Source organism: Silurus aristotelis (assembly GCF_946808225.1).
Source record: "Silurus aristotelis genome assembly, chromosome: 5".
NCBI lineage: Eukaryota > Metazoa > Chordata > Actinopteri > Siluriformes > Siluridae > Silurus > Silurus aristotelis.
In genome coordinates, this window is record NC_139578.1 from 25,626,968 (window position 1) to 25,753,520 (window position 126,553).

Sequence of the window (126,553 nt, forward strand, 5' to 3'; positions counted from 1 at the left end):
TATGGGGAGGTGGTAGTTCAGTGGTTAAAGCATTGGACTTTGGTTCTTAGTTCAAATCCCAGCCACACCAAGCTCTTTCTTGGGCCCCTGCGCACGGCCCTTAACCCGATAAGTGCTCAGTTGTATGAATAAGAATGTCTGCCAAATGTCGTAAATATAATATACTATAGATACTAATTTGTACTATTCCAGAGGCGTTCGCTTTTCCGCTCAACAGCAGCACCTGGATGCTCCAGAGGTTCTAATGACTAGTCTACAAAGTTTTTTTTTCATGAAGTTTCAACTCGTCTGACTTGTAATGAGCTCCAACTTGCCCTCCTCTGCACATTCTCATTTCTCTGACAGTCGGTTCAAGATAATCAGTAGGCTGCAAAATCGCTGCTTTTTAACATCAGCTCAAGTGTCCTTCATGATGTTGGCAGGCCAGGGGTTCATCAGAGACCCGCACTGGCTTTGATCAACAAGAAAGAGGACATGGAATCAACGTCATGAACTCATATGACTGCCTCCGACATACGACCATGAGGAAGGTCACAGAAGCCTTATTTAATGTTCAGTTCTGATTTACGAAACAAACCAATCAACAGTGGTTTGTTTACAGCGTGAACATTTTTCTTTTTTTTCACAGTCGACTCTCAGGTTATAAAGGTGAACATCAGACTCTGGATTGGGAGAGTTGAAGGGCCTCTGCATGGGGCAATGAAATAATCTTCCTGCTCTAGTACACCTGCCTCACATCCGGAAAGCCCTTATCAGTTAAGCCGTGCGTGAAATCAGGGAAACCACTGGACTGTGGAACGTTATGGCTGCATGTTCTATCAGGCTTCAAGTGTACTTTGAGTTAAATGGGTTCATGTAAATTTTCTTTTAATAATTATTTATAGCCTGGAAATAAATATTACAGTTTTTGGAAACGACTTTTGGTTTTTACTAATAATCATGAGGTTAGTAGAATTTTAATGGTTTCATTGTTTTTGTTTTTTGTTTAAGATTTTCTGACACTTGTTTAAACATGAGCCAGAAACCATCAGAAAAAAACCCAATAAATGTACAAATAAAGGCATGAAATTATGACATTATTATGACTCGAGATTTTCTCTTCATCGTTGCACCTGTTAGTGGGTGGAATTTATTTATTCGGCAGCAAGTGAACATTTTGTCCTCAAAGTTGACGTGTTAGCAGCAGGAAAAATGGGCAAGCCTAAGGGTTAGAGTGAGTGAGTTAGAAGAGAGCCAAATTGTGACGTCTAGACGACTTGGTCTCCAAAACTGCAGCACTTGTGGGCTGTTCCCAGTCTGCAGTGGTCAGTATCTATTAAAAATGGTCCAAGGAAGGAACAGTGGTGAACCAGCAACAGGGTTGTGGGTGGCAGAGCCTCATTGATGCACGTGGGGAGTGAAGACTGATTGTATAGTTCAATCCAACAGACAATTGCTGAAAAGGTTAATGCTGTTGATGCTCATTGGGTCAGAAGTGTTTTGGTAGCAAAAGGGGGACCGACACGTTATTAAGCAGGTGGCCTTAATGTTATGCCTGATCAATGTACGTGGTTTAGTTATTTGATATGATCCTCCCAGGTCTTAAATCTTGATCTCAATGTGGTTTTTATCCATGTTTCCTGGTTTCCTCCTACCTCAGAAAAAACATGCCTCTACATGGACTAGCTAGGATAGTTTGCCCCCATTCCATGTGCTCATCATAGAGCAATTCCTAACCCTAACCCAAGAGCAGATGGAATCAAAGTCACATTCCTAAGACTGTCCTTAATGACCCTGGTCAGGATAAAGCAGTTACTGAAAGTGATCAAATGGTTTCTAGTTGAACTTTAAGAACCCATCAAATTGGATTAAGCACCAAATCAGGAAACAAAGACTCCTTTACTGAGGAAGATGCTGCAATTAAAGGCACATCAACCTGGAGAAGAACCGTATTCTCAGGCATGGGGTGCAATGTCTTCTAAATACTCTGTAGTTATTTTCCATGCCTGGTGTTGATCAGGAACGAGAGAAAGCGTGCAGAGTGTTTGCTCTGGTAGCCGTCACTCTGCCGAGTTTACACAAAGAAACAAGGTGTTTATTCAGTCAATCCGACTCGTGCATGCCGCTTACAACAGCAATAAACGTGTAAAAAAAAACCTCCTGCTGGTGTGAAGCGTTATCTAAAGGGCCTGGTTCTTCCTCACCTTTACTACGTGTGAACGTCTTCCTACATGGAACCGTGTATTAATTCCTGTTTTATAAACCTGAATGGCTGCCAGGAGGCACTCAGCGTACGCCGCACAGAGCAAATAAAAAGGGAAGAAAAAGTGGGAACTGACAGCTGGGCCTTAAAAATGGCTACGGTCACTTCGATCAATCAAATGCACACTTACTAGAGCTCCTGCTCTGATACACAAAGCTGCAGAACAGATCCTGTCCAGGCCTGAGCCAGGGGACTTACTGATCGTGTGTGTGTGTGTGTGTGTGTGTGTGTGTGTGTGTGTGTGTGTGTGTGTGTACACATGGCCAGAGGTTAAGTGTGTGTGCTTGGAAGTAAATGTGTGCTTAAGTAAGGCAGTGTGTGTCTGAGCGTGTGGGTGACCAAGTCAGTCCTGGCAAAAGCAGTTAAGTAGGTCAAGCTGAACCCCAGACGTCAGGTGACCGTTGATTCCATTAGGTCCTTGTACCCCCTGCTGGCAAAACAATGCAACTACAGCCAGGGGGGCAACAACTACACTAATTGTGTTCCCCATTCCTGGACTTTTCAGGAGGCATCAAGAGTTTTCACAGCTGCTGCTGCTTGATATTGCAAATGTTTAGCAATGGAGGAAATAAGAAAATAAAAACCTACAATAATACTATGACTATGGTGATTTTAAATCCTTTTGCATTCTTGTGTGTTTTTTTGTCAAGCATGAAATATCTTTTTGGGGTCCGTATATACAAAAAGGGAATTGATGTGGGATTAGAACAAGCAAACTTGAAGCAGTAATGAGCCCATCATAGTAGTGATGGAGATTGGAGTCCTTTCGTTCCTTTGATTAGAATTAATATAAAATGTTACACAATCAAAAATTAGATCCCCGAACACGTCTAGATACACTCTCTTGTGTGTAAGATAGTAATTTTTTTTATAAAGTATGTACGTGTAACTGCATATCGTCTATGGGAATCACGTGATCAACGAACAAACGACTCGGACCAGCAGACCGATGAGACAAACTACTAAATTCATTTTCCTGTACATAACCTAGGGAGGTTTTGTGATGCTTTGCTTGTGTTTTTTGGGGCTTCTATGAAACTGGCTGCATTTTTAACCCTAGAAATTAGTTTGGTTCTTTTACTTGGTATTAAGTTTGTTATTGAATTTGTTACTATTGATGATAATTGGCCTCAACGCCACTCCAAGTCTCAGCCTTGGACGCTTCAGTAAGAGTCAGGCTTGTGAGAGGAACTAACAACCATCAGCTTGGTTCCACTTGGTTTTATCTGCACATGCATGTATGTCCATATCAGACCATGAGAAGCTAATTATGCGGTCATGTGCAACCAATATTACATTTACAGAAAAGAAAGAGAAGTGGTACCTCAGGGGTTAAGGCTCTTGGTTACTGAGTAAAAGGTCGAAGGTTCACATCCCAGTATTGCCAAAATGTCGGTTTCAAACTCTTGAGTAAGACCCTTACCGCCTCTGTACTCCAGGGGCGATGTTTCATGGTTGACCCTACGGTCTGCCCCCAGCTTCCTAACATCTGTGGGAAAGACTTTCACTGTGCTGTGATGTACATGTGACAAGTAAAAGCCTCCTTCTTAATGGTGGGATTTACAAACGTCCTTACAGTCAAAGGTCCACCATATTATCCATTGAGCTGCTACTTCCCATAAGATGTGGAGCTGTGAGTGGCAGCACGGCATTCAAACAAAATACTGAAGAACGAAGATTTCTCAGTAACCAAATGAAGAATTCTTCTAAACTAAACATGCGATGATAGCTAAGACCAGGGTAATGGTGCATAAAGGTGCATGTGGTTTGAGTATTTCTTCTGTTCTTTCATACATGTTAAAGTGTATACAAAAAAAGAAAAGAAAAAAAGGAAGGAAGTAGAGGATGAGTGTCTCTGGTGAGTGTACACACGCAATGTTTAAAAATCAAACATCAAAATTCTCACTGATTATTACGTTATTTAATATTTAAACGCCGTGTTCCTTCAGGCGACAAATTACAAGCGACTTCTTCAGGCTCAGACTGACACTAACCTGCATTGAATATATGAAATTCTGCTCTAACACTGACCCTAATGGCTTTCCAACACATCACAACCATCCACAAAGGAAGAAACTATTTATAAAAGAATGAATTTGTGAATCCTGACATGATTTGCTGATACAGAAACAGCACATGAATAATACAAAAAATAAAATGGCATGGGTTTATATTTTATTTACAAAACACAGTGAAACATGGAAAAAAAAAAAAAAAAAGGTTTCATCAGCTTACACGTGGGAGCCTTTATTTCTACAGCGCCGAGTCTAAAATGAAAAAGAGAGGGTAGGATTATCCTCGATCTCTCGCTCGTCTTCTTTTTAAAACTTGAACTCTTTGTATTTCTTGGCTCCGGCGCGGGTGTCCTGCGGCTGGCCTTTCCTCTTCTTTTGCTGTGGGACACACACGGAGAGAGAGCAGGGAACAAACAGAGGTAGGAGTGAGGAACAGTTATGACACTTGCAGCGCTCGTGAGTCAGCAGAGCTCTAAAACCTGTCACTGGGGGGGATTTGTGGGGGCTTTCAATCGAGAATTTCACGTTGATGCTCAGAAAAAGCCTGAGATGAACTCGGACGATGGACTGGAATTCATGATTGGAAATGATGGACTTGTTTTTGCTCTGATTATATAAACAGACGAAGCGAGAGTGGAAAATTTCGACCTCGACAAGCGACTGATTAGGGGGCGTTTTCGGGTTTGTTCAGCGAGCGCTGTGGTTGCCATGGTAACCAAACTGCATTACCCTCACGCTAAAACATTCAATTGCTAGTAAATAAATCCTGGAACTACTACTTAGAATATAAAAACACATTTCTGACAACTTCATTTTTTTTTTCATATAAATGATAAAATCTCTACGACACATTTGACGGTAAAAACGTACCTTCTGTTTGGCGGCGTGTTCGGCCACCATGTCGCTGAAGTCCTCCTTCTCCACCTGAGCCTGCTGCTCGCGCACATGCTCCTCGTACTTCTGCGTCATGGCCATCGGGTCCAGCTCCAGCTCCTCCGGGGCCAGAGCCACCTCCACGCCCTGGGAGTCTCCGCCCAGCCCGGTCACGCCGGCCGCCTTCCGAGCAGCTCCGGCCTAAACGAGCAGAGACACGACCGAGAGTCAGTGAGAAGTGTTTAAATACGGGTTTATTATTATGCACACGATGGACCCAATGCTGCACTCGTCATTTACAGTGCAAACACAAGCGGAGTGGAAAGCCGGAGTCTGATTTTTATTGAATTGGAGTTCTGCGTGCCATAACGAGAGAGAATTACGACTCCCTTCTGAGGACCAAAGCCAGGATTCGGCTGATCAAACAGAGCTGACGCTCCGCAGCCTCGATCAATCCCTCTCCGTCAAGTGCTTGTGTAAATCACAGCCTGCAATGCTCTGCTTCTAAGGAACAGCTAATGATGTGTTAATGGGAACAACAAATATTCTTTTAATGGGGCTTCAGAAGCAGAAACGCCGCCTTATTGGGTAAAAATATTCAGCACTCGTGTTAACGCTCTCTGTGCTCTACTGTTTACCCGCATATACACACACTCCGGAGCACACACTCACCGCGGACATGTCGTAGATGTGTGTGGAGGCCATCATGGCTGCTCCCACAGGGCCGGTTCTCCTCTCGGGCAGCACAGTGTACAGCTGAGGAGTTTCGTTTCTGTTCACACACAAGATATTAGTGTTACAACACAACGATATACAGTATCAGTGCACAAGGGTCAATACTTAAATCTTTAATAATAATAAATAAATAGCTGAATTTAATAATCAGACTGCTCTAGTACAGTATGGCTGTGTGGGCGTGACCAAATATTCTAATGAGCATTCTTAAATAGATTACCAATATGGGTTTTTCCTCTCATATGATACCAACTTTCTCCCCCCTTCTATTAAATTAAAATCAAAATCTTAAGTAATAAAATGTGGAGCTCTTTGGCGAGAGAGAGAGAATCTGATCGAGTTTTGTAAATATATATATATTTATTTTCACTGTATGGATGCCGAATACAGGCTACTGCCACCTGCTCTATACCCTGGGTATAGGGCTCAGGGGCGGAGCTTGGGGTGGCCACAGCCACCATGAATATAACCACGGCCCCCCACTCATAACTTCATTTTTAAAGATGAAAATAATTTCCCAAATATTGATCTAGGACAGGAGTATCCAATCTTTTCCACAAAGAGCTATAGTGTAGGTGCCGGTTTTCATTAAAAGTCCACACCAAAAACTACCTGTTTAAATCGAACCATCTTCATATATGAATAATAGTGAATAATATGGAAGAAAATATCAAACACTTTATACTTTTAGCTTTTTTTTTTTAGCAAATAATAAATATTGGACTCTGAGCTTTAAACCACAATTCAATCGTTTACATAAAAAAAAAAAAAAAGGAACAGTCAGCTTGAATGGGGACATTCCACACATTTCAGTGTGATTTAGCTCTCACACACTCTCTCTCACACACACACACACACACACACACACTCACCCGTCCATGGCCTCTTCAATCTTCTTCTTCCTGAGCTCAATTAATTCTGGCGTCTCCATGCCAGCAGGAACGGAGGAGAAGCCACCGGGAGTGATTAAGCCGCTGAGACACAGAGAGAAAGGCAGAGGTTAGACTTCACATCGCACCAGCTTCTTTCACAGTTTATTACAAAGCAAACAGAACTCTCTGTGGTGAGAACATCATTACCTGTCGGCTGGAGTGAAGAAACCGGACTCGTCCGGTTTGTCCTCGTCGCTCTCCTCCTCTTCCTCTTCTTCTGAAGACTCTTCATCTGATGGTTCGAGTTCACCCCATGTGGTACGGTCCACTTCCTCCTCCTCCGCCTTGGCCTGTTCAGATATTTATTCATTATTAATGAATCATTTATTTTGTTTTAAATGACGATTAAATGATTTTTTTTTTACAAAGAATAAAAAAAGATATACATATTTGTTAAACAGCATATAAACTGTTAATGATCCTTTGTGCTGCTTGATGTCAAAACATGCACATGACATCGAGCTCTTCTTTATTGGTTAAATATAAAATATTTGTAATATACTTGTAAATTGACTATTTTACAATCTGATGGAGCAAAAACATCTCACTATAAAACTGTGTTCGAATTAAAAATGCTGGATTTGTACCACAATCTTGGTGTTACTACGGGACCCAATCAAATATGGAACAAATCATTATTCTTTCTCCTAATAAATGGTCTTTGCTTTCGAAAAGTTCTCTTCAATTCAATATTCAGATAAATTGCAACACGCATAATTAATGCTACTGCTAACGATGGCCACCTGTGAGAGTAATTACAAGCGAATTAGTATTTAAATGTGTTCAAACACTTGTGTTTTTTTTTTTAGCAGTTAGAACAGAAGTGACTGTAACAGGAACTCAGTGGACTCTGGCTCATAAGGTCACAAGTTCAAATCCCAGCACCACCAAGCAGCACTTCTGGGCCCTCGAGCACGGCCCTTAACCCTTAAAAGCCCAGTTGTAATTAGCTCTGAATAAGGCATCTGCCAAATACCAAAAAATGTCAATGTAAACAAAGTCTAAGTGACCGTGTGTGTGTGTGTGTGTGTGTGTGTGTCAGTGTGTGTTGCTTCGTACCTGGAAGTCGATGGCGTTGGTTCCGAACACGTCGCCGTAAAGAGGTTTCCCCGTCTCGTCTACGGGAGGTTTACCCCATCCTCCAGCATGATATCCAAACGAGCAGTTCTAAAAAAGACAAAAAGAAGGATTTAGACCTTTTTTCAAAACATGACTACTCGAGATAAAAAAAACAATATCCCTTCTTATCCTTTGCTATATATATTGTACAAAGTTCTAAAGTAACTCTCATACCTGATGCACAATACTGTTATTTCACCACCATGCACTTTCACACTTCTATTTTGTCTTGTATAGTCTGATTAGAGACAGTGGCATTGAGTAAAAGACAGGAGATGGAGCTGGAGGTAGCAGAGCTGAAGATATTAAGGTTTTTGTTGGGAGTGACGAGGATGGACAGGATTAGAAATTAGTTTATTAGAGGGACAGCACATGTTGGACGTTTTGGTGACAAGGTGAGGGAGGCGAGATTGAGATGGTTTGGACATGTGCAGAGGAGGGACATGAGTTATACTGGTAGAAGAATGCTGAGAATGGAGCCACCAGGAAGAAGGAAAAGAGGAAGGCCAAGGAGGAGGTTTATGGATGTGCTGAGGGAAGACGTGCAGGTAGTTGGTGTGAAAGAAGCAGATGTAGAGGACAGGGCGGTAGTGGAGACAGATGATCCGCTGTGGAGACCCCTAAGTAGAGAGCAGCCGAGAGAAGTAGTAGTCTGTTTTTGTCTTGTATAGTCTGTTTTTGTCTTGTATAGTCTATTTTTGTCTTGTATAGTTTTATTTATGTATATACTTTGAGTCACTAACAGCTAGAACCAAACACACACACACACACACACACACAAAACTTCATGACTTTGAGTCCTGGAATAGCCCAAATCCCCCCCCCCCAACACACACACACACACACACACACACACACACACACACACACACACCTCTCCTCTGTTGAATGAGCTGTTGATTAGATAAATAAAGTGTGTCAGTGAGGACCAGCTCTAGTGAAGTGTAGTCTATAGGAGCAGACAACATTCTTGTTATAAACCTGGTGTTGTTTGGATGCCCGACACTAACCTCCGGAATGGGGGCGTTGAGGCCGGGGATCTTGAGGTTGGGGTACGAGGGGGGAGGACCGTACCTCTGCATGGCAATAAGCCACGGAGGAGGAACCTTATGGGAGTTCTAGAGAGGAAGAAAAAGAAATATATCATTACTTCATAATGCCAAAGAAGTGTTAATGCCAACCTGCACAGAAGATAGTGTAGGATTTTAAAGCAGGACTCTGCCTTTTACAGCGCCCTCTGCTGGATAACTGTGCTAAAATATATATAAAAATGGGACATTATTCAGTCTTGATAGCCAAAAACATTTCAGAATTTATTTATTGGTTTCTTAAATGTGGATATCTGCAATCAATGATCATCATAAGCAGATGAATAGTAACCGAACATGGAGAAATATCTGTGTAGAAAATTGTTGTACTGATACCATTTACAGCCACTGTTCATTTTCCACGTTATGTACCATCACTATGTACTAACACATTATTATTTCACAATAAGCAAATTCTGTGCCTCAGGGATTTCTATAACACACACCAGGATGTAAAATACACCATGCAAATGAGAGAAACATGCTGTAGGACTCACAGGGCCAGTGGGCATGCCCAGAGCGATCCTCAGCTCATCAGACAGATCTCCAGGCTTCTTCTCTTTCAGCCGGGTCTCAAACTCCTTCCCCTGAGAGAACCCAAACCCAAACGAAAACGGAGAGTGAGAAAGAATACACCACAGTTCCTTCAGGAAAAGGTCAGTTAAACGCGATAGGAGCGAGTAGATTACCTCGTAGTACAGATCTCCGTGGATGGTGAGCTTAGGTTTGATCTGCCACTTGAAAAAGGCGTCGTGGAGCTTCTGGTAGTCGATGTCGATCTTGCCCATTTTCGGGCGGACTTTCTCTCGCATTTTGGTCTTCATGGTTTTAGCATCCTCCTGTTGAGGAGACAGAATACATTGTAAAGGCTCACGAACTGCAACATACTGATTTACAGAATAGAACATTTCCTCATGGAGAAAGTTATTCTACACCAAATAAAACCTAACGGCCTTCATTTGCTTTAATTTTCGTGTGCCGACACCGGCCACGTTTCCTATTACAGGCTTTTAATTGGACCCTTAACTTTTCAGAATAGTTGGTTGGTGTGTTTGTATTGTAGAGTTTCTAGATTAGGATTTCCCACTGGAGAGGCAGATCATGATAATCACCATGATGGTGGAAAGCAGGTAGAAGCTGCATGCTCACACACGTCTGGTGAATCTGTGCTCTCTGTGATATCTGCACTTTATCTGTTCACAAAGGCGTCTTTCTAGCACAAGTCGCTTTAATCTGGGGCCTAAAAATATACGGTTTAACAGTGACTCAATGACTCATTTCATTTTTCGTGCCTTGGATCAAACTTTTTAAAACAACATCCAAACAAGCTTCTTAAAAATGTTGAGGAATATTAAATACTGTGACATTTAAATAAATGGAATGAAACCAACATTTTACTGGCGTCAGCTAGGCATTAAACCGCAGCTCTCAGCAGCTCAGGGTTCAAAACACCTGAGCAGCTCCACTCCAGATACACAACTCAAACAATAAACACACACAACTGCTCTGCACATAATCATTATCCACAACAATGCTTTTATCCGCCGTATAATTTGACTCGATGCATAAAACTGGTCATTAATGGTGTTAGTCAGACTTTAATGTACTGGTGAAACACCTACACCTGATGATGTAACAGGTCTGTCTGTCCAGGAAATGTGTAGGCGGGTGAGGAAATAAATAATAATAATAAATAAATAATAATAATTACGCAGTGTTAATGGTTTTTTAACATTTTGTTATAGAACATATATGTACATTGGGCACATGGTAAGTGAATGGTTGACCTTCTCCTGTAAAGCTTCCCTCATCTCCTGGATGCCGGTGCGTTTGATGAACTCGGGCAGCTCGAAGGGTGGTTTCTCGATACCCCTCTTCCCCTGCAGGTACTTCCTCTTGAAGCACCAGTGGCGAGGCACTGGTACGGTGTTTCTCGTGGCCTTCAGGTGCACCAGCAGCTTGGGCTCGTGAGCCGTCACGTCGTGCATCTCCACCACGTCCGGACGCGCCACCAGCTGGAGAACGAAAGAACACCGTGACCAAAGATTGCAGACTGTAGATGAGGTTAATTCATTTTCCTGTTGCTGCTCTGGACTGATCTAATAATTGAATAATCAGGAATTATATCTCTGTATAAGTTTCTACGTGTGTAAGAAAGAGTGGAACCTGTTTGAGCTCGGCGACAGTCAGCCTGTTCATCCTTCTCAGCTTCTTTTTGGAGAGTTTTGGCACATCCGGTTTCATTTCCTGTGAGAACAGAAAGAGTGGAGATGTTTAATACGGAGCACGGTGACGACACCAGAAAAGACTCGAGTGTTCCAGGTGCGTCACCTCGTCACTGTCGTCGCTGTCTTTCTTTTCCTCTAAAAATTTCTTCTTATACGAGGTGATTTCCGGCTTCTCGGTCTTCTCCGGCTCCTTCTCCTTCTCTTTCTTCACGTCATCAGTCAACTTGGGGGGGGGGGGACAAGAGAGAAATCCATGAAATGACAATAAACATGTTTTAGCCACCATCAGAGCTTCTACACAGCACTCAGGAAGTTGCTTTTCCTATGTGACTCAGCAGGATGTAAACGCTCACCTTAAACGCTTCAAAGATCCTCTTGAAGAAGATGTAGTTGGGGTCATAGATCTCAGGCTCCTCAGTCACATACTCGATCTCCACTTCAGGCTCTTTCTCTTTATCCTTCTCGGTCTCGCTCTTTTTCCCCTCCACTTGCTCGCTCTTCTCTTGATTTTTCTTCTTCTTCTTCTTGCGGTTTCGGCGTTTGCGGCTTTTCTGGAGGTCACATTGAAGTGTTGGGAAGGTCAATTACATTTAGAACTCCTACTAGGTTATGATTCAACAGCAGCTCCACAGGAGCTCAGCATTAGAACAGTAACACTTATTATATCTTTCAACAAATCGACTCAATCAATCAATCAACTCCTCTCCTTGTGAACGTTCTACACGTGTTTACAAGCCCGTTTTAATAATTCAATCAGAGTTAACGGCATTAACAAACGACACTAATTGTAGTACATCCTCCAGTACAAATGTTTTATTTTTGTCCTGCTTTTCCAATTTAAACAAATCCAAACTTTATCAACTAATAGCTGAGAAACTTAAAAAAATGTAAATGAATATTTTAAAAGTATTTTTTCTTTTTAATCAAACCTGTTAGTTTACTGCATTTCTCCGTTTCATTCACTTTACACCCTATAATAGTCTCTATCAGACAAAATGAGAGTAAATGCATTGGTTGAAACTAACATCCTTTTTCGAGAGAGCGTTTTCCTCTTCATCGTCTGAATATGGACGTGAGCTGTTCATGTCTGTGTCGGCCGTGTCATCGTCATCCTCTCCTGAGAACACCACACACACACACACACACACACACACACACACACACACACACACACACACACACACACACACACACACACACACACACACACACACACACACAGTTAATCTGTAAACGTTTTCTGCTGTACAGTTTGCTTGTTTACTGAGTTTGATTCTGACCTGTTGGGGCAGCGATGAGCTGCTCCTGTCTGATCTCCTTTAGCTGCAGGATCTTCTCCAGAGCCTGAGGAATCTTCGGCCCGATTCCCATGTCGTCACTCTGCCACACCTGCTCACACGACACGACACGCACATCAGAATTCAGCACAGAATAACACCATTCCTGAATGTGTTACTGGAGAAAACCTGGTGCATTCATGAAATCCCACAACGCACTGCACTGGCCAAAGTCAACCTGTTGTGAAAAGAGCAGTTGGTACCTCTCTCGAGTCCTCGCCAGGTGGAGGTGGTACTCTCTGCCTCTGACTGCTCTGTGATAGCATGGAAACTCCTGGAGGTGGTGGACCACTGGTTGTCATGGCCACTAGAGTAAGTGAGAAGATGGTGGACGTTAAGGAACGAGGGTTACATCACAAAAATTACTTAGTACACAAAGGGGGGAAATTTAAATCTGAAAAACTCAATGTTGTACCAAGAAAAAAAAATAAAAGCACATGATTTATCCAATTTAATGCAGTTTTAGAAATTTAGAAAACTGGTTTTCACTCATTATCAAGTTACAAAACGGTTTTAAAGTCAATGATTCTTACAATTACTTCAAATTTTTTATTTAAAACTTTTAAATTAATTAATTTTTTATTAAAAACCGAGCTGTAACCAGATCTTGGGCGTCCTCTGTGTGCTCATGATTCCTCCTGCTTTTACACAGCAAGTGTTCACCTTTGAGACCTGCTTTTTCCACCACAAGCTCTAGAACACACTGACGAGGAAATGGATACTGACAAATAAATTCTCATGACCAATCAGCGTACACTCAATAGACAGGACAGCAAGACTGAGAGAAAACAGTGATGCGTCCATGAGCTTTGATCCAAAAAACGAAAAATTATGCTGTGTACAATGTTTGCAAAATTTTAACTAAACACGCCTGGCAGCACTACGAAGGGATTTTCTAATAATAATACTGGAAAAACTGGTGTTTTTTCTTAGAAGTAACTGCTACAATCAGCGCTGTTATACACAATATTTAAATGATCAGATCAGCAGTGATTTGAAGTCTATATAATCCAGTGGTTAGCCATCAGGGTCAGAAAGACCTTCTCTAAATCACAGACTTACATTTAATAGGACTTTTGAACATGAATATGTATTCAATTATTCCCACTAGTCTATTCTCTTCATTACATAGTGTTTCAGGTTTAAGTTCAGGTTAGAGTTTCTATCCAATCAGATTCCAGTAATCACATCACATGGTATCTGTCGTAAGGTCACTGTGGGCTTTTGTTGTGTAAAATCCATGTTGTTTGAAGCTGGGCCATCAAGCAGCGTCCAATAAAGTATTTGATTGGATTCGCATCTGTAGCAACTGCACAAGCTCAAATATATTAATGTGCATGTAATAGCTGTTTTTTATTCCACAATGACAGAGAGAGTAGTAATGTCATTTATACTCGCTGTATGAAACACCAGCGCTCTGTTACACTGCGTTTCTCCATCATTTTGATGGTTAATACAGTCATGGTGTCTTAATGATGGTATTCAGAGGTGATTCAGGTTGGGAACCTGTTTTTATTGTATCGTAAAATTCACTATGCAACGATTTATTCTGTAGGTTAAACGACTAATAATAATAGTAATTTAAGGCATTAAAAAACAAAACTGCCTAAAATACACGTGTATGAACAGAAACAGCGTAACGGTACATTTTGACTAAATTATGTGATCATTTTTTACACAAAGACTTATATTTACACAGAATATAAAGTATAATGGCAGCCATCTTGCCTTGATAATGTACAACATTGCAGGTAAAAGGGAACTGAATCTTATACTGGAGGACAGGAAGAGACAGTTACCTCGAAGTGGAGGAATGGGGGGTAACCGGTTGGGTGCAGGTCCTGGTTCTGGAGCCCGTGTTCCTGGTGGTCCCGTCTGCTGCAGTTTAACCAGCTCTTGCTGCCTCTCATGCTCCAGCAGCTGTGCAGCCTGGAGACAAACACAGGGAGAAGCTTAGGCTGAATCTACACTGATCCAGATACATTTGGAAACGGCATATTATTTGTATATATTACACACACACACACACACTTTTTAATTTATCTGCTTCATTACATTTTTTATATCCTTAAATTCTATTCCTTTTGTACTTGAATGCCGGACAGTCGTATTAAGCATTTCACTGCATTTCTTTTTTCATCGTTTCCAAAAAGTTGTTAATCCACACTAAAAATGCTTCCGTCCCTGAACTGCCCACCAGCAAAATGTAAGATGTATTAGTGTGGACGTGTCCTTAGTGGTGAAGCCGAGAACATTTACAATTCACATATTTTATCTGTGCGTCAGAAATCTGCGTATGTAAGTGCACTGTTTTCACTGCTCATGCTGTGCCTTTGTGTCTGATCTCTTACTCTCTTCTGCTGCTCAAGAAGCTCCTGTTCCTTTAGCTGCTCCTCAATCACTCGGGAATCCCCCTGAAACACAACATGTCCATCCATTTATTTGTGGAATCCAAATAAAAAGTCTTGACAAGACAAGAATATTTAATATCCCTAAATAAATCTATAACATGTATATATGCTTTACTATTCGTATAAAACGTGTTAAAGTAACCAGCAGCAGTTGAGATCTTTCCACACACAGTTACTCTTCATGTAACATTAAAATCCCTTCATATTTAGCATATATTTTTGCTGACACGTTGCTCGGCTCTAAGAATGTTTCTACAGTTAGTCAGTGACAAGGATCCTACACGAGAGTCTTTCACTTTGTTGAAGCAGCTCGTACCTGACTGGTCCTCTGAGACATCTTCTGCGAGTCGTCCTGCACCATGCCGGAGGAGACACCCGGCGGCTCCATGCTCATGCGTATACCAGGTGGAGGTGGACCTCCCATCATGCCCATTGCCTGCAGCACGCCCATGCCCGGAGGCAGCGGCATGGAAGGCATCGGGGGCATAGGAGGCAGACCTGGTATCTAACACAGTGAGAGAATTTTCCATGACACAAAGCAGCACCAATCCAAGATCAGGTCCAACAAATCAGCTTTCACTTATCATCTGTTAGTTTCCTTAACATAATAACCTGAACCGTGTGCGTGTGTGTGTGGATCACATACCGTGGTCATGGTCTTGTCATCTCCACCCGTCATGTTGGGTTTAGTGAACATCACACCCGTCTGAGGAGACAAATCACAATCTAAAGCTTTTGATTGGTGAAAACATTACACACTGAAATATGTGTATGTCAGATTTTGTGTCCAATCAAATTTCAGCTTCTATATGACTATGACTGCCATGTCAATCTAATCTGCCCAGGGCCTTCACAGTCAGTACTGCTGGCCTATTTTTTATACCTTAGACTCTATTAGAAATAAGTCTGTTTCTTTAAACCAATCAGATTTCGCATTACAGGGCAGCGAAATGGCGCAGAATAGCATCAGCATTTTTCCGTCCTCTGATTGGTTGGTCAGAGTGACACAGTAACAGTCAAGTTCAACTGGCAAAACACGTCTGTAGTTCTGCACAACTGAATACATCCGAGTTAGACTTTTTATGCCTACTGAGGAAGATCAATTGATTTGGTCTTGGACTTACTTATAAATCCATTTTCAAGAAAAGCTAGACATTGTGAGGAGGTCAGCCAACTTCGAAGCTAGCTAGCGTGTCTCCACTTCCAGACCAGTGAATAGGAGGGCTACCACTGACTTACAGCCTCTGAGCAGCGGTGCACATTATGAGTCTGCATCTCTGGTAAATAGGTTGTATTTTATTTACATTTTAAGTTTTTGTCATGGTATTAGACAAATATTGATTCTGAACTGCTCCAGGTGATGTAGGTGCACAGTTGAGGTTGTAGAGTTTTGGAGTTTTAACTGTGTTTCTTGCTTTAGTAAAATGGTATTTATCCTTCATATGCAAAACTCCTCTCTCTCTCTGTAATGCCACGTGTTATATTGCGTTTTTGTATAGTATTGATGGTTTCTATAATTGCGACGTGATAGTGTTGGTATTAAGAGGGGGATTTAGTCGGGTAAATCCTCACTGAAGGTCCAGGTACCAAATGCACGACTCGACATTGCTAAGATCTGATTTTATGTATCTTCTGTAGGGAGTTCCTGATATTTAAATGACTTTATGATCTTTGATGAATCAACAATAAAAGGTAGAAAGTGAGTGTTTTTGTGTATTTACCTGCATCATGTAGGACTTCAGTCTGTCTATTAACTCCTCTCTGGGGCCTACAGGAAGCAGAACACATTTTTTAGGATTTACACGTTACACAACGGAAAAAAGGAAAATGAATGGAGTAGAAACACAACAGAGAGAGAAGTTTGGGATCAGAAACATGACTGAGACACAGGAAGTTAAACCCGGAGCTCTTTTTCCTCCTTTACCGCTTCCCACAACACAAACATGGCGAATTATTCATTCACACCTGCACCACGAGTCGGGATTAATGACGTGATGCATGTAACGAGCGCGCGCCTTGTAGACACACGTGCACCCCGAGCCTCCGGTACCGAAACCCGGGGTTATAACGGAGCCCCGATCCCGGACATGCTTTTCTTACTAACAGCCAATGCTAATCATGCTAATGCTAAAGCTAATGCTAGCCTATATGGTGCAGCTTGGCGTTAGCCGGGACGCTACACCACCACGTGACTTTGGTCCAATTTGATGGCGGTTTCCTCACCCATAACCGGAGCTCCGATCTCCGCCAGCTTGGCCTGCAACTCCGGGACGCTCCATGAGTTTAAGTCCGGGTTACTGTCCGTGAGCGGGACTCCATCAGCCGCCATCTTTACTTAGTTCTTCTCCTCACACACACGATACACACACAAATCTGTCGCAGGGAATCATGGGAACTTCCGTATACGTCCAACCAACGTGAACCATGAACGACGCGCTTCCGGTTCCGGTTTTTTCTTTCTGATGCTGTTTCATTTCAACATTCTGTTGTGTTTGTTGTGATTAATCCACTGTCACGTGTTTAATCTGCAGCCCTCATTTATTTATCATGTATTAAGTAATAATATTTAAAAAGACATAAAAGTCATCATTTTATCAGGTTTCTGAGGTTCCTCATGTTATAGTCATACATTTTTTTTCTCTCACATATATTTTTATATATTTTATATTTTATATAGTTTATACTCTTTATTTATCTGCCTTATTTTTTTTCTTGGTTTATTTTTCTCCTCATCCTATTCCCTCATGCCGGACCGTCATAAAAAGCATTTCACTGCATGTAGTACTCTGTGTGTATGTGACAAATAAAATTAGATTTGATTTAATTTGATTTGAAAGTCATAATGTTGGATTCCTCATGTTGTGATCCTCATATTAGGGTTTGGACAGAATCCAAACATCCCAGTTGACCAAAACACTCAATATCAATCATTTGTTTCTTTACCAAAGAAAAACCTACTAAATCCTATTAAAATAAAAAAGGCTGCAGACCCAGACGGCATCCGCTCCAGGCTCCTTAAGACCTGTGCAGAGCAGCTGTGTGGTATATTACTGTACATGTTTAACCTGAAGCTGGGGAAGGTGAAATTGGGGACTACTGACCAGTAGCACTGACCTCGCATCTGATGAAGACATTGGAGAGGCTGGTGCTCACTCATCTCTGACCTCTGGTGAGTCCATCAATGGATTCAATTCAGTTTGCCTACAAACCTGGCATTTGAGTGAAAGACGATGTCATCTTCCTCCTAAATCAGGCTATTTCACACCTGGAAAAGGCTGGAAACACAGTGAAAGTCATGTTTTTTTTTACTTCTCTAGTGCTTTAAACACCATCCAACCTGCACTCCTGAGGGATAAGATGGTGTACATTGGAGTACATAGGCACAAACAAACTTCATTATTACCACCAGTAAACATTCAGGAAAAGAACATTGTGAGAGTGAACTCTTACAAATACCTGGTGTTCATCTGAACAGTAAACTGGTCTGGACAGTTAATACTGAGGTAATTTATAAGAAAGAACAGAGCAGACTCTTTCTGCTGAAGAGACGAAGGTCTTTTGGAGAGCAGGGAAAGCTACTGAAGACCTTTATTGACTCTGTGGTGGCCTCAGCAATCTTCTATGGCAGGGATGGGCAAACTTTTTGACTCACGGGCCACAAATTTGACAAATGGGGCCGGGCCAGGATATAATATATATATATACAGTGTTGGGCAATAACGCGTTACTGTAACGCAATTACATTTTAAATAAAGTAACTCCGTTACCGTATGTTGCGTTTGTCCGTTACTTTTATAAAATTAATTAATTTCGGCTGAGTGTAGACTACAGTCTAACCTGCTTACAGCAGCGTCGCATTGTAGGATTCGTGGATGAACCACTGTAAACACGAAGAAGACGCACTGTGGGGGTGTCTCCGTTTATTCAGGTCTGTGCGGCAGTAATGACGAGTCAAGGCGAGTTTCTCAAAGTGGAAATATGCTCATTATTTCACTTTAGTTTTTGATTCTGAATATATTTTGTTATTTATTTCAGAAATCCTTGTGATATATTCAGTTTGTGCTGCTCTGACTTTAATAAAATAGTGTTTAAAAATTACTTTGTGTTTAAGTCAGTTTTGTGTTTGTAGACCATAACACATAAAAGGGCATTAATGAGAACATTAAAGAACGTTCTTTAAAAAAGTAACTAAAAAGTTACTTTTAACAGTAACATTACTTTTTGGTGTAAGTTATCAACAAAGTAATTGAAGTAACGAGTAACTGTAACTAGTTACTATTTCTTAGTAACTAGCACAACACTGTATATATATATATATATATATATATATATATATATATATATATATATATATATATATATATATATATATATATATACTTTTTACATTAGAGATTTGGCCTGTAACATGTAGCAAAGCGTGAATATGAAGGCTCATTGTACAAATTGTTTTCCAAATGCATTCATTAAATTAATAATTAATTTATAAAATTTCAGTTAAATAAACACAGCAGAAAAACTCAAGTTCAGTTTCAGTAGGAACAGTGTTGTTGAACTCCATATTTTGCCAGTTCATCAAAGTCTGGAGTAAGTTTTGTTGTGGCAATTCTCAGGATAGATCTGAGGTGTTGGTCAGGACCTGTGAGGGTCTTTGTTGATATTCATGATGCTGAATGTCTGGTCACATATGTAGGCCGAACCAAACAAAGTCAGCATCTTCTGTGCCGTCTTCCGGAGGTTTGGAAACATGGCTTTGTTAAATAAAACATAAAAGTCATTCAGTTTAAGAGAGCTAAACTTTAAGACAGAGTCAGACTGAAGATCAATCGGTTCCATTTGCACCATGGTGCGGTTTCAGGGTCTTATGACAGGGGACAGGGGACAGGACACCAGTTGAAAAGTGCAAAGTGATGACTGATAATCTAATACTCTTTGAAAACCGTGACAGTTTCTTGGCATATTAGGCATACAGCTTTTGATCAGACTTCAGCGAAAAAATATTTTGTTGTCCACTCCGTATTAAACACTCAGCGCTCACTATCCACTTTTCTTTGATAAGCTCATTTTTGCAGAGGGGCTCATAAGAGAATGTAGCTTAAGTTCGACATCTTTTGGGGAAACGTGGGCAGGGGAAAGATAAATTGAACAAGGTTTACCTGTTCAGATTTTTATATAATTTGGTATAAGTTGATATAATTTGGTCATGTTCGGCAGGCCGGATTAATAAACCCTGTGGACTTATTAAGTGTGTGGCCTGCGGGCCGTAGTTTGCCCATGTCTGTTCTATGGTGTGGTCTGCTGGTGCAGCAGCATCTCTACTGCAGACAGGAAGAGACTGGACAAGCTGATCAGGAAGTCCAGCTCAGTCCTGGGGATTCCCCTGGACACTGTACAGGAGGTGGGAGAAAGGAGGATGGTAGCTAAACTATCATAATTGCTGGAGAACATCTCTCACCTCCTGTATGAAACAGTTTCATCTCTGAGCAGCTCCTTCAGTGACACACTGTTACATCCTAAGTGTCTGAAGGAGCGATACAGAAGGTCTTTTCTCCCTGCTGCTATTAGACTTTACAATCAGAGCTGCTCCCAGTGAACCAGTCACCAAAATACACACTGTTATTACTGTTTACCTGCAATAATAACAATAACAAAGATTTTTATACAATCCATGTGCAATAACAATAATTTAAAACCTTCTTCTTCCCTGAGACACTTTATTATCATTGCTTTAGTCTTTAACACTTTAAATCATCTCACTAATTATAAAATAGTTATAAATCCTTTCTAATATAAAGATTTTATTTTCTCTATAAAAACACGCTGAAAATTACGAAAGTGCATTCACACAGGGAAAAGGATCTCATAATTATGACTTATTTTCTCATAATTATGAGATAAGTGGGGGCAGTCTGTGGCAGGGGAGCATTTGAGCGCATAACACCGGATCTGACGTCACTGCATTCATTGCTCGGAAGCGCCTCATTGCGCATCCATGAAGATGTAACAGATATCATATGATTTAGTTTAATAACTGTATATTAGTTTAATTAACTACTGGACATTATTATTAAAATTATTATTATTATTATTATTATTATTATTATTATTATATTTTAACGTCGACTACTAATATATGTTACACATTTTGATTTATTCTATTCTAAGGCGCTTCCGAGGGAAGAACGCAGTGACGTCAGATCCGGTGTTATGCGCTAAAATGCTCCCCTGCCACAGACTGCCTCCACTTATCTCATAATCATGAGATATTAAGTAATAATTATGAGATAATACGTCATAATAATGAGATCCTTTCTGTTATTTTTTTCTCTTTGTGAATGAAATGTGTTTCCGTAGAAAATAAAAAAAACTGTGCGGTTTGTTTTATCCTCCATTGGAGTGTCTTTGGATAATAAGCCACGCCCCCTTTCTGCCGATTCATGCTGGGAAATGAAGTCTCTAACTGTCCCTAGTAACGAAGATATATTATGAAACCTAAAAAACTCCCTCAGTTATTAAAGAGAAAATTCACCCTGAATCATTTACACTTCACTCTTTATAATTATACTGAGTGCTGTTCAAGATTAATTCTGTAATGACTGTAAGTTTTTCATTGAAATTTCTTTCATTCACCTGCTGATTTTAACTTTAAATAAATCATAATAAAAATAATCTTTATTAATATTTTATTTTAATTAAAAAAATTCCACAATCATAACATGTAAAATAAAAATACAGACTGTAGAATTAAAATAGTTTCTTTATGAAAAAGAATAAAAAAAACAGGTATTAAAATAAAACTGTACAAAACCTGAACATGCAATATGTTCTTATAAAATTTACCAGAAAAAAATTAAAATACAAATATTTTCAACATTTAATAGATGATTAAAACTGTGAGGTGAAAAATGTATTCAGTATTAAATACAGATCAGTGGAGCTCCATCATTATACCCAGGATTGAAGAATGGAATGAGTTTGTGAGTGAAAGTCTGACCAGTGAAAGAGTAGATATGAGATCTGGAGTTCACATCATAAAAGGAGACCAGACCCTCATCATAATCCACAAACACCCCCAACTTCTCCACCTTCTCTCTCACTGTGAGGGGAACATCAGGATCAGCATGAGCCAAATACTGATTCCTCCACAGTCCCACAGTCCAGAATCCATACCGAGGTCTCTCTATAATCATCCACTCCTTCCTGTTAATGTTTTCTCTTATGACTCCTAATATCCAGCGAGTTTTCCCTCTGACCTGCACCTCATAATAAAATCTCCCTGAGGAGAAACTCTGATTTCCCACAACAGCAGGATAATAAGTAAATCTCTGTGGAATATCAGTGAGATTCTGTTCTGTGTCTCCACATCTCACTTGTTTTCCATCATCAGACAGGATGAGTTTTGGATGTGCAGAATCAGGATCCAGAGTCACCTCCACTGAGAGAAACACACAGTGTGTGATGTGAGTTTGCAGGTAAAAAACATTCAATCATCATCCAGTGGATCAAATTCATTATTATTTATAAGAGGATTTGTAGAAGATTCAATAATTAAACATTTATTTTAATAAAAAGAGAAAAACGTGTAGAGTTTATAGTGTGTGTATAAATAGCGCTTTGTTTTCACTTCATATGTGTGAAGTATCGCGTCTCTGTAGGACTTTTACTGAACCGGTTATGGAGCAGATTCATCTTCATCATTTCACCGTTTTGGATCCTGATTTCTGTTTTTGTAAAATTACTTTCATAACTGAGAAGTTAATCTGTGTTTGTTATTTATACTTTTATAAATTATTTTATTTATTGTTTATAGTGTTGCGGTACCTTTATTTTGAAACCTCGATTCACGGTCAGCGGAAACACGGACATTATGGAGGCTCCACTAAAAGTGTGTTTTGTTCATAAAAGCACTTGAAATGTGATCATGAAGATTTAAACACTGTTTCTTTCTCACAGCAGCAGACAACGAGGTGTTTAGTTTTGTGTGTGTGTGTATTTAATGTAAAGGTAAAATCTCATGACTCTGTTGCTCGCGCTTTGACTTTGTGTGAAGTGAATGTGATTGTTGTATTTAGTTGTTAATACTGGGTTTAGTTTTCACGGTGGATTTGAAGAAAAGTCTTGAAATAAACCAGTAGCAGGAGAAGCGCTTGTGTCTGTGTGTGTTTGGAGGAGAAACAGTTTCACCTTCACAGTTTTGTTCTCGTGTTGCTGTTTGTTCATCGCCCGACCAGAGTCTGGATTCTATTTACAATTTCACTCAACAATTCAGATTATCTGCCTTTTTCTTTTCTAATAAACACTTTAACATCCACTTCTATCTGTTCACACACACACACACACACACGATCCTGAAGGAGAAAAGCAGTTCAGTGAGTCTTTAGTGATAAATATCTGGTCAGTTTGAGCTTTTGGAAGAGAAACGAGACTCTTTTTAACTGCAGGATTATAAATTTCTTCTTCTTCTTTATCCAGAACAACAACATTCACCTCTGATAGACAGAGTTTTATACTCATCACTTTTCCACATACATGCTGTAACTAATGATTCTTTCAGAATAAAACATTATTTACACACAGTTTTCTACTATTATTTATAATCTTTAGTGTTTACAGGTGAAGCTGAATGTGATGAAATGATCAAGTTGAAGAGTGAAGGGTAAAAAACTGAGCTTTACTCAGAGTCTTCCAGTCTGATCTGACATCAGATACATCAGTCTGTCTGATCTGTAATGATGTAGAAAGTTCATCTGTGTTTCTCATCTTCCTCTCTTCTATTAATGAAGAAATAAAACTACACACAGCTAGAAGGTGCTCTGTTAGAACTCGATGGAGAGGAATTTAATAGCAGGAGATAAAACAGTACAACTGGATCCAGACTCGATTATCTTTATGTAGCTGTGAGGAACCCGGATCTTAAACTAATCTCATTTCTGTGCTCAATTTTACAACCTCAAATTCATTCTGTTTCTATTGGAGAATTGAAAAGATCCTGAATGCAGATTACTGAATATCTGATACCTGAATTATTATAGCAATTTGTGAAAACTGAAATTTTTGTAATACACATACTATAATAAAAAAAATAAATATTAATCTGAACATTGAATAATAATGAAATTTTATATTTGTTATCTTTTTTTTTTTTGGACAGAATAAATTATAAACTTTTATGAAACTGTTATATCATTTGTCTGACTGATTAAAGTCAAAAACACCACATTTTACACTGCAAAATAAATAAATAAATTTATTAATAAAAAGGGCAGAAATATTTGTAGAAAATGTAAAGTTGTAAATGTGTTTCAGCTCTGGGCAGTAAAACTGTTTCTCTCTTTACTCACTATGACTATAAAAGAGAAGAAATATAAAGTATATATACATGTATAAACTATAACTAATATTATACTATTACACAGATATACAGTGTTATAATTACTATACTTACTACCTGCACTCCATCATTTCCTCTCAATATTAATTGTTATTAATTATTATTAGTTTTTTGGTTTTTTTTTAGGTTAAGTTCATTCTCTCACTCTCTCTCTCTCTCTCTCTCTCTCTCTCTCTCTCTCTCTCTCTCTCTCTCTCTCTCTCTCTCTCTCTCTCTCTCACACACACACACACACACACACACACACACACCAAAAAAAAAAACAGTAAAAAAAAAATTGTTCTTACCTGCAAACAACTTCTTTAAAAACTCTGTGAAGAAACATTTAATGTTAATTTTCCCAAATACATTTACATTTGACACATAAAATAATTATGAAATTTCTGAACAATATTTACACCACACACCAAAAATACAAACGAAAAAGAAGCTCAAAAATAAATCTAATTACATTTCATCAGGGTGATCAAATAAATAATTGTAATGAAATAATCTGTGTGGTTTCTCCTTTTGAAGCTTTGAGGCTACAAATGTTTTGTAGTTTAAAAAGTAAAAAAAATCTGTATAAAATAGAACAAATCAAATATAATTGTCCTCTAATGATATACATATGTTTGTTAAGCTTCATAAAGTGTAACGTTTTACAGGTCAGTTATGAGTAATATAGAAAACAATAATAAAATGTTTGTGTCGTCATCAGCAAAACCTTGAATTTGTAATGCGTTAAATGTGTAAATGTGACTATTTAAAATAATTCAAATATTCAAATATATTAGTTCCAAATTCAATACCTAAAATTCAGATATTATAATTTAGGTTAACAAATTAAAATAAAATTCTGATAATGAAAAGTAATAAAAAATGAATGGACCCCAAAAGCCAAAGAAAACTTTTGGAATCCTCAGAACTGAACCAGAGTCTAATCATAGTCAATCTAAAACAATCACAACTCACTCTAAATTTGTGATACTCCTATTTAAAAAAAAAATATATATATATAATTTTAAGACCCAATTTTGTGTTGTTTTATTTAGAACCAATGTATACATATAAAAAAAAATCATATTAAAAGTAACTTTTGTATATCATCACATTTACACATTATTTTTTACAAGCATTGCAAATTCAGATCAGGTTCTGCTGATTATTATCTCATGCCATAAAACCCCTTCCTGTTTTCTTTCTTTTGTCCAAATCTGCACACATGACCAGAGCTGCCCATAAATTACCATTTATTTAAATAAACATGAAGTAATTTACTCTCTGCCCCGATCTGCACTATGTTAAATTGTGTTTCTAAGTGAAAGAGACCAAAACAGTCTTGAAAGCTTCCAGTTCACTTTGTAATTACATTTGATCAGATTGAGATCGTCTGTTAAATTTATTTAAATAAATTAATCAGTATGTTTTTAAAAGCCAAAAAAAAAAAATCAATCTTACCTGCTTTTTGCTTCTGCTTTTGAAGCCCTGAGAATAAAACAGATACATTTTCTTATCAAATAACCTGCAATATACTTATTATATTTCTCTCTGTACTGTATGCTATTTAGAAACTGATTTCATTATAAAGCTGTAACTGTGCTAAAATCTGCATAATTATTGTTCCCTGGTTCCATGCTACTCACACACCAGATACACAACTTACTGCCTCACCTGTCAGAGTCACTGATTACAGTGAGATTAAAGTGAAGCTCATTTACTAACAGACTTCTTATATACAGTAACCACAGTCTCTGCTCTCTGAAGCCTTGCTGGAATTCAATGTGAATTTTAGCTGGTTAATTTGTGGATCTCCACTATGATCTTGAACTCTTCTATTGTTTTGTTTTTATCCTTCAGTTTATTCATTATTATTATTATTATTATTATTATTATTATTATTATTATTATTATTATTATTATCATCATTATTATCATCATTATTATTATTATTATTATTATTATTATTATTATTATTATTATTATTATTAATATTATTATTATTATCATTGTTTAAAATATCACATTCTCTTTATATTTTGTTTAATAAAAGACTCTGTCTGCATCTCTTTAATAAATCTGCAGCACTGTACTGAGCAGCTACACTGTAACTGCTGTGCTGAGAAGTGACCATGTGAAGGATAAGCAGCACTGCAGCATGTAGTGATGACTGACAGAAGAACATATTCTCTAATCACAGTTCTTCCAGCTCCTGCCTACTGCTAAATGTAAGTTGTAAATAAGCTGTAAATATATAAAAAAAAAATAGAGTTCACAGTTTGAGAGACTGAATTTCAATCTCTTAAAAAAAAGCACAACCTCAAAAAAAGTTAAATTGAGTGAGTTAGAGCAGTAAAAACTCAGGACAGAATGTACAGGACAGAAGATCTCTAGGACCAAAGTTTGTAAACTCTGGGTAACAGCTAAGGTATTAACTTTAGTAAAATTTGGGTTACAGATGTTATGCAGAATAATTATTGAAATATTACCTTTCTTGTAACAGATAACTGCAGTTATAATCGATCCAACAGCAATAAGACATGATGAAACTGAAACGCCGACAATCCACTTCCAAACATCAAAGACTTTATCTAAAATAAAACCAAGTTCACAGTGTTAGATATTTAGAAGAATCCGTGCAAGATCTAGTTTATGACATCAAAACATACCTTATTTTGACCAATAGAATAAAATAAAAATAGTGCAATTCTGATGCAAAACTCGCCACATCTGTAATGATTACAGCAGCATAATTACAGTTTTTTCAAACATACACACTTACTATTAATAATAATTTCTGTCTCCATCATGTGATGAATTTGCTGAAGTCTGCAGTAAAATCTGTTGAAGTCGCTATAATCATAAACAGTGATGCTGCGTTTCACACTGAAGCCCTCAGTGTCTCTGTGTATCTGTGTGTCTTCAGCAGGCAGAGTGTCTCCTTCTCTGTTCAGCCACAGAATCTCAGGTTCAGGGTTCCAGCCTCTGGACTCACACACTAAATGAATCCCTCCTGAATTATCATAATTCTCCATCATGATCACCGGCTGTCTTCCCTGTGCTATAACCATGGAACAAAATGTAATGTTTGAAATAAAGTGAAATCATTTTAAACTTTTTACCTCAAAATTATACAAGTAAATCATGTAACATTCCCAATAGAGGTTATTATTTCCTGATCATTTTCAGTTGATCATGTAGTTTGTTCTTTACATAATCAAAATTATACAATAAGTTGTTATGCTTAATATTTATAAATTTAATTAAAAACCAGATTCCAAAAAAGTTGGGACACTGTAAAAATTGTGAATAAAAACAGAATGCAATGATTTGGAAGTTTCAAATTTCAATATTTTAGATAACATAGATCACATATCAAATGTTTAAACTGAGAAAATGTATCATTTTAAGGGAAAAATAAGTTGATTAAAAATTTCATGGCATCAAAACATCTAAAAAAAAGTTGGGACAAGGCCATGTTTACCACTGTGTGGCATCCCCTCTTCTTTTTATAACAGTCTGCAAACGTCTGGGGACTGAGGAAACAAGTTGCTCAAGTTTAGGAATAGGAATGTTGACCCATTCTTGTCTAATACAGGCTTCTAGTTGCTCAACTGTTTTAGGTCTTCTTTGTTGCATCTTCCTCATTATGATGCGCCAAATATTTTTTATGGGTAAAAGATCTGGACTGCAGGATGGCCATTTCAATACCCAGATCCTTCTTTTACACAGCCATAATGTTGTAATTGATGCAGCATTTGGTTTGTTATTGTCATGTTGGAAAATGCAAGGTCTTCCCTGAAAGAGATGATGTCTGGGTGGGAGCATATGTTGTTCTAGAACTTGGATATACTTTTCCTGATTGATAGTGCCTTTTCAGATGTGTAAGCTGCCCATGCCACATGCACTCATGCAACCCCATACCATCAGAGATGCAGGCTTCTGAACTGAGCCCTGATAACAACTTGGGTTGTCTTTGTCCTCTTTAGTCCGGATGACATGACGTCCCAGTTTTCCAAAAATAATTTCACATTTTGATTCGTCTGACCACAGAACAGTTTTCCACTTTGCCACAGTCCATTTTAAATGAGCCTTGGCCCAGAGAAAACGCCTGTGCTTCTGGATCATGTTTAGAAGATGGCTTCTTTTTTGACCTATAGAGTTTTAGCAAGCAACGGCGAATGGCACGGTGGATTGTGGTCAACGACAATGTTTTCTGGAAGTATTCCTGAGCCCATGTTGTGATAATTCATTACAGTAGCATTCCTGTATGTGATGCAGTGCCGTCTAAGGGCCCGAAGATCACGGGCATCCCGTATGGTTTTCCGGCCTTGACCCTTACACACAGAGATTGTTCCAGATTCTCTGAATCTTTGGATGATATTATGCACTGTAAATGATGATAACTTCAAACTCTTTACAATTTTTCTCTGAGAAACTCCTTTTTGATATTGCTCCACTATTTTTCGCTGCAGCATTGGGGGAATTGGTGATCCTCTGCCCATCTTGACTTCTGAGAGACACTGCCACTCTGAGAGGCTCTTTTTATACCCAATCATGTTGCTAGTTGACCTAATATTTTTTAAATTGGTCCTCCAGCTGTTCCTTATGTACATTTAACTATTCTGGCCTCTTATTGCTACCTGTCCCAACTTTTTTGGAATGTGTAGCCCTCATGAATTCAAAAATGAGCCAATATTTGGCATGACATTTAAAAAATGTCTCACTTTTAACATTTGATATGTTATCTATATTCTATTGTGAATAAAATATAAGTTTATGAGATTTGTAAATTATTGCATTCCTTTTTTATTCACAATTTGTACAGTGTCCCAACTTTTTTGGAATCGGGTTTGTAAATTAATAATAATAATAATAATAATAATAATAATAATAATAATAATAATAACATTTTAAATCTATGTCTAGCACATACTGAGGAAGAGTGAACATACATATATATGACCTTTACTGTATAAACCTTTAATGCAGAAATGGTTCTTACCCTCAACAATGACATTCACAGTGATGTCATCAGATTGTGATTTGTCCTCAATGAGACACTTATATTTTCCTTCATCAGAGACTCTGAGAGCTGAGAGTTTGAGTGAAGCGTTGCCTTTCTGTAGCTCCTCTTTAAACAGTGATGTTCTTTTCCTGTATGACAGAGCCTGATTTTCATTTCTGTCTTCATGATCCTTATAGAGATGCACTAATGAGTCCTCTACATTCAGTCTGAACCACTCCACTCTCATGTCCACAACACTGGTGTTGGATTTGGTAAAACATGGCAGAATCAGATCTTCACCAGCTACAACAACAAGAGGAGCTGCTGGACCAACCACCTGTAATTGCTCTGTGTTGTAGAAAAAAAATACATATCAATATTTTGTATAAAACAAGACAGACATTTTTTTATTTTTTTATTTTACACACCATTTTGGACATGAAACCATTTTATACTTGAATTTCTGGTTTCCTTTTTTTAATAATTGGCAGTAAATACATTAATCAGGACAATAACAATGTATTTTATTAATACATTTTACTTTTTCAAAACTGGATCTGTAAGCCATTTTGCCAACGGGCCCATGTGAGAACTAGAATACAGGACTACATTTAGAGCAAATGTTAAAGCTGAATATATGTAAGTTGTAATAAATCAGTAACACTGTTCAGGTGGCTAAATGATGTTTTATTTGTCATATGGCATATCTGGCATAAAGAATGTCACTCAATAAATATATAAACATATGAAATGAATAATTGATTATAATTGTAAAATAAACTTACTATATTTAAATACATAATTTAAATTAAATAAATTTTTTATTTAAGTTTACAAAAAAAATCACATTTTTACACATCGTGATTGTGTCACATAAACACAGTCAAATGATAATAGTCAGTTCCTTTAAGATCAAACCAGAAACACTATATTTTTTTGCTAAATCTTGATAAGTTTATTGGTGTCTTGTACTTAAATTTTATTATCATGCATGGTCCTTGTTGTGCAGAGGGGCAAAAATGGGGTATGCAGCATATACTGTACAGAGCATAGGGGCTCTGTATACTATAGGGGTGCCAATACTTGTAGTGTTTTTACTGTATTCTTATATTTATAGACTGATGAACCATGACTTTGCATTCCCCTCAGAAAATGTTCAGTTGCAACCCTGGTGTTGTATCTATGTTGTGAAATGGGATTAAATTAGCATTTATAACAACTACTACTACTAGGATATGTTGTGTGTTCAGGAGACCAAATGGAAAGAAAGTAAGAGCAGGAACATTGGAGGTGGGTTTAAACTGTTCTATCAGGATGGAAAGAGAAATGGTGTAGAGGTGATTCTGAAGAAAGAGTTTAGTAAGAGTGTAGTGGAGGTGAAGAGAGTTTCTGATAGGGCGATGAACATGAAGCTGGAAGTTGAAGGGGTGATGATAAATGTCATCAGTGCTTATGCTCCACAAGTGGGTTGTGAGATGGAGAAGAAGGACAAATTCTGGAGTGAGTTAGATGAAGTGGTAGATGGTGTACCTAGGAATGAAAGATTGGTGATTGGGGCAGACTTTAATGGACATGTAGGTGAAGGGAACAGAGGTGATGAGGAGGTGATGGGTAGGTATGGCTTTAAGGAGAGGAATGTGGAAGGGCAGAGGGTGGTAGATTTTGCTAAAAGGATGGAAATGGCAATGGTAAATACTTATTTTAAGAAGAAGGAGGATCATAGGTTGACGTATAAGAGTGGAGGAAGGTGCACACAGGTGGACTATGTTCTATGTAGGAGATGCAACCTGAAGAAGATTGGAGACTGTAAGGTGTTGGCAGGGGACAGTGTATCTAGACAGCATCGGATGGTGGTCTGTAGCACGGTTTTGGAGTTGAACAAGAAGGTGGTGAAAAGGTGCTGGATGATTGGGCAACTACTGCAGGAGTGATAAGGGAGACAGCTAGAAAGGTACTTGGTGTGACATCTGGAAATATAAAGGAAGACAAAGAGACGTGGTGGTGGAATGAAAACATTCAGGAAAGCATAAGAAGAAAGAGGTTGTCAAAACAGAATTGGGATCGAGTGATGAGAAAAGTAGGCAGGAGTACAAGGAGACATGGCAGCAGGTGAAGAGGAATGTGGCAAAAGCCAAGGAAAAGGTATATGAGGAGCTGTATGACAAGTTGGACACTAAGGAAGGAGAACAGGATTTACAGATGTGCAGACCTGCAGTAACTACAGCGAATAAAGTTGATCAGTCACACCATAATGTTATAGGGAAAATGTAGTGGAAGCCAGGCTGAGAGAAGAGGTGACCATCTGTGAGCAACAGTATGGTTTCATGCCGAGGACGAGCACCACAGATGAATTATTTGCTTCGAGAATGTTGAGGTTGATTTAGATAAATCATACAACAGGGTGCCAAAAGGGGAGTTGTGGTATTGTATGAGGAAGTCAGGTGTGTCAGAGAAGTATGTGAGGGTGGTGCAGGACATGTATGAGGACAGTGTGACAGCAGTCAGGTGTGCAGTAGGAATGTCAGACTGGTTCAAGGTGGAGGTTGGACTGCATCAAGGATCGGATCTTAGCCCTTTCCTGTTTGCAGTGGTGATGGACAGGTTGACGGAAGAGGTCAGACATGAATCTCCCTGGACTATGATGTTTGCGGATGATATTGTGATTTGTGGTAAGAGTAGGGAGCAGGTTGAGAAGAGCCTGGAGAGGTGAAGGTACGTGCTGGATAGAAGGGGAATGAAAGTCAGTAGGAGTAAGACAGAGTACATGTGTGTGAATGAGAGGAAGGGCAGTGGAGTGATGCGGTTGCAGGGAGAAGAGGTGGAGAAGGTGAAGGAGTTCAGGTACCTGGGGTCAACTGTGCAAAGTAATGGAGAGTGTGTTAGAGAAGTAAAGAAAAGAGTGCAGGCAGGGTGGAGTGGGTGGAGAAGAGTGACAGGAGTGATTTGGTATAGAAGGGTATCTACAAGAGTAAAAGGGAAAGTTTATAGGACGGTGGTGAGACCTGCGATGTTCTATGGTTTAGAGACAGTGGCATTGAGTAAAAGACCAGAGATGGAGCTGGAGGTAGCAGAGCTGAAGATGTTGAGGTTTTCGTTGGGAGTGACAAAGATGGACAGGATTAGAAATGAGTTTTTAAGAGGGACAGCGCATGTAATACGTTTTGGAGACAAGGTGAGGGAGGCGAGAATGATATGGATTGGACATGTACAGAGTAGGGACATGGGTTATATCAGTAGGAGAATTCTAAAGGGTGGAGTCACCAGGTAGGAGGAAAAGAGGAAGGCCAAAGAGGAGGGAGGTAAAGGAGGGCTTATGGCTGTGTTGAGGAAAGACATGCAGGTAGTTGTTTGAAAAGAGGCAGATGTAGAGGACAGGGGGGTATGGAGACGGATGATCTGCTGTGGTGACCCCTAATGGGAGCAGCCGAAAGACGAAAAAGACTCTGGTCATTAAATGTACCTTACGTACCTTGAAGGTTCCAATTAAAACATTTTCAAAAAGTTTCAAAAATGAAACTTATTGTTGCCCTGTGTTTTAATTCTCCAGGATCCTTACAAGGTTAATTTAAATATTTCTTCTCATATTGTGTATTGATTGTTTTGGGCACAGTTTGTATAATGGTACCTAAAGGCTCATCTTTTCTTTGAATTTTCATATAATCATTGCTTTCCTTTTGTGTACCAACACAACTTTAACTGCAGTTAATTTTTTTGCTGTTTATAATGCAGGCACTCACACAGCTGATAAGTTGAAATAATGAAAATAATAATTTACCTCAAAACAGTTTATGTGAAGCCTTTGCATTTGTTGCTTGAGAAAATATATTTTTTTAAATGTTTATGAATAAGTTGCAACAATCCAGAGTTCAGTTTTCTTTAAAACCAGCTTTTATAACTCCACTAACATAAAAACTCTGATGGGGCAAAAACCTTGTGGTAAAATAACTGGTAACAAGTTTGAATCTAAATTTAAAGCTCTGAACCAATTGAATCCTCAAAAACCTGAGGGCCCAGATCACTTAGACCTTTTCTTTTTTAAATTAGCTGCAGATATCCTAGCTGAACCTTTGACTCATCTTTATAATCTTTCTCTGATCACAAACAAAATTCCCAAGGTATGGAAGTCTGCTTATGTTTTGCCACTTTTGAAAGGAGGTGACCCTACCTTGCTAAATAATTATAGACCTATTTCCAAACTTTCAGCTTTTGCCAAAGTGTTGGAATCTTTGTTTAGTGAACAAGTGAAAGATTATTTAAATGCTCAGTCAATTTGATCTAATCAATCTGGTTTTAGGAAAAAAAAAGCACTACCACTGCTGTTAATAAAAGTAATTAATGATATAGTCAAAGCACTTGATGATAAACACTGTGTGTCTATGTTCATTGATTTGTCCAAAGCATTTGACACTGTTGACCATAGTATATTAGTGCAGAGACTGATCAGTACAGGTATATCTCAGCACTCTGTGGGCTGGTTGATTAACTACCTCGCTGATAGGACTCACGCTACACAAGTTGATGGCCTAACGTCAAAATATTTATCAATCTGTAAAGGGGTCCCGCAAGGCTCCATTCTAGAGCCACTTTTATTCACTATTTATATAAAATGTCTAGTGGAAAATGTTCAACATGCATCTTTCCATTTTTATGCAGATGATACGGTCATTTGTTGTTGTGCAGCTACCATTAGTAAGGCGTATGAATGCTTGCAAACTGCTTTTGATAGAGTGCAAGCACAGCTTTATCATTTAAAGCTTGTGCTTAATGCAGAGAAGACCAAAGTAATGGTCTTTTCACATTCAAGGAAAAAAATAGTTAGACCTGAATATTGTTACTGACCAGGGTAAAACAATTGAGGTAGTTTAATCTTATAAATGTTTAGGATTTTTAATTGATAAGCACCTTTCTTTTGAGCTTCATATACAGAATCTAGTAAAAAAAAGTTGAAATTGAAGCTAGGTTTTTTTCTTTAGGAAAAACCTTGTTTTACTTTTTCTGCTAGAAAAAGTCTAGTTGATGCCACATTTCTCTCTATTATTGATCATGGTGATCTGTTGTATATGAATGCCCCATCAAAGTGTCTTTAGACGTTGGATGCTATGTTTCATGGAGCTTTAAGGTTTTTTTCAAATTGTAGACCTCTCACGCATCACTGTACACTTTACTCCAAAGTGAATTTGCCCTCTGTCAAATCGCTGGCTTACTCACCTTTATATTTTTATATATAAGGGTATTATAAGCAGGCTGCCAGGCTACATATCCAAATTTCTTTCTTTTGTACAGAGTACTTAAGGTTTATGGTCCCAGAAAATTATCTCATTAAAATGTTCCTCAAGCTAGGACAGAGTTGTTTAAAAATGTATGTTTTTTGCACCTTCAACTTGGAATGACCTACAGAAATCACTAAAGCTATTGTGTTTAATCTCCTTAAATGATCACACGTGCAAATGTTTTAATTAATGGCACTTTTATTTACATTTAAATGCACTTGAGTTGTCTTTTGCCTTTTTGTTTAGTTTTGTGATTGTGTGATTTAATTTGTTCTGCTATTATGGCCAGGTCTCTCTTGAAAAATAAATTCTATATCTCAATGAGACTAACCTGGTTAAATAAAGGTTAAATAAAAAAATAAAAAAATAAAAAAATAGCTACCATGCGCACACTATCACACACACAGATTTCATACCTGGTTGAGATTCCATAAGGCTCAGTAGAATCAGAAAAATCACATACAATAACAGCTCTGAAAGACAAGTTAAGCATCAGTGTGTGAGTTTTAGAAGATGAATAAAGCTAAACAAGTTACACTAGGAGAACTATTTAACACATCGGATTTATAAAAAAGTCCAAATACTCACTCATTTTAATGGTTTATATTTTTCTAAAGACACCCAAAGATAAAGTTTCCGTGAGTAAGACCACACTTTCAGTTTGTTCTGCTTTCATTAGTGGAACCAGTTGGAACCTGTTCTTTAGACACGCCTTTTTCTGTTGAAGCTTCCTTAAGAGTAACGCACACACACATTACAATGATCCAATTGTGCAGGATTTTTTAGTTCTTAGTTGTAAAAGAAAATACAGAATCCCAGGATTGGTTCTCTGTTTGAAAAATTGAGTTACTGTGTGAAGTGACTCCTTTTGCTTACATGTGCCTTTTCTTAGTTATTATATTTTTACCACCCAAACCCACATGCAAAAGGTCACCCAGGTCACCCAGTGCAACCACATAATTCTTATTCGGTGTAAAAAAGACATGGTGTTCTTAAATAACAGATTATCACAGATCTTAATATTTATGCAATAAAATGTATAGTTTATTAATGTGTATATTCTAGTATGTTATTGTTTCTGCAACAGGTCATTCACAAGTACTTGTGTTTAAGACTTTTCACATAATATATGCTTAAAAGTGAGTTTTTATTTAATAAATAAATTTATATAATCTTTGATATGGTGCATTCTTTTTCTGGTTTTTAACTCTGTTTTCTCTATGGGGTTAGTAAGACAAAAAATAGGCCACACTTATCTGACCTAAAAACATGAGGCTTGTGTATATTCTGTAATATTGAATATAACTATGAAGAGTTAAATAATATATGTAAGTTTGTTGTGGTATAAGAGGAATAATGTGCTAGAATCCACAGTAGAGCAGTAGGGGCTGGACTGAGACAAGAAATTCTCTCCCTTGCTTTTTGGCCCAGAACAGCCTACTACATATGATCACAAATACTACCCATTTATGCATGCTCTTGAATATGTATACCAACTCCTATTCAATAAAAGCACTAAAGCCATAAAATCGGTAGGAAGGAAGTAAGAGTTGACACATTAAAAACTTAATTTAAAAAGTGTAATGTAATAATATAATAAAACTATAATCCACATTGACAGCCAACGTCTGAAAACGTGGCTGAAAACGTCTGTTATTTTGACACATTTTGCAGCGTCTCTCTGAAGGGTCTGTGTTCTTTTTTGCACAATTTCTCTGTGCCTCCCTTGCACGTCTTCTCCATCTCTCTCTGACCATTTTGACAGCTACACATTAACGCTTCATGCATGCACAGAGCCCAAAAGGGGAGTTGTTTAAAGGCGTGATTGTGTCAGCCCAATGTCAATTAAGAAAAGAACCAATGGCCTGCCAAATAAATGTTTAATGGGCCGTTCTGACGACTTTTTGGACAAATACATTATATCGCCTCAAAAACTCCCAGCACCATCAACTAATTAATCAGAAAAAAGGTTGATAAGAGTTTTATGGGCCAATCAGACAAAAACAGTATGAGACGTATAGGCCCAAAAGTTCGTAGGCCCAGCGGGAAAATGCTCTGTCTGCCAGATGGCCAATCTCCCCCTGGTGGTGGATGACGTATGGAAACCATGTAGTTTGAGTTAAAGTAGAGATACAGTAGGTAACATATTACTCCAGTAAAAGTGCTCCCTTTAAACTTTCGTTACAGTAAAAGAACAGAATTGTTTGCAATAAAATTTACTTGAGTATCCAAAGTACTATAATTTTTTTTAATACTATTATCATTTTTGTCACAAGACTCTTTGCTTAATTAACTCAGTTTATGGGAAAAGGCTCTAATGTTACTTTAATTAATAGAATGATATTAATTAGTCTAACACTGGTTCATATCTATTAAAATATATCATAAGCCTAAAACCTTCTTTTCAACTACTTAAAATAAAAAAAATAAAAAATTTAAATCATGCAAATTAGGCCATGGGATTTGTGGCAAATTAGAGTCAGGAGTTTCTTCCATCATACTCTCAAAATTTTCTGCTTGCTGTTGAACTGATGCTGAACTGTACAGGTATGTTGGTACTAAGTAGATATCACCAAGTGCCAATCAAAACAAGTTCAAATCACAGTGTGCACTCGTCCCTGATTGGTGGCTTTCTGCATGCTTAACTATTAAAGTGATCATAGCGGTCAAGATTTTAACATGATTATTTTTTGCATGATGGAGTGTGGATGTGAAATGAACATGGTTCAATTTGATTCACTTGATCTGGTTGATTTAAAGTTTAATATGCAAACCCTAAAGAATTGAATAGATTAGAATCGATTTTATTTGGCAAATACCTTACTGTGAACTGATGTGAGTGGGTTTGAAGTGATGTGAGTGGGTTTGATCAGGGATTTGAATCGTCAATTTTGTAATTGGTTAAAAAGAGATTATTATTTATTTAGATTTATAACGTCACTAAACTTAAAGATTTTAAATGTAAAAGCATAATTATTAAAAGTTTGCCTGTATGTTTATGTACACAGCAGATTGTTGCGTGTTAGATTTGTTACTAATTTATTTGAAATAATTGTTTTATGTAAAGTGTTTGGATGAATATCTGAGTATGAGTTTTTGGTCCTTTAATAGTCTGAATGTTGCGACTTTAAATGTAAATTGTTTTTATACCTGATTGTGATTCCATAATGCTGTAGGGAATCAAGAGAGTCACACACAAAAACATCCATGAAAGACTTAGTTTATGATTATTTTTGCTTCGGTCTGTTTAAAATATATCTCATGTAGCATCTATTATTAAAATATATACTCATTTTAAAGGGTTTATTTTCTCAATGAGCACGCTGTCTCCTTGCATGATGTGCTTAGATCATTCAGGGAAGTCAACCCAAGAAAAGCATCAGGTCCTGATAGTGTTCATGGTCTTTTACAGACATCTTCAATCTCTCCCTCAAGCTGTCTGTGATCCCCACCTGCTTCAAGAAAACCACCATTATCCTGTCCCTAAGAGGTCTACGATCAGATGACTGCATGACTACCACCCTAACCTCCACCATCATGAAGTGCTTTATCAAAAACCACATCTGTTCCTCCTTGTTAGCCACCATGGACCCTCTCCAATTCGCATACAGGAAAAACAGATCGACAGAGGACGCTATCACTTTAGCGAAACACAAGGCTCTCGTTTCAAAGCTGAAAGAATTAGGACTGAACTTTCACTTGTGTTACTGGATTTTGGACTTTCTGACAAACAAACCCCAAGTGGTCAGAATTAGGAATAAATATTCCTCCGCTCAGAGTCAGAGCACTAGCGCTGCACAGGGTTGTGTCCTAAGTCCCCTCCTATACTCCCTGTTCACACACGACTGTGTTGCCCAGCAGAGGTACAATGTCATCTATAAGTTTGTGGACAACACCTCCATCTTGGGCCTCATAACTGATGGAGATGAGACAGCCTACAAAGATGAGGTGAGAGCGCCATCACAATGGTGCAGCAGAGGTGGCAAAAGTACACACATCATTCACTTAAGTAGAAGTACATATACTCATGTTTTAAAATAGTCTGGTAAAGGCTGAAGTACTGACAATACTTTTTTACTCAAGTTAAAGTAAAGAAGTTTGGGCTCTGACATGCACTTAAGTAAAAAGTAGCCATTATACTACCTGTTTTAGTGTCACGCTAGTAATTGGACCTCACATCATATTAATATTAGGGCTGTAAACCGAATAAATTGTTTCATCGTGAATGAATATGTTTAATCGTGATAAATTGCATGATTGTAATGAGTTAACTCATGATTAATCACAAATAAAATTTTGCACATTTTTGTCTGTTCTTAATCTAAATTTTATCTTTAAATCTATTTTCTTTTAAATTAAGGTGATACCGGAGAAACTGTACCTCTTCTAACTTTCATACGGATTACATACTCAGAGAGAATTTGTATTCGAATAGTCCAATACTTGTATTATTATGTCTGTGAGGTATTAATTGTGCATCAATACAATTAGTGCCTTAAAAATGAATTTATGTTAATGCGTTATTAATGTTAATTTTGACAGCCTTAATATATTAATATAAAACAAATTAAAATTTTTGTTACCTAATGAATGTATCCAGACTGAACATCCACCATATAGAACACAAGCAGAGAAATGATGATGATGATCAGGTGATCAGGAATGTCTCTGTTGACTAACTCCTTCTGTCTCATCCACGTTAACCCCAAACTCCTTGTTGCCTTCTGCCTTGCACATTGTTGGCTTAGTAAACTAGTCTATGTCTGTGGTGTGTGAGAGCCAGGAAATGATACACCAGTGGTAGATTGAGTGCAATGAGAAGAAAAAAATATTGACATTTCACCAAATCGATTAAAACTAAAGTAACAAGCCTGTTTTGAAAATGTAAGAAGTAGAAAGTACAGATATTTGTGTAAAAGGTTTTTCTAAAAATAGTGATGTAAAGAACTGATACCAGAAAAATCTACTTAACAGTAATTAAGTTACACAGCACTAGATTGCAAGGCCCTACAGTGAGTCGTAAGAGCAGAGGAACTCATTATTGGAAATAAACTCCCAGCCTTGCAGGTCATCTACCACACATTGTCTGAGGAAGGCTCAAAAGTCACCCAGCATACAGCCTGTTTAACAAACTGCCATCAAGGGTTTTCATGCCAGAACCAACAGGCTGATGAATAGTTTTTACCCTCAGTATCAGAATCATCAATGAAGCCACAGTCTCACTGCAAACCACAACTGCCCACTGACTCTGTTTTACATTTCATACATATTTGCAAATCTATTTAACACACCTAGGACTGCACAATTCTAAATTTTGGAACTCTTAATACCATTGCACTCGGTACTTTGCACCTTACTTGCACACTACATATTTTTGCGAATTATTTGCACACCTAATATATATTCTAAATGTTATCTAATATGTCATATGTAAACCACTGTGGGATGAATAAAGGTATATCTTATCTTATCTTAATTCATTTTAATATTTAATATTGCTGTAGTTTGCTTGGAACCTCTTAAGAATTTCATTGTACAAACTGTCACTGACATTGTACATATGACCAATAAAACTTACATTTTTTGGTCATATCATCAAAATCAATTCCCTCTGCCTCGGTTCCTCTTTGCATTCTTCTGCTTTCTCCTTCATTTGAAAACCACTTCCCTTTCGAGCTCGCTGTACATGTACTGATCGTTGATTTTAACTTAGTTTTCCCACAATGTCATTTAGTTTCAGTGAGATAATGGTCATGCCTCAGCTTTTCCTAAAGGAAGAGATGCAGGAAATCTTTAATACTTTAGTCTGTTCAGCTCTTTCTTTATCTGTACACACTGCTCAAACAGTCAAACACTCCTCTTCAGCTCATTTACACACAACACTGTGTTTAATGCACTCTGATGCTGAGCAAAGTGCTCTTACACCAGACACTGACACTACAGAAAAGCTATTTCAAATTTAATTGCTGCATGGTCAGGATTTCTACATTGCCTGATTAAAATAAACTCACCTTACATAAGTGTTAAGTATTAATTAGGAGTTTTTCATTGGATAATTTCTGCAGTGATTTTGTTTTTAGGAATGATCCATGTTGGCCCATAGTTAATCCAGACCCAAACTATCACCTGTCACCATTGATGGAGAGGATATGGAGTGAGAACATACAATAAACTGCATCCTCATTTATGCTAAAATCCCCAGAGATATACAGAAATGCAGTAAGAACAGAGCATGTACTACTTTTCTCACTGTGTGAATGATTAAAGCAGCAGTGGATTTGTTTACAACTGTTTACAAATTTCTGTTCATATTCTTTCAGGGAGAGACTGTAAATAAGTATATGGTCAGTTCAGCAGCTCTCATATCATTTAGAATTCTTTTTAATGAATCAATTTTAGATTTTTCCTACAATCTAAAATAAAATTCTAAAGAGAAAATTAACTCTGAATCATTTACACTTTACTCTTTAGAATTATACTGAGTGCTGTTTAAGATTAATTCTGTAATAACTAAGTTTTTAATTGAAATTTCTTTCATGCACCTGCTGATTTTAACTTTAACTGTGAAAATAAATCATAATAAAAATAATCTTTATTAATATTTTATTTCTGATGACAAAATTCCACAATCATAACATGTAAAATAAAAATACAGACTGTAGAATTAAAATTGTTTGTTTATGAAAAATAATAATAAAAAAAAAACAGGTATTAAAATAAAACTGTACAAAACTTTAATATGAAATGTTTTTATAAAATTAACCAGAAAAAAAAACATTAATACTTTTTATTTTTACATTTAATAGATGATTAAAACTGTGAGGTGAAAAATCTATTCAGTATTAAATACAGATCAGTGGAGCTCCATCATTATACCCAGGATTGAAGAATGGAATGAGTTTGTGAGTGAAAGTCTGACCAGTGAAAGAGTAGATATGAGATCTGGAGTTCACATCATAAAAGGAGACCAGACCCTCATCATAATCCACAAACACCCCCAACTTCTCCACCTTCTCTCTCACTGTGAGGGGGACAAGAGGATCAGCATGAGCCAAATACTGATTCCTCCACAGTTCCACAGTCCAGAATCCATTCTGAGGTCTCTCTATAATCATCCACTCCTTCCTGTTAATGTTTTCTCTTATGACTCCTAATATCCAGTAAGTTTTCCCTCTGACCTGCACCTCATAATAAAATCTCCCTGAGGAGAAACTCTGATTTCCCACAACAGCAGGATAATAAGTAAATCTCTGTGGAGTATCAGTGAGATTCTGTTCTGTGTCTCCACATCTCACTTGTTTTCTATCATCAGACAGGATGAGTTGAGGATGTGCAGAATCAGGATCCAGAGTCACCTCCACTGAGAGAAACACACAGTGTGTGATGTGAGTTTGCAGGTAAAAAACATTCAATCATCATCCAGTGGATCAAATTCATTATTATTTATAAGAGGATTTGTAGAAGATTCAATAATTAAACATTTATTTTAATAAATAGAGAAAAACGTTTAGAGTTTATAGTGTGTGTATAAATAGCTTTGTTTTCAGATTTCAGTTTCTGTAACTGCTGCCATTATATTGTTTATATAATTTATATAATTTATTTATATTTAGTAAAATCACTTTCATAAGTGAAAAGTTAATCTGTGTTTGTTAATTATAGCTTTATTGCATTATATAATTTAATTGTTTGTTGCGGTACCTTTATTTTGAAATCTCGACACACACACACACACACACACACACACACACACACACACACACACACACACACACACACACACACACACACACACACACACACGATCCTGAAGGAGAAAAGCAGTTCAGTGAGTCTTTAGTGATAAATATCTGGTCAGTTTGAGCTTTTGGAAGAGAAACGAGACTCTTTTTAACTGCAGGATTATAAATTTCTTCTTCTTCTTTATCCAGAACAACAACATTCACCTCTGATAGACAGAGTTTTATACTCATCACTTTTCCACATACATGCTGTAACTAATGATTCTTTCAGAATAAAACATTATTTACACACAGTTTTCTACTATTATTTATAATCTTTAGTGTTTACAGGTGAAGCTGAATGTGATGAAATGATCAAGTTGAAGAGTGAAGGGTAAAAAACTGAGCTTTACTCAGAGTCTTCCAGTCTGATCTGACATCAGATACATCAGTCTGTCTGATCTGTAATGATGTAGAAAGTTCATCTGTGTTTCTCATCTTCCTCTCTTCTATTAATGAAGAAATAAAACTACACACAGCTAGAAGGTGCTCTGTTAGAACTCGATGGAGAGGAATTTAATAGCAGGAGATAAAACAGTACAACTGGATCCAGACTCAATTATCTTTATGTAGCTGTGAGGAACCCGGATCTTAAACTAATCTCATTTCTGTGCTCAATTTTACAACCTCAAATTCATTCTGTTTCTATTTGACAACTGAAAAGATCCTGAATGCAGATTACTGAATATCTGATACCTGAATTATTATAGCAATTTGTGAAAACTGAAAAAAATAAAAATAAAATACATGTACTATAATAAAAAAAAAATATATGAATCTGTACATTGAATAATAATTACATTTTGTATTTGTTCATATTTACATTGTTTATTATTTATATATATATATATGTTTCTTTCTCTGATTTAATGTAAAATATTGATATCTATTTTTTATCTTGACGGAGTAAATTATAAACGTTTATGAAACTGTTATATCATTTGTCTGATAGATTGAAGTGAAAAACACCACATTTTACACTCACTTTCATCAGAAAACTATCACTGCAAAATAAATACATGAATTTATTAACAAAAAAAGCGCGAAAATATTTGTGGAAAATGTAAAGTTGTAAATGTGTTTCAGCTCTGGGCAGTAAAACTGTTTCTCTCTTTACTCACTATGACTATAAAAGAGAAGAAATATAAAGTATATATACATGTATAAACTATAACTAATATTATACTATTACACAGATATACAGTGTTATAATTACTATACTTACTACCTGCACTCCATCATTCTATTTCACACTTTTATTTCCAACATGAGTTTGAAATGTTATGTTCTGACTTAAAAAAAAAAAAAAAAAAGTTTTAGTTTTGAGGTTAAATTCAACCTCTCTCTCTCTCTCTCTCTCTCTCCCTCTCTCTCTCTCTCTCTCTCTCTCTCTCCCTCTCTCTCTCTCTCTCTCTCACACACACACACACACACACACACACACACACACACACACACACACACACACACACACACACACACACACAAAATCTACAGTAGAAACTAAAGTTGTTCTCACCTGCAAACTTCTTCTTCTTTATAAACTCTGTGAAGCAACATTTTATATTAATTTAACAAATATATTTGACAATACATATAACAAAAATATAAAATTTATAAGGAATATTTACACCACATACAAGAAATACTAACCAAAAATAAATAAATATCTGCACCCCAAAAAAATAAAAAATATATATATATAATTATAAGTAAAATGGGGTTAATGTGCACATCTTCAGATTTTATTAACATGTAGACCATTGAAATTCCAAGGTAACATGAGCTGCTTCACAGGTTTTAATGATTACTGAGGTGTCATAAAAAACATTTCAGCATCTACAGCATAACATAATAAATACTGAGTGCTGTGATTTTTACATCTTAAACCAAGTGGCTTCTACTGTCATATCAACTGTATGTTTGTGTTACTGCACACAGTGAAATGAAACAATGTTCCTCCTACAGAGACACAGAACTACAAGAGAAATAATAACTAATACTATAAAGATCCACACAGGGAAGCACAGTGCAGCACCGACCAGTACACAGTTCTAGTGTGGAGAAAAGTGCAGATATGATCTTTATCCCGTCTCTGTGTATTGAGGAGTTTCACAGTTTGGGGAAAATTGATGAGAAGATAAATAATCATTATTATAATATGAGGCTGTGCACTGTAACAACATGTAAAGTGTTTCAATGTAAATGGAAAATTGTGAAGTACAGAAACATAAACAAAATATATGTTTCTCCTAATTATTATGTCTATTTTCGCTACACAGAAATAATTACCGTCTTCCACTCTCTGTCTCTGAAGCTCTACAACGAGAAAAAAGTTCATATTAGAGACCAGACTACCTGCAGGAATCTGTTTAATACACTTATTATTTTCATTGTGTGAGTAACAAATTAATAAAAGTAACTTTATATTTCTAATGTATGAGAAATGTGATGTTTAACATGAGGATGAGTTCATATATATAATTTTATATACATTATATGTTCAGAAGTATGTGAACACCTGACTATTACCTCTATATGAGTTTGTTAAATATCACATTCCCCATCCTTTAGCATTAATATGGAGTTTGCACTACACATAGTGATTTGGTGCTTGTGTACATTGTGACACTTCCATGTACCTCTGATACACAGTTCTTATGTTGTTGATGTTTCTAGAGCAGTTTGGTCCTCTGTAGTGAGTAATATGACAGAGGACAGGTGATTATTAAACACTACATTCTTCAGCACTCAGTGGTTCTGCTCTGTGAGTTTTCATGGTCTATCACTTCCTGTCTGAGCTGTTGTTGCTCATAAATACATTATTTCACTCTTGTATGTTTTAGTTTGTCTCTTGTGAGGATGAAGTGAACGTTGCTGTTGTTGTGTTGGTCTTTTACAGATAAATCAGGACAGAAATTTCACAATCTGAATTTGAATGAATTTGAACGTATGGTATGTATGTATGGTATATTCTTGTCATATGTAAAGATTATTATTAATATCAGTATTTTATGTGTATGTACTGTAAATCTGAATACTGTAACCTAGAAAATGGGAGTAAACAAGTTATCAGTGTTCTTTCTATAATATTATTATTGTGGGGTTAAAGCTAAAGTGCTACAGGAGTCTGTACAGTATAACAAACTCACTGTTATCTTTATTATTTACATTTTATTACAGTGATACTGTCTGTTAGGTTTCCATTTAAATAATTACTAAGATTTCGAAGCACAAAAGTTTATTCTCACCTCCGTATTTTTTCTCCTTTTCCAGCACTGAGGCTAAAATATAAAATAGTTGTGGTTATGTTGGCTTATATATAAAAGAATAAATAGATTAAGCAATGTGATATGATAATAAGGTAAATCAACAACACTAATCAGATTACAGTTATGAAATATAAACGTCCTCTGATGTAATTGTCAGGGATCCCCCTGCCACGCCCCCCTCGGAGGCTTTCATGCTGCATTTCTCTCTGCCGCTCCCGACATTAAGTACCGACACCTCATTCCCCTTCCCCTTTATAAACTCACTGGCTGGCGGACCTACCAAATGGATACAGTGATTAAACAGCCACCTGACCGCCAGCAGTCCCCGCTGGTTCCTGCTGCGTGTTCCGATGCTAAGGATAATACTTGCTTCACGGATTACACCGGCTGTGCGGATTCTTACCGGCAATACGGACTGCACTTGCTGTGCGGTATATACCCGCCTTCCGGATTTACCCCGCATCACGGTTCGTAATTCTTCTGAACCCTTCTTTTGTTACGGTACGTTCAATAAACATGATAGTTACTTTCTCTTACATCGCCGGATCCATACCCTGACAGTAATATTTGTTACATGATTAAGCAAAATTTCAGTTACATTACAGACCAATATTTTGTTTATTTTTGAACCGTCAATAGTTTATAAAGATACCGCAGCTAAAACAAACAGTGTGTTTTGTAGCGCCAGTCCCTATACCTTACACACACACACACACACACACCACCCCAAGAGCCAGATAAGGCCTGGCCTCTCTGGGTGAATTCAAAGCCCCAGTACATCTGTTTGTGACGAACACACACATATACAGACACACACACCAAAAGGAAGCATCCTTTTATTAATTAACTAATAAATAGAATGCCCCACTTCACATGTGTCAGGGATCCACCAGCTACACCTGACCCTCATCAGTTCTCATGTCATCTCCACCAGCTCATTGTCTGTTCTACAGCTTAGGCTAAGGAACACTGTCGGACTATCCAAGCACTCTATTTAGCTATTCTTTGTTTATGGGACTCTGTATACTTTGTCTAGCCATAGTTTTCACCAGGGTTAGTTAACCTGGAGTTTCGTTGCGTGTGTGTATGTGTACTTCTGTGCAGGTTCCCGGTGGTGCTTCTCTCCGCGTATGCTTCTCCTGCTACGCTCCGTCCCTTCCCGGACTCCGCGTTCTCTACACGGTAGCGTGCCTCTTCCCCAGCGCACCTCGGATTACCGACGTTTTCCCGTCGATGCCTCCTCGCCGCGCTTCCTCCCTCACGCTCCGTGGATCTAGTATTTACGAACTGCCGTTTACCGGATTATCCCGCGCTGCGGGTGTTTTGTGTTGGCTCTGCCTTTTTGTTTTCATTAAACACGCCTGCTTCTACTTCCGCCTCCGTCTCCGCATTCGCCGCGTGACACAAACAGTGATACACAGTGCTTTTCTACTGAATATCAGCTCTTCTGGAATACTGTTTGTCTAAACAAATTAATGAACTGGAAATAACATACATTTTTATGTAGCTTGAGATAGAATATAGATAGAATTGTTTTTTTTTTAAATAAAATTGTGGTGTTTGTAATTCTTTAATATCCATGATTGTTTTTTTTTTTTTTTTTTCAAATAAAAGATCAAAAGGACAAAATTCTCATTGCCATTTTGCTCATATTTACTAAGAATACGAATATGACTCGAGGACACTGTACTGTTCTCAATCTGTACAAAATTTGGTACCATCCATTTACACAAACATGAATAGGAGCTGTAATTTCTACTCTCTGCCCCGATCTGCATCCTATTGTGGCACAAACAGTTTCACAACCTTCTAGTTACCTTAATAATTACATTTGATCAGAATATTTTGTTGTTAAGTTTATTCCAATTAAATATTCAGTTTAATTTTAAAGCCAAAAAGTTCATTCTCACCTGCATTTTGCTTCTCCTTCTGAAGCTCCGATGCTAAAACAGAAATTTTTTTGAGCAGTTTCTTAAAACAAATCTATGTAAAATAAATTTAACTGTGTAATAGAGTGAAATGAATTGCACAGAATTTGGTAGCATCCATTTAAACAAACATGAGAAGAAGCTATAATTTCTTCCCACTGTCCAGATTTGCCACTTCTTGTGCCCAAACAGTTTAACAACATTTTAGTTACCTTTATTATTACATTTGATAATATTTTTTGTTAAGTTTCTTTCAAATGAATATTCAGTTTAATTTTAAAGACAAAAAGTTCATTCTCACCTGCATTTTGTTTCTCCTTCTGAAGTTCTGAGGCTAAAACAGAAAATTGTTTTGAGTATTTTCTTAAAACAAATCTATGTGAAATAGATTAAACTGTGTAATAGAGTGAAAAGAGCTGCACAAAATTTGATAACATTTATTTAAACAAACATGAAAAGAAGCTGTAATTTCTACCCGCTGTCCAGATTTGCCACTTCTTGTGGGCCAAAACGGTTTAAAAACCTTCTTGTTACCTTTAAAATCATGTTTGTTCAGAATATTTTTTGAAGTTTATTTCAATGAAATATATATTTTTTTATTTTAAAAAGAAAAAAAAATTCTTACCTGCATTTTGCTTTACATTCTGAAGCTCTGAATCTAAAACAAAAAATAGTTTTGAGTAGATGTATAAAAAATCTATGTATCAAATTAAAAGGTTATTAAAGATATTACAATACAAATATTGCAATATAAATATGAATAAAAAAAATCCTAATATAGTGAAAAGCCAAATGGGCAGCACAAATAAAATGTTATTATAATTACATTTGTAATTACAAGATTCACAATGTTGAAGATGTTACAGGTCAATTATAAGTAATTTAAGAATCATTAATGTAATGTATTATCAGTGATGTGTTTGTATCGCTACTCTTTAACAGAACCCTCTGCAATTTAGGTGATCAAAGTAAGAGTGTCCGTTAAGTTTATTACAATTAATTAATTAGGATGTTTAATTAAGAACTTCATTCTTACCTGCTTTTTGCTTTTGCTTTTGAAGCTCTGAGAATAAAAACATAGATTTAATCAAACAACCTGCAATATTGTCATTATATTTCTCTCTGTACTGTAGGTCTCCTTAAGTGTCTGTGTTGGTGTTGATGTCTTTTGTCTCCTCCACAATTTTACATGCGTTGCTCCTGCAGTCTACATCCTTTGCTATTTCTTAGAAACACACAGACTTACTGATAGCCCATAGTCAGTGCAGTAACAGTTTCAGTGTAACAAACTATAGATCAGTGTTTGGCAGTACCGCGTTACCAGTAACGAGTTACTTTTGACAGTAACTAATACTGTAACGCGTTACTTTAAAAAATAAAGTAACTTTGTTACCATTACCGTGTGGTGCGTTACCCGTTACTTTTTTAAATAGATGAATTTCGGCTGAAGTGTAGACTAGAGCCTAACCTGCTTACCGTCTACACTTCAGCCGAAATTCATCCATTTGTGCAATTTCTCAGTGCTGTTCTAATAAATATCAGCTCCAATGAAACATGACTCCTCTGAACAAATATATGAACTGAAATTTTATTTTCACTTTAGTTGAGTATAAAGACATGGTGGAGTATAAAGAGTATAAAGAGTGTGGTGGTGGAATGAGGAAGTGCAGGAAAGCATAACGAGAAAGAGATTGGCAAAACAGAAGTGGGATAGACAAAGTGATGAGCAAAGTAGGCAGGAGTACAAGAAGATGGGGCAGCAGGTAAAGAGGGATGTGGCGAAAGCCAAGGAAACGGCATATGAGGAGCTGTATGAGAGGTTGGACACTAAGGAAGGAGAAAAGGATTTATACCGATTGGCCAGGCAGAGGCACCAAGCTGGAAAGGATGTACTGCAAGTTAGAGCAGTAAAGGATGGAGAGGGAAATGTCTTGACTAGTGAGGAGAGTGTGTAAAGAAGGTGGAGGGAGTATTTTGAGCAGCTGATGAATGAGGAAAATCAGAGAGAGAGAAGGTTGGACGATGTGGAGTTGAGGAAGCAGGATGTAGATAGGATTAGTAAGGAGGAAGTGAAAGCAGCGATTAAGAGGATGAAGAGTGGAAAGTCGGTTGGACCAGATGACATACCGGTAGAAGCGTGGAGATGTTTAGGAGAGATGGCAGTGGAGTTTTTGACCAGGTTGTTTAACAGGATTTTGGAAGGTGAGAAGATGCCTGAGGAATGGAGAAGAAGTGTGCTGGTACCGATCTTTAAGCATAAAGGAGATGTGCAGTCTTGCAGTAACTACAGGGGAATTAAGTTGATGAGTCACACCATGAAGTTATGGGAAAGAGTAGTGGAAGCCAGGCTGAGAGAAGAGGTGACAATCTGTGAGCAACAGTATGGTTTCATGCCAAGGAAGAGCACCAAAGATGCCTTATTTGCTTTGAGGATGTTGATGGAGAAGTATAGAGAAGGACAGAAGGAATTGCATTGTGTATTTGTGGATTTAGAGAAAGCGTACAACAGAGTGCCAAGAGAGGAGTTGTGGTATTGTATGAGAAAGTCAGGTGTGTCAGAGAAGTATGTGAGGGTGGTGCAGGACATGTATGAGGACAGTGTGACGGCAGTGAAGTGTGCAGTAGGTACGACAGACTGGTTCAGGGTGAAGGTTGGACTGCATCAAGGATCGGCCCTGAGCCCTTTCCTGTTTGCAGTGGTGATGGACAGGTTGACGGATGAGGTCAGACAGGAGTCTGGACTATGATGTTTGCGGATGATATTGTCATTTGTGGTAAGAGTAGGGAGCAGGTTGAGAAGAGCCTGGAGAGGTGGAGATATGTGTTGGAGAGAAGGGGAATGAGAGTCAGTAAGTGTAAGACAGAGTACATGTGTGTGAATGAGAGGGAGGGCAGTGGAGTGATGCGGTTGCAGGGAGAGGAGCTGGAAAAGGTGGAGGAGTTCAGGTACCTGGGGTCAACAGTGCAAAGTAATGGAGAGTGTGTTAGAGAAGTAAAGAAAAGAGTGCAGGCAGGGTGGAGTGGGTGGAGAAGAGTGACAGGAGTGATTTGTGATAGTAGGGTACCTGCAAGAATAAAAGGGAAAGTTTATAGGACTGTGGTGAGACCTGCGATGTTGTATGGATTAGAGACAGTGGCATTGAGTAAAAGACAGGAGATGGAGCTGGAGGTGGCAGAGCTGAAGATGTTAAGGTTTTCGTTGGGAGTGACGAGGATGGACAAGATTAGAAATGAGTTTATTAGAGGGACAGCGCATGTAGGATGTTTTGGTGACAAGGTGAGGGAGGCGAGATTGAGATGGTTTGGACATGTGCAAAGGAGGGACATGAATTATATTGGTAGAAGAATGCTGAGGATGGAGCCACCAGGTAGGAGAAAAAGAGGAAGGCCAAGGAGGAGGTTCATGGATGTGGTGAGGGAAGACATGCAGGTAGTTGGTGTGAAAGAGGCAGATGTAGAGGACAGGGTGGTATGGAGACGGATGATCCGCTGTGGCGACCCCTAATGGGAGCAGCCGAAAGAAGAAGAAGAAGAGTTGAGTATAAAGACAAAAACTTTTAAGTCAAATGTAAGCTGTGTCTTTCTGGTTCGAAGGTCGTATCTACTGCGATAAACAGCAACTCCAATCTGTTGAAGCTCCTCCAGGAACTCCATGCTAGAAGCTAGAAGCTAACCCGGTGTTCTGTTGTACATTATTGATAGTTTTCATACTTCAGCTGTGAAAGGAACATTTTTAAGAGCTCAACACAACAGCTTTTATGATGCAAAAGCCACTTTAGTTTTTGATTGTGAATATATTATTCAGCTTGTTTTGTTATTTATTTAGGAAATCCTTGTGATATATTCAGTTTGTGCTGGTCTGACTTAAATAAAATAGTGTTTACAAATTACTTTGTGTTTAAGTTAGTTTTGTGTTTGTATAGATCATAACGCATAAAAGGGCATTATTGGGAACATTAAAGAACGTTCTTTAAAAAAGTAACTAAAAAAGTTACTTTTAACAGTGACGCATTACTTTTTGGTGTAAGTAATCAACAAAGTAACTAAGTTACTTTTTGAATGAAGTAACAAGTAACTGTAACTAGCACAACACTGCTAGTGATATAATTGTAGTTTATGTACCGACACAGACAAGAGAAGTGATACAAACAGTGCAATTTCTCAGTGCTGTTCTAATAAATATCAGCTCTCCTGAAACATGACTCCTCTAAACAAATAAATGAACTGAAAATGACTGTTGTAGTGTAGATTTCAAAGAAATAAAACAGATCATGAAATTATATAAAATGAACAAACCCCCTTAAATGCATTATTTGTTATATAACTATATTATTTGCAGTGTAATATTCTGCTTATACTACAGTAGATTTTTTTATGATTATGACGTTTAAATAATTAATTTTTAATGACACTTATATCTCTCACTTTCTCTCTTAATTCAGGTGCACACTGTGTGATTTTACCCATGATTTGTATGTCTGAGACAAATTTAGCTAATCCTATTCCGATTCCTATAATCCTAGGATAAAATATGCAGTCTTTGATCGCTGGTTTGACACTTTCACCTACAGCTGATGAATGGCTGTTGCGATCATAATTTTCTACCAAAGAAATTCTGGCAGTCTCAGAAGAATACAGACTCTTTCCTGCAGTTTGACGACGTCAAACCAAGAACCAATAGGAGCACCGAACCTGATGATAGAAATTAGCACGACAACTTCAAACTACCTCATGTGCAGTAAGAAGAGGAACTAGTTGCGTTATGGAGGGAAAAGAAGTGTTTGAATTATGTTTTTATATCAAGGCATGTCATGAACAAAATGAACGCTACTGATTGTTTTTGCTAGCTACAGTGCCGAACCTGTACAGTGTACAGAAGAGCGACTGGAAAGTGTTCAGCCTTGTGGTCAAAAGTTAGTTGATCATCTTATTGTTCTCTAAGAAGTTATTAAGCATTTTAAATGTTTAAGAAATGTCTTTTCCCCTAATATAACTTATTTCTTAATGGCAATTATCTATATTACACCTGTTACACCTGTAAGGCGTGAAAGAGATACAAGTAACGCAAAAGTAATATAACACATTACTTTCAATAAAAAGTAACTAAGTAACATAATTAGTTACTTTTTTGGGGAGTAACTCAATATTGTAATGCATTACTTTTAAAAGTAACATTGCCCAACACTGCATGCAACACCTTATTTTTATTAAATGTTTTTTCTTTTTCTAAATATGTTTGGTGCCCACACTCTTATGTTAATAAAAATAAATTCTCAATAAAACTGTTTCAGCAGATTGGTCTCATTTCTGCTGAAAAATTTATGAAGATCTTAATTTTCAAAGGGTGTATACTTATTTATGCTGGGCACTGTATATTTGGAGATTGATCACTCAGTGGTTAAGGATATAATTATACATTTTATTTAGACCTTTTATTGTAAAGCTGTAACTGTGCTCAAATCTGCATAGTTTTCTTGCTTCCAGCCCTTTAAATAACTAGTAGCTAAAAAATACTGTCACACCAGCCATGCAAATTATTACCTCACCTGTCACTGATTAGAGTGAGATTAAGGTATAGTTCATTCAGTAAACACACTCCCTACTCTCAGAAGCCTTACTGGAATTCTCTGTGAATTCAAGCTGATTAATTTGTGGGTCTTCTCTATGACTTTGGACTATTGTTCTGCGTTTACCCTTCAGAATATTATTTTAAATTTCACATTCTTTTTATAATTTTTTTTTTTATAAAATTCTCTGTCTGCATCTCTTTAATAAATCTGCAGCACTGGGAAGCTACACTGTAACTTCTGTGCAGAACAACATGTTCTCTACTCAGTATACAGTATTTCCAGCTCTACAAACAATTCCTTCCTACTGCTGAATACAATACACTACAATATCAGCTCATGAAAAGCAAGCTTTTGTTTGTTTGTTGTTTAACTCTGCAGTCATTTTTGATTTTACTTTTTTTAGATGAGATGGTGTTATGCCTGTAGCATTGTTTTCTGCTTTTTTACTTGTCATAAACTTGTTATTTTTAACTATATATCTATAATCACACCTCTCTACATCAGGTCAACATTTAATTATCAGAGACGTTTAATAGATTCAATAATTATTAAAATACTTACATTTAGTGAGCCATGACTATTAATATTTTGGGCATCTGGCAAATGTCGTTATGTAAATGTAAAATTATTATGCTGATTTCCAAAATGTTAAAGATTTGATCCAATTAAAATGTTAATGCCACTATTGTTTAAAATATTTTTCTTTATTATAATATTATGTAACTAACTCTAGTGAAATAAGTTGTAAATAAATGAAAAGATAAAGGTGACACCGTGAGACAGGACTGAATTTCATTTTGTTCACAGAAATTACAACCAATCCTGTAGACTACCGACCTAATCATGAAAATCAGCTGATTAGCAGCTCTTTAACAGTTAATATGTGTTAGAGCTTGAAAAAACATTAATATATGCAGGACATTAGGATTTCTAGGACCAACATTTGTAAACTCTGGGCTACAGCTATAGTATAAACTGTAGTATAATTTGGGCCGGAGATTTTATGCAGAAAAATGAAATAAAATATTACCTTTCTTGTAACAGATAACTGCAGTTATAATCGATCCAACAGCAATAAGACATGATGAAACTGAAATGCCGACAATCCACTTCCAAACATCAAAGACTTTATCTAAAATAAAACCAAGTTCAGAATGTTAGATATTTTTAAGGATCCATGCAAGAATTATTTAATAACCTTTAAACGCACTCCTACATTATGGATAATTGAATAATTAAACAATTGAATAATAAAGATGTAATAATGCATCAGAATGCATAAGTCTGATACAAAACTGTGTATTTATCATCTTTACTCAAATAAACTGTAATGATTACAGCAGAATGTTAATCTAAATCTTTGTGTTTTTAATCATAAACACTTACTATTAATAATAATTTCTGTCTCCATCATGTGATGAATTTGCTGAAGTCTGCAGTAAAATCTGTTGGAGTCGCTATAATCATAAACAGTGATGCTGCGTTTCACACTGAAGCCCTCAGTGTCTCTGTGTATCTGTGTGTCTTCAGCAGGCAGAGTGTCTCCTTCTCTGTTCAGCCACAGAATCTCAGGTTCAGGGTTCCAGCCTCTGGACTCACACACTAAATAAATCCCTCCTGAATTATCATAATTCTCCATCATGATCACCGGCTGTCTTCCCTGTGCTATAACCATGGAACAAAAAGCAATGTTTTTTATAAAGTGAAATCATTTTAAACTTTTAACCTCAAAATAATACCAGTAAATCATTTAACATTCCCAATAGAGGTTATTATTTCCTGATCATTTTTAGATGGTCATGTAGTTTGTTCTTTATATGATCAAAATTATACAATAAGTTTTGATGCTTGATATTTCAAAATTCAATTCAATTCAATTCACTAAACTAAACTAAACTAAACTAAACTAAACTAAACTAAACTAAACTAAACTAAAATTAAATTAAATTAAATTATTAATGGTAATTCATTCATTCATTCATTCATTCATTCATTCATTCATTTTCTCCCGCTTATCCATAATTCGGGTCGCGGGGGCAGCAGCCTAAGCAGGCCCCCGCCTTCGACTGCTGCCCAATCCTCACAGCACCGTCCCATACGGTCCCTCCTGCAGGTGGTGAGCCCACGGGAAGGCAGCCCCACGTCACTCCGACGTCACGGACCTTGATATTTTCCTCGTAAGGGTATTAATGGTAATAAAATTTTAATTCCAAGTATAACTCAAATTGAGGAAGAGTGAACATCATCTTGGATAGTGCGCCAGTTATTTACATTTACCTTTATGGCATTTGTCCTCCAGTAAGTTCAAGTTTCTCATCACATCCCATTCCATTCCGAGTATTCAGAAATACTGAAATTTTTTTTTATATGTGGCAATGGCGAATGACCCTGGGCCCACGCACATTGAATTGTGGCCCACCCAATCAGAAATTAGTGATTTTCCAAATAATAATTTAATTAACAATAATAATAACAATTGTCTTATCACATTATAACTTTATATATTTATATATAAATAATAATTTCATGCAGTTTGCCAAATACGCTTGTCAAAAATAAAAGTTAAATAAGATTTGTACATTTTAGATACTTCCGCCCACTGTGCTTCACGACGTAAAGATGGAATAGCTGTAATCAGGCATTCCAGTTAAATTTTTAAAATGGCGAAGCAAATATCAATTAGAAAATATTTTAAAAAGCCTAAATTGTATATACTAATTATACACTCAAAAAAATTAAATGTGGCTGCTGTTGGCCCAAAGAATATAACTATGTTTAAATTAAATAATGTACTTAAGTTTGTGTATTAAAATTAAAAGAGTCGTGTTGACAAAATGTAAAAATAGTAAGATTTCAGTTTAACACAACTAATTTAAGTAAAACGAAAGAAATAGTTGTGTTGCTTCTGCAGTACCGCGCTTTGGTCAAAAGGTGGTTTTCTGCTCTGTTTTTGATCGGCGCCATTTAATGGGAATCAGGTTCAAAAAGAGAAAACAAGCGAAGATTTTTCAAGCGAAGACACCGCCAGGTGATATTTTACTTTTTTATCTATATATATTGAGGATGTCATTAGGTCAGGTTGGTTAATTGCAAATAATCTAATGTTTTGTATGATATTTTCATGATGTTACCGTGTTCCTCATGTGTGGGTTTCACATTCATCTTAGTTACTGTTAGTGTTAAAACTGTTTTCACACTATCTCACACACATTCCTTTGTCCGTTCAGTGTCTATAGGATGTTAGTCTGTAAGGTAAACAGAGAGTCTTATCTGGGTTCATAAATCTCTGACTGGTATATCCTCTAGTCTAAACAGGAAACACTTAAGGTCAGCTTTCTCCCCAATATGTGTGTGCGTGTTCGTGTGTGTGTGTGTGTGTGTGGACTGTATCATCCTGTGTATAAATACGTGTCTGCCACCTGCAATAAACTGAAGAGAGGAAACATTGCTACATTCTGTGTGCTGTGTATTTCTTCTTCCCTGATATCAGAAAGGCACTACGGAGCTTCACAGGTTGTATGGAAAATCTCTCCATGAATTAAGTTTCGTTTTGGGCATGATAAAAATCTAACAGTTACGTTCTTGTTTTTTGCTTTAATTTAATTTATATTTGTTGAAATGTGATTATTTAATTTTATTATTCGATTTTTATTATTAGGGTAATATTAATCTTTGCCATGCTGATGTCTTTGTCTGGCAGGAGGACGGCAGTGATCGGATATTAGTAGGCTATTTCTAGAGGTAATATTTCTAGAACACACACACACACACACACACACACACACACACACACATATATATATATATATATATATATATATATATATATATATATATATATATATATATATATATATATATATATATACACATTTACATTTAATTTAATTTACATTTAATTTTGTCATAAGGTCATCTATTTGTCTGATTAAGTACATGGCAATAACATAAGGATAAGTAATATACAGTGGTAAAGATGTTATCAATGTTTAATCCTCTTATGCTTTGTTTGCATGGAGAAAAAAAAAAAACATAGAAAGAGTTCATGAGCAGGTCAACGAGTTCGGATACGGTCAAATGGCTAGTGATCATCTCGGCATGCTTTGTGATTGGTTCATTCTTGATCACACGCGATAGAGCGTGAATTCGCGGAGGAGAACTTTCTGGAAGCGCGACTTTGGTGGGATGACAGACAAGCTTCGGATGCACTTCGTTGTCGCGAGGGACATGGTTGGACCATATGTCTTCTCACTTTTTGGATCCCTTTCTTTGCACAGATCTCGTGGACTTTCTCGGGAGTGGATACCATATCTTTTGGATGTTTTCCAGGATTTTCGCGCCGTCACCATTTTGAAACAGTGACAGAGACACTACGTGCATGCATGTGCGGTAGGATAGTCAAGATGGCCATGCCTAAAGGACAGTGAGATGTATCAGCAGGCTACTGGTAATGTTAATATGTTTTGGGGGTGATTTGAATGTGAACCTTTTTGTTTAAGACGAAAAAAAAAAAAAAAACGACTGTGATATAGAGGGCTGTAAATTTATTTTAAATAGGTTTGAGATAAATTATTGAAACGGATTCATGACTCAATGCCTGTATTTGCTGTTATCCTGGTATGTAACAAAAAATTGGGGGCTCTTCCGGGATTTTTACCATTTTGACGAGTCATTTGCATTAAGTTAGCATTTATTGAATCTAAGTGTTTTTTTTTTTTTTTTTTTCTCGTAATTATGGCAGCAGCAGTAAAAGAGTTTTTGGAATTACCTACTGTTAAGGGTCTGCAGCAATTGAGAAAAACTGATTTATTGGAAGTTGCTAAGATGCTAAAATTAGCTGGTTTGAATGTAAGTTACGGAAAAGAAACGATTGTAAAAGTGTTAGCACAACATTATCATGATGAGGGTGTTTTTACAAGTGAAGACTTGGCTCAATTTGGAGCATCTGATATGGAGCCTTAACCTAAAAGTGGCTCAGACATAGAGTTAAAAATACGACTGATTCAGTTGGAGAGAGAAAGAGAAAAAGAACGTGCTGATGAGAGAGAAAAAGAAAGACAGTTTGAACTGGATAAATTGAAATTGGAAAGAGACAGAGAAGATAGAGAAAGAGAAAGACAGAAATGAATGGAAAAGGAAAGGATGCTGATTGAAAGAGAAAGAATAGAGCTGGAAAGAGAAAAAATAGAAAAACAGCTTCAGTTAGCAAAGCTAGGAAAAGCAGATCCATTAAATACAAACAAATTCAGTGCTAGCAGAATAGTGAGGTTAGTTCCTCCTTTTGATGAGCTGGAGGTTGACAAATATTTCCAGCATTTTGAAAAAGTGGCTGAGAGTTTGAAGTGGCCCATTGAGTATTGGTCTTTGATGCTGCAAAGTGTTATAAAAGGAAAAGCTCAACAAGCTTATTCAGCTTTGTCTGTTGATGATGCTTCGAACTATGATGTGGTTAAGCAAGCCATTTTGTCAGCTTACGAGTTGGTTCCGGAAGCTTACAGACAGAAATTTAGAAGTCTCAGAAAGATTGATAGTCAGACATATGTTGAATTTGCTCATGATAAGGAGGTGTACTTTGAGCGTTGGTGTACATCTAGAGCAGTCAATAGTGATTTCAAGAAATTGAAAGACTTGATGTTGGTTGAAGAATTTAAGCTGTGTGTTAAGGATGCTATTAAGTCTTACCTGGATGAGAAAGACGTGTCCACACTACATGAAGCTGCTAAGTTGGCAGATGAGTATTCACTCACTCATAAGTCTAAGTTTGGATCTCATGATAGGCCATATCCACCTAAGAAGAGTGGTGGTAAACTTAATTCAGCCCAGACCACAGAGGTTAAAGACAGAAGTGCTGATGTTAAGAAAAAGTTTGGTGATACCAAGAAGGAGGCGCCTACAGGTCCTACGTGTCATTATTGCAAGAAACTGGGTCATGTCTTGTCGGAGTGCCTAATTCTTCAAAGAAAGAGAGAAAAGGGGCCCTCGCCTAATGCTTTGGTGAAGTCTGTCACAGAAATGCCTATTGAGTTTGGTTCACGTGAATCATTTTGTCCTTATGATGCTAAAAAGGCTGAGTCGTCTGATCTTCTGAGGGAAGAGTTTCTTCCTTTCGTGTCAGAGGTATTTGTTTCTCCAAGTGAAAATTCTCCTTCTCAACCCATCCGAATTCTCCGTGATACTGGGGCGTCCCAATCGCTTTTGTTAAAAGAGGCATTGCCCTCCTGTGGAAGTGAAGACAAGGCAATAGGGGACTTTATTCTTGTTCAGGGTATTGAGGGGAGAATTGTGACCGTACCTTTGCACTCCGTGTTTCTGAAGTCAGACTTAGTAACAGGACAAGTTAAAGTGGGGCTCATGTCCAGCCTCCCTGTCAAAGGTATTTCTCTTTTACTCTGCAATGACTTAGCTGGTGGAAAAGTCGTTCCCTCTGTTCAGTTGACCTCTAAGCCAAGCATTAAAGATGAGTCTAAGTTAGACTTGGAGTTTTTCCCTTCATGTGCAGTGACTCGAGCTATGGCGAACCAGGCAGGAGAAGAGGAGAACTCTGTACAATCTAGCACGTTGTCGAAGCATGACCTTGATCGTTCAGGTCATAGGTTAGATAGTGGCTGTTATTAAGATGTTATTAGTTCGCCACAAGAAGTTGGGAACGATTCGCATGTGTCTGATGGTTTATCTTTGTCAAGAAAGCAATTAATCACTGAGCAAAGCAGTGATCCTGAGATTGCTGAATTGAGAGAAAAAGCTCTCCCTGATGAGGAAATTGTCAAAGTGCCCGTTGGGTTTTACCTGAAAGACGGGGTTTTGATGCGGAAATGGCGTCCTCCTGATATTCCTGCCAATGAAGATTGGGCAGTTATTAACCAAGTTGTTGTACCTAAAGTTTATAGGAAGGACATACTTACCATGGCACATAGCTTACCTCTAGGTGGTCATCTTGGTGTTAACAAGACTGTTAACAAGATCATGAAGCAATTCTTCTGGCCAGGTTTGCGCAAAGATGTTGCAAACTTCTGTCGCACATGCCACACTTGTCAGGTAGTGGGTAAACACCAGTTTGACCCTCCTGTGGCACCATTGAAACCTATCCCAGCCTTTGGTGAGCCTTTCTCAAGGGTTATTGTGGATTGTGTGGGGCCTTTACCCCGAACAAGAACTGGAAATAAGTACATGGTGACTATCATGTGTGCTTCAACAAGGTTCCCTGAAGCAATTCCACTCAGAAATATCAAAGCAGCCACCGTTTCTAGGGCCTTGATAAAGTTTTTCACTTTGTTTGGGCTGCCAAAAGAGATTCAATTGGATCAGGGTAGTAATTTTACCTCCGGATTATTCCAGCAGGTTATTTACCAGTTGGGAATCAAGCAGATTACATCAAGTGCATATCATCCTGAGAGCCAAGGTGCTTTAGAAAGATTTCATTCCACCCTGAAAACCATGATTTGGACATACTGCTTTGAGAATGAGAAGGATTTGGATGAAGGTGTTCATTTGTTGTTGTTTGCGGCTAGAGAGTCAATCCAAGAGTCTCTGGGTTTCAGCCCTTTTGAGCTGGTTTTTGGACACCAGGTAAGAGGACCGTTAGCCCTGCTGGGTGAGCAGTGGACTAACAACTACACTCATGTTAATTTGTTGGATTATGTCCTTAATTTCAAAGAGAGACTTAATAGAGCCTGTGCACTAGCCAAGGAGAATCTTAAGGCTACTCAAGGGAAGATGAAAACTTGGTACAACCGCAAGGCTAGGGCAAGAACATTTAAGCCAGGAGAGAGAGTGCTTGTTTTGTTCCCACTGCAGTCCAATCCCCTACAGGGTAGATTCCATGGACCTTATGAGATCCATTCCAAGGTTAATGACCTCAATTACATTGTGACAACTCCAGATAGGAGAAAGGCCAGACAGTTATGTCACATCAACATGTTGAAACCCTACCATGATAGGTCTGTGCAGATTGTCTCAGTTGTTAGCCAGGGTAAGAGTGCTGTAGGTGATGATTGTCAGGAGGAGGCACCCTCCATCAAACCCAAAATCATTTCCTGTAAATTGTCCAATTCTGAGATTCTGCAGAACCTTGATGTGAAAATGTCACATTTAGAGCCTTGGCAACAAGCTCAAATGATGGACTTGGTGCTTCAGCATCGAGATTTGTTTCCTGATGTTCCTAAAATAACTCATGTAGCAATGTTGATTTAGGTAATGCTCAACCACTCAAACAACATCCGTATAGGATGAGTCCTGAGAAATGTAGGCTAGCTGAAGAGGAAGTGGCTTACATGTTAAAGAACAACATCATTCAGCCATCACACTCCAATTGGAGCTCTCCGTGTGTGCTTGTACCCAAGCCTGATGGTAGTACAAGATTTTGTACAGACTATAGAAAAGTCAACGCTGTTAGCAAGACTGATGCTTTTCCAATCCCAAGGGTAGATTGGTATTGACAAAGTGGGACAATCAAAGTTCCTCACTAAGATCGATTTGTTAAAAGGTTATTGGTGTGTTCCATTAACTGAACGAGGTAGAGAAATATCTGCTTTTGTAACACATTCTGGGCTGTACGAATATCAGGTTCTCCCATTTGGGATGAAAAATTCACCAGCCACGTTCCAAAGAATGATTCATGCAGTGATCAAAGATTTGCCCAACACTAGTGCTTACATAGATGATTTGGTGACTGGGAATGAAACTTGGAAAAGTCATCTCAAAGATGTTGGCAGACTGTTTGAAAAATTGATACTAACTGCTGACTGTTGTAACCTTCAGAAAATTTTGTTGTAATCTTTTTCCATGCTACAGTCATTGTTGTTCTTTGATTTTGATCAGTGTGTTTTCAAAAATAGAAAAACAGCTTCAGTTAGCAAAGCTAGGAAAAGCAGATCCATTAAATACAAACAAATTCAGTGCTAGCAGAATAGTGAGGTTAGTTCCTCCTTTTGATGAGCTGGAGGTTGACAAATATTTCCAGCATTTTGAAAAAGTGGCTGAGAGTTTGAAGTGGCCCATTGAGTATTGGTCTTTGATGCTGCAAAGTGTTATAAAAGGAAAAGCTCAACAAGCTTATTCAGCTTTGTCTGTTGATGATGCTTCGAACTATGATGTGGTTAAGCAAGCCATTTTGTCAGCTTACGAGTTGGTTCCGGAAGCTTACAGACAGAAATTTAGGAGTCTCAGAAAGATTGATAGTCAGACATATGTTGAATTTGCTCATGATAAGGAGGTGTACTTTGAGCGTTGGTGTACATCTAGAGCAGTCAATAGTGATTTCAAGAAATTGAAAGACTTGATGTTGGTTGAAGAATTTAAGCTGTGTGTTAAGGATGCTATTAAGTCTTACCTGGATGAGAAAGACGTGTCCACACTACATGAAGCTGCTAAGTTGGCAGATGAGTATTCACTCACTCATAAGTCTAAGTTTGGATCTCATGATAGGCCATATCCACCTAAGAAGAGTGGTGGTAAACTTAATTCAGCCCAGACCACAGAGGTTAAAGACAGAAGTGCTGATGTTAAGAAAAAGTTTGGTGATACCAAGAAGGAGGCGCCTACAGGTCCTACGTGTCATTATTGCAAGAAACATGGGTCATGTCTTGTCGGAGTGCCTAATTCTTCAAAGAAAGAGAGAAAAGGGGCCCTCGCCTAATGCTTTGGTGAAGTCTGTCACAGAAATGCCTATTGAGTTTGGTTCACGTGAATCATTTTGTCCTTATGATGCTAAAAAGGCTGAGTCGTCTGATCTTCTGAGGGAAGAGTTTCTTCCTTTCGTGTCAGAGGTATTTGTTTCTCCAAGTGAAAATTCTCCTTCTCAACCCATCCGAATTCTCCGTGATACTGGGGCGTCCCAATCGCTTTTGTTAAAAGAGGCATTGCCCTCCTGTGGAAGTGAAGACAAGGCAATAGGGGACTTTATTCTTGTTCAGGGTATTGAGGGGAGAATTGTGACCGTACCTTTGCACTCCGTGTTTCTGAAGTCAGACTTAGTAACAGGACAAGTTAAAGTGGGGCTCATGTCCAGCCTCCCTGTCAAAGGTATTTCTCTTTTACTCTGCAATGACTTAGCTGGTGGAAAAGTCGTTCCCTCTGTTCAGTTGACCTCTAAGCCAAGCATTAAAGATGAGTCTAAGTTAGACTTGGAGTTTTTCCCTTCATGTGCAGTGACTCGAGCTATGGCGAACCAGGCAGGAGAAGAGGAGAACTCTGTACAATCTAGCACGTTGTTGAAGCATGACCTTGATCGTTCAGGTCATAGGTTAGATAGTGGCTGTTATTAAGATGTTATTAGTTCGCCACAAGAAGTTGGGAACGATTTGCATGTGTCTGATGGTTTATCTTTGTCAAGAAAGCAATTAATCACTGAGCAAAGCAGTGATCCTGAGATTGCTGAATTGAGAGAAAAAGCTCTCCCTGATGAGGAAATTGTCAAAGTGCCCGTTGGGTTTTACCTGAAAGACGGGGTTTTGATGCGGAAATGGCGTCCTCCTGATATTCCTGCCAATGAAGATTGGGCAGTTATTAACCAAGTTGTTGTACCTAAAGTTTATAGGAAGGACATACTTACCATGGCACATAGCTTACCTCTAGGTGGTCATCTTGGTGTTAACAAGACTGTTAACAAGATCATGAAGCAATTCTTCTGGCCAGGTTTGCGCAAAGATGTTGCAAACTTCTGTCGCACATGCCACACTTGTCAGGTAGTGGGTAAACACCAGTTTGACCCTCCTGTGGCACCATTGAAACCTATCCCAGCCTTTGGTGAGCCTTTCTCAAGGGTTATTGTGGATTGTGTGGGGCCTTTACCCCGAACAAGAACTGGAAATAAGTACATGGTGACTATCATGTGTGCTTCAACAAGGTTCCCTGAAGCAATTCCACTCAGAAATATCAAAGCAGCCACCGTTTCTAGGGCCTTGATAAAGTTTTTCACTTTGTTTGGGCTGCCAAAAGAGATTAAATTGGATCAGGGTAGTAATTTTACCTCCGGATTATTCCAGCAGGTTATTTACCAGTTGGGAATCAAGCAGATTACATCAAGTGCATATCATCCTGAGAGCCAAGGTGCTTTAGAAAGATTTCATTTCACCCTGAAAACCATGATTTGGACATACTGCTTTGAGAATGAGAAGGATTTGGATGAAGGTGTTCATTTGTTGTTGTTTGCGGCTAGAGAGTCAATCCAAGAGTCTCTGGGTTTCAGCCCTTTTGAGCTGGTTTTTGGACACCAGGTAAGAGGACCGTTAGCCCTGCTGGGTGAGCAGTGGACTAACAACTACACTCATGTTAATTTGTTGGATTATGTCCTTAATTTCAAAGAGAGACTTAATAGAGCCTGTGCACTAGCCAAGGAGAATCTTAAGGCTACTCAAGGGAAGATGAAAACTTGGTACAACCGCAAGGCTAGGGCAAGAACATTTAAGCCAGGAGAGAGAGTGCTTGTTTTGTTCCCACTGCAGTCCAATCCCCTACAGGGTAGATTCCATGGACCTTATGAGATCCATTCCAAGGTTAATGACCTCAATTACATTGTGACAACTCCAGATAGGAGAAAGGCCAGACAGTTATGTCACATCAACATGTTGAAACCCTACCATGATAGGTCTGTGCAGATTGTCTCAGTTGTTAGCCAGGGTAAGAGTGCTGTAGGTGATGATTGTCAGGAGGAGGCACCCTCCATCAAACCCAAAATCATTTCCTGTAAATTGTCCAATTCTGAGATTCTGCAGAACCTTGATGTGAAAATGTCACATTTAGAGCCTTGGCAACAAGCTCAAATGATGGACTTGGTGCTTCAGCATCGAGATTTGTTTCCTGATGTTCCTAAAATAACTCATGTAGCAGTTCATGATGTTGATTTAGGTAATGCTCAACCACTCAAACAACATCCGTATAGGATGAGTCCTGAGAAATGTAGGCTAGCTGAAGAGGAAGTGGCTTACATGTTAAAGAACAACATCATTCAGCCATCACACTCCAATTGGAGCTCTCCGTGTGTGCTTGTACCCAAGCCTGATGGTAGTACAAGATTTTGTACAGACTATAGAAAAGTCAACGCTGTTAGCAAGACTGATGCTTTTCCAATCCCAAGGGTAGATTGGTATTGACAAAGTGGGACAATCAAAGTTCCTCACTAAGATCGATTTGTTAAAAGGTTATTGGTGTGTTCCATTAACTGAACGAGGTAGAGAAATATCTGCTTTTGTAACACATTCTGGGCTGTACGAATATCAGGTTCTCCCATTTGGGATGAAAAATTCACCAGCCACGTTCCAAAGAATGATTCATGCAGTGATCAAAGATTTGCCCAACACTAGTGCTTACATAGATGATTTGGTGACTGGGAATGAAACTTGGAAAAGTCATCTCAAAGATGTTGGCAGACTGTTTGAAAAATTGTCAGAAGCCAACCTAACAGTTAAATTGGCTAAGAGTGAATTTGGATGTGCTCATGTAACATATCTGGGACATGTTATTGGTCAAGGTCAGGTAGTTCCAGTTGATGCTAAGATCCAGGCAGTATTGGCCTTTCCTGTTCCCACCAATAAGAAAGCTTTGAGGAGATTCTTGGGATTGGTGGGATATTATCGCAAGTTTTGCAAGATCTTTGCTGATGTCGCCTTACCCCTGACAAATTTGCTTAAGGAAAGAGAGAAGTTTGTCTGGAGTGAATCCTGCCAAAAGGCATTTGACAAACTTAAGTCCATGTTATGTCATTACCCTGTGCTCCAGTCTCCTGATTTTAATAAACCATTTTCAGTGGCTGTAGATGCTAGCGATGATGCTGCTGGTGCAGTGTTGTTACAACAGGATGAAATCGACAAGGTCGAGCACCCTGTGGCATATTTCTCCAAAAAGTTCAACTAGCATCAAAGAAACTATTCAACCATTGAGAAAGAGCTATTAGCTTTGATTCTAGCACTACAACAGTTTGATGTTTACTTATGTACATTGTAAAAACCCCTCATTGTTTATACTGATCATAATCCATTAGTGTTTTTGAGTAAGATGAGGAACAAAAACAGAAGATTGTTAAACTGGAGTTTAATTTTGCAAGAGTATGACATTGTGATAAATCATGTTAAGGGTAAAGATAATGTTATTGCTGATTGTCTATCTCGATATTAAAAAGTTATTGATAGACCTGTCTGAAAATGTTGATCTATGGGATCAAAATGTTCCCTTTTAAGGGGGAAGGTGTGATGAACCCACATTTACATTTTATTTCACTATTGTATTGTTTTATTTTGATTTTATTCTGTATTTTATTTTGTAATAAGGTCATCTATTTGTCTGATTAAGTACATGGCAATAACATATGGATAAGTAATATACAGTCGTAAAGATGTTATCAATGTTTAATCCTCTTTTGCTTTGTTTGCATGGAGAGCAGAGAAAAAAAAAAAAAACATAGAAAAGAGTTCATGAGCAGGTCAACGAGTTCGGATACGGTCAAATGGCTAGTGATCATCTCGGCATGCTTTGTGATTGGTTCATTCTTGATCACACGCGATAGAGTGCGAATTCGCGGATGAGCACTTTCTGGAAGCGCGACTTCGGTGGGATGACGGACAAGCTTCGGATGCACTTCGTTGTCACGAGGGACATGGTTGGACCATACAGTGAGGAAAATAAGTATTTGAACACCCTGCTATTTTGCAAGTTCTCCCACTTAGAAATCTGAAATTGTCATCGTAGGTGCATGTCCACTGTGAGAGACATAATCTAAAAAAAAAAATCCAGAAATCACAATGTATGATTTTTTTTAACTATTTATTTATATGATACAGCTGCAAATAAGTATTTGAACACCTGAGAAAGTCAATGTTAATATTTGGTACAGTAGCCTTTGTTTGCAATTACAGAGGTCAAACGTTTCCTGTAGTTTTTCACCAGGTTTGCACACACTGCAGGAGGGATTTTGGCCCACTCCTCCACACAGATCTTCTCTAGATCAATCAGGTTTCTGGCCTGTCGCTGAGAAACACGGAGTTTGAGCTCCCTCCAAAGATTCTCTATTGGGTTTAGGTCTGGAGACTGGCTAGGCCACGCCAGAACCTTGATATGCTTCTTACAGAGCCACTCCTTGGTTATCCTGGCTGTGTGCTTCGGGTCATTGTCATGTTGGAAGACCCAGCCTCGACCCATCTTTAATGCTCTAACTGAGGGAAGGAGGTTGTTCCCCAAAATCTCGCAATACATGGCCCCGGTCATCCTCTCCTTAATACAGTGCAGTCGCCCTGTCCCATGTGCAGAAAAACACCCCCAAAGCATGATGCTACCACCTCCATGCTTCACAGTAGGGATGGTGTTCTTGGGATGGTACTCATCATTCTTCTTCCTCCAAACACGTTTAGTGGAATTATGACCCAAAAGTTCTATTTTGGTCTCATCTGACCACATGACTTTCTCCCATGACTCCTCTGGATCATCCAAATGGTCATTGGCAAACTTAAGACGTGCCTGGACATGTGCTGGTTTAAGCAGGGGAACCTTCCGTGCCATGCATGATTTTAAACCATGACGTCTTAGTGTATTACCAACAGAAACGGTGGTCCCAGCTCTTTTCAGGTCATTGACCAGCTCCTCCCGTGTAGTTCTGGGCGGATTCCTCACCTTCCTTAGGATCATTGAGACCTCACAAGGTGAGATCTTGCATGGAGCCCCAGTCCGAGGGAGATTGACAGTCATGTTTAGCTTCTTCCATTTTCTAATGATTGCTCCAACAGTGGACCTTTTTTCACCAAGCTGCTTGGCAATTTCCCCGTAGCCCTTTCCAGCCTTGTGGAGGTGTACAATTTTGTCTCTGGTGTCTTTGGACAGCTCTTTGGTCTTGGCCATGTTAGTAGTTGGATTCTTACTGATTGTATGGGGTGGACAGGTGTCTTTATGCATCTAACAACCTCAAACAGGTGCATCTAATTTAGGATAATAAATGTAGTGGAGGTGGACATTTTAAAGGCAGACTAACAGGTCTTTGAGGGTCAGAATTCTATCTGATAGACAGGTGTTCAAATACTTATTTGCAGCTGTATCATACAAATAAATAGTTTAAAAATCATATATTGTGATTTCTGGATTTTTTTTTTTAGATTATCTCTCTCACAGTGGACATGCACCTACGATGACAATTTCAGACCCCTTCATGATTTCTAAGTTTGAGAACTTGCAAAATAGCAGGGTGTTCAAATACTAATTTTCCTCACTGTATGTCTTCTCACTTTTTGGGTCCCTTTCTTTGCACAGATCTCGTGGACTTTCACGGGAGTGGATACCATATCTTTTTGATGTTTTCCAGGATTTTCGCGCCGTCACCATTTTGAAACAGTGACAGAGACACTACGTGCATGCATGTGCGGTAGGATAGTCGAGATGGCCATGCCTAAAGGACAGTGAGATGTATCAGCAGGCTACTGGTAATTTTAATATGTTTTGGGGGTGATTTGAATGTGAACCTTTTTGTTTAAGACCTAAAAAAAAAAAAAAAAACGACTGTGATATATTGAGCTGTAAATTTATTTCAAATAGGTTTCAGATAAACTATTGAAACGGATTCATGACTCCATGCCTGTATTTGCTGTTATCCTGGTATGTAACAATATATATATATATATATATATATATATATATATATATATATATATATATATATATATATATATATATATATATATATATATATACTTACTTTTAGTGTAGTATATCTTTAAATGTTGGTGTGTGTGTGTGTGCGCGCGCACGCATATACATATATATATATATATATATATGTGTGTGTGTGTGTGTGTGTGTGTGTGTGTGTGTGTGTGTGTGTATATACAAATGAGTGCAATTCTCCTACACTGACTATTGGATGTTCCACATGACACCTCATGACAAAGAAAACTCTGAGGATTTATGATCTAGAATTGTTGCTCTCCATAAAGTTGCCGAGGCTGAAGATTCATAAACACCCTGAAATTAAGTTACAGTACAGATGTGTTCCAAGAGGGGTTCTACTTGAAAAAGGCCTCGTAAGGTTCCCTCAAAGAAGTAGAAGTCCTCACACTGTGCTCCAGGAGCAGAATTACTGCAGCATTGCTTTAGAGGTTGCAAAAGCGGAAGCTTCGCTTGTTAGTGCTCAGACCATACGCTACACACTGCAACAAGTCGGTTTGCAGGCCATTATCCCAAAAGGAGCCTCTTTTTAAGCTGCTCATAAGAAAACCCACAAACAGTTTGCTGAAGAACAACCTGTCCAATTTCTGGAACCATGTCCTGTGGTCTGATGAGACTAAGATAAACTTGTCTGGCTCAGATGGAGTCCAGCATGTGTGGAGAAAATTGTGTCTTGCGTACAGTCAAGCATGGTGGTGGTAGCATCATGAGCCGTGGTTCATTGCGAGAAACATTCCAACATATACTGTGACATTTTGCTGCACCTGACGCACAGTGCGAGCACTCGACTTATTTGAAGGACCCTTGAAAGGCCTATTCCAAGTAGAACCTGTCTTGGAAAACCTCTGCGCCGTAACTCAATTTCAGGGTGTTACCGAAACTGCGACCTGGATAGTTTGCGACTTTTCATTTGGAACCAGACTGTTTTAATGAAACGGTATGCACCAGAGTTGTGTTTTTGCACCTGCAACAATTGGAACAACTCTGACCTCAAAGATTATTGTGCATCTTTTCCATAGCAGAAATTGAAAAATTCTCCTGATTAAGGACCATTTTTGGATGTCTTGTACTGGTCGCTAGGATTGACAAACTTGACTAAAAGCATAACAGTGGGATAATCTGTATGATGCTACTTAAAGTTTTAGATGTACAGTAAAGCGCTAACTTATGCTCATTTTACATTGTTCAGATTGTCTCCATTAAGAAACAAACGTGAATGCATCCTGAAAGCGCTTATTGTCTACCTGAATGAAGACCATCAAACCTTGTGAAGGAATATATGGTAAGTCATTTACATTTTTTTTTTAAACGTATTTTATGTTTCTGTGCAACCAACCCCTCCTCTCCTCTTTGGTCTGTTGGTAATTCTTTTTTTATACTTAATATTTTTAGGATGTTAAACTTGATGTCGTTGCAACCTCGGTTGCAACACCACCCTGGGAATCTATGGCATCGTACATGAAGGAGCAGATGCTCATAAGGTAGGGCATACTGTATGTTTTTACCATAAAGATGGGCTGTTTGCTGTAGCAGTACATTTGTTTTAGTACTGATCATGTTCATTCTTTCATGTTGGTCTTGCATTGAATAACTGATGCATTGTTAGCTTTTTTCAGTTTCAAAGAAAAAGGAAATATAAAAAAAATAAGGTTTTTTTATTATTATTTGTTTTTTATTATTATTTTGTAAATGCTTATAGTTTTATTAGTATTTTTGTAATAAGTAAACATAAATTAGATTTTTTGGAAAATAAAGGCAGTTTTCATATTTTGTACTGTACACATTCTTGTTGGAAAAAAATGTAAATACCTGTAGATTCATTGAATAAACTAATCAATAAAACTGGATTATTTGTTTTGGTTGTATTTGGCAACAATATACATTTTAGAACTTAATGACCTTATATATTAAAACTAAATTAAGAATGTTAAGTTGATTTAACTAAACAACATTACATTAACTTTATGTAATTAACATAAGTTTACTGAAATTAATATTGTTACTTAAATGCAACCTAACTGAGATACGTGGAACCTGTTGTCATAAAAAAGTTAATTAAGGCCAACATATAATTCCACCTGTGGCTGCAAATGAACCTCAATCTCCTGTTAAAGAGCCTAGGCCGGCGTCTTCATTAATTAAACATGGAGCATTTGCTAATGAACTAAAAGCATCAATGTCAAATGATTCTGGAACTCCACCACCAGATCTGTCAGATCTGGACAGGGCCGCTGGAAGTAATTTTGAACAGGGGGTGCTGTGAATTATTTATTTATTTTTGACAAAAAAATCTATGAGCCTATGGGCCTATTTAGAATACATTTTAAAAAATAACATAGGGCTGTGATGATGGCACTTTTTTTTTTTACCACTGCGGTGGTAGTGGACCAAATACCGGCGGTGTTGCGGTGGTTGGGGGGTTGTTTTGAAATAATAAAAAGAAACAAAACAAAGAAACAACACACTAAAGCCTGTAAAGCATTGAAATACATATCAGTAAATACTGGTAACTTACATAATATAATAAAGTTGAATCCATTTAAAAAAAATAAAAATTAAAATAAAAAAAAAAGTTTTATATTTCCACACAAAGACGCGTTATAGCCTACCGCTCTGCGCTTTGAGAGGGATGTGGAACACGAGCAGGAAAGAGACCACCGATCTCTTTTTCTGATATCTTCATGTTGTTGTAAAAGAGCTAATTTTCTTTGCGCGCTGCCAGAGAAAGCCAAACTAAAATCACCGGCGCGTGTGAAACGCGCTTTACAAATGAACTTGAAAAATCTATATAATTTAAATTATCAAAATAATTTAAATAAATTTCAAAATACACTTAATAGCCTACGTGTGTCAAAATAATTTCCTAAAATATTCATAAGGAATTTATAAATTGTGCAAAATATTTTTAATAGGCCTACATTTTTTTAAAATCTCTCTCTCACCAAGAGGGGGTGCTGTAGCACCCCCAGCACCCCCACTTCCTGTGGCCATGGATCTGGATGAGCCACTGATGCAGCCAAAATTGCAAGAATTTCCAGTTATTACAAAATTAGGAAAACAATGTTTTTCTTCGCGATGGTATGAGAGATTCGGCTGGTTGGAATATACCACAGCCAGTGATGCAGTTTTTTGTAAATCCTGCAGGCACTTTCCTGAGCTAATAAAAGCAAAATTTAAACAAGATGAATTTAAAGATTGGATACATCTAAGTCAAGCATCTAAGAAGCATCAGAATAGCACAGGACACCTGCATTCACAAAAAAAACTAACCGCTTACAGACAAAGTCACCAGCCAGATGGCAGAGGTGAAGTGTTTGATCAACTTAGACAAAGTAAATGCATCTTTTGTAGAAAGTTACAAACATAGATTTGTGCTTGATGTTGTACTTTTTTGTGCCAAGCCAGATATTCTGTCGTATGGTCGTAGAGAAAGTGAGGAAGCATTAAACGGGAATTCTTTTGGAATTGTTCTGTTTGCTTGACCAGCCGGCTAATAATGCGAGAAAGAACTTGTTGCAGTTTGTATTCGATACTAGCATGGAAGACTTGTAAAGATATAGGCCAGAGTAAATATTTTTAAAAACAGCACGAATCACGATTTTGAGAAAGTGCTTAAATTAACGCATGACCTGATGGAAAAACATGATGTACACAAAATGGATGTCGCCTCCACCCAGGAAAGGAAACTTCCTTTTAAATTGTCTGCCTCCGTGATCACAAGCTCTCTTGGTAAAAGTGACAGCATGAAAAGTGATGAAGATTGAAGGCATCTGTAGAATAAGGTGTTGGATCGACAAATTAGGGAGCTGAACAGGCGTTTTTGATAACACCTATGGCCTCATGATGCTGATGTTGCCTGTTTACCCAGTTCAAATACATTCGGAGACAGAGACTCCCTAACAGTTGCAGGTAAACACTATAACATAGACATTGTTGATGCTGAGCTCACATGGAGCAACTAAAAGGAAGGCAGATGCTGGACAGGACCTCCCATCACTCATGGAATTGCTGGATAACAGTCCTGATGACATCTTTCCAAATGTCACATTTTTTTTATTTTATTACACTTATTACTCTTCTGATGACATTATGTAGTGGTGAAAAGACTGTTCTCCACAACAAACCATGTAAAAACATGTCTACATTCCTCAATGCTTACTGTTCATCCATGCAATTTGTCTCTGCTCTCCTTTGAATGTGAACTGACAGAGACACTTTATGGTTATGACAAGATCATCTTGTGTTTAACCGAAAGCCCGTCATCTAAGACTAAAGACATGTAAACGTAAGTTCAACTTTTCATTGTTAATAGTTAATTTATTCATTTATTTTCTGTTATGTGGCGTGTAGCTTTCATACAATACTTTTAGTTTTGCCCACCCTGTTTTATGAAGGCCCACCCACATGTGGTATTTATCAATAGATTGATTGTCTCATTAGAAAATTACATCAGTGTCCAGGGGATCATTTATTTAAAGTGTATTAAATTTATTTAAGGTCTATGTATGCACAAATCATAAACACTCATCATATATATATTCACAGTGATGTCATCAGATTGTGATTTGTCCATAATGAGACACTTATATTTTCCTTCATCAGAGACTCTGAGAGCTGATAGTTTGAGTGAAGCATTGCCTTTCTGTAGCTCCTCTTTAAACAGTGATGTTCTTTTACAGTAAGTCTGAGCCTGATTTTTATTTCTGTCTTCATGATCCTCATAGAGATGCACTAATGAGTCGTCATTCAGTTTGAACCACTCCACTCTCATGTCCACAACACTGGTGTTGGATTTGATAAAACAGGGCAGAATTAGATCTTTACCAGCTACAACAACAAGAGGAGCTGCTGGACCAACCACCTGTAATTTCTCTGTGTTGTGGACAAAAAAATACATATCAATATTTTGTATAAAACAAGACAGACATTATTTTTATTTTACACCTCATTTTGAACATGAAACCATTTCATACTTGAATTAGTTGTTCCTTTTCTTAATAATAATTAGCAGTAAATTGATCAAGACAATAACAATTAATGCTGTCAGAAAAAACTAATATTTTTATTTACACATGTTACTTTTTCGAAACTGGATCTGTAAGCCATTTTGCCAAAGGGCCCATGTGAGAACTAGAATACAGGAACACATTTGGAGCAAATATTAAAGCTGAATATATGCAAGTAGTAATAAACAGACACTTATCAGTGTCACACTGTTCAGGTGGCTAAATCATGTTTTGTTAAATAGCTTATAAACTGGCATAAAGAATGTCACTTAATAAATATATGAATTGAATACTTGATTATAATTGTAAAATAAACTTACTATTGTTAAATACATTATTGAAATTAAAATAAGGGTTTTTTTAATTTACAAAAATATTAAATTTGGTGATTGTGTCACATAAACACAGTCAAATGATAATAGTCATTCCCTTTAAGATCAAGCTATTTTATTGCTAAAAACGTTTAATTGGTAAAAAGTAAATTGGTGTCTTGTGCTCAAATTTTATTATCATGCATTAAACCTTTTATGGATAACCTTGTTGTGCAGAGGTGCAAAAATGGGGTATGCAGCAAATATAGGGGGTCTTCACATGAGGGGTACCACAAATAAGGGGTGCCAAAATTGAGGGGTGCCAATACTTGTAGTGTATTTACTGTATTCCTGTATTTATAGATTGATGAACCATGACTTTGCATACCCCCTCAGAAAATGTGCAATTGCACCCCTGGTGTTGTGTCTATGTTGTGAAATGGGATTAAATTAGCATTCATAACAACTACTACTACTACAATAATAATAAACACTGTGGCAATCTGTTAATTACTGCTCCTAAATCTTTTACTGCCATAGCAGGGAAAGGAGAAGCAGGGAAAGGAGAAGTGGAGGAGAGTGGAGATTAGGGTTGGTTACTTTAAATGTTGGTACTATGACTGGTAAAAGGAGAGAGGGACCTGATATAATGGAAAGGAGAAAGGAAGATAAGTTGTGTGTTCAGGAGACCAAGTGGAAAGGGAGTAAGGCCAAGAGGCAATGGTGTGGATGGAAAGAGAAATGGTGTAGGGGGATTCTGAAGGAAGAGTTCAGTAAGATTGCAGTGGAAGTGAAGAGAGTTTCTGATGAACGTGAAGCTGGAAGTTGAAGGGGTGATGATAAATGTCATCAGTGCCTATGCTCCAAAAGTGGGTTGTGAGATGGAGGAGAAGGAAAAATTCTGCAGTGAGTTAGATAAAGTGGTGAAGAGTGAACCTAGGAATGAAAGATTGGTAATTGGGCCAGACTTTAAATGATATGTTGGTGAAGGGAACAGAGGTGATGAGGAGATGGTGGGTATTTATGGCCTTAAGGAGAGGAATGTGGAAGGGCAGATGGTGGTAGATTTTGCTAAAAGGATGGAAATGGCAGTGGTGAACACTTATTTTAAGAAGAACTAGGATCATAGGGTGACATATAAGATTGGAGGCAGGTGCACAAAGGTGTTCTGTGTAGGAGATGCAACTTGAAGGAGATTGGAGACTGTAAGGTGTTGGCAGGGGACAGTGTAGCTAGACAGCTTGGAATGGTGGTCTATAGGATGGCGTTGGAGCTGAAAAAGAAAAGAAGGAAAGTGAAGACTAATAAAAAAAAATACGATGGTTAAAACTGAAGGAGGAAAACTGTAGTATGAGATTCAGGGAAGAGGTCAGATAGGGGTCCGGTAATGGTGAAGAGCTGCGGGATGATTGGGCAACTACTGCAGAAGTGATAAGGGAAACAGCTAGAAAGGTACACTTGTGTGACATCTGGAAATAGAAGAGAAGACAAAGAGACATGGTGGTGGAATGAGGAAGTGCAGGAGAGCAGAGCATAAGCAGAAAGAGTTTGGTGAAACAGATTTGGGATCGGCAGAGTGATGAGAAAAGTAGGCAGGAGTATAAGGAGATGCAGCAGCAGGTGAAGAGTGATGTGGCAAAATGAAAGGAAAAGGCATATGAGGATCTGTATGAGAAGTTGGACACTAAGGAAGGAAAAAGGGATTTGTACTTATTTGAAAGACAGAGGGACTGAGCTGGGAAGGATGTGCTGCAAGTTAGAGCAATGAAGGATGGAGATGGAAATGTGTTGACTAGTGAGGAGAGTGTTTTGAGAAGATGGAGGGAGTATTTTAAGCAGCTGATAAATATGGAAAATGAGAGAAAAAGAAGGTTGGATGATGTGGAGATGTAAAGCAGGAACTGGATAGGATTAGTTTAAAAGGAAAGTTTACTATCGAGCTCGAAGGACCAAATCTTAGGAAGGTTTACTATTTAGCTTGAAGGACCGATTGTAAGGAAGTTTAACTATCTGGTGTATGCTGATCAGGAGATTGTACTCTCCCCAGCATGTAAGTAAAACACGTTACAGGATTCAGAACACTTAAACTTGACTGGGTTTAGGATTGATCGTTTGTGGTGTGATTCTCACTGTCATCTGCTAGCTGCTGTTCGGTAGGCTGTTCAAGATCCATTGAAGACTACTGCTCAGTGTCATCTACTAGCTGTAGATGACGCCAGAGAAGCTGGAAGCTGAGAGGATGCCAGAGAAATGGAGAATTGTGCTGGTACCATTTTTAAAGAAAAAGGGAGATGTGCAGACCTGCAGGAAGTACAGGGGAATAAAGTTAATCAGCCACACCAGGAAGTTATGGAAAAGAGTAGTAGGGAAAGAGTAGTCAGGCTGAGAGAATAGGTGACCATCTGTGAGCAACAGTATGGTTTCATGCCACGGAAGAGCACTACAGATGAAATATTTGGTTTAAGAATGTTGATGAAGAAGTATTAAGAAGGTCAGAAAGAGTTGCATTGTGTGTTTGTGAATGTAGAGAAATCGTCCGTCAGGGTGCCGAGAGAGGATTTGTGGTATTGTATGAGGTAGTCAGGTGTGTCAAAGAAGTATGTGAGGGTGGTGCAGGACATGTATGAGGACAGTGTGAGAGCAGTGAAGTGTTCCGTAGGAACGAGAGACTGGTTCAAGGTGGAGGTGGGACTGCATCAAGGGTCGGCTCTGAGCCCTTTCCTGTTTGCAGTTTTGAAGGACAGGTTGGCGGACAAAGTCAGACAGGAGTCTCTGTGGACTATGATGTTTGCGGATGATATTGTGATTTGTGGTGAGAGTAGGGAGCAGGTTGAGAAGAGCCTGGAGAGATGGAGGTATGCACTGGAGAGAAGGGAAATGAAAGTAAGTAGGAGTAAGACAGAGTACCTGTGTGTGAGTGAGAGGAAAGGCAGTGGAGTGGTGAGGTTGCAGGGAGAAGAGGTGATGAATGTGGAGTTCAGGTACCTGGGTTCAACAGTGCAAAGTAATGGAGAGTGAGTTAGAGAAGTGAAGAAAAGAGTGCTGGCAGGGTGGAGTGGGTGGAGAATAGTGGCAGGAGTGATTTGTGATAGAAGGGTATCTGCAAGAGCGAAAGGAAAAGTTCATAGGACTGTGGTAAAACCTGCGATGTTGTATGGATTAAAAACAGTGGCATTGAGTAAAAGACAGGAGGTGGAGCTGAAGGTAGCTGAGCTGAAGATGTTGAGATTTTCGTTGGGAGTGACAAGGATGGACAGGATTAGAAATTAGTTTATTAGGGGGACTCAGCATGTACGATTGGCCAGGCAGAGGGACCGAGCTGGGAAGGATGTACTGCAAGTTAGAGCAATAAAGGATGGAGAGGGAAATGTGTTGACTAATGAGGAGAGTGTGTTGAGAAGATGGAGGGAGTATTTTGAGCAGCTGATGAATGAGGAAAATCAGAGAGAGAGAAGGTTGGAGGATGTGGAGTTGGTGAAGCAGGATGTAAATAGGATTAGTAAGGAGGAAGTGAGAGCAGCGATTAAGAGGATGAAGAATGGAAAGTCGGTTGGACCAGATGACATACCGGTAGAAGCGTTGAGATGTTTAGGAGAGATGGCAGTGGAGCTTTTAACCAGATTGTTTAACAGGATTCTGGAAGGGGAGAGGATGCCTGAGGAATGGAGAAGGAGTGTGCTGGTACCGATCTTTAAACATAAGGGAGATGTGCAGACCTTCAGTAACTACAGGGGAATTAAGTTGATCAGTCACACCATGAAGTTATGGGAAAGAGTAGTGGAAGCCAGGCTGAGAGAAGAGGTGACCATCTGTGAGCAACAGTATGGTTTCATGCCGAGGAAGAGCACCACAGATGCCTTATTTGCTTTGAGGATGTTGATGGAGAAGTATAGAGAAGGACAGAAGGAGCTGCATTGTGTATTTGTGGATTTAGAGAAAGCGTACGACAGGGTGCCGAGAGAGGAGTTGTGGTATTGTATGAGGAAGTCAGGTGTGTCAGAGAAGTATGTGAGGGTGGTGCAGGACATGTATGAGGACAGTGTGACGGCAGTGAAGTGTGCAGTAGGTACGACAGACTGGTTCAGGGTGAAGGTTGGACTGCATCAAGGATCGGCCCTGAGCCCTTTCCTGTTTGCAGTGGTGATGGACAGGTTGACGGACGAGGTCAGACAGGAGTCTCCCTGGACTATGATGTTTGCAGATGATATTGTGATTTGTGGTGAGAGTAGAGAGCAGGTTGAGAAGAGCCTGGAGAGGTGGAGATATGCGCTTGAGAGAAGGGGAATGAAAGTCAGTAGGAGTAAGACAGAGTACATGTGTGTGAATGAGAGGGAGGGCAGTGGAGTGATGCGGTTGCAGGGAGAAGAGGTGGAGAAGGTGGAGGAGTTCAGGTACCTGGGGTCAACAGTGCAAAGTAATGGAGAGTGTGTTAGAGAAGTAAAGAAAAGAGTGCAGGCAGGGTGGAGTGGGTGGAGAAGAGTGACAGGAGTGATTTGTGATAGTAGGGTATCTGCAAGAATGAAAGGGAAAGTTTATAGGACTGTGGTGAGACCTGCGATGTTGTATGGATTAGAGACAGTGCATTGAGTAAAAGACAGGAGGTGGAGCTGGAGGTAGCAGAGCTGAAGATGTTAAGGTTTTCGTTGGGAGTGATGAGGATGGACAAGATTAGAAATGAGTTTATTAGAGGGACAGCACATGTAGAATGTTTTGGTGACAAGGTGAGGGAGGCGAGCTTGAGATGGTTTGGACATGTGCAGAGAAGGGACATAAATTATATTGGTAGAAAAATGCTGAAGATGGAGCCACCAGGTGGGAGGAAAAGAGGAAGGCCAAGGAGGAGGTTCATGGATGTGGTGAGGGAAGACATGCAGGTAGTTGGTGTGAAAGAGGCAGATGTAGAGGACAGGGTGGTATGGAGACGGATGATCCGCTGTGGCAACCCCTAATGGGAGCAGCCGAAAGAAGAAGAAGAAGAGCATGTAGGACGTTTTGAAGACAGGTGAGGGAGGTGTGATTGAGATAGTTTAGACATGTGCAGAGGGGGGACATCGATAGAAGAATGCTGAGGATGGAGCTGCCAGGAAGGAGGAAATGAGTCAGACCAAGGAGGAGGTTTATGGATGTGGTGAGGGAAGACATGCAGGTAGTTGGGTTGAAAGAGGCAGATGTAGAGTATTATGGACACGGATGATCGACTGTGGTATCCCCTAATGAAAGCAGCCGAAAGAAGAAGAAAAAGAAGACTATAATAATAACAAACAACACCCACATTCATAATAACAATAATTATCTTCTTCTTCTTCTTCTTCTTTCGGCTTTTCCCATTAGGGGTTGCCAGAGCAGATCATCCATCTCCATACCCCCCTGTTGTTTACATCTGCCTCTTTCAAACCAACTACCTGCATGTCTTCATTCACCACATCCATAAACCTTCTCCTTGGCCTTCCTCATTTCCTCCTTCCTGGCAGCTCCATCCTCAGCATTGTCCTACCAATAATAATAATAATTATAATAATAATAATAATAATAATAATAATAATAATAATAATAATAATAATAATAATATTTAAGGATGTATAGAAATAGGTTAAAAAATAAACTCTGGTGGGTTGTTAATGTACTTTATGTACCTAGAGGGTTTCAGTTACAACAGGTTGAAAAATTTAACTTCTTGTTTTGCATTCTCCAGGACCCTCAGAAGTTTAATTTTACTTTTTAGCATAGCTCAATTGCCAATTATACATATAACATTTGGGGACAGGTTTCTAGAATGGTACAAACAGTTTAAGCTTGTCTTTAAATTTTCTTACATTCATTGTTTTTTTTTTTTACAAATCTGGAAGAATACAAGTGTTCTCTGTTTGCTGATTGCAAAGTTATCAAGCAGGAACAACTTCACTTCTTTTGTTTTGTTTAAAATGCAGGCAGTAACACCATAAAAGTGATTATTTTATATCAACCGAACAACATTTTAGCCTTAGTGGAGCTTTTGGATTTTTTAAAATAAACTGTATAAATAAGTTGTAACAATCCAGAGTTCAGTTTCTCTAAAACCAAAATTTTATAACTCCACTAAGCACACAAACCTGGTGGTAAAATAAGTGGTAAAACAAGCTTTAAATCCAAGTAGCTACCACACACACACACACACACAAACACACACACACACACACACACACACACACACACACACACACACACACACACACACACACACACACACATACAGGTTTCATACCTGATTGAGATTCCATAATGCGGGGGAAAATCAGAAAAAACACTCTTAACAACAGCCCTGAAAGTCAGATGATCAGATCAGTGCGTCAGTTTTAGAAGAAAACAATTGAATAATTTACACCAGGAGAACTTAATACATAAATGTTTTTTTTTAAAGTCAAAATACTCACTCATTTTATTGGTTTATATTTCCGTAAGACAACAAAAGATAACGTTTCCGTGTCCACACTTTCAGATTTGTTTGCATTGATTTGTGGAACCTGTTGGAACCTGTTCCTTCAACACGCCTTTTTTTAGAAAGCTTCCTTAGAAGTAAAGCACACACACATTACAATTGTGCAATAGTGCAATATTTTTTATTTATTACTTATAAAGAAAATGCTTAAACCCAAGCATTCTGTGTGGCTGAGGTTTTATGTGGCCTTCATGAAAGATTGTTTTGATCTGGTTTATGCTTCCATGTGCCTCATCTCAGTCAATATATAGTTACTCCCTATGACCCATATCTAAGTCTGTGCAAAAAGGATAGGAATTGGCAGATGTCACCCAAAGCACCAGATAATTCTTCTCGGTGTAAAACTCCCTCAGATAAGGCATAAGGAAGAAACCTTGAAAGGAACCAGACTCAAGAGGGAACCCATCCTCATCTGGGTGGCACCGAATGTCCATTTATTACAGCAAAACAATGTCGAGGTGTGCAGTGATGGTGATGCAAACTGTAGTCCTGAGCATAGATGCATAGATGTCTAATTGCCTGGCAGAGCTGAATGTTAAACATTATCACCTTCCAATACATATTCCATTACAGTGCTTTAAATAAAGAAGAGCTTTTTGTCATCTGTTTAATCTTTCTGTTCTATTTCTTTCCTTTGTTTATTATATTCATACATTACATAAAGCAGTTTTTTCATTGTATTGATTATTAACTGTTTGATTTTCTTATTGCTTTTCTAGTTTATCTGTATGTATTTGTAAGTCTTTTTGTGGCCTCAAGACGGGGCCACAAATCCATTATAATTTTCTATTATTCACACACACACACACACACACACACACACACACACACACACACACACACACACACACACACACACACACACACACACACACACGCGCGCACACACACACATAGTGAATAATCAATAAGATGATGTAACAGACTTTATTGAATTTTAACAGGAGAAATGAGAGATATGAGGATGGAGCAAAGGCGTTTAGGTGAGAAAAACCAAAGACTGAAATCCGGTGCGAGTTCGGGAGTGACGAATGAGTGGAGTGGAGCTCTCGGTCTAATGGTAGGTGCCAGTGTGTCTGCGGGGGCCGTGGATGCCAGTCACGTGTTTTTGACAGTGCACAGAGACCTGAGACTGAGATTAAAATGTTCCAACGCAGTGATGAACATACACCATGTATGAATGTTCGTGATTATAACAACTCATACGCTGCTCGCTCCCCTGCTAGACGCAGCCCCAGCCCCGCTCGTAGATGGACCAGTTATGAGAATGATTCAAGGAAAAGGAGCGTGCGATTCATGTCTCCTGGCAGAGCAGAACGTTGCAGTGTGCCGGGAAATGGACAGTAGCTGATGTTGCGGCCCAAACACCAGCAGTACTACCTGAGGGCTCTCAGAAGGACAGTTTTAACGATGGCTACTCTACTATGTGGCGGCCCGTCCTGTGAATGGACAAATGCTAGATACATTAGGTACTATCACAATAACGTTTCAGCTGGGCACTGAGTTATGGCAGCATGTGTTTCATGTGCTGAGAGAGACCACACAAACTGTATTGCTAGTCTGGGACTTTCTATTGAGGAATCATACTTTATTGGACCTCAGCTGTGCTAAGCTACAACTGCGGGACATCTCAGTTCCTCTCCTTACCAGCAAAGACTTTGTTCCCAGGTGCTGCAATGTTTCGCTGGCCACTGCTATGACCTTACCTCCACTCAGTGAGTCTGTGGTGCCTGTTTAAGTATGCTTGCCTAATACAGCTCGCTTAACGAGTGACTTTGTTGGATATCTGGACCCAAATGTGGCAGATTCTTCCAGCCTAGTTGTTGCTCACATGGTAGGGACAGTTCACAATGGACTTACTAAAGCTCGGATCTTAAACCCTACCGGGCAGGACATTTTCTTGAAGGAGGACATGCACCTGGGTGAATTTTACCCAGTTGATGACTCAGATGTTCAGCCATTCCATGCTCCTGTGGATATAGGAACAGTGTCCTTTCCCAGTGATATCCCTCCTGTGTCGCTGGATGAGTCACCTATTTCTGAGTCTGAGAAAGCTTCACTTTCTTCATTACTGTTGGAGTACAACGATATTTTCAGCTTGTCCAACGGGATGGCAGTAAATGTAAACTTGTAAAACATCACATCAGAACGGGTGAGCAAGCACCTATTAAGCAGCGTGCATACCGTGCAGCCCCAGGAAAGAGAAACAAGTGGCTGGCCTGTTAGCAGATGGCGTTATTGAGGAAAGCTGTAGCCCATGGGCATCACCAGTTGTTTTAGTAAGGAAGAAGTGTGGCGCCTGGCGTTTTTGTGTGGACTATAGACGCTTGAACAGTGTGACTATTAAAGACTCGCATCCCCTGCCTTGTGTGGATGACACCTTAGACGCGTTAGCAGGCGCGATGTGGTATAGCACGCTGGATGTCTCTAACGGTTACTGGCAGGTGGAAGTTGCAGAGGAGGATCGAGAGAAGACGGCCTTTACTACGGGACAAGGGCTCTATCAGTGGCGGTCCATGCCAATGGGTCTTTGCAACGCTCCTGCCACATTTCAACGTTTGATGGAGCTAGTTCTCAGAGGGCTCCCGTGGCACATCTGCATGGTATATCTCGATGACATTTTAATTTATAACAAAACATTTGCAGAACATCTGTTGAGCCTCAAGGACGTGTTTTCAAGAATCCAGTCTGCTGGGTTGAGACTGAATCCAGGCAAATGCCACCTTGCCAGAGATCATGTGGTTTTTCTGGACCATGTAGTCTCTCGAAAGGGTCTCCAGCCTGACCCTAAGAACACTGAGAAAGTCTTGATTTGGCCAGTTCCCCATTCTCCTTCTGAGGTGAGAGCCTTTGTGGGACTTTGTTCCTATTACAGACGCTTTGTTAAGGGTTTTTCCAAACTTGCTGCTCCGCTGAACCAACTTGTTGGGAAGAATGTCCCCTTTGTGTGGACTCCTGAATGTGACACGTCATTTAACCATTTGAAAAGTGTGTTGTCATCTGACCCTGTAGTGATATTGCCTGACTTCAGTGTACCTTTTAAAATTTACACCGGTGCGCCCAACTTAGCAGTCGGTGCAGTTCTTGCCCAGGACAGAGATGGACTGGAACGTGTTGTCGCGTATGCCACCTGGACACTGACTTCCACGCAGAGGCGTTGGTCCACCTTTGATCGTGAGTTGTGGGCTGTTGTGTGGGCAGTAAGGGAGTTTAAGCATTACATAGGACTTACTGCATTTACCATTATCACAGACCACCGTCTGCTCTTAGCGCTTCGGCGTATGTCCATTGATGACGATCCAACAGGCAGAAGAGGTAGATGGATCCTGGAGCTTGACCCTTTGAATTGGGTCATTGTACACAAAGACGGACATTGTCATGGGATGCGCTTTCTCGCCGCCCTGAGTCGTCCAGCCTGAGTGAGGCGGAGCCAAGTGGTAAGGGAGGACTGGATGTGAACGTGGTGAGTTCTGCTTGAATGGACACTGACATTCCAGGTTCCTCTGATGTCTCTGATTCTACTGGTGACGGGGCTGCCGTGGGCTCACTAAGTGATTCAGACAGCGGGTCTCATATTAATACTTTGTCATACTCTGTATCGGACATTAGGGCTATGCAGCATGCTGACCCTGATATTTCGGCTGTGTTGGGCTGGGTGGCTCAATCCATAAGACCGCCCAGGCGGAGGTTACAGGGAGCTTCTTGGCGCTTACGTAAGTTCTGGACTGAATTTAATCATCTTTCTATTGTTGATGGACTGTTATGCCATTCAGTTTTCTGCCCAAACACGGGTAAACCGGTGGTTCAAATAGTTGTTCCCTCTGCTCTGGTATCTGACATTCTTTTACAGCTGCATGGTGCACCAGCTTCTGCCCATTTCTCTTCTGAGCGGGTGTGGGAATGGGCGAGACAATTTTGTTACTGGCCTTCCATGTACAAGGATATCAAAGCATGGTGTGAGCAGTGCAAGGCATGTCAGACGCGGCGTAGTCCTGTTCCAGCCCACCGTGCGCCGTTTGAAAGAGTGGCTATGGACATCTTGGAGCTGCCTGCCACTTCAAAAGATAACCGGTATGTGCTGGTGGTCGAGGACTATTTCACCAAATTTGTCAATTTGTATGCTTTACCTAACCAGTCTGCACAGATGGTGGCACAATGTCTGTTTGAGGACTATGTTCTGCTTCATGGCGTACCAGAGACTTTGCACTTAGATCAAGGTTGTCAGTTTGAGGCGGAAGTGGTTCAGACACTCTGCCGTCTTTTGAACATTAAAAAGACTCGCACCACACCTTACCACCCGAAATCAGACGGCATGGTTGAGCGCTTTAATCGGACTCTGATTGATCAACTGGCTAAGACACTTTTGACTTATGGAGGGGAGTGGGACGATTATGTGAAACATGTGGCGTTCGCTTACAATACCACGGCTCACTCCAGCACTCATTTCATTCCTTTCTTCTTGACCCACGGTCGGGAAGCACGAGTTCCCGTCAATGTACTGTTGCCCACCCGTGGTCTTGACTCACAGATAGCAGTGACACATGGCGAGTTTGTTCTTTCACTGCTGATGAAACTGAACTCTGCCTTTAGTGGATGCATAGTGAGGCAGCTTATGACCGTCAGAAATTGTACCATGACGTTTCCATGCATCACCAACCTTATGATGTAGGTGCCATGGTGTGGCGCCACAACCCGGTGGAGAGTCGCATGAAGCTGGCACCCCATTGGAAGGGACCTTATAAAATTGTGCAAGTCATGGATTCATGTGGTGAACCTGGACTGACTTACCGGATTGTAAACCCCTTTGACAATGCTGAGAGGGCTCAAGTAGTGCATTATGACAGGGTATGGCCGTACACATTGCCCTTTTCCCCCTTGTCACAGCCTGGACCATTTCCCATGGGATCTGATGTCGCCGATAGGGAGGACTCTGTTCCTTCCCAAAAAGATCTGGATGCTTTGGCGGACTCACAGTGTTCGGTTGGAAGGCTAGAGCCAAGCTTTAGTAGGACTGGGAGAGTTTGTAGACCTCCTGGCCATTTGCAGGATTTTGTTCTGTATTAGTATGACTGTTTTCCTCAGTTTAAGTGGATGTTGTCATATGGTTCCGTGCTTTGTTTTATGTTCATCATACATTGCTGTTTATGGTCTGTGATTTTAGTTTTTTTTGTTATGCTGTACTAATTCTGGATCGACTGGTGCTCATTGTGTGTGTAATCCATTTTTTCCCTCGGGGCTTGCCATAGATAGGTAATGGACATGCGCACTTGGGGGTGCTAAAGTGTCGGTGACTTCTGGCTGAAGGTTATGCTGTTTAATAAAGTGGTGAAGAGTTTGGATAATCTCGTTTATTGTTTTTTTTTACTCAATATAAAGTGTTTAGGCGAACCCTACACGAACGCTCGGTGACAACTGCTTGTGTGTGTGTGTGTGTGTGCGTGCGAACAAAAAAACAAATCCGAAAGAACAAAGACAAGTCAGAAAAACCAGAAAAGGTAGGTATAGGTTTGTGACTGGAACACTTACCGATTATTGGAAGAGACACCTGTCATTCAAGATATACAGGAAGTACAACAGTGTCTCCTTGCTTGCTAATGTTTACTTCTGTTATTTTTGTTATTTAAAGGTACACTAATCCAAATAATTTTTTTTTAAAGTAAACGGAGAACTTTACACATGTACAAGAAACAAAGTTATAAGATTTGTACTTCCTGTATATCTTGAATGGCAGGTGTCCCGTCCAATGATCGGTAAGTGTTCCATTCACAAACTATACCTACCTCTTCCGGTTTGTCTGAATTGTCGTTGTGTTTGGGAATTTGTTATTTTGTTTTCGGATTTGTGATTTAAATTTTTGCATTTGTTATATTGTTTTCGGATTTTGTTAGTGTTTTCTAATTCGTTAATTTGTCTGATTTGTTAATGTCTTTTGCAGTTCTCAGCCACCGTATATATATACATGCCTCTTTAATCTATAGTTTTTATACCCAATCATGTTACTGACCTCGGAAGCGCATTGCATTCACAAAGAGGGAAAAAACAACACAGAAAGGATCTCATGATTATGACTTAATATCTCATCTAACTTCTCATCTTATAATTATTACTATGTATCTCATAATTATGAGATCCTGATATCCTAATTGTGATTTAGTATCTCATAATTATGAGATAAGTGGAGACAGTCTGTGGCAGGGGAGCGTTTTAGCGCATAACACCAGATTTGACGTCACTGCATTTTTTGCTCGGAAGCGCCTCATTGCACAACCATGAAGATGTAGCAGATATCATATGATTTAACTTAAATACTGTATATTAGTTCAATTAGATACTGGACATTATTATTATTATTATTATTATTATATTTTTATTGACTACTAATATGTGTTACACATTCTGTCTGTCCTCTTGATAAAACAAACTTTTTAGTGGACAGTCAGAATCTGTAACATATTAGTAGTCAATGTTAAAATATAATAATCGTAATCATAATAGTAACAAAAATGATAAAATCCTCAGATGTTAAAATATAATAATAATAATAATAATAATAATAATAATAATAATAATAATAATAATAGTTAATGCCCCGTATCTGTTAACTGAAGAAAGACTTACCGTAACTAAATTAATTAGCAGGAGGAGCAGGTCAGCGAGGAAATGTCCAGTAGCTAATTAAACTAATATACTGTTAGATTTTTATTATGACCAAACAAAACTTAATTCTTGGAGAGTTTTTCCATGCGATCTATGATGCCCGTGGTGCCTTTTCTGATCAGGAAAGAATCACACAGCACACAGCATATGGCACATATGTTTTTCTTTAGTTTAATGCAGATAACAGACAAGTGTATACACACACACTGGAAAAAAACCTGAGCCAAAACTGTTCCTGATTGGGTAAGAAGACCGGAGATAATAACCGGAGATGTGTGAGCCCAGACAAAGACTTCCTGTATACCTCACATACTCACATTGTAGATATCCTATAGACACTGAACAGATAAAAAGAATGTGTTTAGAAAACCATCTTAACACTAACATATACAGTCATCAAGCTAAACCATATGATATCTGCTACATCTCCATTGTTGCGCAATGAGGCGCTTCCAAGAAAAAAAATGCAGTGATGTCAGATCCGGTGTTATGCGCTAAAACGCTCCCATGCCACAGACTGCCCCCAACTTATCTCATAATTGTGAGATACTAAGTCCTAATTATGAGATAATAATTTGTAATTATGAGATACTAAGCCATAATGAGGTAGTAAGTCATAATTATGAGATCAGGATATCATAATTATGAGTTAGTAAGTCATAATCATGAGATATTAAGTCATAATTATTTTCTTTTTAAACTCCAGCCTTTTGTTGCCTCGGTCCCAGTAGTACAGATGGTACATTTCCTCAGTTTAAACATTTGACATGTTCTCTATGTTCTTTTGAGTATAAAATATTTGTTGAGAGTTGCAAATCATTGAATACTATATTTATTTAAACTGTACTGTTTCACAGTAATTTCTGCTACATAGTGTATCATGGTTGTGATTAGAAGTTTTATTCTACAGAACACTTGTGTATATTGTGTCAAGAACGGATACCACACAGCATAGGATTGTGTAACAGAACGGTGTGCCTTTTTTTTATTATTCCTTCTGTCTGTCAGTGTTCCTCACCTTACCTCAGAACCCCCGCCTACTCACGCATATCGCCAACCTTAAACCTCAAACATTTAACAACTCTGTCCCTTCTCTTAACCTAATAATTACCAACTAAACATTAAATGTCAATAAATGTCTTTAACTAGTTGAATAATCCTGATAATGTGGGTTGGGGTGACTGACTAGCCCTGAACAAGTCACTAAAGGCTGGGCAGTGGGTGCAGCAGTGACAGTGGCAGGTGCTTCACTCAGATGGCAACAGTGCAGATGACAGGTGGGTTGTAGGAGTGAAGCTGGTGAAAAAGGGCTATAATCATCCTCTGCACACTTCGTAGGTGCAGGCTCTTGTACATGGAGAAGGAGACGTCGATTTCTTGTGTACTGTCTGCCCCGACATGTTAACACATAGCTGTTAGTCTGGGAAGCAGGGCCCTGTACAATTGCCGGTTGGTCGAAACCCCGAGCTATACATTTATGGCATTCAGCAGACACCTTTTTTAGAGCAATGTACAAAAGTGCTTTGAGTCTCTATCAATGAATAGATCTACACTGGTACGCTAGATTACAAACTTTTTTATTTATTTATTTTTTTAAAAGACAAGGCAAACCTGGAAAAGTGTTAGTTTAAGTGTTTCAGGAAGAGGTTGGTCTTTACTCGTCGCATGAAGGTTTGACTGCTGTTTGGAGATCTAGGGGAAGTTCAATCCACCACCTTGGTGCCAGAATAATGATGAGTTGTGGCGTTCTCTTCTAAGCATGAGTCATATTCTAGCTAATGATTTTGACATGGGCTTTAATTTTTGATGAATGTTCTCTATTTCTTATGAATTTTGAGTTGATGAGTACATGATCAATCGATTATTAAAGTGTTTGGTTGAAGTGTGATGTAAGTATCTAGTTTTTTTTAAATCTTTGTTAGGGTTTCATTTTATTTATCTTTGTATTTGGCCTTTAGTTTTTGTAAACAATCCTTAACAAAGTGAACGGATATTGTTTTGTTTGTTTATGTAAAAATGCTATTCAAGATTTAATAATTGTTATTTTGTGGTAGTTATGTCTTAACTACAATGATGAGTTATGATGTCAAGTTTAAGCTCATGATTCTTTTTTAGACTTAAATCATAGATGAATGTTATTTTTTTCTCATGAAACATAAGAGGAAGTGTGTGTGTCATGTGTGACGTTCATGGTACTAACTGGTATACAGTTTTTAATTTACTTATGGCTCTGTTTTAAATGTTTTTAAATGAGAAGATTCATGTTTCTTTTATTCCTTTGAAATTGTCTTTATCATCCAGGATATAATGTGTTTAAAATAATAAATTCTGATATAATTTTTTGTAGGACAACTTATTCAATATTTTTAAGCCAATGTGCACCATGTTTAATACAAATGTTTAAACCATAAACACACTTGATCATTGCCATGTAATGATGAATATGGCAGGTGCAATTACAAATAAGTAAGATGACATTTATTTCAAAGCAGGCTGCCAAATCCAAATGATAATCCAAATATTGTAAATGTAAAATTGGGTCAGTTTATGAGCAAGACAACATAACATAAACTATACAGAAAAGACCAAACACCAGGAAAACATTACAGAGAACAAAAGCTTGCTAGAGAACAGAGTCACATATAACATATTACCTCACAGGGAGCTGGATGAATGAGACTCCATTGAAACTCTGGCTGTAATGAAGGTGTAATTGGAAACAGATGTGACTGATCATTATGAGGGTCATTATGAACCTGTGAGTGTGTGTTTGAAGATGGTGTCGAGGGCAGCCATGTTTGCAGGCTGTGGTGTCATTCAGAAATACCAATATTTCTTTGGTTCTGAATTTATGTGTGTCTATAAAACTGTCCATGGTCTATTTTTCTGTTGATCCAAGCATTTGTGTTATGCTGAAAAAAAGCTGCTTTTTATTTGTCACATACATTACAGTACAGTGAAATCCTTTCTTTGCATATCCCATGTTAGGAAGCTGGGGTCAAAGTGCAGAGTCAGCCATGATACAGCCCCCTGGAGCACAGAGGATTAAGGCTCTCGCTCAAGGGCCCAAGAGTGGCATCTTGGCAATACTGGGGCTTTAACCCTCAACCTTCTGATCAGTAACACAGAGCCTTAAACACTGAGCTGAAGTCAGCAGCTTGTGCAATAAGGGGTGAATAAGAACATAATAACTTAATTTGTAGCTTCTAAAGGCCAAGGCACACAGAAACCAGAAATATAAAAGTGTCCAACAGCTTATTTTATTTTAACAAGCATTTATCACTTGTGAGATGCATAAAATGTTAAATCATTCACTAATAACTTAATTTCATTAAAATATCTGACTAATTCACATAATAGCAATATCAATTTTGTCAGAAAATTAAAAAGTTTATTTGATTGACATCTATTCTGATCTATTGTGAGGACCTTCATTTAATTTATTAATACATATTAAGGGATGGCATCTATGGGATTCCTGTTCAATGTAGGACATACTATGTGTACATTCACACTCAAGTACAAACATTGTATAACCAATGTCCAGAGGTGATGGAAGGGTAGCTGGTGGCATGTAATTGGCATGAAACCTGGTATGACTAGCATAAGTAACATGGAATTAGTTGACTATATAACTGTGACAGCTGGGCCCTGCTCTAGAGATGGCTGAACGATCATTTTTTTTTACTCAAGTCAATTTCACCAACACCACTTACTGTTTTCCAAACAGCTGGTATAACAGGGCCATCTGTGTTTTGTGTAAACTGAAAAATCTATTTGAAAGCACAAAAATAATTGAAGCGGGTAGAAACAGTGTTACTAAAGCTGTTTATTTGCTTGTAATGGTTGAGGAACATAAGGATGATAAAACAGAGAGCACCCTGTTAAACCTGACCTGGTTGGATATATCTCAATTGAAATGCCTCCTGAATGTACGCCTCCATTGCCCTTTGCTTCATTACAGACATGGAGTAGACCAGAGTGAGCAGTGAGAAGGTGTGGGTACATACCTATAAGATTTATTTTACACAATACAAAGCCTATAGCATCAGAGCACTTTCTGTTCACAAAGACAAAACTAAAATGTGTGTGTTTTTGTATGAGCATGTGTGTGTGTTTAACAATAGCAATAGTGGTTGATCTTTACCTGTATATAGCCAAAAGGAATCAAATGCCTTAAATTAAACAATCTAAGCATTACATCAGACTTCTATTAACTCATACCCATGCTATTTTTGTGATTATTGTAGTCTGTGCTGCAGAGTTAACATGAATAATAAACCAGGTGATGTGTGAACTGCTACCTGCTGCACATTACTATTAATAATTCATAATATTATGCCTAAAATACCCACTAACCTAGAACTAAGTGCAATTTTAACCATATTAATGAGAAGAAAAAAAGATTTTCCCTAGCTGTTTTATATAGTCTACACAGACCACATACTGGTCATGGGGCAGAATATAAACTTCTGCAAATTGACTTCAAACTGCACCTGAATGGAATTCTTGTTTAAAGGAAGTGTAACAGCTTTAACACAGACCACTCATTAGTTAGTTGACCATCGGTTTGACAGGATGGAGCTCTGTCCACTCTGTGTGACGATGTGTAAGTAAATGTTTTCTTTGTCTTCATCAGAGTTAATAGTGATTTAAAAAGGCTCAAATGATGTCTAATGTCCCGTGTAATGAGGATAAATATGTGATTAGGAAATTGTCTAGACTTCAGTGTGTGTTTGAAGTAAATGCCTGTTTGGTTAAAATAATATTTAATAATAATTTTTTAAAATAAAACAGTACAAATCAAATTAATTCAATAAACGTTTTTTATTATATTGATTCAATTGCCACACATTTAATTGATTAAATAAAATTTTATGAAATAGTTTTCATGTGTTAGACCTCATTTTGGTAATACAGATTTGTGTGTGTGTGTGTGTGTGTGTGTGTGTGTGTGTGTGTGTGTGTGTGTGTGTGCGTGCGTGCGTTTTATATACAATTTTCTAAATTATCTACTTATTTCAGCCAACTTTAACAGATGTTTTCATTTCTTCCATTCTTCATTCATTCACGCCCTCAATATGTGGAATTGTCAGGATTTTCGACTTTAAAGAGAAATTCTTAAAGCTGGACATAAAATACTAAAGAATCCATAATGCTAGTGTTAGGCGATTCTTGGATTCTTTAGCTTTTTTATGCAACAAATCTTATTTCTGGTACGGAGTGAGTATTATATATATATATATATATATATATATATATATATATATATATATATATATATATATATATATATATATATATATATATATATATATATATACAGTGAGGAAAATAAGTATTTGAACACCCTGCTATTTTGCAAGTTCTCCCACTTAGAAATCATGGAGGGGTCTGAAATTGTCATCATAGGTGCATGTCCACTGTGAGAGACATAATCTAAAAAAAAAATAATCCAGAAATCACAATGTATGATTTTTTAACTATTTATTTGTATGATACAGCTGCAAATAAGTATTTGAACACCTGAGAAAGTCAATGTTAATATTTGGTACAGTAGGCTTTGTTTGCAATTACAAAGGTCAAACGTTTCCTGTAGTTTTTCACCAGGTTTGCACACACTGCAGGAGGGATTTTGGCCCACTCCTCCACACAGATCTTCTCTAGATCAGTCAGATTTCTGGCCTGTTGCTAAAAACACGGAGTTTGAGCTCCCTCCAAAGATTCTCTATTGGGTTTAGGTCTGGAGACTGGCTAGGCCACGCCATAACCTTGATATGCTTCTTACAGAGCCACTCCTTGGTTATCCTGGCTGTGTGCTTCGGGTCATTGTCATGTTGGAAGACCCAGCCTCAACCAATCTTCAATGCTCTAACTGAGGGAAGGAGGTTGTTCCCCAAAATCTCGCAATACATGGCCCCGGTCATCCTCTCCTTAATACAGTGCAGTCACCCTGTCCCATGTGCAGAAAAACACCCCCAAAGCATGATGCTACCACCCCCATGCTTCACAGTAGGGATGGTGTTCTTGGGATGGTACTCATCATTCTTCTTCCTCCAAACACGTTTAGTGGAATTATGACCCAAAAGTTCTATTTTGGTCTCATCTGACCACATGACTTTCTCCCATGACTCCTCTGGATCATCCAAATGGTCATTGGCAAACTTAAGACGTGCCTGGACATGTGCTGGTTTAAGCAGGGGAACCTTCCGTACTATGCATGATTTCAAACCATGACGTCTTAGTGTATTACCAACAGTAACCTTGGAAACAGTGGTCCCAGCTCTTTTCAGGTCATTGACCAGCTCCTCCCGTGTAGTTCTGGGCTGATTTCTCACCCTTCTTAGGATCAATGAGACCCCACAAAGTGTGATCTTGCATGGAGCCCCAGTCCGAGGGAGATTGACAGTCATGTTTAGCTTCTTCCATTTTCTAATGATTGCTCCAACAGTGGACTTTTTTTTACCAAGCTGCTTGGCAATTTCCCCGTAGCCCTTTCCAGCCTTGTGGAGGTGTAAAATTTTGTCTCTAGTGTCTTTGGACAGCTCTTTGGTCTTAGCCATGTTAGTAGTTGGATTCTTACTGATTGTATGGGGTGGACAGGTGTCTTTATGCAGCTAACAACCTCAAACAGGTGCATCAATTTAGGATAATAAATGTAGTGGAGGTGGACATTTTAAAGGCAGACTAACAGGTCTTTGGGTGTCAGAATTCTAGCTGATAGACAGGTGTTCAAATACTTATTTGCAGCTGTATCATACAAATTAATAGTTTAAAAATCATATATTGTAATTTCTGGATTTTTTTTTTTAGATTATGTCTCTCACAGTGGACATGCACCTACGATGACAATTCCAGACCCCTCCATGATTTCTAAGTGGGAGAACTTGCAAAATAGCAGGGTGTTCAAATACTTATTTTCCTCACTGTATATATAATATTGATATTTATGGTTATGACTATCTTGTATTTTTTTCTTGTTTTTTTTTTTTTTTTGTGTTCAATCATTTTTTTATTTTATTTTATGTTTACATGTTCTTACTTACATACAACCCCCCACCCCAGCACCCCACCGCACCCCACCGCATTTAATTAACAAGACTATAGCTGTTTGTTAACACCATTCATTATTGAAACAGGCAAATGCATTTTCTTGCAGCTGAAGTGAAACTTTTTTTTTTTTTTTTGACAAAGTATACAGTGTGACATTGTTCTCCTTATGCTTCTTTAAAAAAAAAAAAAAAAAAAAAAAAAAAACATTGTTACATCATAATCTTTGTTCCTCTTACCTTTTAGTGCTTATTTCATTGATTCAATCTGGACGAGCTCAAGGTGATTTATATATACATATATATAGATTTTAATATCTTTAGTATCTAAACACTCAATGTGAAATGAATTACTTCAAATTGTACTGATTATTATTTGTTGTCTCTGCTGCAACAACCTGGACTGTAATAGTTGCCAAAATTGTTTGCCCAGATTTTGAGATGATCAGGTGAAATGTAAACATAAAATTAATATATAAAAAAACACAAATGTAAAATGATAATTTAATTGAATGAAGGTGAAGGTGAAACCTGAAGATGAAACACCTACATATAAAACATGTGAAAAAGTTATTACACCCGAAATCTCATGATCTGCAAAGACACACAGAGCCGTGAAACTGAGACTGAAACACACTCCTACACCATCAGATCAGTTAATGTCTCTGGTGGAGGTCAGTACAGGTGCAGAGCTGGAAGAGGAAACCCAGTCTACTACACACACTACAGTGATGCACTCTGGGTAAAGGTTACTGGTGAGTCAAAACATTTGCAAATCCTGTTAAGAAAAGCTGCCTTCAAATATATTTTGAATGAAATTAAATTTTTCTATATTAAAGAAAAGTAAACAGTAATAAACTAAACAAAAAAAGAACTCTGTCAAAGTCAATATTTGGTGTTAAGACTTTGCTTATAAAATACTAGTCTTAGATACACCACCAGATTAAATATATTGTATTGTCTGAGAGGCTGAAAGCCCTTTGTTAAGTAATGCTGTATTCTGTATTATTTTTTTCTGTACATTTTTTTTTTATTAATGTCTAGAGTGAAAAAGTAAATAAATCTGTGAAAATATTTGTCACATACACACAATGCTTTATTTTGTAGTATTCTAAGAACAGTGTTAATTGCATTGTGTATATGTGGGTTGTTATTAATACGATTATTTTTCTGCAGAGAATCTTAAGCCTGTGGTGATCATAAGACAATTGGTAATTGTTAATTATATTAACACAGATTATTTTGAGACACATTCATAATGTAATAACCAATTAAATTCCCTGACATTTAATCCACATGTACCTGGAATAACTTACAATATATGTAATAACTAATATTCTTATTGATGACATTCTTTTTATTTGACAGTTCAGACTGATAAATTCAACATCCAGAATGCAGTAATAGGGAAGTAAACAAACTTCATCTATATAAAACAGGATGTTTCTGCTGTACAATGCTGTATATACGTTTTTGTGGATGGAGAAATATTTTTGTTTTTGTTGCTATTTTTCGTATTCATTATAATTGTTCATGCAAGCATTTCATTTAAATCTATAGGAAACTAAAATGTGTACAATTGCATTTGTGTGACAATGTGGTTAAGTGAAAACATAATTATTGACTTCTATTAATACTAGAATTTAGTATAGTTCTTCTAAAATAATATTAAGTGTAATACTTTGGTTGTTGACTGTCTGAGGGGTTGAAACTTAAAAAAATATATATTTTCAGAAATTGTTTTTTTTTATATATTGTTTAACTATGGTTTATAATGAATTACAATGCACTCTAGGATGAATCTGTTTTTATCTATAATTTTTTTCCATTTTATCTCTGGCTTTCATTGTTGAATGTTTCATTATTGTTATGAAGATATGTGTATATAGTCAGAGTGGTTTATACTTGAGTCATTAATAATGATATACAAGAAATTCTCTTTTATGCCCTATATTGACAAAAGCTGGTTTAAAGATTAAACCATAAAGTAGATCAAAGAATATTTACTACTGAGAAAATAATCAGATGAATTCATAAAGAATGGATTCAGAGGGGTTTATTAGCAGTCAGAAAATACTGCAACACAAACCCAGCTGGTACCAGGAGCACAGGTTCCATGAACCTATGACTTGCACAAAAGTTTCGCTGGTCATGGATTCTTTATATACATTTCAGGCATGTTCCTCTCATTGGCCAAATCCATTCATCTTCTTTCCTTCCTGCTCTTATTCAATCACAATTTAACACGGGAAGGAATTTCTTCACTTTCTCTCTCATACACGTGGGCTGTGGCTCTCTCTCTCACTCCTTTTATATATAGTGTGTGGTGTATTTTCAGCTAATAGTTCACTTACGGTTAAACAATACCTGACCAAAACTGCCACTGACATCCTAGAATCTTTTGTAGGGATCCTTCTGCTTTATACTGAAAAGAGGTAGAAAAAGGTACTCAAACACTTCCTGTTTAAACTTCCTCAAAAGGTCGAGGTGCCATGACCACTCAGAGTCCTATGTGCATTTTGTAAAGCCTTACTGTGTAAAGAAGAGGTAATGGCAATGTGTGTAAACCCTTAAACTTAATGATCCTGTTAAACCTTACTTTAGTGCATGTGTGTTCATGCCTTGCTCTTGTGTGTGCACGTGCGTGCGATTGTGCTGAAATTTACTCCTGTTTTTGTGAGCAAGGGACTAAATTTGTTTTGGTTTTATTTTGCAAAAAAATATAAAATATATATGTAGGATGTTTTAAATGGGCCATCATCAAGCTGGAATTAAAACAGATTTGTGTACATTTTGTGTAAATTCTTCATTCTTTAAAGATTTACATGAGAAATTTGGCATTTAAAAAAAAAATCTGAAAGGGGGGCAAATGGAAAACACCATTTAACACTATTCTGGACAATCAGAATACCTGGTGTTAGATTTACAGTCTGTCTTAGCCCAGATTCCACTCCACGCTATATCAAATTGTGCTCATCCGTAAAACAGTTTAAATTTCACAAAAATAGCTACGCAGCTTGATGTAAAATTTCAGTTGGATCAATCTTAATAATAATCTTAATTTAATCAGTCTGGGAAAGGCAGCGACTATCTCTAACCAAAAGGTGTCCGAGACCATGATTATCATTTTAACAATAACCTAACCCGACCTGCTGGGGGGCTGGCACCAGCAAAGGTGTAAATACCATTGACTTCCACCTGCTGACCTCTGGCTCGATAGTGGTATCACCCATCTATGTGTTCCTTTACTCATTTCTTGAACCTAATTTACATTTAAAAGCTAAATCCTATCTACACTTCAAAGGGAAGATTAATACAAAATATCTGGGCAGAGTTTGTTCTGGGTTCATTCCGACACCGATGAACCCAAATTATATAATGTATTTTGTCACTGCTACACTGTTATAAACAACTTCTTCATTTCGATCATCGTTGTCCTGATAATTTTTTCTTACACTGGTTATGCCAGTTGGCCCCACTAATGTGCTGGTGATATTCCAGGAATTCGTTAATGACGTGCTGCCATTCCGAATTACAGCACACACCAGAGAGCCAGGCCCGCCACCTGAGACTTACTTCTCAAGGCTGCCTGTAGGAAACTCACCCCTTGCTTCGTGGGACCCTACCCTATTTTAGCAGGTCAGCAACCCGGTGGCGGTGTGCCTCCCCAAAATTCTTCAAATATACCATACCTTAAACGTCTCCTCAAACAGTTATCCTGGAGTAAATGAATTATTTTTCTCTCACCTCTTGACTCTCACATAAGTGCCCCAACTGAATGGGTTACAGGCTCTTTAAAATTGATGAAGAGGTATTGGCATATGTCATTGCCTTGAATATTGGATCAGGTGAATTGGCATGCATAGCTAGGATAACGAGAGCATTGAAGTACTTCATCTTTGTGAAGACTTACAGAATTAATTGTCAGCAAAATGCTACTTTAAACACTGTGTTGTTTCAGTTTCTCTTGTTTGCAGTTTTCTTCTAATGTCTAGTCAACCACTCTTCAGGAATCTTGAGTAAAGTTTAGCAGCTGTGCTCCTAAATCCTTCTAATTGTGAAACATGCTCAGCATTAAAACAGAAAATGGGTCAGCCAACATAATAAACATGGCTAAATTAAATAAAATAATAATAATATATTTTAATAAAAAATAAAATAAAAAAAAGCAACAAAACATTAGTGTGCCAGCGTTGCGCAAGTGGAGGAAACCCTGCCTCTCAACTTTATAGAAGCTTCTGACAGCATGTCAAGTCAATTTTTTGTGCTTTATGAACTGCATCAAACCCAATAAACTGATGTTAAACCAAAAGAGAGCAAAGTTTCTTGATTTGTGTAAAACTTAGTTGGTTAGAGTCCTTTATAGTCTTCTTTGCACAGTAGTGTATAATCAATATACCGTAGGTTTACTGGTCGGCGATATTTTGTGTTTTGTGTTATGAATATTTGTCCCACACTGTTTTGTGGTGACTGTCTGCACTGGTTTTTGTCTGCACTGTTTGCACGAGGTTGCATTCGATTCACTTTATGTAGCTTTATGTTGTGTGTTGTAGCTCAATGTTGTTTAGTGTAGCACCAGTGTTCTGAAGAAACGTCTAATTTTCACTGTGTACCACTGTGTGTGGTAGAAATTACAATAAATGCTTCTTGAATTGACTTAACTTGACTTATACATGAAACTAACTTGGAAGGTATATCCACTTTTGATACATAAATTAAAATCCAGATGCTACATTACTTTTTGAAGTAATCATAATACCATGGATAGACCAGGGGGGTATTCCAGAAAGCTTGGTTAACTTACCATTTGATAAATCATAACCTCTGGGTTGATTTACCCCAAACAGGCATACCATGAGTATGTCGGTTCCAAAACACCTGAGAAGAGTTAGTTTAATCAACCTCCAACTGGTTACCCAGAGGTAATGCGCATGCACGGTGCATATATAAAGACATTTTCAATGGATGGCCAATTTCACGAGTCACCATGGAAACTCAAGCGGAAAAAAGAGAGTGGCGTAGCTCACAGAGGCAGAGTTGGAGGTTTTAATGCACTCTTATAAGGCGTTTAAGCCAATAATATTAAAAAGAAGCAATACAGCTGCATCGGCTAAAGCAAGAGAGTTGGCTTGGCAAAAATAACGGACAGAGTAAATGCGTGAGTGTATTAAATTACAAATTTGGTATTGGCTCCCGTTTTATTATAATGCAAAATAATGAAGTATGACTTTTACATCCTTTTGAATATTATATCACTATGAAAGTGTTTACTTTTCCTGCCATTTATTTCTTTAGTTATAAAATAATAATGTATATTCCTTATTTAATAAGGTGTAATCCTTCTGGAGCCTATATATATATATATATATATATATATATATATATATATATATATATATATATATATATATATATATATATATATATATATATATATAGTGTGTGTGTGTGTGTGTGTGTGCGTGTGTGTGTGTATGTGTATGTATGTGTATGTATGTGTAAAGCAATATAAAAAACAACATTTTATTGAATTTTACTTTTATTGTTTTTCAGGAAATAAAGAAATAAACTGCCTGGCAGACCAGTGCAAAAAAATTAATAAAAGTAATTTTGACAGATCCTGTCTCTCAAAAGTCTTCCATCTCTGTTGGCCTCTAAAATCTGTAGGTTTTCCTCTGGGCCATCTTCCTCAATACAAGGAGGGTGGCTCTCTCCTTTTATAGTGGCAATATTGTGAAGCACAACACAAGCCACTATAATGTCGCATGCCCTCTCTGGACTAACCCGGAGCCCACGCAGAATTGCCTATGCAAACACATCAATACGCGGTCTTATAACCCTCTACCGAGGAACAAAACCTCGTATAATTTGTGCTTCTACGTCCACAGGATCCTCATCAAAAGGGCACGCCGAAGTTATACTGAAACATAACCTGCTCCCGAGCAGGTTATCTTCAGAGAGTCAGTTGCTATGGTTACATACATACCCAGAAAGTTACCTCCGTTTTTGGAACCGAAAGTTGAGGTTATCCATTAAACATACCCAGGTATGTCACATAACCTGCTTTCTGGGATACCCTCCAGGCGTCAGAAACCGGGAGTAAAACGGAATGTCTTTATTTGGTTTCAACATACACACAGTAGAGCTTGAGAAGTGACTGGAGCAAATGGTACACTTAAATGAGTGCTCCTTAAAAGTGTAGGCAGAAGCATGGAAGCACATGGACGCGCAGGGAAGTGCAAGTGACTGGCTCTCTGAAACATAACTAGAGGATTGAACAGTGGTGGGGATTTTTAAGGAGACAACATACACAGTACTGGATCCATGTCTTCAAAGACTTAAGAGACATGAATTACTTCTCAAGGATGTACTTGACAAAAATCTAATACAGTTTACATGTCTTTAAATAATTGAGGTAAGACTTTTTTATTTTTAGTTCAATTAAGAAAAGTTCTTGAATTCATAACAGTGTGTTTGTATGGGGTGACATGGAGGTTAAGTGGTTAGCACTCCCAAGTTTGCGCCTCCAGGGTCGAGGGTTCAATTCCGAATTACCTGTAGTGTGTGTGTGTCCTGCAATGGATTGGCACCCTGTCAGGAGTGTATCCCACCTCGTGCCCAGATCCTACCCACATTACGGACTATACCCGACTATACACGCAAAACACTCCATCCATGGTCGGTGGAACAAGCTCCATCTCACATGGCACATAAACTGGCAGAAGCTGCTAGCCATGTTTCTGGTTCTGAAACACTTCCTCCCAGACATGAGTGATCGCCATGTGCTGGTCCATAAGGACAGCAACAGGGGGTCTCCAATCTCGCACCCTATACAAGCTGGCATGGCAGATCCTCCTGTGGTCCAACTCATCCAGCCCTGGGGCTGGACGCCATGGTACAGACATGGCCGGGGCTATGCTTGTATGCCTTTCCCCCTCCAGGGAGTTCTAAATGGCCTGTGTTCTCTGCGTGGTGCGAGCACCACCAATTGAACCCAGTCAACTACCCGGTTGGTTTAGTCCTGGAGGTCCTGCAGGAACAGTTTGCCGCAGGGTTGGCTCTTTGACCCTGAAGGGTTACGTGTCCGCTATCGCGGCTTATTGTGCCCCGCTTGCTGAGCAGTCGCTGGGTAGACACCCTTGGCCTTCTGAACGCAACCTTTCCAATTTATCCGGGCTTGGGAACAGCACTAGGAATGCACTGGCTTGTGCAACCCTAATTGGCTGGGTTAAGGTTTAAATTTGTAAGTAAACTGTGAAAATAAATCATAACAAAAAATATTTTTATTAATATTTTATTTGTAATGACAAAATTCAACAATAATACATTTTTGGAAAGAAAAAAAAAAAACACAAAATAATACTGTTTAGCATGGAATATGTATTTTTTTAATTTACCAAAAAATATATATATACTTTTTATTTTCAACATTAATAGATGTTTAAAATGTGAAGGTGAAAAATTTATTTAGTATCAAATACAGATCAGTGGAACTCCATCATTTAACCAAGTATTGAAGAAAGGAATGAGTTTGTGAGTGAAAGTCTGACCAGTGAAAGAGTAGATATGAGATCTGGAGTTCACATCATAAAAGGAGACCAGACCCTCCTCATAATCCACAAACACCCCCACATTCTCCACCTTCTCTCTCAGTGTGACGGGGACAATAGTATCATCATTAACCACATACTGATTCTCATACAGTCCCACAGTCCAGAATCCATAACGAGGTCTCAGCATAATCCACTCCTTCCTATTAATGTTTTCTCTCATGACTCCCAATATCCAGTGAGTTTTCCCTCTGACCCGCACCTCATAATAAAATCTCCCTGAGGAGAAACTCTGATTTCCCACAACAGCACGATCATAAGTAAATCTCTGTGGAGTATCAGTGAGATTCTGTTTTGTGTCTCCACGTCTCACTTGTTTTTCATCAGCAGACAGGATGAGTTGAGGATGTGCAGAATCAGGATCCAGAGTCACCTCCACTGAGAGAAACACACAGTGTGTGATGTAAGTTTGCAGGTAAAAAAAAAAAAGAATCATAATCTAGTGTAGTGGTCCCCAACCTTTTTTGCACCACAGACCGAATTAACGTCAGACAATATTTTCATGGACTGGCCTTTAAGGGGAGGGGGGCTGCTAAACAACAAATTAAAATTATATGATGGGCAAAAAAACTGATAGTTTCTAAATATAATAATAATCGTGAATCCACTGTGTTGTTGTTTGTTAATTTTGCTCGCTTGGGGGTTTGAATTTAGGTAATGTATTGTGTGTTAGCGGCCGGAGCAGCCCCTTTAAGAAGGTAGCGGATGGAGGTAAGACATGTGACCCAGGCATCATGACATGCATCAAGAGTAAGTGATAGACAGATGTGGTGGAGAGAATGCGGTAATTTTCCAAAATAAAACATCATTCAGAATCAGATAACAAATAAAACGGAAATAATGTAAGTTATGTATTCTTTCTGTGCGGCCCGGTACCAATTGACCCACAGACCGGTGCTGGTCCGCGGCCCAGGGGGTTGGGGACCACTGATTTAGAGGATTACATTTATTAGGATTTATAAGTGAATTTGTACAAGATTCAATAATTACACTTTTTTTTGTTAATTGATAAAAATGTACTGTTTTGGATCCTGCTTTTGGTTTCTGTAACTGCAGCCATTATATTGTTTGAATTGTTTATATAATGTTTATATTTTGTAAAATCACTTTCATAACTTAGAAGTTAATCTGTTATTTATACTTTTATGAATTATTTTATTTAATTGTTTGTTGCGGTACCTTTATTTTGAAACTTCGATTCACGGTCATGCCCAAATGATGACTTCACGTGAGACTCTTATTTGCTGCACGTGAGCGGAAACACGGACATTATGGAGGCTCCGCTAAAAGTGTGTTTTGTTCATAAAAGCACTTGAAATGTGATCATGAAGATTTAAACACTGTTTCTTTCTCACAGCAGCAGACAACGAGGTGTTTAGTTTTGTGTGTGTGTGTATTTAATGTAAAGGTAAAATCTCATGACTCTGTTGCTCGCGCTTTGACTTTGTGTGAAGTGAATGTGATTGTTGTATTTAGTTGTTAATACTGGGTTTAGTTTTCACGGTGGATTTGAAGAAAAGTCTTGAAATAAACCAGTAGCAGGAGAAGCGCTTGTGTCTGTGTGTGTTTGGAGGAGAAACAGTTTCACCTTCACAGTTTTGTTCTCGTGTTGCTGTTTGTTCATCGCCCGACCAGAGTCTGGATTCTATTTACAATTTCACTCAACAATTCAGATTATCTGCCTTTTTCTTTTCTAATAAACACTTTAACATCCACTTCTATCTGTTCACACACACACATATTTAAATAAAAAATGTTCTTACCTGCAAACAACTTCTTTAAAAACTCTGTGAAGCAAAACTTTATATTAATTTAACCAAATACATTTGCATTTGATACATAAAAAATAAATTTGACATTTCTGATGAATGTTTACACCACACACCAAAAATACAAATGAAAAATAAGTAAAAATAAATGTAATTGCATTTCATCAGGGAGATCAAGTTAATTATTGTAATGAAATAATCTGCATGATTTCTCCTTTTGAAGCTCTGAGTCTAAAACAGATACAATAGTTTGTAGTTTGTTTAAATAATCTGTATAAAATATATTAAACTGTGTACTGTAGTGAAAAGGTAAACGTGCAGCAGAATTTTATGTAATTATCCTCTGATGAAATACATATATTTGTTAAGCTTCATAAAGTGTAACATGTTACAGGTCAGTTATGATTAATATAGAAAACAATAATGTAATATAGAAACCTCTGTGGGGTGAAATCGAGTCAGCAAAACCTGAATTTGTAATAAATTAAATGTGTAAATGTGACTATTTAAACATTTCTGTGAGAAAATTCTAATATAAAATAATAAAGATTAAAAACAATATTATTAATAATAAAGAGCTGATTAAAACAACCATGTTTTCAGAAATTCTGATTAGACAAAAGTAATAAAAAATTAAATGGACCCCAATATGGAATCCCCAGAATGAGTAAATGAACCAGAGTGAAATCAATTCAGTCTGAAACAGTTACAACACACCAGCTGTTCCCTCTTAATATGTCATAGGCCTTTTTTTTTTTATTTGACATTTTATTTAATATATTCATATTCAAGACCTAAATGTAATGGTTTTTTTTTTTTTTTTTTTTTTTTTACATGCATGATAAAATGAATATAAACATATTAAAATAAATTTTTCTATATCATCACATTTACACAATATTTTTTACAAGAATTGAAAATTAAGGTCCAGGTTCTGCTGATTATGATCTCATGCCATAAAACTCCTACCTGTTTACTTTCTGTTGTTCAAAGCTGCACACATGACCTGAGCTGCCCATAAAAGGTTATCAATTAAAAAATTAATTACTATGTTACTATTCATTTTCAATAAACATGAGAAGTCGTTTTTCTACCCTCTGCCCCGATCATCACCTTCTTGTGAACATTCACCATGTTAAATTGTGTTTCTAAGTGAAAGAGACCCAAACAGTCTTGGAAGCTCCCAGTTTTCTTTGTGATTACAGTTAATCAGATTGAGATTGTCTGTTAAATGTATTAGTCAGTATGATTTAAAAGCCAAAAAAAAATTCAGTCTTACCTGCTTTTTGCTTCTGCTTTTGAAGCTCTGAGAATAAAACAGATAAAGTATTTTAATCAAATAACCTGCAGTATACTCATCATATTTCTCTCTGTACTGTATGTCATTTGTGTGTCATGTTGGTGTTGGGATTAGTGACTTTTGTCTCGTCCTCCACGACTTTTACATGTGTTGCACCGACAGGCTTCATTCCTGCACAGGATATTGCTTTTGTCTTGTCATGTCTATCTTTTGCTGTGTATATTGATTTATTGTATGTCCTGCTGTTGATCTTTTTTGTGCTCCTGCGTGTTTGATTGTTTGGATAAATAACTGAATTAAGCAAAGTGTGTTGCCATGGTAACACACAGACTTACAGTTAGCCCATAGTAAAAGTGCCTTAAAAGTTTAAGTGTAATAGACTATTAATAAAATTGTAAATTATGTACTGAACACAGATACGCAGAGGGATACAAACAGCGAAATTTCTCAATGTGATTCTAATAAATATCAGCTCTCCTGCAACACGGCTTGTCTAAATGAATGAAAGGACTGTAAATAACTGCAGAATAAGTGCTAATGTCACACTGTTCATTCCTGCTTAGTTCCTGCACAGTTAACCAATAAATATGAAACAGTATTGCACAATGATATCTTGAAACACTATGGCTTTAAGTAGAATTCTAGTTTTAGGTCATTTTATGTAGAAATTCTGTAATTAAATGTTACATAAAAAATAAATAACACAACAGATATAATGAAGTTATATGAAATTAATAAACCCTAAATGGATTATGTTATATTACCATTCTGTCTGGAGTACATTATTCTGCATCCAATTTAAGTAATGAAAAAATATCTTTCTCTCTTACACACACACACACACACACACACACACACACACACACACACACACACACACACACACACACAATTATTTAAACTATTTATATGTCAGACACATTATTAGCATTATATATATATATATATATATATATATATATATATATATATATATATATATATATATATATATATATATATATTTTTTTTTTGTCTATAATATTCAATACATCAGCTTGACCAAAAAGATTAGTAAAATCTGATATAAAGAAATATTAGAATGCTTACATTTGGTGAATCATCACTATCAATGTACTGATTTAATGTTGCATTAAATCAATTTAAAGATCAACACAACTGATGGTGATTACATTTAAAAATAAAATATTTATTACTTTAAGATTTAACTACCATTAGGTTTTTTCTAGTGAAATAAGCTCTAAATATTTTAAAAGATAGGTCACAGTTTGGGACACAACTGAATTTCAATCTCTTAAAAAGAGCACAATTGAAATCCTGTGGACTACTGACAAAAGCATAGGTTCTTTATCCTAATCCTGGAGACCTCATCATCCTACACATTAATGTTTTTTCTGCTCTAAAACCCAATACTGGATATCTGATAAAAGGAGCTGTTAATCAACTGACTAAGTTAAATTTAATGTGTTAGAGCAGAAAAAAAACACTTAAATGTACAGGACAGAAGATCTCTAGGACTAAAGTTTGTAAATGCTGGACAACTGCTTTGGTATCAACTTTAGTATAATTTGGGCTACAGATGTTATGCAGACAATTCTTTTAAATATTACCTTTCTTGTAACAGATAACTGCAGTTATAATCGATCCAACAGCAATAAGACATGATGAAACTGAAACGCCGACAATCCACTTCCAAACATCAAAGAGTTTATCTAAAATAAAATCAAGTTCACAGTGTTAGATATTTTTAAGAGTCTGTACAAGATCTATTTCATAACTTCACAACATATATTGTTTCTACCAATGGAATAAAATAAAAATATTGCAGTAATGCATTAGAATGGAAAGGTTCTGATGAAAAACTACTGTGTATCCATCATGCACATTTCATCTTTATTCACCCTAACTGTAATGATTACTGCAAAATAATTAGTTTTTTAAACATACACACTTACTATTAATGATAATTTCTGTCTCCATCATGTGATGAATTTGTTGAAGTCTGCAGTAAAATCTGTTGGAGTCGCTATAATCATAAACAGTGATGCTGCTTTTTACACTGAAGCCCTCAGTGTCTCTGTGTATCTGTGTGTCTTCAGCAGGCAGAGTGTCTCCTTCTCTGTTTAGCCACAGAATCTCAGGTTCAGGGTTCCAGCCTCTGGACTCACACACTAAATGAATCCCTCCTGAGTTATCATAATTCTCCATCATGATCACCGGCTGGCTTCCCTGAGCTATAACCATGGAACAAAAAGCATTGTTTTAAATAAAGTGAAATCATATTAAACGTTTAAACCCAATATTTTAAAAGTAAGCCATGTAAAATTTCCAATAGAGGTTATTATTTCCTGCTCATTTTCACTTTAATGATGTAGGTTGTTCTTTACATGCTAAAAAAATATACAATTTGTTATGATGCACAATATTTATAAATAATAATAATAATAATATTTGAAAGGTAAATCTGTGCAGTTGCATCATATATAGCAAAAGTCCATGTTTAACACATCATCTTAGAAGGACCCTACCACCCTCTGTGCTTCAAGGAACGGCCAGCTCCAGCGAGCTCTCTCCTTGGTCTCCATCTGGCATCGTTGTGGTCCAGGATATCTCTCCACCCCTAGAGACATCTCAGGGGACTGCCCTGGCTCTAGGCACACTGGAGGTCAGTCTCGAAAGACTGATACCCCTAGGGTAGTTTCTGGCAGCTTGGAAAACTCTTCCAGGTGTGTCTCAGTGGGTCCTGCACACTGTAGAGCATGGCTACTCGATTCATTTTGGGTCTCCTCCATCCCTTTTTTACGGGGTTTTTTCCCACCCTTGTTGGAAGCCAGCAGGCTCTGGTCATGGAACAGGAAGTAAAAACACTCCTGAGGAAGGAGGCCATCGAGGTGGACCCTTCATCAGAACGAGAGTCCGGGTTCTACAGCTGGTCCTTCATAGTTCCCAAAAAGGACGGAGGGTTGCGTCCTATCTTAGATCTACGTCAGCTGAACTGCTCTTTCATGAAAATCAGATTCAAGATGCTGACCCTCAAGCAGGTCGTGCTTTAAGTCAAATCTGGTTTGTCACGGTAGATGTAAAGGATGCGTACTTTCATGTATCCATCCTACCTTCTCACAGGAAGTTCCTGAGGTTCGCTTTCAGGGCCGAAGCTTACCATTAGCGGGTTCTTCCCTTTAGCCCTTTCACCCCGTACCTTCACAAAATGTGTGGATGCGGCTCTGGTTCCCCTGAGGTTTCATCCAGTTTTTGTTAGCTTTCTGTCCTTGGCTAACAGAAGTTTAACCCGGATGTGCTCTTCTGCTTTTGTAGCCCATCTGACTGAAAGTTCAACTTTTGCATTCTGAGAGGCTTTTGTGCTCACCACAGTTGTACAGAGTGATTATTTGAATTATTGTAGCCTTTCTGTAAGCTCAAAACAGTCTGGCCATTTTCTGTTGACCTTTCTCATCAAAAAGGCATTTGCAGAACTGTCACTCATTGGATTTTGTTTATCGAACCACTCTGAGTAAACTAGAGACTTTTGTATGTGAAAATCGAATGCGATAAACAGTTATAAAAATTCTCAAACCAGCAAATTATTGTCTCATTATAAAATTACATGAATGTGAAGGTAAATCTAGGTAAACTCTAACTATAAAGCCTGTTCAAAAACTACAGATTTAAAGTGTATTATTAAAAATATATATATGTATCATAAACTTTAATGTATAAAGCTTCCATTCAGAAATGGTTCTTACCCTCAACAATGACATTCACAGTGATGTCATCAGATTGTGATTTGTCCTGAATGAAACACTTATATTCTCCTTCATCAGAGACTCTGAGAGCTGAGAGTTTGAGTGAAGCGTTGCCTTTCTGTAGCTCCTCTTTAAACAGTGATGTTCTTTTCCTGTATGACGGAGCCTGATTTTCATTTCTGTCTTCATGATCCTTATAGAGATGCACTAATGAGTCCTTTACATCCAGTTTGAACCACTCCACTGTCATGTCCACAACACTGGTGTTGGATTTGATAAAACAAGGCAGAACCAGATCTTCACCAACTACAACAACAAGAGGAGCTGCTGGACCAACCACCTCTAATATCTCTGTGTTTTGTTAAAAAATGAACAAATACATATGAATATTTTTATATGTAACAATACAGATATTTCTTCATTCTTCACCTAATTTTGAACATGGGACCATGTCATAATTTAAGTAGTGGTTTCTTGTCCTAATAATTTTTTAATAATAGTTAGCAGCAAATACATTGATCAAGACAATAACAATTAGGGCTGTCAGAACAAATTCATATAATATTTATAAACTTTCTGTAAGCCACAATTCACCACTGGTATTGTGTCTATATTGTAAATAATACTAATACTACAACTACAACAATGCTAATAATAATAATGCTAATAATAATTAATAAAAGAATAATTATTATTATTAGTAGTAGTAATCAATGTATTAATACATTTATAAATAATCAATTAATAAATAATGAATAAGTAATTAATTAAGTGCTGGTGGGTTAATAATGTTCCTTCTGTACCTAGAAAGTTTTAATTAAAACATTTTCAATGTTTTCAAAATTTTCATTCTCCAGGATGCTCAGAAGTTTAATATAACTTTCTTTTCTTACAGTATGTATTGATTGATTTGGGCATAGATTTGTGGAATGGTACCAACAGGCTCATCTTTTCTTTTATTGTTAAACATTTGTTGCTTTATTTTTGTACCAACACAACTGCTATAACTGCAGTTCTTTTTTTTTGCTGTTTATAATGCATTACGTGCATTATATTTATAGGGTACTCACACAGATAAAGTGTGATAAGTAAAACAAACAAAAAATAATAATAATTACTATTAATTACCTTAAATTTTATGTTAGGCCTTATATATTATATATATATATATATATATATATATATATATATATATATATATATATATATATATATTTTTTTTTCCGTGTTGTATGAATAACATGTAACAATCCAAAACATTAATGGGGAAAAAACTGGAGGTAAAATAAATGGTAAAAAGTTTTAAATTTAAATAGCTATCAAACACACACACACACACACACACACACACACACACACACACACAGTTTTCATACCTGATTGAAATTCCATTAGGCTGTGAAAAATGTAAAAAATCGCATACAAAAACAGCCCTGAAAGACAGTTAATCATCAGTGCATCACTTTTAGAAAATGAGGAGTTTATATATATATATATATATATATATATATATATATATATATATATATATATATATATATATATATAAGTCCAAATACTCACTCATGTTAATAGTTTATATTTTCCTTAAAACAACAAAAGATAAAGCCTACGTCTTTAAGTCAATACTTTCAGTTTGGGCTGCTTTAATTTTTTTAACTAGTTGGAACCGGTTCTTTAAACACACCCTTTTCTATTGAAGCTTCTATTAAAGCACACACATTACAATGATCCAATAGTGCAAATACTTTTTATTTATTACTTGCAGTGGTGGACAGTGACGAAGTAAATCTAATTTGTTACTTTACTTGATCTTTTTCGTGTATCTGTTTTTTCCTCTTTTTTTTTATTATCAATTTTACTATTTTCATTTGGGGAGACTTTAACATTTAACATCACTACATTTCCAAATCAAATATTGTTTTATTCAACTACATTTTTATGGAAACCTTGTTCCTTTTTATTTATGAGTGGACAAAAATTTTATTATTACTATTAATTGTGTCATTTTAATAGTGTGTCGAGTGAAGTTTCGAGAGTGTGTCGAACTTTTAAGTCATCGAGGAGGATAGTGTGTGAAAGAGTATGATAGAGGGTACTAACAGTTCTAGTTGTACACTGTAAAAAATATCTGTGAAATTAACTGTCAATTTTTGTACAGCAAAAAAACTATTAAACTGTTAAATTCACAGAAATATTTTGTGAAATACTCAATCAAACAAAACAGTAAATTTTACAGAAAGTACGCATTAAAAATATTTTTTGGGGTAAAATGTGCAGCTTCATGTAAATTAAATAATAATATGTACTCCAGGAAGCAATAAAATGCAGTCAAAATTACAGAATTTAAATACTAAAAGTATTACATTTTACAAATGCATGTTATCTTTACAGATAAAAAAAAATGACTAGGCAATTATAATCTATCAGTTTAGGTTTTTTTTAATATGAAAAAATTATATATGAACTAGTGGTGTATTGAATACATTTTATATTTGTCTTCCAATTAGTTATGCATCATTTGTTTTATCAGTCTTTCATTTGTTATATTGAATTGTAAATAATAAAAATGTGTTTTTTTCCATTTAGTAATATTCATAATGTCTTAAGTCCATTTTATATGTAACGTTCAATTAGCATTAGACTTGGTTCCTGATTATCGCGGAATCATCACGAACAAGCCAACAAGCCGTTACTGAGAGCGCACTAATCAGCCAGCACATGGTGTTCTGCACTGGTTAGATAAAAGTTTGTTTTCTTAGACCTTGGAAGACTTTACCATACAGACACCCGTTTGTGACCGAGGACATATTTTGTCTTCATGATAAATATGTCATTCTAGATTGTGGATTTTACATTTAATCATCAAATCTTAATTTTTTTCTTTAATGCTGGATAGTGGTGTCCCCTGAGGAGAGTGGAAAAAACTTTTTTTTTTGTAAGATTAAAAAATGATTACCTGTTGATTTTGCAGCAAACTACTAGACACATTGAGTGGTTATGTGCTACATTATAGAGTTCATATGAACAAACCCCATTGTGTTTTAAGTGTGTTAGACTGCAAGTGGACATTTTGTACTTATGCGGCTTTTAAAGATAATTTCTATCGGCATCACAATGAGTCTAAACCCTCTGTTACTTACAGACCTTTGTTCCAGATTTGAAATGCGCCATGTCGTTGTGTGACTGCCAGTTTCACACAGTTATAAAAACTTATATGCCACTTAAAAGAGCATTTAATGGAGGGGTGACCTGTGGTGTGTCCAGTAACAGGTTATAAAAAATATGTTTACTGTTAAATCATCTTTTACTGCTCATATGTCCAGGAAACAGAGTATGTTTGATTAAAAGCACAAGTGACATTTATGGGGAAGCTATTTTTTCAGTTTTCCTCCATCATTGCATGTGAAGATGCTTCCCAGAATGATGCAAAACATGAATCCAGTGAATTACCACAGATTTTCAGTGAGCCCTTTTTTATGTGGCTCCCAGAGGTACAACTTGTTCCCAAAAATTGGGAAATTTAAAGCAAATGAAAGAAGTACTAGCAAGATGTAAGAACTTTACTAATAGAAACTGATTAAGCCACCCCGAGGACTGAGTTACCGTGGATAACCCTTTATAAAGAAATAGATAAGGCACCCAGGTTTGACTACAGAGTCAGGACATAAGACAGAAGTTTGTTAATTGTTCTTAATTAAATGTTGTTAACAAAAACATTTTTAAATGGCAAAAGAACAAGAGGTATAACAATCATGTTAAATTTACACTTACAGAGAAACAAAACAAAAACAAGAAAAATTCATTGTACATACAAATACACAAAAAAACCCTAAACCATAAATTTCAAAGTTTTCAGAGCTTTACATGTTTTCAGTTTACATGTAACATGTTTTTTGTTTCTTGTTTCTTTCAAGAGATTTGCATACAATTTGAAGTCATTAATAAAATAGTCTACATTGAGCTCACTTCTTATGAATATGAAATTTTCCTAATAAAACAAACAAATGTATAATATGTTGTTATTCACAATTTATGTTCTGTATAAAACAGCATATCAAATGTACATATTTTTATCCTACTTTCCATTTTTTTTTTATTAATATAGAATTCATTATATTTCCAAAATAACCTTGAGTAAATACAATGAAAAAGAAAAGATGCAAAATGGTTCCTTTTTCTTGACCACAGAATTCACAGATATATGAAATATTCAGCTTAAATCTTTTCAAAACATGCTTAGCAAGATAAATTCTATGGAGTATTTTGTAAGACACTTCCTTCATTTTGTTATTTATACTAAACTTTTTTTGGCAGTTTCCATAATTTAAACCAAGAAATATGACCAAATAAAGAAGACCGAAAAGACTTGCAGGTAAAGAGACAGAACGGAGAGCATTCCTTATTATCTTATTATGTTTTAAAACATCAACATTTTCAATAAAAATTTTCTTACATGGATTAACCATGTCGATCCCTTCTGAAATATAGTTTTTTATAAGTATCGTCACCCTCTTTGGAATTGCGTCAATAACAACAGCAAATTATCTTGGTTTAATTGGTAATTGAAATCTTTGAAGAAATTAATTATATGACAACAAGTTAACATGAGAATTAAATAACTGTCTTACTGAAAGAATATCTTTATTAAACGAAACATGATAATATAAAGATTTGTTTTAAAATAATATATCTTTGTTATTCCATATGAAATAGTTGTGGGGTGAAAAATTGTGCTTATACAATTTCCATGCTAGCAGGGCTTGTTGGTGAAAAGCGGTCAATTTAACTGGAATTTTATCAACAGAAAAATTACATTTCAACAAAAGAATCAATGCCTCCCAGACCATTAAACATAATTAGGAAATACATTCCATGGACCATCTCTATTCTTCATAAACTCTATTAACCATTTAATTTTAAAGGTGTCATGAAGAGTATTATAATCCACATTTAATAATGTGTTTTTTCCTACAAATAAAGTTATAAAGAATTCAATCTAGATCTTTATTAATCATGGAAGGAACATCTAATGATAATGATGTATACACAAGATCTAGATATACCTTCTGCCTTTGATAATAAAAAGCATTTTATTAAAAATTAAATCTCCTTTTAGTTTAAATTTTTACAAATTATTACACCCAAATATGTTAGTTGATGTTTAACTGGAATATTGTCTATTACTGTAAAGGAGCTATCTTTAAGGGGAAATAATACAGATTTATCTAAATTCATTTAAAAGGCCTGAACATAAACATACCATGTCAATAATGTCAATAATTTTTATTTTCACTGTGCGTCGATTTCAGCCCATCAACCTATTTCCTGTCATTGCGCATCTTTTTCAATCCACTGGTGTATAATGTCCTGTCTCTCACTTACCACAGATGTAGACCAGTTTATGAAGCTAAGAATGAGCAGGGCAGAAAGCAACAAAAAAGTAAAGCTAATGTGGATGAGACAGAGGGAATCAGTGATGTAAACATGACTGAAAACAGAGACATTTGCTTCTTCTCCAGTTGTCTGGGAGTCCAGTTCTAGTATGTACATATATGTATTATATATGTTACAAAATACTCTCGTAAAAGTTGAAGTACTGATTATAATGTTTTACCCAAGTGAAAGTAAAGAAGTTTTGGCTCTGACATGTACTTAAGTAAAAAGTAGTTATTACTTCTACCTGTTTTAGTGTCACATTGGTTACTGGACCTCACATCATATTAATATTAGGGCTGTCAATCAAATTAAATATTTAACTTAATCACACATTTCTATCTGTTCTAAATGTACCATATAATAATACTTCCTGTTTTTAAAACTTTAAGCAAGATGGACATTGAGAAATATGGATGCAACATAGACCATGAAGACAAACATTTTTTTTAAAGGTTTTAAAGTAATAATGATGGCTTAAATTACGTAAATCATCAGGACACCAAACAGAACCTTTGCTATGTTTCCACACGGACAGTTAATAAGGTGATACCAGAGAAACTAAGAGAACATTTTTGGGGGGTTCTTTTTTAGTTTTTGTTTTTTCCTCTGTAACTAAGTGTAAATTTAACATGATTATGCAATACATCTTGTTCTTTTGCAATTTTAAAAAAAAGGGTTTAATGTGATTTTAATAGTTCTTAATTAAATGTTGTTATCGAACTTCTGTCTCATGTCCTGACCAGAGGTGGTAAGAAACGAAGTACAAATACTTCATTACTGTACTTAAGTAGATTTATTTTGGTATTAGTACTTTACTCCACTATTTGGTGGTCTAGTGGTTAGGATGCGGCGCTCTCACCGCTGCGGCCCAGGACTCTCAGTGCCGGTCCCAAGCCCAGATAAATTGGGTAGGGTATATGAATAAATATTTAATTTGATTGACAGCACTAATATAAATATGAGGTGAGGTCCAGTTACCAATGTGACACTAAAACAGGTAGAAGTAATAACTACTTTTTACTTAAGTACATGTCAGAGCCAAAACTTCTATACTTTCACTTAAGTAAAAAAGTATAATCAGTACTTAAACTTTTACCTGAGTATTTTGTAAATTATATAATACATATACAGTGGAACCCGGTTATGTTGCCGGCCTAGGGAACGGCAAAAAGCGTCGAGATAACCGATGATCGAGACAAACGAAAACCAGTATGGCGGCAATATATTACCGTGCTTGAAATTTCTTTATGTACATGATGTGCGTCAATAAATGAGAATGTACATGCACGTGTTTTTTGAGGGTTTTTTTTACACAACAGCGTTGCCGCGATTTGTTTGATGAAGGCATGTACATACATGTTTGTTAACTATCAGGAAACCACCTGCCACGCCCCCTTCGGCGGCTGTCAAACCTCCGCTTTCTCTGAAGATCCCGGCTTTAATCGCGCACACCTGGGACTCGTTTAGCACTCATCACCAGCTCCTATTTACAGTGGGTACGGAAAGTATTCAGACCCACTTAAATTTTTCACTCTTTGTTATATTGCAGCCATTTGCTAAAATCATTTAAGTTCATTTATTTTCCTCATGAATGTACACATAGCACCCCATACTGACAGAAAAACACAGAATTGTTGACCTTTTTGCAGATTTATTAAAAAAGAAAAACTGAAATATCACATGGTCCTAAGTATTCAGACCCTTTGCTGTGACACTCATATATTTAACTCAGGTGCTCTCCATTTCTTCTGATCATCCTTGAGATGGTTCTACACCTTCATTTGAGTCCAGAAATTTTTGATTATACTGATTGGACTTGATTAGGAAAGCCACACACCTGTTTATATAAGACCTTACAGATCACAATGCATGTCAGAGCAAATGAGAATCATTAAGGTCAAAGGAACTGCCTGAAGAGCTCAGAGACAGAATTGTGGCAAGGCACAGATCTGGCCAAGGTTCCAAAAAAATTTCTGCTGCACTTAAGGTTCCTAAGAGCACAGTGGCCTCCATAATCCTCAAATGGAAGACGTTTGGGACGACCAGAACCATTCCTAGAGCTGGCCGACCGGCCAAACTGAGCTATCGGGGGAGAAGAGCCTTGGTGAGAGAGGTAAAGAAGAACCCAAAGATCACTGTGGCTGAGCTCCAGAGATGCAGTCGGGAGATGGGAGAAAGTTGTAGAAAGTCAACTATCACTGCAGCCCTTCACCAGTGGGGCTTTATAGCAGAGTGGCCCGACGGAAGCCTCTCCTCAGTGCAGGACACATGAAAACCCGCATGGAGTTCTCCAAGATGGTGAGAAATAAGATTCTCTGGTCTGATGAGACCAAGATAGAACTTTTTGGCCTTAATTCTAAGCGGTATGTGTGGAGAAAACCAGGCACTGCTCATCACCTGTTCAGTACAGTCTCAACAGTGAAGCATGGTGGTGGCAGCATCATGCTGTGGGGGCGTTTTTCAGCTGCAGGGACAGGACGACTGGTTGCAATCAACGGAAAGATGAATGCGGCCAAGCACAGGGATTTCCTGGACGAAAACCTTCTCCAGAGTGCTTTGGACCTCAGACTGGGCTGAAGGTTTACCTTTCAACAAGACAATGACCCTAAGCACACAGCTAAAATAACGATGGAGTGGCTTCACAACAACTCCGTGACTGTTCTTGAATGGCCCAGCCAGAGCAATGACTTAAACCCAATTGAGCATCTCTGGAGAGACCTAAAAATAGCTGTCCACCAACGTTTACCGTCCAACCTGACAGAACTGGAGAGGATCTGCAAGGAGGAATGGCAGAGGATCCCCAAATCCAGGTGTGAAAGACTTGTTGCATCTTTCCCAAAAAGACTTCTGGCTGTATTAGATCAAAAGGGGGCTTCTACTAAATACTGAGCAAATGGTCTGAATACTTAGGACCATGTGATATTTCAGTTTTTCTTTTTTAATAAATCTGCAACAGTGTCAACAATTCTGTGTTTTTCTGCCAATATAGGGTGCTATGTGTACATTCATGAGGAAAATAAATGAACTTAAATGATTTTAGCAAATGGCTGCAAAATAAAAAATAGTGAAAAATTTAAGGGGGTCTGAATACTTTCCGTACCCACTGTAAACCCCTCACTTCCACCTTCCGTTATTGTTGGTATATGTTGGTTCACAGCGGTCGTTGTTACGTGCCTTCCCACTCGGACTCTCTCAACGGCTGCGCTTTTCTTCCCAAAGCGCATCCCGGATTCCCCCGATCCTGCCGTTGTTCATTCTATGCTTTTGCTGCTCATCCCACGTTCTCCCGTGTGCTGTTCAGCGCCGTGCTTCTACCAAGCGCACCCGTGGATTATATATACAGACTGCCTCTTTTCAGTTTGGGACTTAGTGAACCGCGCTCCCAGAGCGCACCACCGCAATATTCACTTTCAAGGCGAGTGTTTGTGTTTGGCTTTGCCCTGTGTTGCAATAAACTGTTTTGCTTTCACTTCGGCTTTCGCCTCCCGTTCATCGCATAACATTTAACAACAAAAGGCATATGTGCACCAACTAACAGCAGAGATTTACCAGTATACAATACAAACCACCGTCTATTCTCGATACAAACCTTTATTATATTCTCCAACATCGCAAAAAAAAGCTAACCAGTGTCAAAATTAAATCCTCGAGTCATTTTACTGTGACACACAGCTCTAAAAAATGTATCCTACACCTGTAGCATCTGTAAGGCTTGATTTCTCCGCCACTTCCGTGAGTTCTTCTGCAGCTGCGCAGTGCCGATCGAGATAACCGACGTTAAGTGGCAAATTTGCCCCCCTTGTGCTCGAGATATTAGGGTTCGGCAACATAAAAGAATCGACATAACCATGAGAAAATGTTAAGACAAAGCGAGAATTTGGCGGTTCCACTTCAAAAACGTCGACTTAATAGGGTTGGCGAGTTAACCGAGGTCGAAATAAGTGGGTTCCACTGTATGTACATACTAGAACTGGTTTCCCAGCCGGTACAACAATGCAACTCCATCAGCGCTTCAGCGACCCACAGACAACCCACTACAACGGCTCTCAGTTTCTCACTTCCGGTTCAAACAAGTGCGCAGAGAAACTGTAAACAAGGAAGTGGGATAGTTTTAACCCGATAATGGCTGGATTCCTCAGTCCACACGCACGAACATCTCCCAGCTGAAAACCTCAACATCTTTAGCTCTGCTACCTCCAGCTTCACCTCATAGACAATTTAAATATCATTAAAAAGAAGACACTTTGAGCTTTACTGTCCATTATTCAAAGTTGATATTGTTTGAAAAGATAAGTTATAAAAAGTTACAGATGAAGTGCCGTGAATATAAATTTCCTAAATTGAATTTTTTTTCTTATATAAATACATTAAATCAGTCCTGGAGCAATCCAGAAATGTAATGGGGTAAAAGCCACATGTCTCATGAGTTTATATTTTAAATTGAATAAGATATCATGAAAAATTAGATTCCTACAAACATTTATCTGAGACTATGTCCGGTTCGCCCTATCCAGCCCAAATTTTAGGACTCACAGCTGAAATGCCCTACCTAAATTTAAATGTTAACAGTTCCTCATAAAAATTTGCTACATACACAATGTAGATATCTTACTAAAGAAGACACTTTGATGATTGAGTAACAGTTCCTAACCCTAAAGCCCAAAGTTGATTCAGCTCAAAAAGATATTAAGATATAGATGATGAAGTGCCATGAATATAAATTTCCTGCATTGACATTATTTTTATTTCAAATATAAATACATAAAATCAGTCCTGGAGCAATCCAGAAAAGTACTGTGTTGAATGCCACGTCTAATGAGTTTATATTTCAGATTTTATAAGGATTTCCCTGACACACGTCTCTTTGCCTTTCTTTTCCTAGAAAAAAAAATTAATCTGAGACTATGTCTGATCCTTTTCTCCCTCCCTCTGTTTGAGAGCCACCTGCTAAACTCATGTGGCCATTCATACTCTATTCATACAGTCTGCATGGAAATGAATGGCTGACCATTAAAGGCTTTTGTTATACATGTTTGACTATTGATATGAGCATTTATACTGATGACAAAGTAGCCAGACAAGCTCTTGTTTAACAGTCATTACCATTCATATTGATGTGAGGCCATTTCAATCCCAACCATCCACACACACACACACACACACACACACACACACACACACACACACACACACACACACACACACACACACACACACATTTTTAAAGCAAAACAAACAGACAATAAAACGTATAACATCGTATAAAACTGTACATTGTAACTTACAGGTGAGAGAGAGTACAGTTCCCCCTCAGGTGTGTCATTCCCACGCTTCCCTGCTCCCGGCCTCCCCTCCATTCACAAACCAGCGCTTGGCCACGCCCCCCCTGCCACAATGTTATTGAAATCATGCATTAATCTCTTGAGTTGGCAGTTTAGTCATGTGTCTTAAACCCATCAGTTCTTCCATACACAGATGCTCTCATCCACAGAACAGAGGTCACTTTGACAGTAACCTCATCTGCCCTCCTTTGTTGTATTAATCACAAACAGCACTGGTAGGTGGGCTCTGGAATCTTCATCACAGCGTTAGCTTCCCACTATGCCTTCGACTTTCTGGCACTCACTTTGACCTGGAAATCCCCACAGAACACTGCTACACCAGCTGGTCTGTCTTCTGCCTATGCTTTCTCTAACTCACCAAGAGAAACCAGTAGATGTGGTGGTACTGGTTTACTGTTGTCACAGAGATGGTGTTTTACACCTCTCGCTTTGTCTCGTCTCACCATGTTTTTTTTTTAATTCCATGCAGGTTCAGTTACCTCTACAACCAACCTCTTCATCATTCTCATCTCATTGTCATCTGGTCCCCTTGACGACTTCCTAGAAGAGAGGGACATGCTCCTCAGTACTGTTCCTTCTGAAAGCAGTCCTCTCACCGTTCTTGGTGACTTCAACCTCTCATCTGACAAACTCCAGTACAAACAAACAAAAAAAAAAAACCTCAAAAGTTGTAGAGTTTTCGGCTTCTTCCATTAGTGGACGCCACAAAGGATCATCCGTCTCCATACACACCTGTCCTGTTCATCTGCCTCTTATCCCCCATCTGCATGTCTTCACTCACCACATCCATAAACAACCTCTTCAGCCTTCCTCTTTTCTTCTCTCCTGGTCCCTCCTCTGCACATGTCCAAACCATCTCAATGAAGCTTCCCTCACCTTGTCTCCAAAATGTCCTACATGCGCTGCCCATTTAATAAACTAATTTCTAATCCAGTCCATCCACGTCACTCACAATGAAAACCTTAACATCTTCAGCTCTGCTACCTCCAGCCTCTACCTCCTGTCTTTACATTTACATTTGCAGCTTTTAGCAGATGCCCTTATCCCGAGCGACGTACAAAAGTGCTTTTCTCAAGTAATGAAAAAATCTACACTGGTATGCAAGATTACAAACTTAATATAAATATAACCCTAACCCTAGAGAAGAGCCTTGAAGTATACTTACCTCTCATTCTGAGAGAAGGTGGTACCAGTTGAGCAGTGCTGGAGAATCTCAGACGGCGTGGTGCAGTGCGAGATGTAATGGTCATTTTTGGCCTTGTAGGCAAGCATCATTGTTTTGAATCTAATACGTGCAGCTACTGAAAGCCAGTGAAGGGAGCGCAGCAGTGGGGTGGTGTGGGAGAGCTTGGGCAGATTGAACACAAGTCGTGCAGCTACGTTTTGTATCATTTGCAGTGGATGAATAGCGCTCAGCAAAAGACCTGCCAGCAGAGAGTTGCAGTAGTCCAGTCTTGAAATGACAAAGGAATGAACAAGCACCTGGGCAGCCTGTGTGGACAGAAATGGTTGAATCCTTCGACTGTTTTAGCGACAAAAACATCGACAGAAACGAGCCACATTAGCAACATGTGAGAAGAAGGACAGTTCATTGTCAATAGTTACCCCAAGGTTATGAGCAGTGGCTGAAGGGGAGAGCAGAGAGTCATGAAGAGTTATTCTGAGATCTTGACCTGGAGATGAATCACCTGGGATGACCAGCAGTTGATGGGGTTGAGTTTTAGTTGATAAGCACTCATCCATGAAGATATTTCCGTCAAACATGCCGAGATCCAAGCATAAACTGTGGTATCTGATGGAGGAAAAGAAAAGATGAGTTGAGTGTCATCTGCATAGTAGTGGTAAGAAAACCCATGTGAGGATATGACCTCACCAATGAGGTGGGCATAGAGGGAGAAAAGGAGGGGACCGAAGTACCGAGCCTTGTGGGACACCAGTGGGCAGATGTGGATCCTCTTCATGTTACCTGGTATGAGCGACCTTCCAGGTAGGAAGCAAGCCATTCCCATGCTGTTCCGCAGATACCAAGGCTCTTGAGGGTAGACAAGAGGCTCTTGTGGTTGACTGTGTCAAATGCTGCAGAAAGGTCCAGGAAGATAAGGGCAGATGACAGCTTGGCTGATCGAGCAGCATGCAGTTTCTCAGAAACAGCCAAAACAGCCGTCTCTGTGGAATGTGCCACTTTAAACCCAGACTGGTTCAGATCATGGAGGTCGTTCTGTGAGAGATAGACAGACAGTCAACCCCCGATAATTCACGGGTCGGAACTCACAGCTCAGAAAATTAGTGGGTTCTCATTTGGAGAAAATTAGAAAAAATCGGATTTTTCAATTCTTACAAGGTAACCCCCAAGAGTTCCTAGGAAACACTGTATATGATATTATATAATGTGTCTTTGAAAGATTTCAAACTGAAATCTTTCAAAGACACATTATAAACAAGATTATATTATATTCTTGTTTATAAGGTTTCTTTGAAAGATTTCAGTTTGATGTCTTCACTTTAACAGACAATACATTTAGTCATCATTAAATCAGGTGTGGTGTGCAGATTTCATTGCAGCTATAAATAAGGTTATTTTCTCTTACCTACAGATGATGTGACCTGGACAGTCCTGTCCATCCTGTAACTGAGGGATGTCCTCTGACTTTACACCGTTTATATCGCAACACAAACATCTCAGACTCTGGTGCTGATTTCTATAAAAATGATTTGATCGTCCAGAACCAGACTGCAGGAGAGATGATCTCAAAGTTAGATGAAGGTTTCTAACACTAAACACCCAGAGAGAGGACAGTCGTGAAAAAGCTGAATTATCAGTCAGAGGTAAAAAATAAGATTAGCTAATTTAATAAGAAATAGAATTTTTGAAGAACATTATAAATTTTTTTTTAAAATATTGTAAAGTAATATTATAATAATTATTATAATTTATTTTATCACTCCTGTAGCTCCTGTAACAGTGTTCAGACTAATCAGCAGTCTAGTGACGGTTTCGGTGTATCTGCTGCTGACCATCATTCTAGCAGTAAAATGTTACAAAGCTCGAGGTAAAAACATTTTTAGTATTTTATTTTACATTTTAGATAAAGATACTGACATACTGTAACAAGAGAAAACATTCACTTCTTTAGAATTATTTGACCCAATATTTTAATAACTTATATTAAATGTAATATCATCAATAATGCAATTCACTTTATTTGACAGTTCAGATTGATGATGGCCACATCCAGAATACATTTATAGACAAGTTAACAAACAAATTTCAGCTATAAAATAGAGAATGGTTCTGCTGTATAATGATGTGTGTTTTTTTTGTGGATGTAGAAATGTTGTTTAGTTGCTATATTATGTACTCTTGTTTTTCTGAAATCTACAGACGTCCTCATGTCCAACATTGGAAGTTAGGGCAGTTTATGAATTCAACATTAACTCTCACATGTTACAATTGCCAGACTCACACATTCATTCAATTACCGTATTTTCCGGACTATAAGCCGCTACTTTTTTCCCATGCTTTGAAACCCACGGCTTAAACAATGAATCGGCTAATATATGGATTTTTCCTGGGTTTTTCCCGGTTTCACAAACTTCAAGGCAAAACACTAAGCCCCATAACATTAGACCAATGAAATTGCCGAACGGTTAAAGATGAACTAATCAAATTCTGTATATTAAATCGGGTGCACTCCCACTGAATCGGGCCACACCACATCATAAATATGGATGAGGTTCCTCTGACGTTTGACTTGCCTCTCACTCGGACTGTCAACAGGAAATGCAAATCATTCGTCACGCTGAAAACAACCGGGCATGAAAAAACGCACTTCACCTGTGTTCTGAGCTGCACAGCATCTGGAAAAAAGCTCCCGAGGGGTCTGAAATTGTCATCGTAGGTGCATGTCCATTGTGAGAGACATAATCTGAAAAAGATATCCAGAAATCACAATATATGATTTTTAAACTATTTATTAGTATGATACAGCTGCAAATAAGTATTTGAACACCTGAGAAAGTCAATGTTAATATTTGGTACAGTAGCCTTTGTTTGCAATTACAGAGGTCAAACGTTTCCTGTAGTTTTTTTAACAGGTTTGCACATACTGCAGGAGGGATTTTGGCCCACTCCTCCACACAGATCTTCTCTAGATCAGTCAGGTTTCTGGCCTTTTGCTGAGAAACACAGAGTTTGAGCTCCCTCCAAAGATTCTCTATTGGGTTTAGGTCTGGAGAGGAGACTGGCTATGCCACGCCAGAACCTTGATATGCTTCTTACAGAGCCAATCCTTGGTTATTCTGGCTGTGTGCTTCGGGTCATTGTCATGTTGGAAGACCCAGCCTCGACCCATCTTCAATGCTCTAACTGAGGGAAGGAGGTTGTTCCCCAAAATCTCGCAATATGTGGCCCCGGTCATCCTCTACTTAATACAGTGCAGTCGCCCTGTCCCATGTGCAGAAAAACACCCCCAAAGCATGATGCTACCACCCCCATGCTTCACAGTAGGGATGGTGTTCTTGGGATGGTACTCATCATTCTTCTTCCTCCAAACACTTTTAGTGGAATTATGACCCAAAAGTTCTATTTTGGTCTCATCTTACCACATGACTTTCTCCCATGACTCCTCTGGATCATCGAAATGGTCATTGGCAAACTTAAGACATGCCTGGACATGTGCTGGTTCAAGCAGGGGAACCTTCCGTGCCACGCATGATTTCAAACCATGACGTCTTAGTGTATTACCAACAGTAACATTTCTCATTCTCTTTTCAGGTCATTGACCAGCTCCTCCCGTGTAGTTCTGGGTTGATTTCTTACCTTCCTTAGGATCATTGAGACCCCACGAGGTGAGATCTTGCATGGAGCCCCAGTCCGAGGGAGATTGACAGTCATGTTTAGCTTCTTCCATTTTCTAATGATCCAACAGTGGACCTTTTTTCACCAAGCTGCTTGGCAATTTCCCCGTAGCCCTTTCCAGCCTTGTGGAGGTGTACAATTTTGTCTCTAGTGTCTTTGGACAGCTCTTTGGTCTTGGCCATGTTAGTAGTTGGATTCTTACTGATTGTATGGGGTGGACAGGTGTCTTTATGCAGCTAATGATGGTAACGAGTACCATCCCAAGAACACCATCCCTACTTTCCCACATGTCGCTAATGTTGCTCGTTCTTGTTGATTTCTTCTCTATAACATCTGAAGGATTCGACCATTTCTGTCCATACAGGCTGCCCAGGTGCTTGTTCAGTCTCTTGTCATTTCAAGACTTGACTACTGCAACTCTCTGCTGGCAGGTCTCCCCCTGAATGCTATTCGTCCACTGCAAATGATCCAAAATGCAGCGGCATGACTTCACCCCAAGTTTTCCCACACCACCCCACTGCTGCGCTCCCTTCACTGGCTTCCAGTAGCTGCACGTATCAGATTCAAAACACTGATGCTTGCCTACAAGGCCAAAAATGGACCAGCACCATCTTACCTCAGTGACCTCATCACATCTCGCACTGCACCCCGCTGTCTGAGATCCTCCAGCACTGCTCGACTGGTACCACCTTCTCTCAGAATGAGAGGTAAGTACATTTCAAGGCTCTTCTCTGTTCTGGCACCGAGGTGGTGGAATGAACTTCCCCTAGATGTCCGTACAGCAGAGTCCCTGATTATTTTTAAGCGACGACTGAAGACCTACCTCTTCCTGAAATACCTAAATTACCATTTTACAATATACATAATTAAAAATACCAAACTTTCCAAGTTTGTAGAATTCGAGTTATATTTATTTTGAGTTTGTAAACTTGCGTACCAGTGTAGATTTATTCATTACTAGAGATTTAAAGCACTTTTGTACGTCGCTCTGGATAAGGGCGTCTGCTAAATGCCGCAAATGTAAATGTGTAAATATAATGACCTTAAACAGGTGCATCTAATTTAGGATAATAAATGTAGTGGAGGTGGACATTTTAAAGGCAGGTCTTTGAGGGTCAAAATTCTAGCTGATAGACAGGTATTCAAATACTTATTTGCAGCTGTATCATACAAATAAATAGTTTAAAAATCATATATTGTGATTTCTGGATTTTTTTTTTTTTAGATTATGTCTCTCACAGTGGACATGCACCTACAATGACAATTTCAGACCCCTCCATGATTTCTAAGTGGGAGAACTTGCAAAATAGCAGGGTGCTCAAATACTTATTTTCCTCACTGTACATATATATATATATATATATATATATATATATATATATATATATATATATATATATATATATATATATATAGTTTTCAAATGGGAACATTGACATAAGTTTAAATCAGGTTTTACTAAATGTTTTTATCAGTGCTTACTGTTCTCTTTTTTTCTGACATAACAATGATATGCATAATATAAGATGCATTGTAGAAAAAAACTATTTGCATTATTTGCATTAGACATCACCTGAGAACTTTTCTGGCAGGTGCAGTGTGATTTTGGGAACTTGCAGTTCAGGGGAATAAGTTTGGTGTTTAAGTTCGCCAGGTGATGCTTTTGCTATTCCATTATCTGCCATGTGCAATGAGGGTTTGATGCTATGTCTTGATATTAAAAGATCAATCAATCAGTAGGGAGGTAAAGTGGGAAAAAGTCACATGAACTAATGAACAAAAATGAACAGAAGGAAGACATGCAAAGCCCACACAGTTACCCAACCTCAAGATCTAACAATGGATGCTGGAACAGGGAGGTCATGTGTTGATCTGTTACCCACTGAACCACAACAGATTTTCACTTCTTCAGCTGTTTTATGAATAGTTCACGCAGACCACACACACAATGCACAGCTTTAACTGTTTATCTCAGAGTCTCAAAAAAATAATACATTATTTGGTTTTAAATCATGCATTAAATTGAAGATACACTGTGCATCTTTTCATTTATTAAAGAATTTCAGATCTCACTTATAAAAGAATATTGTTAAAAAAATAAAATGTCATTTAATTATTTCACAAAATATAAAACTGTCTTGATTTGTGAAAGATCTTATTCTTGTGAGAGGATGCA

General features: G+C 37.8%; 2 protein-coding genes and 1 long non-coding RNA gene across 14 annotated transcripts; 1 reads left to right on the forward strand and 2 right to left on the reverse strand.

Annotated features, from left to right (window-relative positions):
- Positions 1-4,395: 4,395 nt before the first annotated feature.
- sf3b2 (splicing factor 3b, subunit 2) lies at positions 4,396-17,422 on the reverse strand. Of its 6 annotated transcripts, none has more exons than XM_083542687.1 (22): positions 17,204-17,422; positions 16,702-16,748; positions 15,627-15,686; positions 15,297-15,485; positions 14,921-14,983; positions 14,369-14,498; positions 12,773-12,876; positions 12,513-12,621; positions 12,258-12,349; positions 11,580-11,783; positions 11,336-11,437; positions 11,171-11,251; positions 10,792-11,019; positions 9,694-9,843; positions 9,502-9,591; positions 8,927-9,034; positions 7,857-7,964; positions 6,945-7,087; positions 6,738-6,839; positions 5,803-5,902; positions 5,128-5,331; positions 4,396-4,635 (listed from the first exon to the last, which is right to left on the reverse strand). In XM_083542687.1, the coding sequence occupies exons 1-22, from the start codon at positions 17,307-17,309 to the stop codon at positions 4,564-4,566; spliced, it is 2,592 nt and encodes an 863-aa protein (XP_083398813.1). In that variant the 5' UTR covers positions 17,310-17,422; the 3' UTR covers positions 4,396-4,563. The 6 variants fall into 6 exon arrangements, with proteins under 6 accessions (XP_083398813.1, XP_083398812.1, XP_083398815.1 ...); XM_083542686.1 differs by having other exon boundaries at positions 11,336-11,455; positions 11,586-11,783; positions 17,204-17,419; XM_083542689.1 differs by lacking the exon at positions 17,204-17,422 and adding an exon at positions 16,881-17,159 and having other exon boundaries at positions 11,336-11,455; positions 11,586-11,783.
- Positions 17,423-21,646: 4,224 nt separating this feature from the next.
- Positions 21,647-110,445, reverse strand: LOC310726840 (butyrophilin subfamily 1 member A1-like). 7 transcript variants are annotated; one of them, XM_083542828.1, is made up of 11 exons: positions 110,302-110,374; positions 110,115-110,171; positions 108,739-109,089; positions 106,951-107,229; positions 106,606-106,707; positions 104,975-105,001; positions 48,235-48,267; positions 47,592-47,624; positions 44,702-44,728; positions 43,929-43,955; positions 21,647-22,415 (listed from the first exon to the last, which is right to left on the reverse strand). In XM_083542828.1, exons 1-11 carry the CDS (start codon positions 110,303-110,305, stop codon positions 21,898-21,900), a joined length of 1,458 nt encoding a protein of 485 aa, XP_083398954.1. In that variant the 5' UTR covers positions 110,306-110,374; the 3' UTR covers positions 21,647-21,897. The 7 variants fall into 7 exon arrangements, 6 of the variants coding, with proteins under 6 accessions (XP_083398954.1, XP_083398956.1, XP_083398953.1 ...); XM_083542827.1 differs by lacking the exon at positions 21,647-22,415 and adding an exon at positions 41,215-41,988 and having other exon boundaries at positions 110,302-110,377; XM_083542829.1 differs by lacking the exons at positions 21,647-22,415; positions 48,235-48,267 and adding an exon at positions 41,215-41,988 and having other exon boundaries at positions 110,302-110,376.
- Positions 55,397-70,293, forward strand: LOC310726918. The gene is made up of 3 exons (XR_014533867.1): positions 55,397-56,024; positions 69,364-70,100; positions 70,211-70,293. It is a non-coding gene; the product is annotated as an uncharacterized lncRNA (long non-coding RNA).
- Positions 110,446-126,553: the final 16,108 nt, after the last annotated feature.

What these genes read in the sequence shown, in the direction of transcription:
- sf3b2 (XM_083542686.1), bottom strand. Translation starts at nt 17,309, where the DNA reads ATGGCGGCTGATGGAGTCCCGCTCACGGACAGTAACCCGGACTTAAAC. An exon ending in CCCCATTCCTCCACTTCGAG is followed by an intron (nt 12,877 to 14,368) that starts GTAACTGTCTCT and finishes CACTTACTCTAG; the next exon opens with TGGCCATGACAACCAGTGGT. An exon ending in ACAGCGACGACAGTGACGAG is followed by an intron (nt 11,252 to 11,335) that starts GTGACGCACCTG and finishes CTGTTCTCACAG; the next exon opens with GAAATGAAACCGGATGTGCC.
- LOC310726840 (XM_083542828.1), bottom strand. An exon ending in GACAGAAATTATCATTAATA is followed by an intron (nt 106,708 to 106,950) that starts GTAAGTGTGTAT and finishes ATTTTATTTTAG; the next exon opens with ATAAACTCTTTGATGTTTGG. An exon ending in GAGACAGAGAGTGGAAGACG is followed by an intron (nt 43,956 to 44,701) that starts GTAATTATTTCT and finishes GTTGCTTCACAG; the next exon opens with AGTTTATAAAGAAGAAGAAG.